Source organism: Sparus aurata, chromosome 22 (genome assembly GCF_900880675.1).
Source record: "Sparus aurata chromosome 22, fSpaAur1.1, whole genome shotgun sequence".
Lineage (NCBI taxonomy): Eukaryota > Metazoa > Chordata > Actinopteri > Spariformes > Sparidae > Sparus > Sparus aurata.
In genome coordinates, this window is record NC_044208.1 from 24,214,495 (window position 1) to 24,317,600 (window position 103,106).

General features: G+C 43.1%; 1 protein-coding gene across 1 annotated transcript; it reads left to right on the top strand.

The window, feature by feature from the left end:
* Positions 1–24,813: 24,813 nt before the first annotated feature.
* On the top strand, positions 24,814–70,254 carry syndig1l (synapse differentiation inducing 1-like). The gene is made up of 4 exons (XM_030406104.1): positions 24,814–25,495; positions 33,395–34,091; positions 56,878–57,015; positions 67,099–70,254. The coding sequence occupies exons 2-4, from the start codon at positions 33,549–33,551 to the stop codon at positions 67,255–67,257; spliced, it is 840 nt and encodes a 279-aa protein (XP_030261964.1). The 5' UTR covers positions 24,814–25,495; positions 33,395–33,548; the 3' UTR covers positions 67,258–70,254.
* The last annotated feature ends 32,852 nt before the right edge of the window (positions 70,255–103,106 follow it).

Consider the following 103,106-nt stretch of genomic DNA (forward strand, 5'->3'; position numbering starts at 1 on the left):
ATTATTATTATTATTATTATTATTTTTAATTATTTCTGAAGCAGAGATTATCAGATGATACCCAGTTGCTGTTTTCATGGTATTTGTCAGTGCACAGTGACAAATACTGAGTTTGGTGTTATTCATACTTTTGTAACTCACACTTCAGAGCAAAATATATATTGTACACTATACTATATATACAGTGTATATACACACAATATTGTCTGCAGAACATTAACATCACAGCAAGATCCTTTATTAATTGTTGGTTTGTATAATTTCCATTGCAAGCACATTTTTGCTACATTTCCACTTTCCCTGAACGAGTACTGTGTGATCATCTCTCATTCACAACACAATCTTGAATCATTTTTGAAAACATAGATATATTACTAGTTTGAATTCAATGCTTCAACTGTGGGCTTATTTGTCAAATTTCAAAATCTAATGTGTTTATATCTGAAGGTCAGGGAAAAACAAAGGAAAAAGACAAAACACAAACATCTTGCTGCTGGATGCCACTTACAGTGTCTGCCAGATAACAACAAAGAGCCCCTGTGGTTCAATTTCCCGTTGCCTGCGAAGATGAAAAAGTCCAGTCAAAGGGAAGAATAACTTCATATTAACCGAGCGTTATTGTGAAAAAATTGGTATTATGGAGGGCAGGCCGACCCCCATAAGATCACATAGTAAAATACAAAGGGTTCAATTCATATTAAAGAGAATATATAAAATGTGAAACACGCAAATGTTAACAGGCAGCATGATGTTGGTTATGTTTCTATATGTTATTGTTCATCTTTCTTGCAAAAGCAATAAACCTGAGGACAAGGAAACAGCTGTCTTCAGAGTGTCCATGTTGGGAAAAGTGTTTATCTGACTGTCAAGGTACATACAGTGCATTTACTGAGGAGAAGCACAGGCGCCGTGAAATTATCAATGCACAACCGGGGCGACTGACATTTCAAAGCCATGCGCAGGTCAATAGATTGTATCTTGCACAAACCTTAGATAAAGAAGCAATGAGTCGGGCGGACTAAGCTAAACAAAGGGGGTCGCCGTCTCCACTCGAATTGCCTCCTGGGTAAAACACGATACGAGGTGTTATGACAACAACAGAATAATAAACTCGCTATACGGATATTTTAAAAGCTAAAATGTGATATTTTAGGTATATTAAAGGTTCAATATCTAAGAATTGTCCACTTTTCAGATTCATACTCCAAAACAAATAAGCAGGCGCATATCATCAGCAACTCCTGCTTACTAAGGCTGCAGTTAGCTAGTTAGCTCAGTTAGCCGTGCAGCTAGCAGACCAGGCTTGAAAGCTCAAATCACCGGGGAAGTGGTGTTGTTTACACCGCTCGCATAACAGCTTTGGACCGCTTCTCATACACAACACGCAATACATAGACATCATAACTGCTACTCCTTCAAGTTTTTAATGTTTTCAACCAAAATTCTTCCAGTTATCAAAGTCTTCCTCAGAGATATGAAATGGGCACAAGGCTTAATAATCTAAAATGAACCAGTTTTCCCATATTTTATGATTCACAAGGCAGACTTTAGGCAATTTTTAGACTGTTTGTGAACAATATCACTGATCATACTGTGCAGTGATGGGGGGGAAAGAGGGCTCCACAAACAAGGCTCCACCACGCTTCCATCAGATGATAGATTTAGAAAAAACTTTAATGTCCTCTGAGAGGCAATTTGTGATCCAGCACAGAACGTACGGACACATTTAAAATCGCATCAGAGCAGACAGCAACAACAACAGTGGCCTAAAATAATCTGCAGCAGCCATCATCAAAGCCGTCACAGAGCAGGCAGACATTAACGGTGTATGTCAACATTCACTCGAGAGTAAAGTCATTAAAATCCCCCTTGTATCCTTTGTATCACTGCCTGTAGTCCGTATGTTTCACGCGCCCTGTTTAACTGAGTTACTGCCACGGGAATGAATGAGTTTATTGATCTGTTGGTTCTGATCTCGGGGTATCTGTGCCTCCGACTGGTAGAGAGTGGCTGGTCAGACACGCCGGTATCAACCTGCTTTGTCCCCATGAGTTCTTTCAGTGTGATTTCAGACTGTCCATACCGTCACACAATACGCTCACACAGGATAAATAGAGTACGGATTTTGTGATCAATGCTCAAAAAGTTCAGTTTAACTCTCCCGGCGCTGCCTGTAGTTTGAAAATGTCACGCCGCCCCTGGCTGCCAGCATCCCATTTGGTTCTCCACGCTGCATGTGGTCACCGGAGTGGCTTTAGGGACAAACTAAAATAGGGTGGACATTTTCCGAGCAGTCGAAGAACTGTAAAAATGGTGTTTTACCTGCATCGGTACTGTTGCAGGTGTTTCTCAAGCCCCTCTGACAGGATGTTCCAAGGTTACGCAGTCAGCCAGAAATCCAGCGCTGAAGTGTGATGATGGTTTCCTCGAGCTCTTTAAAGGTGATGGGGTTTTTAGGGGGAGCTGTTGAGGTAAAAGAACACCTACATTACATCTCAGCAAGCTTTTTTTTTTTCGCAGCAATAAAATGTTAACAGGCTCCAGGCCAATGTAATCATCCATCTTTAATCTCTGTATAGACGCAAAATAGTTTTTTCTTCCTATAATACTGTAGAACTGTGGTTGCTTGTGCCTCATGCTGTTGAACTTCTTAAGTGTGTTTGTATCGGGGGAATGTGACCTCACTGGCTAAACGGCACCAGATTATTCAAAGAAACGCCTGTTGGCGATCGAGCACAGAGAGAATCTGATGAAGCAACATGTGAAACTCGTAGTTTGCTCCTTGTTTCTAATGTCATCATTGTAAAAATAGATATTTACTGAAGTTTGCACGCTAACGAGCAAACATCAAGCCATCCCTGTCTGAAGCTCCTGTGCCACTTCTCCCAGTTTGTACTGCTAGCTGCACTGCTAACTGAGCTAACCAGCTATCAGCAGCAGTTAGCAGTGACTCTAGCGATATACTGCTCCCTGTTTGTCTCTAGTATGAATTCAACAGGTGGTTAATTCTTACATATTGCACCTTTAAGCACACATACCTTTTGAATGCAGTATGTCTTTTATTTTGAAATCGTGATATTGACAGTAAAGAATTAAAAATGTGTTTTTGTATAAACTTTAGGCCTTCGTGGCTGAACTCATTCAGCATGTAGAACTTGCAGCTGCTTCACAGTAAAGACCTTCCACTGGTGGGTCTGCTGCCTTTTTTAAAATGTCAATAGGACTAAAATTGATACAGATGTGATAGAAAATCATTATTGCTACATTAGCATCTGTCTCTTCCACAGCCTCCTCCTTATGTTAATGATTGTTGCTGATGCTGATGAAAAATTGGGAATGTAAATGGAAGCTGATTCGTCTCAGGATCCAGAAATGTTTTGAAATGTCGGCCGTTCTTCAGCTGTCAACTCTGTTGTCAACTCTGTTGTGGCATCGTTAATTTGCGAGGGTTATGCATCAGAATAAGAGCAATCAAAGAACATGTTTTTATATTCTTTCCTATGAATAAGCTGCACATCCTGCGTGATAATGAATCAGTAATAAAAGAAGAGCACAAAATGTTAAAGGAGACTGGATATGCTGTCTTATGTTTTTCCTTTCCTTCAGTGATTTTTAAATCTGTTCTTGTGCATGTAAAAGATCTTGAAAGCTAAAAAGCTGCCACAGAAAACACGGAATAGCCTGAAACGCCTCGTCAGTTGCGAATTCTGTGACATCTTGACATCACACTACGTCATCATGTCGCACATTTGCATATATCACAGTAGAAGTAAAGCTAACTGGAAGCTGAAAGCAGCACAGAGCCGACCGGAGATACGGTTAGTGGTGCTGGCTCAGGCGTGTGTGAGCTGACCAATCAGAGCAGACTGGGGCCTTAAAGAGACAGGAGCTAAAAAAATGAGCATGTCAAACAGAGAGGGAATACTGGGGCAGTTTGAGGAAACTGTGTTTTTTGAGCATTAAAGCATGTAAACTTTTTCCTAGTAGGAGCCCAAAATAAAATGATGAACCTGAAAGTGAGGATAATATGTCTCCTTTAACACGGTATGAGTGGATGTGGCTGTGCATTACCTTAATAATGGCCACTCAGAGCAGATAAGTTCTGGATGAATGCGTGACCGAGTCAAGAGCCACACTAACCCTGGATCCATAAAGCTCTTCTTTTATTGCAGCTACTTGCACTAAGTAACAAGCCTGATATCTTTTCCTCTCTAAAATATCAATCCAGGACAAATAGACCCATGTGGCTGCCGATAATGTACAAGAACTTAACAGGTTTATGTCAGAGTGCACATCCATCCAAACCTATTACTGGCCAGACACGCAGACATGCAGCAGAGAGGGTTCGGATCCCTCACCTGGGACGCTCTAATGACCTTAGAAGTGCACGGCCGGTCTCTCCGCAGCTATAAAAAGATTTCAGCCGAGCTACACTTGTTTGGCTGAGATAGTTGCGTGGGGGGGGGGAGTCACAGCTGTGTGCCCCGAGTCTGCACACTCTACCATGGGGGTCAGGCAGCAGCCGCAGAGTCCATTAGCACATTACACGGCCCTCTCAGCCAGGAAACGAGAAAAAGCCATTGAACATCCCATTCCACACTGCCACACAGATTAGAGTGGTCCTAATGCAGCTGCAGTGAGGTCTGCTCCTCATGAGAGGCAGAGGGGAGGGGGGGGGGGGAGGCAAAGAGAATATAAGGAAGAGAGATGAGGAAGTAAATGAAGTGTGCGCCACTGATGATCATTCTCTTTGATGGTGTATCGGTGTAGCATCCAGTAGACCGCACGCTCATTAGGGGCCAGAGAACAGAGTGCAATTTCCCTCCGTGCGCCTGGTGAGAGCAGGAGGAAAGTTAAGATAACAAAAAACCAAAGCACATCACCTGCTTCATCAGCACAAAAGTGCGATTCTAATATCTTTTATTTATAGTCCTCCTGAAACACAAAACATGCTACATCTCCCCGTGGGAAAAACAGTGCGGGCGTGTCTCGCCCCCGTGCTTGAGTTGAGCGGTCGGGCACACACGGTATGCTTTTCTGTTTGGGGGTTTCTAGGCCACTGCGACTGCACCCTGCATGTGTCAATGCATTTGTTGTGTATGATGAATTGTCCAAGGACTTTTGAGTGAAAGATCACACTAAAGGAAAAAAAACAAGAATCTCTAAATGACTCTATTCACTTGTTTTTTATACCACGTATCTCTGCTGCCATCTCTGAGTCATTCTTCTCTTCCTCCGTCCATGTCTTTTGATTTGTTTTCCTTTCACACACTGTGATGAATATTTGTGAGAATACATAAAAGCGCACTTGCATACATTTTTTATCTCCAAGGCAGTCTAATATCAGCCAGAGGCTCGGTATTATCATGCCAGTGATAATGCGAGCTGCCTCCGAGGCAAATGAAACCAATCCATTTAATAAACTTTTCTTTTCGGTGCTTCAGAGCGTGTGCCGCCTTTATAATTTGCTTGGAATCATTAAACAAATATCACACTTGTTCTTCTCGCCCCTCATATCAGATGGCGCCGACGCGGGCGATGGTCGAGGCAGACTTAGAAACGGTAAAGGAGGCATGTAGACAGCTCATCTCTATTGAGTTTTCTTTTTTCTTTTTTTTTTTTGGATAAGTTATAAGAGGAGCAGAGTGGAAAGGAGGAGTCTGGGTGAGCAGCCATTCATTTAAAATGATTTGTAAGCTTGGTTGAATTCTTCCTAACTGGGCCTGCAGACGTAAAATGCCTTCGGGGGATATTATGAACACAGTGGGAGGATCTAATGTATTGGATGCCTTGTCCAATAGATCCACAGATGGACAAACAGATAAAAGGGGAGCACCACCGATAAATGCAGAGAGGAATCCATAAAAAAAATATCCATTCTACAGAGCTGTGCATGCTTACAGCCGTCAAAGGATGCTGTATTTTATTTTATTTTTCACCTTTTGCCCTGCCTCTCATGATGAATCCGTTCTACGATATGCTAGACCTCACAGCTTAAAAATTCAGAAAACATATTTGACCGCTGTGTCACGCCAGTCATGTCGTCCGGGGGACGTCGCCACCGTCTATATGCTAATATCCCATTAAACTAATCAGTGTGCCGGCAGACTCCTGTCGCAACATGTTGATATGGTAACTAGCTTGTCTTTCCTAATTTGTGGCTAGCATGGATGTAGTTTGTGGTGTTTGTAATTCTCCGTCCCTTCGTCCGAGCGCAAAGTGTTCCTTCATGATTAGCTAATTGATTGATAAGCTAATAAAGGTTCTTCATCACTTCAATTGAATTAGATTGATTAGTAGTCACTGTACAGTGCAAGCTAGTGCCTTTGGCTGTGCTGCATGTGAACTTCATCCGCAGGTAGCTCGAGAATGTACTTGCAGTTTTACAGCATATTGATACATCTCATCTACAAAGAAAAACTTCCGGTATCCCTGCCTGCTTTATCCAATCAGGACAGTGAACTCCATAAAGAGGCGGTCCTGTCTCCTTGTGAACCCGCAGAGAGCAGGATCCTCCAAGGTGAGCAACTAATTCCAGCGCTCTCGGCGATGGCTTATTCTACCAAACACAAGGTAATCTCAATGATAAGATGTGAATAGAAAAACAAATTTGTCTCTTATTGCTCTTGGCCACTCAGCGCAACACCCAGAGCTGTACGACAACACACTTACTGGTATCAAGACAGGACAAACAAGGAGCTGCCGTGGAGGGAAGTGAGCTAGAAAGTGAGACGACCTGGTAAGTTTGGGAAATACGTCTCAGCACAGCACGTCATAGCTCTTATCGATCAGAACTCCATGCAGAGAACAAGAATCTTAAAAGTTGTTTCCTTGTCTTCTGGCCGACAGACCTGATGAAGCATGAATTCAGGCTTTTTTGCAAGCCAGCATTGTGATGTTATTACCCTGTGATCCATTTACTGGAGGGAGATCACAGAGAAACCTCTTTGTTTTGGGTTCATACTGATGTGGTTCACGGTTATTTTAATTAGCATCACTCACCCAAATAGACATAAGGTGGTGGTGAGCCAAAGAGTATTTTATTTTTTTTGCAGTATGCGCTAAACCCCTAGATGCCGCTTAATATCACACAATGGACCTTTTTAAGAATTATTACAAAATGCATGAGATTTGGGATAAAATGTAAAAAAAAAAAAAAAATCTAGGTCTGCGTCTGGTTTCATTTTTTATGAGACCGGTGTAAGACACAAACAAAAAACCTTGGAGAGAGTGATGTTTCTGTCTTGGTGGGTTTGTGTGTGTGTGTGTGTGTGTGTGTGTGTGTGTCGGGGGCGGGGGAGGGTTGCATATGGGCATGCTTTACCAAAAGCTGCTGCACCAGCCTCACCTTCACATCTCTGGTGCATTTCAAATCTAGCACACAACAGAAGTTGACATTTTCTCTCCCAAATTTATCTCCCTGCGCAGAGACTCCCGCCTCTTGTTCCAGACTCCGAACACTGGAGGCTCATTCATTTCTGCAGAAGTCTGTCAGTTCCCGTAACATGCCCCCTGCGACTTAGCTGAAATGCCAAGCAAAGACAAAAGGTATCGCAAGAAACGCCGCCTTTGTATTAATCATAGACTTGTCAGGAGGAAATTAAAATGAAACTTCAAGAGGCTCTCTAGATTTTCTCTGCGTCCAGCTGGCCTTTAGCAGGAACATTCATCCTTTGGAGGGCGAAAACGTACCGGTGGTGTTCGCATATTACACACATGCAAATCAATCTCTAATGATTTCCTTTGAAGGATGTCTCTGTGATCTGCATTCAAACATGACATGTTGATTCCTCCATTCCTGTGATTACACTTTGATTTACTGCTGAAATTAGAACATCATGAAGTACCGCTTAATATTTTGCAATTTAACTGAGCTTTTGCTACGTGCCAACAAGGTTTAAGGTCCAATATTTAAAATGCAGAACTGTGCAGTAACATAAAACACTGCAAAGAGATCATCAGTTAAATCGCTGATTACACTGTTCATTTACTCGCGCTGCTTCCTAAAAGCGTTGACACGCAAAACGCCTCCTGTAGAAAACAAGGCGAGCACAAAGACGACATGTGACACCGGCTGTCAGGTGAATGACTGTGAATAGCTCGCATCAGTGGCAGTTCCTCCGAGATTCGTCTGTTTGTAATGAAAAAAGCGTCTCTTAGAGGGAGGGGGGGCGAGAGAAGAAAAGGGAAGGCTCCGCGAAGACACAAAGACCCAGACGGGAGGGAAAAGACAAGAAAACAAAACACGTCAAACCCCGATGCCAAGAGTGCTGCCTCTCACAACATCCCGCTCTAACCCGAACTCCAACCGACGCCGTCAATCTCCGCCTGTCACCGAGAACAGCCTGTATTTATGTGCCTTTTACTGGATGTTAGTCATCAGTATTTTGGTGGGACAGCGTGAGAAAACATCGCATTTAAGAGCGGAAGGCATGCTGTGCTCACATCCCCATGTGTATTTTTGTAGACTATACGTCAGCTACAAATATACACACACAATATGCCGTGTGTCACCGCAGTTCATTCGTAAATGCAGTGTGAGAAGACAGCAAGCTGATTTAAACAGCCAATTTAGGGCGACAATGTCGTGCCGCTTCAAAAATAGACTTACATGCAAAAACCATTTAAATGGCTTGGCTTGTTCCTGGCTTGTTCATTTAGCCTTGTTCGGCTTTTCACAGCATAATGGAGCGAAAATTGCCTCTGCTTGCTCAGGGATGAGGGATTTTTGGAAGGCAGGAGCAGAGTGGGACGGTGTTGACTGAAACAAATAAACAACGCGCTAATTTTGGCCGGATTGCTCAATATCAATATTGTGCTGATTTGGAGGAAATGCTATATATAACTCTGGTGACGGATGAATGTGAGCAGGCACACATGAAAAGCTTAAGCCCGAGCCCTTTTTTTTTTCTCGCAAGCGTGGCACGAAACCATCACCGTGTTGTAACAGCTGTTGTAGATTAGAAGTTTGGCTCACGTTGTTGATAACTGTGCAACTTAGATGACAAAATTGAGATGCTAAAGTAAGATTATGAATGGAGGGAACATGTTGCACATGTAACTAAATGGTTTAAACCCAAACTTAGAAGAAAAATAAACACATCAGCGTGATTAGAACGACCTAAAATGTCTGAAAGATGAAGTATGTAAAAGGATTTGACATGTATGTTGAGTTTTTACCATTCAAGGGTTGTGATCCAGCTACCAGAGTGAGATCTTGAGCATGACATGTTGTGCTCATTGTCCCCAAAGAATGAATCTCATTGATTTGGTGACCCTTTGACTTCTGTCCAAAGTTCCACCAGTGACAGTAGATCTGGCATAGTGAAGATGGATCCGGATGTTTTCAGGTGACTTTTTAAAATGTGGTAAACATGTCTGTGGGTTCGACCGTTTGGAAATCAATAAATATGCAATTTAAAAAAAAATATGCTTGCACTAAATCAAATTTTCTCATTTTTTATAGGAAGAAAACAAATAACAAAAACTCTGAATAATTGATCATTTATCTGAACACATAGCATCTTAGCATTTCGATGATTTTTCAGAGGACATTTACATTTCATCCATCTTTTTTCATCTATTCCTAGGGAGGTTAATGCACTTCCTGAAAGTTGCTTCGAGCAAAACTCACCACTTAATTAGTGTCATGTTGATGTTTATTAAATAAGAGCAACCTCAGAAACATTAACACATATTCATGCTCCCTAGTGGATGTACCCTCGTCATTTGGACACTCTTGCGGCACCCTGAAGTCAGAATGTGAGCTCTGGACACATTTTAAAAACATTTTGGAGTATTAACTTCGTTACTTTTACTTACTAAATGTGACCTTTCAGTCCTCAGTACACTTTAGTGTCTAAACTATCGATATGTTATTTCTGCTACACAACAGAACACTGCAACCCTGAGGGACTTGTAGTCTTGTTTACATGCACGTGCTGCTCTCTCTCATACACCACATTAGCCGGTCACTCTTTATGTATTCGTTATCAGACATAATGTCAGAGCACTCAACATCATTTCAGTGATTGCGCACGACACACCTGCAGGAGGACGGTGTGGGAATACTCATAAACTCCGACTGTTTTCGAGCAAGAGAAAAAAACAACACGGATGAATAAATCCTCCCCCATGACAGGACTAATGGTTCGTCTGCAGCATTAATCAATCCTCATCTGTGAGAAATGGCAGATTTATAATACTCACAAAGAGCTCTGCTGCACCTCAGTCTGTCTGCTGGAGCGAAGATGATATGTTAAAAATTGCAATTGATTTGGTTTTGTACATAGCGTGCAGACTTTCTAATTAATGCTGTCGACCTACCAAGAGGTAATGTGAAGGGAACAAAACTAAGTAGGTGAGTAAAGAGGTTGTGAGTGAGTTAATTGTCTGCCTACTTAGATAACCTTATGTGTCGTTTCTCCTTGTGTAGAGGAAAAAGACTTTTCACAAGGTATGTCCCGATCAGGTTTTTTTTAAACCCTGATCCCGATCCTTTAATATTCAGTATCTGCTGATACCGAGGCCTGATTAGCCTTAACTAATATTTTCCTGGATAATACAGCTGCATTAAGAAATAAAGTACCTGCATCCAAGCTGTTCCTTAATATGTTTTTATTTTATTTTGTTGAAACAAAGTATATACTTTCATATGGCTCTTTCTTATTCTGCATATGCTATTGCAACAATGGCGCCCACCTTCCTTGTGTTACCAGGTGAGTCTGTGACACAGCAGACCCTCGTGTACAGCCAGCTGAAGTGATATCATATCATAAATAGCTTTCTTACATATTCCTTATGTTGTCACGTTAAATGACGTGGACTCGTTGCTTGTCTATTACACACACATTCAGCATCTCCCCGATTGCCTGTTTTACATGCTCTGCTGTATGAGAACCACAAAACTAGCGTGTATACCGGCACATTGTGACTCGAAAGTGGAATCAATGTAATGTAATGTTGAGATGGCAGGGCATACCAGGGATTCAAAAACTCCAGGTGACGAAGAAAACCCTTATTCTCTACCACGGAGATGAGCTGGTTATCCAGAGCAATGAATTTAATGACCTTCTCTGTGATATTTATTGTCAGATGTGTGGTATTAAATGCAGCTCTTTTGTTACCCCCTCGCAAAACGGCCGTATTGCAGATGTTACATGTTGCCGTTGGACTGCTTTCGCTTTCTAATTTGAGTTATTTCCCCACTGCAGACATTTTATCCACAGGTTTGCCAGAGTAATGTTAGGTGCACATCTGAGTTCTGCCACAAATTGTGCTCTGACATAAAAAAAATTTAAAATCAGCTTTAGGTCCACGTTCAAAATGGAGTGGAAAAATGCCCATATCGGCCCAACTTTTCACTTTTAGCACAAATCCTTGTAAGTCGTATAATGCCCTTTCTGAATAAAGTTCAGTTATAGTTTAGCATATTGTGAGAAGTCAACCATTCCTTCATTCGACTTCCTGGATCACTATTCTATATTTCTGAGGACCTTGCTACAAAGCTGCTTTATAGAAAAAGTAATTTACTTGCAGGGCAACCACTCAAGCTCCAACCTCACTGCCCGCTCACTCCACTCCTCTGTCGTAGAAAATATGGAATACACCCCGTGTTATGCATGGGCCAACACAGAGTCTGATATTTTAATTGAATTTAAAGAGAAAAGGGCCTTGACAGCCAGATTGTGTGAGCACGGTATAGCAACTCCAAGTTAAGTTTTTTATTTCCAATATCCACTCCGGCTGAGACATTCAGTCATAATCTCTGTAGCTGGAGGGTCGCTTTCTGCATAGTGACAGGAAATGTATTGCTCCATATATATATATATATATATATATATATATATATATATATATATATATATATATATATATATATATATCTAATTATATATAAATACATCAACCACTTAGTCATCAATATCTTTCACAAAGAGTCCAGGTCGTATAAGACAATGCTAAAAGAGGCTTTAATTGAATCAGAGCTTTTATAAGACGCACATGGCCGCAATCCTATTCACTCCTATCAAGCCCCGAGGTTGATTTCATTCAGCTGTGAGTACCTGCTGTTAGAACTGTGGCCGCTCTGTGGACCACACAATCACAGCGAGGCAATAAAGATACGGAAATGTTCCGGTATATAAATAAATAGGTCCCCCAATTTTAATAAAACTCACGGCGATAACTCTCCAATACTTAAAGGAGACATATTTTGTTCATTTTTGGGACTCGTGATTTTATTTCGGGTTACTACTAGAACAGGTTCAAACGCTTTAATGCTCAAATCACACATCAGTTTCCTCAAAGTGTCCAGTGCTCCAGCTCTGTGTGAAATGCCCACCACATCATGACCGCAGCGTATCAGTGCAGACATGCCTTTAATATTCTAATACGCTGAAAATATATGTCAGTCTAAGGACGTATATTTATAGATGTAGCTACTAAAATAAAATTTCATAGACAAAACACATAAATGTTGCGTTAATGTCAACATGAGCTCAGTGCTTGCGTCAGTTTGAAACAGAGAGCGGTGAAGCGTGGTCCTGTGCCTTGTTTTGTAGAAAATGTGGTCTCTCCAGGTCGGTGATTAGATTCCCTCGCCTCCTTTAGCACTCAGCTGTGAATATTCCTCCTGCAGTCCCTCATTGCGCATTCTGACTCATCTAGAGATTTCTTCAGATGTCTGCCCACAATGAAGGTGACTCCCCACAACCGCCTTTCTGCACAGATAAGGAAGGCATTTACGTCGCCTCTTTACAAAAGCTCTCATTCTTCCTGGCGATACTATAAACATGCAGCTGTGTGTCAGTCCGCTTGAATTTGACATTTTTGTTGATCTCAACACAGTAGTGTTAGTTTATTCATACTGCAAGCTCAATATGTCATACAGTTAAGACTTCACGTTCCCTAAAATAAGGTCTGCTTCCGAACCACATCTCAAGTTTATCTAAAAGAAAAGAAAAGACTAATGAGGAGAAAAAATGCAAATGAGTGTGTGATTACGTGCCAGAGTTCCTCCAGTTCAACAAAAAAAACAATAATAACCTGGCTGACTTGCAGAGTGTTTGTACAGCTAAGGGTGCTCAAATTTGAAAAATTAAAATGTGAGCTTGAAAGCCCAAAAGAAAACAGAGCAGCATTCAATCCCCGAGGCAGAGAAGAACGAGGACGGCGAGAGGAAAGCCAACAGGTCGCGCAGCTCTGAGAGCAATATACAGCGGAGAGTCATCTGCATACGAGCAGAAATGTGTGCAAATGGAAATTTTGAGAATTTAGATCAGTGTTGAGCATTTAGAGGAACATTACAAAATGTTTTACCTGAAGAAAACAGCTGCAAAATCCTGTGGATGGTAGAGTGCCTTATACAGGGTGAATCATAGCTGTCAGCATCAGACTTGTTATTCTCAGTCTGTTTTTTGCTTTTACACTGTTTGTGCTACGTCACCTGACTTCCTCCTTTGCTCCCATCATAATTATGTCCACTAGAGGTCGCTGTTCAACAGTACATGTAAATATGAGTTGTAAAAAGCAGCGTGCACAGCTGCGAGGACGGCCTGAAGTAAACTTATATGATTGACTTTGTTGAAAACTGCTTGGATGAAAGAGAACTAAAGCTGAGTTGTTTTTTTTTTAGAGGAGTGATGAAAAAAAGAAATAGACTGTCAGCCACTTGGGTTAAGGCCATTTAAGGCAGGTCCAGTGAGTTTCAGAGACTAATTTGATTGAAAATGCTTTAAAAGGTTTTTCAGAGCATGGTAATCTAGCAGTTGGTTAGTTACAAATGATTCAAGGACTTTTTAGGATGAATGGTCAATGGTAATTTGGTTTTATGTTAATCTTTCCGTCAGGCTCTGGAGTTGGAGCTTTAAAAGAAGAGTTGTCGAGGCAGAGAGGACTCTGAATTTACTAAACTCTGCAATAACAGCTGGCGTTTCTGTGGTCGTGACACTATGACCAGCGTCCCTCACGAGACGTAGCATAGAAACGATGCCCTGAATTCTGCCAGAGCTGCAGTCTCTTTCTCCAGAGCAAGCTGAAAATATGTCTGCATGTCACTACTGATCAAGCAAAAGAAGAGAAAGAGGAAACAAAGAAAAACATCAAGTCAGCGAGTTTGTGTGAATGTGCGTGATGAATATTGGGAGAACGTCGATAAACGCAACTGTGCTATCACAGCACATGTGTCAGTCGTCTTCCGCAGAGCCGATGACATCACCCCGGAGGAAAAAAATAGCTTAAAGTCTGATTTGATGATTAGAATTTTCCACTGGGGGGCTGCGTTCAATGTCAATTGTGCCCTTTGACTGGCATTTGGACACGCTGCTCTACTGATTACCCAGGGTAGCCAGGACTGTATTCTCAGCTAATAGGGCAAAACTGACATGCTGTTCATTAGCAGGGCCGGGTAATCAAAGGTACACAGGCCCTCATTAAACAGTTGCCAATCACGTTTCCAGGATCAAGTCAGAGACCGCCACAGGAGGCTTGGCTGAGCACTAAAGGATGGTGAAATTAGGCCTGGTGCTCTGACAGGCACCCTCATTTCATGATGCACATGTACAGCGTTTGTGTTTGTGTTTGATTTGTGCTGCCTTGTTGATAAAAACGGAGGTTTTCTTACCTTTGAAGGAAGCTAAAAGTTAATATTCATGACTTATCTCCTCTGGATGACAGACTGCACCAAATTAAGAAATGGCTGATTTAAAGGAGCAATATGTAAGACTGCAAGAAACTGATCAAAGATGAACTGTTATTGTTAAATACCATTGTTGAAGTATAAAAATTATGATATCCATGAATTATTTTTGGAAGACATCTACAGAAGTTAGCATGATCACCTCTGGCCTATTTACTCATGATGGTATAAAGGTCCAGTGTGGAGGGTTTCAGGCGATTTAAGGGCAGAAATTGAACGTAATATAATGTTTTAAAGGGACAGTGTGTAACGATTTAAGTAATTTATCAACTCAAATCATAGTCTTAGTTCATAAGTAAGTCCTCATTGGTGTACAGTTACCTCTGCCAACAATCTGACCTATCCTCCTGAGCGAAGAATTACCTATCTGAATATACATAGCACGGGCAAGCTCTATGGAGGCCGCCATGTCTTTCCGGTTTTAAAAAGACTACGGACTGCCGAGAGGGACACAGAGCACTACGTGGTACTACGTAGTAAGGTTAAGCGCGTTTTTGCTCAGAGCCAGCTTGACTGCGGAACTGAGAGGGAGCTCAGCGAAAGCGCTCGTCACGAACAATAACAATAACTAACTACATCTTTACCTCATTACCTGAATCAGTAGAAATACTCAACGCTGCTGGGAAAGAGCCCATATTTTGAAAATGAGTTTCTTGTCCGTCAGGGCCACCGTAGCTTCCGGAACGTCTCCAACGTCTTCAGAACGGGAGGGGTGAGCAAAGGAGTGCTGCAATGTAGGGCGCTAAATACTTGATATATTACACACTGTCCCTTTAATGCCTGAACAAACTATATTATAATATCATCAAGAAAGTTGGTCGTCTTGCGCAAAGTCTGCCATGTTGCACCAACACTTGCCCAGAATGGACAAACCCAACACTGGTTCTACAGAGGGCCCTTTTCACGTTTGTCTGCGTTTTTAGTGCCTTCTGCACAGAAGAGGGGTGTTCAGAAGGTTGCAAACGGCAACTTCAATGCTAGATGACAGTGGATTTTAGTATTTTATATTCCAAAAACCAATCGAAAGCAAAGTTGCATTTCTTGCCTGGGAGGAAGTTACTAATTTATTAAGATGTGACCACTGAGCAGAATAGCGCAGGAGTTTGGAGTATTAATACTTACAGTATATCATATTGACTGAAGATATGGAGAAACAGAAACCAGCTTTGACTGAATCTCTTAAGCATCAAGGATTAAAAAGTTTTCCAGCACTCTTTCCCCCACCGCCTGCTGCCGCCCTGATCAAAGCCGTGATCCAATCTGAACTGTGAGTTTCGTGATCTGTTGCATTCCTACCAGCTGGGCGACTGTTTCTTCAAGATATTCCCATTAAGATGATTAAACGTTCAGCTTAATTAATCACAGCCATCATAACGCATGCTGGGGCGTTTGATGTCCAGTCTTTAGGGGGTTATCCCCGGTCGCAGGAGCAGCGCCGTGGCTGGTCGCTGGTTTGAAACAGTCTTGGCCAGGCGCGGCACAACAAGCGCAGGCAGGTGGTGGAATCAAAGAACCAGAGAGGGATGCTTAATGCGACACCCGAAAGGCTGGCAGTGATGCAGCAGAGATGGAGAGAGTCCTGATCAAAGAGTGGGGGTGAGCTGAGTGCAGCCATCAGCGGGGGAGCGTCCCAAAGAGCTGCCATAGTACAGTACAGTTCACTGTACCTGATACATGGCTTAATATCAATGCAGGCAAAATACCATTCAGGCTCGTACGTACAATACATTGGCCTTTTAAAACCCATTAATGTCGACAGCGGTGGAATATAATAATTTCCTTTAAAGCACTTAAAGAGCTGAGGTAAGCAGAAAATGAAATTTGGAGTGTGAGAGTACGGCGTACGGTTTTCTTAACATCCTTTTTTCAGTCATCAGTCACAAGGGAACATAGTAACCTTCATTTTGCTTATGTGTATTTTTTTGGCGAATGATAAAATGAGCAACTCCGTGACTAGATATTGTATAATACAGAAAACGCCTGCGACTCAGAAACTACAAGATGCAGTTGATATTTAGCCAAATAGATGTTAAACTTCCTTTATGAGGGTTTTTTTTGTGTTTGTGTGTGTGTTTTTTTTTTATAGAATCAACTTTGTCTGCCAATTAAAGCATGATAAACATGTTAAAGATAAATCTCTAGGGTTTTTACTTTGCACCACAGATACAGTTGAGGTATCTCAGTTGGAGAACAGAGGCAGAACACTCCATCGACCCACACGAGGGGGAACCTCGAAACCTGCCGGGAGGTTCAACTTCAGGCCAGCTCCGCCCCATTATCCCCTTTATCCATCATTAAAAGGATCTCCTTCATGCACTTTATCACATGTTCATGTTCCTGAGCAGCATAATGGCTACATTTTCAAGTCAAGACTGGCTCCTTTCCAACCTTATCAGTCATAGCACTAAGAACCTGTCAAGCTGGTTACACACTGGAAAGATTTATTCAGTTTTTGACTGAACAAATACAAAAAGGGCTTAATTCTCTTATCTTGAAAAGTATTCATTAACATCTGAGAAATTACAGTGCATGGTTGAACCTGCCGAACCATGTTAGCTTTACTCTGACAAGTGACTTAGTGGTAAAGGATTAGTTGCAGTCTGAGTAGTGCTGTATGCCTGAATTAACTCTACTCATTTAAAGAAAAATGTCTTAAATCTGCTTCATTTTTATGTATTTATACATATTTATACGCCAGAATGTATATATACACGCGCATTTATAAACATTATACATACTTTATAATAAATATATGTATAAACATGAACATATTCATAAATAATACAGTACATACATATTATTTACATATTTGTATATGTATGTTTGTTTGTTTTCCTTTCCTTCAGTGTGCTATAAATGTTCTTGTGCATGTAAAAGATCCACATCAACCCAAGCTCCCGTCTCCCACAGAATACGCCACTCCTGAAACGCCTCGTGAGTGACCCCGCCTTTAATTTGGTGACTTTGTGACATCACACTACATCACCGTGTCACACATTTGCACGATTTATGCTGCGATTGGCACGTAAGAATTGATTTAGCGTAGCTGCTCTGTTGTTGTTTGCGATGATGGGTCAGGCAGGTGTCAGCTGACCAATCAGAGGAGACTGTGGGCCCTTAAAGAGACAGCAGCTAAAACAGAGCAATTAATCAGAAAACAGATGCGTTTTTTTTACTTTATAGCATGTAAATCTATTCTAGAAGTAACCCAAACTAAAATTATGAACCCTTAACTAGAGTGCTTTTGTTGCTGCCATGTTGGCTATTTACCCATCTTTTATCCAGAGGTGTTACATTACTTAGACTAGAGACAGAAAAGCAAATAGAGGTTTTCTTCCTACTGTTTATCGCAATCTAATAGACGTCGAACAAAAGGATCTCTGGGGGAAAGTGAAATATCTCTCTGCATGATTTTTTTTAAAGGCAATAAATGAGCAAGTGTCGGTCTCCACGAGGGGTCGAGGAAGTATTCAAATGAGAAACATGATGGATTCCCAGTGAAGCTTATTAATGAAAGGCCAGTTACTATAAACAGAGGGGTGCTTACAAGTGTAAAAACAATTAATGTCTGACACGTGGGTGGGCCGGAGAGGAAGCTTCGCCGCGGACTCTCCTCCGAATCAAACTGCGGCCGTGGAAGTACAGTACATTAAAGGCGTAGCTGGAGTGGAGAGATATGTTTAGACACGGTCTGTTTTGACAGTCTCGCTGCTTCCCGCAATAATCTCCTCCGACTGCTCCGCTCATATTCAAACGAGAACAAAAAAATTCATGAAAGACCTTCAAAGTCCTTTTCAGTTGCAGCGTGAGCCCGGCGCGGCGGACGGGTCCTCCCTCAGCTTGATTATTCGCAGACCTTTCTTTGTTCTCCGTTTTTCCGTTTGGTGCCGAGAACACAAAGCTGCGTTTGAAAGAAGCCACTGTGATCGGCTCTCACGCTCACTCATTGTGAAATCCCGCCAACGTGTAAACAAAGTTAGAGCAACCACCCCCCCCCCCCCCCCCCCCCCAAAAAAAAACGGAAAAAAAAGGAATGGGACTGCAATTGAAATCACAGATGCGAGCGCGTTTGCGTTTAAGTGGACTTAAAGTGAAAAGATGAGAGAAATTTACAGAAATAATGGGTTTCTTTGTTGAGCTCAGAGGGATGACAATGGTATGTTGATGGCACGCAGGCACCGGCTCTCTCCTCAGAAGCCGCGGCGCTCGTGTGCCGGCTCTATGCTATAGCCGAGTATACGTGACTGATGTTCTTAACTACTGATCTTACCTTCAGCAGCCGGCTTTTAAGGGATACGGAGCCCACAAAAAAACAGATTCTTTTTTTTTGTTTACCTCGAGGTGGTTGTGTTTAGTATGCTGCATACGCACATGCAGCTCTCCTCCAATAGCCACATTAAGCGCAGGAAAACAAAGGTGAGACTCTACCCGGCTTGCAGCTATTGCCACGAGACAACGCTTTGGCCTGAGGGTCATGAATATATTCTGATGGAGTGCGGCGTGACTTTTAACAGTCTCTGGGAAAAACTTTTGCCAGTTTTGTATAGGTTATAATACACATTCTGTCCTTTTAATATTTGAGGATTCTCCTTACCAGCACCGCTGCCACGAGCTCTTCTCAATGGTAATTGATAAAATATCACAGAGAAATGACAGCTATTGTAAGTCACTGGTTGGTATTTAATGTTTTTGCTTGTTTCGATTGATAACTTAAGAGTTAAAGGAGCTCTGTGGAACTTTTGTGTTGTGCAGGACTCCGTTTCTAAACCCAATGTTAGCTAATGCTGTGTTCTGTTAGCAGAGCAGAGAGACAGGCACTGAGATGAAACACTCAAGAGCGTTAAATGAGTCACATCTTTTAGATCCAAGTCGTTCACAAAGAAACGGTCCAGCAGCAACAAAGAGGCACTCACACCAAATTTTAATATCAACAATATTTAATGAGGCAATAATACAAATTCAGAAATATTAAATCGTTTCCATAACTGAATAAACAAGCTGTTCTCAGAGGAAACTAAGGTCCCATGAACACTGTTTGAAGCTGAAAAGGTGGCAGGGTCCGCCACATATAAACAAAGTAAAACTGTTTGTGTTGTGTTGTCCTTTAAGATCATTTTGTTTGGTCAGTTTATTCAGTGGTTGAAAATGGAGAGATGTTGTTAATTGAGTTTGTTTATGTTCTGATACAAATTTCTACCCCAAAATCACACATTGCACCTTTAAACAACATAAACAAATTGGCTTGTATGGGCAACCGAGAGTGACATGGAACGCCTCGCAAACTCACTGACGTCCGGCCAATAAAAAAGTGATTAAAACATGTAAATTGCTACAATTTGTTACATAAACCACCTTTAAAACACTTCAGGAAATACAGTTATTCAGTTTCGTGTCGAGAGTTACAAGGTCGACGCCGCTCCAACATCTATCCGCTAACTAAGTAGCTGGAGCTGTAGAGATATAGAGCCAGAGGACATGCATTCGGGTTGATCAAGTGATAAACAAGGGTTGGATGTGACTGAATTTAAGAGACAGTAGAAAAACATGACTCAAGGTGAATTATGTTGATCCAACCGAATTACATTTAGTTGGAGCAACAGAATTGCTTAACGCTGTCAGAAAGCCATTAAATCAGGTGGAGACACTTTGCATGATTTAATTAAGTGCACGTAAGAATGACTTTTGGTGCAATAAGCCCAACAAACACACACAGACAAACACCATGTGATACCAACACCGTCATACTATTGGCTCTCAAACCTGCAAGAAGTCACTTTAATGAACAAAAACACTTTTAAATCAATCATTCACATAATAATGTGTCTTTCTACAAGCTACATAAATGACACATCCTCATAAAAATGTTATCAATATGACAATATGCTAATACATTTTACACGTTGGTTTTGTTCTGTTTGTTATTTCTACGCCATACAGCAGCAAGCCATATGCCGAATCACAGCTTCCAGTTGAAGCGCATTATGCTAAGCAGCGTAATCATTGTTTATGTTCAACAACAGATGGCGGCAGCTTCACCGTGTTGCCAGCAGCACATTTCTAACGTTGTCACAAAAGGGGAAATTCTCTGAATTACGACACGCTGTATGTATTGGAGCGTCGACTCAGCGACCTTCGTGTCGTGTGTGTCATCACTACAAATGTACGTGTTGGGAGATGAATGAAAACAACACTGCGTACAGCGCAAACACTGTGTGATGTATGATTTTACCGTCCAGCCTCTGTAAAACATCTGCATCATCTGGACCAGCTGTATAGAAGTCGGGGCCTCTCAGAACTTTACCTTCGCATCACTGCTCATTTGTATTCCCTTCTGTTTCTGGCTGCGAGTGTCTGCTGAGAGGCAGGAGTGACTGTAGACGTTGTAACTCAGAGCACGGCACTGTCGACGAGCGGCCTACCTTCTAAACTCACGCGGGAGAAGGTCTCTAAAGGTGACAGGTGGAACCCCAAAGGACAGGGCAAGACGAGGGGGAGAGCAAGGGTTTACAGAGACAACACACATCAGGTTTTCAAGAATTCTCTCCATGCACGTGCCATTATCCCAGAGTGCCTGTCTCCTGTCTCGACGTGTGAGCCGCTGAGCCCAGGGATATTAATTTGCCGGCCCTAATGTTCTGTGGCAACGGAATTGGAATCATCTCAACACAAACAAATTGGATCTCGCAGCCCATCTGCAATGCGAGGCACGCCCGTGGGGCACGGCGGCGGCGGCGAGCAGAATGACAAAAAAAAAATAAAAAAAATTCTGTGGCGTGACGGCAAGTTCGGTGGTCAAGCCGGGCCCGGAGCGTAAGTACCGATGGGAGGGAAGGAGAAGCTGCGTGTGGTGTCTGTGATTGATGGGTTTCTGATGAGGTCCTGAGTGCTGCTGGACAGTTTGGATCTGAATCTATTTGTCAGATATGATTGCAGCCGTGTTGAGTTTGGGGGGAGAGGAAAAGACAAATAACAGGAAGCATTGCGGGGTGAGAGAGCGGAGGGAGGGTGGTGTGTGGTGGGGAAGAGAAAAAAAATGATGAAACGTAGGTGTGATCAGTGTTTCAGAACGCTCAGGCTATTACCCAGCCTGTCAGAGCCACCTCCCTTCGTGCCTGGCCTCTTTCCTCTCAACCCCCCCTCCCCACCTCACATCGGTCATCCTCAGCATTGATCACTGTTACGGGACTATCTCTGAACCTCTCACTTTTCTGGCTTTGTTTGTTGACCCTTTTTCTTTCTCTCCGCGTGTTGCTCGCCGGCGCACGAAAGCCCAAATTGGCGATACCGCGCTCGGAAAAAGAAAAAGAGGAAGTGTCAATACCGCAGCTCCTCCCGCTGCGAACGTGGCAGCCCTTTTTTTTCTCTCCCAGAGATCAAACTGACAAGATTGTGGTCAGGACTCCACTTAAAGAAGATTTAGATCCCAGATAATGATATGAGCTTTCACACCAGGTGCCTGGCTACCTTTTTGAAGTTCATTCACTTAAACGAGCTGCTTGAACCACGCATTAACCCCGTGAAGGCCGCCCTGAACTTTAAGTAATGACCTTCATTAGCATTCGGAGCATTAACGACCCCTTTTAGATTTTAGCCTGCACACGAGCATATATTTGTAATTTCACACACGCATTAACATATTCAGACATATATTTTTACGTACTTTAAATCACACCACCGCTTTTTATAATCACATCACACTCGCGAATCTATGGCCGGCGGTGAAATGTGCCGCGCATTCGGAAACAACAGTCGGGAACGCTCTCCGGTTTTCATTTCCACGCGCTGTTAATAGGATTCCCTATCAGTCTAAATGCTTTCGGAGATATCGCGGGGATCTTATTCTCCTCAGTCGCACTCTCCGGGAGTAATGTCTCGCTTGAACTCCTGGAAAACCTGGTTAAAAACATCTCATGTGGACCAAAAAACAAGCTAAATGTGTGCACACAGACCTGGTTTGGACTAAGAAACATGTTCATCCCCACTTCCAAGTTTACAGACTTTAACGAGACAGCAGCCGTTTTACACCGACTAAAATGTTGCGCCGCTCGGTTCCACGTTGCGAGTCCTACGAACATCTGGCATCTGACAAATTGTCATCGTCACAGCGATTCTTAGCTGATCAGCAACCGATACGGTGATGAATTAGGAAACTTCTGAGGGACGTTTTACCTTTTATTTCGAGGTAAAAACAACATATTTGATCAGCCGTTTCCCTTCCGCTGTCGTTCAACCACTTCCTAGCTTGTGCACATTGGGGACAGCCGTAATTTGAATTAAAAAAAACAAAAAAAAAACATCACCACACATCTTGGACACATTTATTTAACCCTGGAGGAGAAACACAGTGGGCGTAATCAAACGATAATGTTATGGTTCAGTATCCAACCAGATTGTTTTCTACCAATCATCTTTTCATTTGCTGATCAATCAGGAAGCGAGGACATGACAACGATCTGTCAGTTTCACTACGTTTATACGACTTGGGTGTGACATCAGAGGATAATGGCCGCCGTGTGAATATAGTCAGTTGTTTTTCTTTTTGCACCAACAACGAGAAAACATTCGAGACAAGGAGACAGTGTCAGAGCTGTGCAGAACTGTTTAGGGGCCAAAGTTAAAGAGGACATGCAGATTAAATGACCTATCTGATGTTTTACACACACACACACGGCACAGAGAGGAAGATATTGATAGCTGAATTATTATTTATTGTTTATTTTCTCTACAAGACACATTGGTAGCCCCTCATACAACACTGATCAGAGGAGGTTTATGGTGATTAATCAGCCATTAGACTACAGGAAGGTTGAAATACGTAATAAATGATTAGGAAGTCAGTCTGTATTGGTTAAATAGGCTTACGCGCGTGCGTATTGATTATTGTGTATTTATTTGATTGATATGTTCAAGCTGGGCGGCGGCTCGCAGGTTCAGCCCTGATATTGATATGTGTCTTTTTGAATGTCAATATGGGACGCACACATTTCGTCACCGTCATCATCAGAGGACGTGCACGAGGCCGACTCGCTGTGTCCGACTAATCTTAGCTAGCTGATGGTTAACACAGGCAGCAGAGTCATTTCCAATTAAAGCAAAATGTCAGTGCCTCTGTTTTATTACCGCTATTGTAATTGTTGTTTTTGGCTTCATATCTTATGATTTTTTGATTAATCTGAGGCGCCGTTCCGCTCACAGGGTAGAGCAGCGTCCCATGTACAGAGGCTTTGTCCTTGTTGCAGTGGACCTGGGTTCGAGTACCGGCCCGGGTCCCACAGCTGTATGTCACTCAACCTGTTTCCTGTCATGTCTTCAGCTGTTCTATCAACAGTTAAGACATTTTAGCAACTTAAAATGATTCCTCTGCTTCACTTGGTAACTTGTTTCAAGGACCAAAAAAGGAACAGTAAAACTCAAAACGTTCCTAAAATAAATAACACACAACATGCTGAGTGACTTTCGGGGCGACGCATATTCAGAATGCAATCAAAACTCAACTGATCTGATCGTGTCAGCTGCGGCTGGCAACAACAAACATCACAATGCTCTGATTAAAAAGCTGCTTAAACCTGATTGGTGCAGCGACATATGTGACATCACCTTTATCCAACAGAGCCCCGCCCACTTCAAACCGCTGAGAACAAGCCAGTAGGAGAAACAGAAAAAACAAATGAGTCGTGTAAAAACAGAACGAAGCTGCTGTGACTCCTGCTGAAGGTTTTTTGGGCTTTTTTTTTTTGCAACCATTGCTCAGAACGAGGAGCTGACGGAGAAACCAGCTTTTCGGGACCTTTTTAAAGTCAGAAACATTCATTAGTTCCAACTCTCCGGGTCTATTTTTAAAAACGGAAGAAAAAAGTTAAAGCGGCTAATTTGAGTGCCGCGAAGAAAGAAACAAAAATGTCAGCCGGTGCTTTCGCTGACATTATTGTCGTCCACTTGGACAAATCAAATTAGCGGGGCTCTCGGCAGACATCAGAGGCCCTCTCACAGTAATTGTAGAGGCTGTTTGGGAAAAAAGGGACTTAAAAAAAAAAAAACTCCTGAGAGATGACAGCCCCCTTCCCTTTAATCAGAACCCTTTCTGACAGCTCTGTCTTTTCCCCCTCTCCTTATATAACATCCTGACAGGCTGTAAGATCTGAATCAGAACCGAGGAGGTGCCTTACATTGTGTGGATGCTGCTGCCTGCTGGCGATTTGCATGGTGGGGAAGAAAAAAAAGAAAACAAACAGAAACAGAAAAACATCTGCTCTAAGAGAAGATTAACCTCGTTCACATGTAGACAGTGGCTGTGGGCGCACGCAGGGAGGCTGGACGCGGTTTTCTCCTGCCCCTCTTTTTACGCGCAGTGCGAGACGCGCATCGGACTGCTCCCCTCCCTCCTGAACCTCACCTCTCTCTCTCTCTCTGTGTGTGTCTCTCTCCTCCTCCTCCTCTCTCTGTATTGAAGGTGTCTCAACTTTCAACATTTCAGTCGACTCTCAAGGTAAAAAAAAGGGAAAAAAAGCTCTCCCAGGCTGAGGGAGAGCTTCGCGTTCCCACAGAGAGGAGAGAGAGAGATTTACACGGGGAGTGTGACGGCGGCGCGTTTCGCCGAGCAGGAGACCTGTTCTCCCGGAATGATTGGCTATTTCTTCAAAATGAGAAAGTCTTGAGAAATGTCCCTCTTTTTTTCCTTCTTCTTCTATTTCCCCTCCTTCCCCGGGCGACACCTTCAGCAGCCATAATGTACAGGCGGAAACCGGCGAGTGTTCGCAGCTTCCAAACAGTATTTTCTGGATTGTCAAGAACTCAGAGGTAAGAGATGATTCACCCACCGGAGCTCAAACAACTGGTTTATTGTTTTATTGTTATGATTGCTTTTTTTTTTTTTTTTCCTGTTTGTTTTTGTCCTTGTTTTAAAGCATGTCAGAAATCGTCAAACTGTCCTCACGCCAAAAAAAAAAAAAAAAAAAACACAAAAAATTTAATCTGTGTTCACATTTTACGCACGGTCATGGCTCAGTGTTGGCGGAGCGTCGCAGCGCGTTGTGTCTGTTGTGACGGAGGAGGATGCTGATGAAGAACTCCGCACACAGTTTCCCACCTGCGACTGATGGAGGAGCATTAATCCACTTTGTCTTTATGTGTGTGTGCGTGCGTGCATGTGTGCGTGTGTGTGTGTGTGTGTGTGTGTGTGTGTGTGTGTGTGTGTCGGGACTGAGACAGGCTTCCCAGGCGTGAAGTCATCAAGTCACTCTGTGTGCTCTGATAGCGCCTTTTCCTTTCTTTCGTATGTATTCTGGGCACAGACTGGTCCAGAGCACTTCTTCCAGAGAGCGCATTCAACAATATGTTCCACTCTGTAAACAAAAAAAGCCAAGGAAAGGGAAATAGGAGCGGTTTGTGGGTCTGTGATGTAAGCTCAGGTGTAATTTTTCCATTTGTATGCATGCGGTCTGTCATTGTTTGGAGAGAAAGCAGGGTGATTGTTTCAGTCAAGGTTTAGCAGCTTAAAGAGGCATGCAGCAAGGAGCTTATGGCATCGCTCTCTAAAACACACACACACACACACACACATGAACACAGACACACACATGAACACACACAGAGCTATCAATCCCCACCTTGCCTGCAACAATTGGGACGGCACAAGCGGTCTCAGGTCCGCCTCTGATAGATTCTTAAACTGTCGCTAGAAAGCAGCTGGTCTCCAACTCAGAGCCTCAGCTGCATGTTCAGGAAATGCATTTTTTTTTCTTTCTCTGATTTATTCCAGATTTAATCCGGTCCACACTTCATGCCCCCAATGTTAGAAAAAAAAATGCACCAAAATTGCCCATTTGGATGCATAAAACATTGATAAAGTGCCCTCAGGCGAGCCCCTCCTGCCTGCTGGTGCCCTACTGCGTACAGCTGGTGACCCCCTGTTTTCCCATCCCCGCCCCTCTCCCTCAAACATCCTGAGTCCGCCAGTGTATCTATGTATCTATCCACTGGTGGTCCTCGGGGTGGGGGAGAGGGGCCATGGCCAACCCTGGTGCCCCAATGTTTAAAAGAAATGCTGCGAAAGTGCCCTTTTTGGATCCCTCTAGGGGAGCTAAAATATGCCCTGTAGGATGCCCTGGTGCCCCACCACAAGCAGCTGGTGCCCTTCGTTTTATGTGTTTTACCCCTCTCTGCACATCTACCTATGGGGCAACAGACCCCCTGGTGCCCCCTTGTTAGAACGCTGCCCTTCTGGATGCCCCTACTGTAGATAGAACAGGGTAAAGTGCCCTCTTGGGTTGCCCTTCCAGTGCCCCACCTCAAACAGTTTCTATTCACCGGTCCACCGCTGCATCTGTCTGGCTGTCTCTCCTGGCGTGCCTCTCACTAACAACAAACCACTGTAGCAACAGTGTGCGCGGCCGCTATTGACAGCCGTCTCCTCGCTGAATTATTCAAACACACGTGGCTGAGATTTTTAACGGAGGGCTGAATCGAGGAACACTGAAGAGCTCACCTGACGGAGGTGTTTAAGACGCTAAGCCGCGTGATAAGAGTGTGACTGCCGAGTCCTTGGTCGGAAAGGCTCCTCGCTGAGAGTCGAGCGTTTTATCAGCTCCACAGATAGACGCCGAGCCGACGGAGGGGGCAGACTATCAGCGGCTTCTGCTGACACAGGAGTTAGGACTCAGATTAATTTCAAGTGGATTATGACATTCTACACAGTCTCCTTTGATGATAATGGTTCATAAAGGGATCAGTCAACACAGTTTTAAGCCCATTACTCACTTCATCCTTTTTTTTTTTTCCTGTGGCTTAATCTGTCGGTGGACTTTCATGTGCCGGGGCCGAGGGGGGGTGGGGGAAGGTCCACTGGCAGAAATAGTTTGGGGGCCGGTTGGCGTTTCTCCCACCATCATCAATAACTACCTGACGTTACCTTATTATGCATATTATACGCCAGCCTCCGCTTGGCAAATGAGATTACAGGGAGATGAAGTTGTTGTTGTCGAGCGCGGTGAGCAGATCCCCACATGTGGTATCCAGGAAAAGAGAGAGAGAGACAGAGAGAGAGAGAGAGAGAGAGAGAGAGAGAGAGAGAGATGGATGAAATGGGTGGGTAAACATGGCCGACAGATAAGACACATTGGTATTCAGCTGCATCTCGCCGCGCCGGCCTCCAGACCCGGCTGATAATACCCGCTCTCGGCTTCAGGGTCAGAGGTCCGGGGGTTGATTGGCACCGGGCTGACACGAGGAAATAGAGTGTGCTGACTGGAGTCTAATGGGGTTGAGGAGCACAGGCGTATCGGCGTGGCTGGCATGTTAGCGATGCCGCGCTCTCGCCCTTACCCAGCGTGCACCTGGATGCTTACAGGTTGTTCACTAATCTATTAGCCCCCCCTGTCAGACACCTCTGGGCTCTCCTGCACCGCCAGCACACTGCCGGGGCCTCGGCGCTCCAGCCGTCGCTGTCGCGCTGAGGTGTTTTCCTCGCGGCGGCATTTTGCTCTGCCTCATTTGGCTTTCAGCCGTATCTCCCAGCTCTTCATACCTCCCTGTCGAACATGCCCGAACGCACTCAACCAGAGAATCACATATAAGTACGATCTCCCTCTCTCTTCCCTTCTCTTCTCTCTCTTTGTTGCTCTCTCTTTGTCTCCCAAACACATCCACCCACTTACCACACACACGTATATTTACTCACAGCCGTTACATGCACCGAACACAAACGCCCACAAACACATGCGCATGCAGATAAACACCCAGGGACGCTGGTTATTTCCACAACACACTCCCTCCTCCGAGTCTGGAGGTGTCCTACATTGCTCAGCCTGCACCGAAAATGGCTTATTCACACTTAAATTCCCATCGAGACAAAAAAAAATTCATATAGCCCCCCCCCTCTGCGCCAACAACACAGCAGCAAAGTATTAGGAAGCATGACAACACCAAAAAGATTTCTCTCAGAGCATCCCTAAGTAATGACACGAAAAGTAATCCGCTGTCAGCTTGTAGCGTTTGTGCAAAGTCTGGAGTGTTCCAGCGGCAGAAACAGGGAAGTACTTAGAAGAATACTTATTACGGCTATATGCATGACAGCCTCCGTATCTGCAGCCTTCAACGGTTTCAGCCAGAGTGAGTTCATTGGCATTGATCTGTTTGGACAGGAGAGAAAAACAAAATGGGATTCTTTTTTTTTTTTTTGTCTGAGGCTCCACCATCTGCCCCCCGTTAGAAAACTCTCAAATCTTTGTTTGGAGGAGCAACATGCTGTTTAGTGATGCCGAGGCTAGACGTTGCACAATTAATAAGAAATCTATTGAACTGCAGTTTGGCCAGGGGCAAAATCAAAATCAAAGAAGCTGCAATTTTATGAACAAAGGGGAATTCCAGGATTTTCAAACCAGGACCCTTAATTTCACATTTTGGTGCGTAATTGATTAATACTTGATGATAATCGTTAATAACAAATTGGTCAAATAATAGTTAATTTGACATTAGTTGATAGTTATTTCACTGCTTAACGATTAAATGCTTCTTATACCATGTGTTTAGCAATTAGAAAGGTTTGTAAACACAAGCTTTATTATGGCCACTACTTATGTTAGCATGCTAGCCCAGCTAACACTGGCCTGTCCAGTCCGGCTCCAAGTTCCCGTCGTAAAGTGCTAACACCAACACCGCTAGATGCTCAGCTAACCGAGCTAACAGTTAGCAGCAGTTTGTGGTTACTCTGGTGGTATGCTGCCTCATTTGTGTTTGGAGTAGGAATTGGACAACTAGCCAATTCTCACATATCGTACTTTTAACTATAAACCATTTAATGGTGGATATTATAAATTGCCACTGATTAAAAATACAAAGTGTTTTGGGATTGTTCCAGTCGATCGCCTCAGCTGACAGCTGCCAGCTACTACAATGGCTACAGTGTGATCCTTTGGGGCAACTGCAAAAGTCAAAGTTACATCCACTAAAAGGGCTTTTTTTGTGTAACTGACAGGTTGAGGTTTGAAGAGTCTGACAACATGTCTCGCTCAAGAAGAAGTCTCACTGTGAAATCCGATGGATTTCACAGCAAATGGACAGCCAGTTCTTGTTTTTTTGTCCAAGGTCACGGCTGAACATTTACCTGACTTTGACTGTCTAGATGAGGCAACAAGTGCAACAACAGAGCATGACTTGTGTTTGTGGTCACAAAAAGGAGTTACTCTTTAACAAAAGGAAAATGTTTCTGTAATGTCAAACACCAAGAACAACAACCTCGGCCTGTCAGCGGCAAAAACATCCACTTTCAGTGGTTCTAACTGTGACAGTCGGAGTTGCCCCTAAGGATTATGTTGCGTGTCACTGAGGCGATCTACTGGACTTATTCTAGAACTTCTGATAAGCATTTAAACATCTCCACATGTAAATAAAGCACCCCTGTTTAAAGGTGATATATTGTGTTAGGATTGGAAAAAGCTATGGAACACCAAACAAACAGGGGGCAGCGTATCACCAGGCTAAGTGCTAACTGCTGCTAACTCATGCTGTTAGCTTGCTAGCAGTCCAGATTGGTTAGCTGGCGTGGAAAAAGGAAGGCTAGCTGGTTAGTCTGAAGTAAATTCCTGAAGGTTTAAAACTTAAATTCCTACGTATTGCACCTTTCAAAAAAAAAGTGCAGCCTCAGGAAGTTTGGTATTGCACTCGTACAACTAAACACGCGATGTTGCTCCTCCAAACAAAGCTGAAGAAGTTTGTTTTTAACCACGGCAGATGGTGCAGCCTCAGGCAAAAATGCCCATTTTGTTTTCTGTTCTGTCCAAACGGATCAATGCCAATGAACTCCCTGCTTGACACAGATTAAGGAAGCAGATACAATCGCTGCCGACAATGTTTTTTTCCCGAAAATGAGTCTTTTCATCGAAAATGAAATTAATCATATTTCATTGCATTGCATCTCTCAGAGCTGCAGGATTCCCACCATCAGATCTACAACTGTAGTAGAGAAAACCAGTAGAAGTAGCTTGTCCTCTTGCAAACTGTCTCACGAGATTATGCTGATCACAGCAGCGCTTCACTATTAATGTAGCGGTGATTTATTGATGTTAAAATCCCATCCGGAGCCGCTTTAACTTCATCTGTCCTTTGGTTTGAAAAAAATGCCTTCTGACATTTTAAAAACCCACTAGGGTGTGTTATGTAAAAAGTTGTCTTTGACGCCCAGTTGGAGCCAATAAATAGATTCAGTTCATGTCCACAAAATCCGTTTTGATTATTTATCACCCCCCACCCGGGAGGTCCCAACTAATTCTCATCAACAAATCATCACCTCTGGAGCGAGCAGGAGGGGGGAGATCATCCCGCCCCCTCAAAAAAAAAGCAGCAGTGTGTGCAGCAGCGACATCCTCCGCAGACAGCAACCTCAGCACCTGCTCGCCTTTAGTTTTTTATGAGAATTTCTAAGTGCTCACGGACCGAAGAGCTGCGTGAGTGCACGATCCCCCTCGAGCCAGAACCGCGACCCAAAGGGTGCAGTGGCATGGAACAACAATGTCAGCACGAGCATTGAGATGCAGGAGGTCCAACCGGGCGGGGGGGAGGAACCACAAAAAACTTTTGTTGGCTTGTCCGGTGCTTACTGAGCTCCAGGATGCCCGCGAGCGGCCGGGGGCTTGTATTTTATTCATGGGGCAGAAAACAAGAAAAAGTATAGCAAACAAAAAAGCCCATGTTGGCAAGGGGGGGGGGATGAGGAACAGAAAGACAGAGTGAAAGAACTGCAACACAACAAAAAGTAAGGGTATATAAGATGCACTGAAAGTGAAGGGACGAGGATGAGGAGTACAGTCCCATAACATCCAATAACGTAAGAAATTGTAATGCAGGAAATAAGGAGGAGAGATATAGATTTTTTCATTACTTCCCCTGAACCTCTTGTGTGCAGCCGTGTACACTGGATGTCTGTTCTGTTTATACCAACGTACGGAACACAATCTAGAGCCATAGCAAAAAATGAATCAGCAGAGGTTTACTGATCGTTATTAACCAGCGGATCAAGAAAAACACACAAATCATCCCCGAGTTATTAACCTGTGCGCCAACAGACGATTATCCGTATCCCATCATTACAGTGATATTTTTGTATTATCGGTAATCTTGTTGTCTGGAAATACCTTTAAGCATTTGGAATAGCGCAGTATGCACGATTGGGGTCGGGACCCCCAGAAATAATCTGCTGCTGGTATTTCTATTTTTAAACGCAGATTAATCAGACAAAAGGTCACGGTGACAAATGAGGGGCAGAGAGCGCAGAGAGGTTATTTTTTACAGCGTGCAAATAGCTGGGAGGGAAAGTTTCTCTTTTTTGATCGTTGAATGGAAAGTAGACGCATCATTTTACAGTCGGTTTCGGCCTCGCCACTGGCTGCTCTCTGCGTTAATGAATGAAAGCCTCACTGTACGGTCGCCGTTGGTATTTTAAAGTTCGATCGACGCAGGTTCTACAGGCCGTCAACCGTATATTTGTACAGTCGTGCATTTTGAGTTTACATTAAAAGGTGAGAGGTCAGAACATTCTCAAGGCCCGAACCTCCACAGCTTTCCTTTCAAACAGCGTCTGAACTTTTTTCACTGATTTTATTTTGAAAGGGGGGGAATGAATGGAAGCAGACGATGGCTACAGTCATGGTCTGAATTTCGACCAGCCGGCAGTTCGTAGGTTCAGTGAGCTCCCTTAGCATTAATAATCAAATGCATACAGAAACAAACAACTCTTGTTAAACACCACAATCATTGAAACACAAGAAAGATACCTGTTATGAAAGGTAACATGGAGGCTACCAGGTGTGACAGTCCTCCTTGCTGCTGTGCTGTAGGTGTATGTTTTGTGCTAACGTTAGCCGCTAAAGGCAGTGTGCTGCAGCGCCGTGTTTATCGGGCCCTTTCTTGTGCCACTAGCTCGCTGGTAGCTTTAAGAATACATCTGCTCGGTTATTTGGAAGACTCTACATAAGGTAAAGAGACAAGTAGCCTATCCGATCTTTTTCCGGGCCGGATAAGACGATTGGCTGGACCGCAGATTACGGTTACAGATTTTTCTTTGACAGAGCATTCGATTCATCGGTCGCTGGGGTTGAGATTTTCCTCAAAGTTCACATAAAAATCAAGACCGAATGAAGTTGAGCCAGTTGTGATTATATTTCACAGTTATGTATGAAGTTGCGTAGTAGCTACAGATCTCTCTGGCCAGTGGCGATCCACGGAAAGATGTCAGATTGTGTCTTTGATGCTCGTCTTCTACCTGTCTTTTAACTCGTATCATATATCCACACGGTAAAGAGCCCTCTCAGCTTTGACTCTACCGATCTATATGAGTAAGTGAGGCTGATGACACCTAATAGGACCCGAACAACAGAGCAGTAACAATGAAATGATATTATCGCAGTCAGCAAAGTGTTGATATATTGCGGCGGTGTGTGCCTGTGTGTGTGTGTCTTTAACTTTACGTGCCAAGACTAAGGAAGCAAATGAAAGTTGATTGAATCGTCTGCGGGCTGAATGCTGTGAAAAGTTGTCGCCGCCGAGCGAACGACGGCTAAACTTTGATCTGATTGCGCGCGAGTGTTCAGTAAACTGTTAGCTGCCAGGTTCCCGTCAAATATGATCCTCCTTCCAGATTTTTATACTCACTCAATCTAAAAAAACCTCTCCATTTCTCCTGTTCCTGTTTTTCTCCCTCTTCAGATCTCAGAAGGCTGAACGCTGAGTGCCGTTAACACCTTCACTGACAACATCTCAGGAGCACGTCCTGTTTTTTTTTTTTTCGATTCCGCCCGTCACTTTCCCCGTCTCATCGCGCTGATAGACTCCACCTGCTCACCTGGTGACCCCTGTTGCTATGGAGAATCTCAGTGAGCTGCAGAATCCATTGTTGGACAAAAACAGCAAGCACATGGTGAACGGTTACGGGGGCGACTTCCCCAATAACCAGTACCAGGAAAACATCATTAACTACTTCGCTGGTGGAGGTGGAGGTGGAGGTGAGGGAGGAGGAGGCGGAGGTGGAGGAGGAGGAGGAGGAGGAGGGGGAAAGGTGAACAACGGCAACGTAGTGAGCGGAGGTAGTTACAATACCAACGGGAAAGTGAAATCGCAGCAGCTTCTGGACGCCACCTCGCTGCACCTGGCGGTGGAGGCCTTCTACAGGCCCAACTTCATCCTGTACAAGGAGGACAGCGGCAGCATCAAGGCTAAGGAATACAAAAGCGAGTGCTGTGAGACCACCTTCACGGAGAAGAAGGCGAAGGAGGCGTCCAACACAACGGGGGCGGACACGCCCGGCACGGAGGACCCCCAGGCGAAGCTGCTGGAAGAAGGCGAACACGTCAAGATCCAAACTGTGTCCTACGAGGTGGAGGAGGAGGAGTACGTGGAGTATGAGGTAAGAGACAAAATACAAGAATCATCAAGCTTGACCAGAAGGGATTTTTCGTCTTCTTCTTTCAGGATTCAGCTGTGAATGACCTGTTTCTGTGATGTTATTCGCATTTAGCAAATTAGCATTAGTATATGCAGGTTTTTCCACACACACCATTCTAAATATAGACGTTTGACCTTTTTACGTTGCCAGGAGACGAGTTTGCATTTATGTTGTGTTAAAAATGCCTCCTTGCGGGTCACGTTTGCGTCACGGGAGAACCGGAAAGGCAGGGAACAGTCGATCTCAGCAGATCATCACATCCAGAAGATGTTAAAGAATGTCTTAAAAAGTCTTAATCAATACAAATCTGAATGAGATTGCATCAACTTTTGTCCAACCAAGCGGTCTAAAACCTAAAGACCGTTGATTCACAACCACGAATGACAAAGAAAAGCAGCAAATCCTCACATTCAAGACCCCCGGAACCAGGAAATGTTTGACGTTTTAGGCTTGAAAAATGGCTAAATCGATAATCGCACCACATACTGAGTAACTGCTGCATCTCCACAAAAGGTTTACAATATAACCTACTGAAAACATCTGGTCCATTTACGCTTCGCTTCATTTCTGCTTTTACATTTTTGCCCAGGCGAATTTGTAATTTGAAAAGCGCTATTATAAAACATCAAGGACGCTCGGCTCTGCAGAGAGACAGATACAGATGAATGAATTAGGTTTTAAGGCAGCCGAGGTACAGTTCTCCGGGGGTCAGGGAGAAACGCGCGCGATCTAAATGTTTTCAATGAGAGCCGGCGTCGGGGTGATGAGCTTGGACACCTGTAGCGTGTTTGTGTCGATAAAGCGGGAGAGCGAGCGCGCCTGTATTCCCCGGGGGGTGTTTGTACACTTGTATCATCACATGCTGGGCTCGACGCCTGGATCAGACTGACATTTCACTAACCGCAAATCCCATTTGATCCACTGACCTTGGCCTCAATTCCCCGACTCTAAAATTCAGATAATAATAAATCACCCGGGGATATTAGGTGCCACAGTGCCGCAGCATTAGCCACAGTGTTTTGGCTCTCCACTGGCACGGCCAATAGCACAAGGTACTCCGGAGGATTTAAGGGGGATTGGACGGGCGGGAGTAGGCTGTTGAGTTCGACCAGTGTCCTGCGAGACCTCATGGACTGACTGCCACACGAGTCCACCAGAGTTAACCCGGATTGCTGTGATAAACATGTGGCTGCCGAAATGCAACGTGACATGGGTACATATAGCTTGTTGGGGCGGGGGGGGGGATCACTCTGCAGAGAAAGAGTGCAGTTCACGGTACGAATAAGGAAACGGGAGCAAAAGAAAAAAGCTAGCAGTCCTTCGCTGACATCAATCAGAGACGGAAATAAGAAAATCGTTGATGTGCAGATGTCAGAGAGCACATTTCCTGTCCGTTCGTTGCGTTTCTCTCTCTTGCCAACTGAGCGCTCGCAAAACACGGCAGATGATGTTATGCACCAACTGGAGGCCGCTCTTAACTGTACGGAGGTTGAGTTAACACATTACCATATTGTGTTGGTATTTTTTTCCTCACATTTCCTGAGCACATGCATAAAAAAAAAAAAAAAAGCCCCACAGCCGGCTTGGAGATGTGCAGAGGACAATACACAGTGGGACTTATTATGGAGCCTCCCAGCAGTAGACCGTTGACACCACAAAGTGCAGGTTGTCTCCATTATCTGCCCTCAGTCTGACACGACGTAGAGACTTCGGACAAGAAAGCCCCTCCTCAGATGAACCGGTTGGCGTTCCAACTCTTCAGCTTTTAACAAGGAGCCTGTGTTTATTATGTAACCGGAGTCTGAATTGCATGTTTGGCGAACACACCGCGGTTTATCTCCCCAACCGTTCTTATTACTCATTATTTGTTCACGCTGCGCTTTTCTCTGCAAGTTTCTCTCCGAAGAGGTTGTACCTAACAAGTTGAGGGCAAAAAACTGTTCTGTGGGTTTTGTTTGGAAATAATGTTAATTAGCTTAAAGGTACCCTGTGGACTTTTCTTGTGAACGAGCAGAAAGTTATGTGCATTGTGTGTGTGTGTGTCCTTGAGCTCGAACAATCCTGCTGGATGCTAATTAGACAATTAGAAAGACGATTTTCTGAATATTTGCATTCATGCGATAAATAAAAAAGGAGCCATTTTCAGATTCATTATTGTATTTTTGGTTACTGCTAGAATAGGTTTACATGCTGTAATGCTTTTTTATTCTCATTATGTCTAGTGAAGAGTGTCCTCTTTAAGAATACCTGGTCTGCTCTGATTGGTCAGCTGACACACGCCTGAGCCTGCTTTGTCTCCAGCTGGCTCGGTCATGTTGTCAGCTTTCAATGAGCTTCACACTGCATCAATTAAGCAAATGTTTGACACTTCAGGAGCAGTTGTTTCTGTGGGAAAAAGGAGCTCCGGTTGGTGTGGACAAAACGAAACATTAAACATTTTTTGAAAAAGCATACTAGGTCTCCTTGAGGCTAATTTACTACCAAATTTGTTTATCTGGATATGTGGAGCGAAACATTTACCAGAGGGTCGTTCAGAGTCAATAGCTGCTGACGACAACAGACATGGCGACGGTGGAGGAGTTTGTGAGAATGTTCCTGTTAACGAAGCAAAAGCAAAGGCAGCGTGCCAAAGTGGCAGACAAAAGATGATTTTGGTAACTGTTAACTGTTGGTCGTAACTGATCGTCACATTATTCAGGACTGTCTCATGTTTCTATGCCAGTAACTTACAGAACTAGAAACACATATTAAATGTAGAGCTTGTAAAAGCTGCATGGAGCCCTGCATTAAGTTCAGATAAAACTTCTTCCTGGCTCACGTGTACTTTCTCAGCACTTTGTAAATACTTATTGTTGCTCAGGTTTAGTCTAATTGAATTAAATTGAGTTTAATTTAATCTACATAAGGTGGTTCATGTGCAACGCGGCAGTTCATTTGTGCGTGTGTGCTTTAATGTGTTTAATTAGGTTTGCGTTGTTCCCGCTGTTATCACGAACCCTGCTGTCACCGTATTAGTCCACGTGCAGTGTTTTAGGTTACTGAGCGCAGGATACTGCATTAAAAAAACAACAAGTTTACTCAAGAAACTCGGTACAGACCTACTTCAGTATCCTCTCTGCTTTATGAAGGAGGCACAAAGAAAAAGAAGGAGAAGGAGAAGAAAGGTTTGGGTAGCGGAGGCTTCGTCTGAGGAGGCTGGGAGTGGAAGTGTGACAAAAGGGATGGAGCATGATAGCTTTATATCCAGGCAATTTTCTGCTACAGTCTAAACTGTTCAGTTCTTCATGGCTACACAGCGGCTGTGTGTGTGTGTCTGTGTTTGCCAATTTTAGGAAAGTCTCCGTATGATGATTATTTGATGACGGTGGCGAGGCTCGGTGTAACATTGTGAGGAGCTGTCATCACATGAGAGAGGCGACATTTGTAGGTGCGATGGCGATGCATCCCAGAATGAACAGCAATAGACCGTCTTTGATCATTTTGTCATTTGACAGCATGCATACTTGAAAGCCTCGCATGTGCTCTGCTTGAGGAAATGCACAAAAAAGGATTTCAGTCTGGTCACAACTACATTTAGTTAACAGCGTGATCAATGATCAGTCAGCAGATTCCCTCGTGTGGGTGAAACAGATCTACGTACATGTTTGATGAATAGTTTTATTTTATTATAATAGTTTTTATGTCTGTTGTCATTTACAGCTTTAACTATGACATTTTAAAGGGGTATGTCGAGTATAAACGGGTGGTCCATCCATATTTAATGTTCTGATGCACTTGTTTTAATTACTCTGGTACCTTGTTAGCATCTTTTAAACCAAATCTACCCAAAAGTTTAATATCACTGCTAGAGATTCAAGAATTCTTGCATATTTTCCGTTGGATTGGATTTTAAATGTTCTTGTTTGTCTGCGCTGACAGCTGTGCCTTTGTTAGACCGGCATCTTGCATCAGGATTAGTAAAGTTCTGCAGAGAATTATTTTATGCCGTGACAACATGTCATTTACATTTTCAAAATTCTTATTGAAAAAGATCATTATATAACGGCTTGACTTTATCCAGGAGGCTTATTACAGGTCAGGGTTAGGCAAGTTCAAATAATATTAACCAAAAATAAAGATAAAAATGCACAGCTGTTCGTGGATTCAGTGTTTGTTTCCTCAAATCTGTCCGGAGTAAACCCTCTGCCCAAACAAAAGAATAAAGGATCTCTCAAAAAGGAAACCCTGCATCTCTGTCTGTGGCCCAACAAGTGAATAAGGTCTCAAACCTAATGTATTGTTATTAGATTAAAACATCAAACATGGATTTTGGATAGTTATGACATTGTGTTTGGTTCTGTTGTAAGTCGTCTTGCGTGGCAGAGCTTTTGAGGGAACAGAAGGGTCCAAACTGGAGGAAGCTAGCGTAGCGAGTTAGCTGTGATACTGCTCAGTTGGTGTTATAACTGCTCCAAAATGAAACGGTTCACAGACAGTAATGAGATTGGACCCAACGTTCACCACCTCCTAAATAAACTGTGTGAACTTGTTGGCCCAGCAGCGGCCTCGCTAACTGCTCGCCAGTTGTCTCCACATTTTTGGTGCGACCGGGCCCCACAGGAACTGAACTTTTCAGGGATTGATCTGCGGCTGCTTTTTCTCACACTCCACATCTCAACTGTGAGTTAGAATTTTTAAAATCCCTCCGCTCTCGATCTCATCTGTTTCTCTTTATATGCAGCTCCTTCTCCGTGAGCTGTATTGATTTAATAAAGGGATCAGTAAGGTGTAATGGCTTTTGCCTGAATCAGCACGGAAAAAGAGTCTGTGTCGCTGAGAATTATGCTTTTCACCAATCACGTGACCAAGCCGAATCTTGTACAACGTCTAATCCATAATGATCATAATCCTGAGATGTGGAAGTACACTCGCTATCCGAAAAGTTTTCATCAGCACTTTTTTAACTTGACGGCAGAAACTGCAGCTTCCTTTGAGATCAGCAAACTTTTGCTATTGTCAGCCGTGACACGTCCCTCGGAGGTCGATGCAGCGGCAAATAGTTTGTCGATAAAGTGCAACATGCAATCAAGATCGGTTACAGTGATCAGAGTTGCCGCTGTCATCTTCACGAGGACTCGGCCCGAGGAAAGAGACAGAAGGATTTTTAGGAGGTATGCTCCTGTAAACGCTGTACGATAATAAGCCTTAAATCTTCAGCAATTCATTGAAAGGCATTAACTGCAGGCGGTACAGGATGTGCTTGTTTTGCTTTTACTTTAACTAGCAGATATTAAAAACCCTGTTGTTTTCAGAATTTATTGCAAAAACATTTTAAAAAAGTCTTGAGACTACCGCGGTGGATTAAAGAGTTCTGAGTTCTATTTGTGAAAAGGATTTATTAAGTACAGAACTAATTATCAAAGTGCATGAGATGGCCTTTGAGGAGATAAAGTAGAGGAGATATCACTTCAAGGAAATTTCATTTGCATTTCTTTTACTTTTGTTTTTCCACCTGTCAAAGAAGTGGCGTGTTAAAAAAAAAACGAGTCGCTTTCACTTGAGACAAGTTGCGTTTCTCACGCAATCTCAACCTCTCGCTCTCACTTTAGAGTTGAATAATAGCCGGGGATGACAAATCTTTTATTCAAGCATCAAAAACATCCAATTATCAACTCTGAAAGCGTTTCTCTACTGAATGTATTCTCTTTGTCTAGAGCCTTTTCATGCCTTACATCTCCCTCTATTATTCGCCCGCTGTATTACTTTTAAATTATACAACATTCATCTGTTTGTATATCAAGTAACATCAATTTCGAGTCTTTGTCTTCCCCCTTTCATTAACTTTTTTAGTCTTTTTGTGAGCAGTTATTGAAGAACAAAAGTGTGATTTGTAGGCAGAACTTCATGGCGGTAAACCTCTTAGCCCTGCCGAAGTGCCCTTAAGCACGGCGCCGGAAGGTCGGAATTGTGCACTCTGCCCTTGAAGCAGCGGATTAAAGAAAATAGAATTTCACCTCAGAGGCCGACAAGCTAACACGGAGCTGAAGTCTCGCCACGTTCGAGGCCCCTGTGCCGGACAACCAAGCAAATCTTATCTGTCTCACCTGATCAGCTTTAACAAGTATACAGTGAGAGCTGGAGGTCTGCCAAGTGGGCCCCCTATGTCTCGGCCTCCCTCCTCGTCCTGACTGCTCACTGGGAGGTGAGAACACATCTCAAAAAGTCTCTCTCTACCCCAAAAACTAAGGGCCATGGATTCCATACAGGCGTACAGCTCACATCCCTGCTGTAATCACAGAGACACTGGATTTTGATTGCCGGCGCCGCAGATCACACAGGAGCAGCAAACCTTTGTTTATATTTATGCTTTCTGAAGATTGCCTCATGCATGAAACAGTGATTTGATTGATGTCGTCGATGCTACAGTGCCCCAAATTACTGATGGTTAACAGGTAGCATTTATGAGCCGTGGGGAAATTACTGCTTCGCTTTGCACGCATTGAGCTGTCTGACAACAAAATCAGAAAATAATATCAATGACGGCAGTGATCATGGAGGACTTGTTTGTCATTTGTTCTGTTTGTTGGTTTTGGTTAATGATCCGAAGGTGCTGTTGTGACAGAGTTTTTAGAAGTATCTGCCGTAGATCGACGGTGTAAGATGCAGTGACACAGTCCTGGCGAAGTGGAGACAGAATACTGTTCCTCATAACTAAACCATAATTAGCTGCGAGGTTCGTCACGGTAGAGACACGGATCTGAACAACAGATTTTCTAGCATTTATAAAGTGGCTGAACAAGACAGGCCAAGGTCCTCGTCCCCGTGAATAATGGCTGCAGCCTCAGATTGAGGAATTACATTAGGTTTAATGAACTTACCAGAATTGATTTATCTTGATTTTCACCAGATCCCGTTGCTGCACATCTTCCTCACTCATGTCTGGGTTTGCAGACCAATAACGAGCATATAAATAAAGTCTCGTTCCATAAGTTCCATTAGAAAAGACATGTGTATCGATCACTTGGAACCAATATGCGATGCCAGGTGTCAGGATGCCCAGGTCCTCACCTTCGCCCGCCACCCGGCACAAATTGCACCAAGTCCTGTTGCCCTTCGCTGCGGATGGTTGGCTCACAAGGTCGTAGCTCCATGTTGTTTTGCCAGGCTGTGTGCCTATGTTTTTTTTGGCCAAGTCCCATGGAACAAGGCCCGGCCACCAGACCTTCCCTCGTGACCTCACCACTCAAGTCTGGTTTCAGAGGTTGGGCCCATATTCACGAAAGTGCTCCATCTCTTTTTCAGCCGATCGGATGACCCCAGAATGGGTGAGGAAGATCCAGACAGACCTCGGAATAGAGCTGCTGCTCCTTCATGTGGGATGGAGCCAAATTAGGTGGTTGGGCGTCTGATAAGATGCCTCCTGGGTGCATTCCAGGCATGACCAACTGGGAGGAGACCCCAGGACAGACCCAGAACTCGCTGGAGGGATTACATATCTCATCTGGCCTAGGAAAGCATCAGGATCCCCTGGGAAGAGCTGGAAAATGTGCTTGAGATAAGATCTTCTAAATTACCCTGCCTAGCCTGCGACATTGTGACCTGACTCTGATTAGCAGAAAAAGAATGGATGGACGAATGGCTCCTCTGAGTTGGGATTAAGTTGCTTGACTGGAGGAGCTCAAGTGTCTGATGGCCTGGCTCATGGATGAGGATAGAAAATGGAGCTTGAGATGCACAGGTCATTTTGGGGCAGCGTCAGAAGCAATGCTGGCATTCTACCAGACCTTTGTGATGAAGAGGGAGCTGAGCCGGCAGGCAAAGCTTTGGATTTACCAGTCGATCGTTCCAACCCTCACCTGTGACTGCAAGCGTTGGGTAGTGATTGAAAGTATGAGATTGCAGAGAGCGGCCAAAGTTAGTTTTTCATGTAGTCTCAGCCAAAAGGTAGCTTGAAGTAGAACTGTTGTTTCTTTGCGTCGAAAGCAGCCAGTTTTGGTTATTCATGCATATGAACTGGTAGGAGACATTTTTTTTTTTTTTTTTTTGATATACTATTATAATCCCAAATTGGGAAATTCCTTTTTCCACACACAAACACACACATGCAGTGTAGAGGAGATGAGCGAAGGGGCAGCCACACATGCTACGGCGCCCAATGAGCAGTGTTAGGGGTCGGTGTCTTGCTCAGGGGCACCTCGGCAATGCCCAGGATGTGAACAAGCACTCTCCAACTGCCAGTCCACATCATTCTTTCTTGGTCCGGGTGGGACTTGAACCGGCGACCTTCAAGTCCCCAAGCCAAGTCCCTACGGACTGAGCTATTGCCGCCCCCATTTGGGTAGACCAAGAACAAGCTGAGGAGTGATAATAGTATCTCATCCTCCTTGGGAATGCCTCCGGATCCCCAAGGAGGAGTTGATGGGGACAAGGGCGTCAGGACTACCTTGCTTAGCCTGCTGCCACCTTGAGCTGGTCCCAGATAAGCAGCATCAAGTGGATGGATCGAAATGTTGTATCAACCCAAATATGCTTTATCTTCATAATGACGTGATGCTGTTTGGATCACTTGTATTGCAGATTCCACCACCAACAATGCAAGCTACTATGAAGAGAAGTAACTGATGAAAAACATTGAATAGCTATGGCAGAATACCAGTCACAAATTGGATAGCAAAAGAATAGCTTTGATGAAATTAAATTGTAAGATTATAACTTTAAGGACATGCCCCCTAGCTGACATGACCCTGGACATCTTTGATCTTGCTGTCAGTGCATTCAGTCCATTAAAATTCTCATGTATTTTAACCTGCATAAAGAAATAGCACTCGAACTCGGGATGAGAGCCACCATTTCTATTTGTCTGCCATCTGTTACACCATCTCCACTGCATGCAATTTGCATTTATTAGTATATTTCATACTCACATAATAACTCGAGCATGCGGCCGTCCTGCCAATGTGCAGCATTTCAATAAAAATGGCCTCTTCTCAGCATTTTCTGATTGAACCTTTTTATTTTCTCTTTTCTAGCACAGGTACTGGAGTGCTAAAATCACGGCTGTGGGTGTGAAATCAATTGAGAGCTAGGTTTTAAAAACCGGTATATTTCTAACTGTCCTCTGCAGCATTTTAGATCAGACCAGGTTTGATAGGAGGGGTTATCTATTCTCAGTAAATCTGGAGGGACACGAGCGCTCATGTCTTCATTAAATCTGAAATGTAGTCATGCTGCAGTCCAGTGCACACATATAGTTCCTTTCCTGAAGGGTTCAGCACCCAATCTGAGCCCGTGTCATATATTCTTGTGAAATCTTTCAGCGATATCCCATTTCTCATTTAGCAGTAAATGACAAACCGATCTCTTGGATCATTTCAATTCTGCAGTAAGCGGGTATGTCCAATGGATTTCAAAGCTTGCTCCTCCCTGCTAACTGGGGATATTTATTCCATGGTTTGGGGCATCTCTTCTGAGCTACAGAATTCCTAAGCTGCACGCTGTGGCTCAGGGAAAGTATTGGAAATGGTGTCAAAGAAGAGAACATGTCAGAGAAAATATCTTCATTCCTGAATAACCTTGATGGCACCAAGAAAACACAAGTCCCTTATCCTCGTTCCCAAGAGAGCAAGCTGCACATTAACATTTCATTAAGAAGTACCAAAATGTGCCTGTGTATATATATCTTTGGTCTCAGTGGTGGTAGTCCCTGTCTACCACACTTCTTCCATGCTTCTGCTCTGTGGCCTGACAGCTGTGGAGGCGGGAGGGGCAGCCGTCCTGGGTTTGTTGCTCAGAGTCTGAGCGTTCAGTCATCGTTGAGTGGCAGCCTCAGCCGTCAACAGAGTGGCCCCAGGCACACCTCATCTGTATGTCAGGCAGGGACTATCCCAGCCAGGTATCAGGCTGAACACCGCACAACAGTCCTGACATGGGAGCTGGTTTTTCTGCCAGCGTTTACACGTACATGACATAATGGTGTCCATTGTCTGACTGTTGACTTTGAAGCTGGCCTCCTCGGTAGATGTTGCCTGGCTCTCTGTGAATATCAGTGATTCCTGGTGGCTTGTCACCGTGTGCTCTGCCAAAACTATCTCGGTTTGTCTCGGTGGCAGAATTTCTGGCTGTACACCCGGCAGCCACTCGAACGTTTGCTGTTTAATTCAATGTATCTCTGTCCACATACAGATTAAATTATTTCATGCCACATTATACAGATGGCTGACGACTGAAAGGGAAAAAAAAAAAAAAGCATCACCAGTCTCCTGGTGTCTGGACCCGGCTTCATCCTCCCATAGGTGTTCAATTAATTCACATCATTTACATTCTCATTATCATTTGTGTTTCTCTACATTTTCATTTAGGTCTTTCCATTAAGGTGTCACCGGTCTGTGTATGGTTAGGTCCACATGTATTTGGAAAAATGATTGATGATGGTTAGTTAGTTTATGTCTGTCCTCCAGCAAATTAGATTTAAAATGAAATGAGTGAGCTTGAAGTAGGAGCTGTCCCACTGTGTAAGACTTGCTATCTTTTATTTCTGGGCTGAATTTAAAAAAAAGATCCCTCTGGACTGATTGCAGTGGATTCAGATCACCTGTGTGCAGGATGGGGGAGACTGACTCCTAATTAACGAGTGGAGGCAGCTTGGGGCATTCCCCTCCCAGCCAATCAGGGTGTGACATGAGGTGGGGAACGGCGCCCAGGTTGGACTCACTCTTTTTCTGAATCTGTCCCTGACACACTGCAGACCAATTCCTGATAACCTGCCAGCCAGAAACTCTGGTCCGTTTAGGCCCCCGTTGAGATTTCTTTGCTGCCCCGTTTCATTCTAATTGAGGGAAATTCTGTTTATTCTGACCACAAAAAGTCACCAGTCAGCTGCATCGGGGCCGTCCTTATTTGTGCAAGTGTTTCTTTTGATTAAATGTGGTTTATCTTAACTGAGCCACTTGAAAACTTCAGTTTTTAACATTTTATTTCACTGGGGACTTGAGAGCTTGTAAAAGCTGTTTTCAGTTTGATTATCCCCCGAAGAGGCGTTTGTTCATTATCCAAGAAGCTGATATTGGGCATTCCCTGTAGATGTACATATTATTTGTTTGTTTTGTTGTGGCTGGTTTGTAAGCATTTCACTGCCAGCACCGCCGCAGTAGGATTCTATTTATATGCATGAGTACCACAACATACGCAGCGTGTCAGAGTTCAGATATGTATATGCTGCAACACAACAGTGTAATCATTACATCAGTACATTAATTTAATTGGACAACAAGGGGGATCAGTGGGATGCAGGTAACACGCGCATGATGTAAGATAAAGTAACAAAAGCCGACAATACATTTATGTTTTCATTTTTATTTTGGTTGTTTGATGGATTGCGGTCGTACCTTTTGATAATGTCTTGGCAGGAAATCCTGCAACACAGCGGTGGTGTCACTGACACCGCTCTTCTTTTAGCCCGTCAGATACGAGCGTTTCTATGTTTCATTTTGTCTCTCAGCTGCATTTTTTTCTTTTTTGTGAGGATAGGCACCCTCTGTCATCCTTCCCGAATGCATTAACCCAGCTCCGGTTCAGGACTCGGGTCACAAAATCGTTTTAACAGTCAAATGCATAAGGAATTTAAAGTGATGTCAAGCTTTGCTAAAAGGGACCCAGACACAAGACAAAGAGAGGCACAGAGGTAAGAAGCAAAACAAGCTTTAATGGTAAGATGATGTCACAAAATCCCCAAATCAGAGATGCACACGCCAGATGTGAGCCGGAAAAAGGGCGAAACAAACAAAGCCAGGAAGTGTAAAGTAAAATATGACAATCGAGGACGTGATCGACAAAATAAAACAGGATATGACCAAGCAAGTAATCCAAACAGGTGACGTACGAACTAAAGTGCTGCTCTTTAGCATTTTGCTGCACAGAAAACAAAATTGACGGCTTTGAATCAGACTCGTACACAGACTCCATTTACTGGAGAACCATCGCCTGAGCGTCTTGTTCTTCCGCCAGGCGGGGTGTTGTTTGAGGAACTGGAAGAGGATCGCGGTGGAGTCAAAGAACAGCGAAGGGACTGGATTTTTACTCTTTATGAACTTCAGAGACACATTCTTCTCTGTATTTCACAATACCTATTTGGTTTGATATAACTGAAGCTGGTTATTCCTTTTTTATAGAACCTTTTCTTAAATTTCAAAGAGGAAAATCAAGACAATGTGTTGCATGTATAAAAATTCTGATGCGAGTACAGCAACCACAGACCGCCTTGTCAAACAGTTTAAAAATGACTCTGGATGGCGAGAGACTTATGCATGATCTCTATATTATTAATACTTATATGTCTGGAAGAACAACATATGTCTGGATAGAACTGTTTCTGAGTAGAGGACGAGGGATCAGAGTTTAGACCTTGTAGTCCTTTTGACCCTGCCAGTGTGAGTCTCTCTACTTTAAATACAAGCCTCCATGACTTCATGCAGTTGTGGTGCCTACACGATGAAGCAGATTGGATTTACATCACTAGCAATACCTTCAACAAAACAACAGTTGTGATCAACAGTGCCAAACAAGTACATTTACTGTATTTTACAAAAACAAAACCCCATGGGAGCTGAAACCAGAACTTGTGAGGTCCAACCCTGCATAAGGCGCAGACCTCTCCAACAATCGGGTGGTGTTGTGCTCCGTCAGATGTGGAAAGTACGCAGCAAACATCTGCTCCGTTCCTCTTAAAAAAATTTTTCTCACAGCTGCTGCTTTTTCTCGCCTCTGATATGACGCGTCCTTGTTCATCTGGAAAACAAAACCCACAACTAGCGACTCAATTCTGTTCAACCTTTTTGTCATTGCTCAGTATGAAGGAACACAGCCAAGTATGGTCTGCTAAGATAGGAAGGAGGAAAAACAACAGAGAGGCAGTGAACCAAAGAAACTTGCCAGATGCACAGGAGTACTGCAAACATTGTCTTTCCCAAGACAAAATGGCAGTCTGCGTTGAGATGATAATATCTCACCATTTAATCAGGAAGTCCACCACCGAGACCAGAACCTCCCTGGTGTTCTGAATGTTAGACTGCACCATCAGTGCAAGATGCAGACGACAGTAGTTTTCAGTAGTATTCTGCAAAACCTGTAAACAGACTTTACTGTATTAAATTGGTGGCGTTACCCTAAAAGACTTCACCGGAATCATGATTTATTTGCAGAAATAGCTGAATTATCATTCAGCAGATGGTAGCTCAGTCTGTGCACTTACAAGTTGCCTAATAAAATATTAAAAAACTTAAAAGTACATTCTGGATACACAAACTCTCTCAAAGGGATTAAGTGCAGTACAAGGAACGATATTCAACAATGACTCAGTCTTAGGTTGATTAAACTGCTCTCATGTTGCTTTGGCTTTATTATTATCAGCAATGTTTGAGCACAGGAGTGAAACGGATCAAAATATGACAGTAACTGATCACACTTGGAATCTGAAAATGTTTTTGATATTGTTTGTGGTATTTGTCTGCTAATAAATAATAAATCAAATCGAAATATAAAGGTCAAAGAGCCACTGCTGCACCACGGGCGTGTAAAAGGCAAAATAAGTTCAATGTCCATGCAACGTTCCTTTGGGTTCTGTGATTTATTTTCCAAAACAAGTAAAGCAAACTCGGAACAAAGGAAATCTGCACGTCTCTCTTGCTCTAGTAAAAAAAAAAACAAAAAAAAAAACATAGGCACAAAATAAAACAAAATGAAATACTAACTAGACAAAACTGAACATGCGAAAGAAGGAAATAATCAGACTAAACCAATTATTAGCAAAAGAAAATGATATCAAACTCAAACATCTAGAATAATCACACAAAAAATAAATACTACAACCAAAACTGACAACAAGCAAATGGCTCTAACGGTTCAAGAGGCTCTTGTATAGTTTAGTTTCATATACAAGAAGTTGGCTAGCGAATGCATTTATGCAACAGTAATCATTATATTACTTAAAGCTAACATTCATTCTCAGTCTCATGTTTTGGCTCAGGGTACTTGGTTCCACTCTTTCCCTTCAGTGCAACACCTTTTGGTTGGTGAAAGCAGACACTTTCAGAGTTTGTCTTCCAAATTTTAGAGAATAACACCACACAGTTTGTATTGGATGCAAGTCATGGATATGAAAGAAGCGGCGTATACTTTGGTGAAATCCACTTGCAAAATAAACGTTCATGACTGTATTAACTCTGTATTTTGAGGAATACGGTCTCATTCATCATCTCCAGGTGTTTTTCTGGTTAAAGAAAATGCTTTGAATGTAAGTGTTATATATTCGATCAGCCTGCGAACACTTGAATGTGAAATTGAACGCTGCATTAACCTTGATGAAATGTTAGCCGTGCTTGTACCAGTCAAAGGGAAAATAAGAAGTGCATCCTCCGCCTCTTCATTCTTGGTTTTGAATGAAGTTCCTGAAAGGAGAAATGAAGTAGCACAGTATTGTTACTCTGCCAAACTTCCCCGCTTGTTCCTTAATCCTTTCCTGAATGGCAGAGTATTAAAACTTGAATAATGAGCGCGATGCTTCTGTAATGCAATGACTTTTGAGTAATATCAGCCCTTTGGGGATGATTACACGTTTTTTTGTTTTGGGCGGGGGTGTAACGACAGACGTGTAATGATTGTCCAGCAGTCTGTTGGATTTAGATGGATTAAGATATCTTATTCAAAAACAAACCAAAGGCGCATGAGGCTCTTTTTTTTTCTTTTTTTTCACGTTGCATGTATAATCTGCGGCTCCTGTCAGCTTCACATCCACTCCACCGCTCCCCATTAGTCTGTCAGGTCACCTTCTCATCGGGGTGTGAATATATAATGCAGCCTTGTCATATCGCATGTTGAATGTCTATAGGCACAAGATAATCGATGGCCTGATGAATTATAGCTGCCGGCTGCTCGACTCGCTGCTGCCTCAGTCAGAGAGGCACTTAAAACATGTAGCAGCGAGGTGTTTGGTTTGGGTTTACAGTCCTAAAGCTCCTAAACTGGAAACAGCTGATGCGTTCATTTATTTGTCATGCATACCAGAGCCCGACCCATACTGGATTTCTTTTTGTGTGTGTGGATTCTGACACCAATGCTAGGGAGTAAAAAATTCCCATATCAATAAATATCGGCCGATATTTTCATATCTGTGCATATCGGACAACATGTAGACCTGTACTGATATATTTCTGTTCAGCCAGTATTCGCCAATATATCTACATTTAGACAATTCTACATATGCGTCATATCACGTTCACATGACATGATTATAACCTATGATATCAGGAACGGGTGGTGGTTGAGTTAAGAGCTATAAGGTTACCAAGCCAGTGACCAGAGTTTGAGACTGCGTTTCAACATTCGTAAGAGTGACGCCACCTGATATTATGAGGGAAACCTCGGGACAGTTTCCAGCCAGGTTTGTGGTGGCCAAAACAGGTGTTTTAACCTAAAACATGATTTTTTTTTTTTTTTTTCTGGTTTTGTGCCTAAACCTAACCAGGCCACAATCAAAGCTCTGTCAAATTGAACCTGAAGAAATGTTAAGTCGAAACATCAAGACAACGAAATGTTCCAGCAAATCCGTGGTATGCAGACATGGAAACACACGCGGTTATATCACACGAGAATCTGTCGTCACCTCGTCTCATTAATCAGTGATTTCTTTACAGCACAACACGGTTTAGCTCTCGCGCGCTCCAACCTGTTCTCGGAGCGTGATGTGAATACTGAGCGCGATGTGTCGTGTTGTAGCCTCATTACACCAGCCTAAATTGCACACCTGTCAACAACGGGCCACTGGGGCAATGAAAAGGAAAAACAACAAACATATCGTTCATTAATTCCCCGCAGGTATCACATCCTCCCCAACAACTGTTGTACATGTTTGAGAGGGCTGCGATCCCGGCGAGGCTTGTATCATTGCGATCACATGCTCGGTGACTGAGTGTCCCTCTGAGGTTCCTCCTGAGTGCTCGACCTCGCGGCGCTGCTGACCCCCGGGCGCTTTGTAAATCACGAGGTCTTATTAACCCCGCTGTAAGGCTTGTATTTCTTTCCTTTGGGTTGCACTCTATCACGCGGCCTGACAAATTTAAAACCCTTAAGACAACAACCTCGTCACGTCTCCGAATAACTTAACACCTCCACCACCTGGATATGGCGTGGATACAGACCCGAGAGGACGCCCTGACAGGAAGCAGAGGGTGCAAATCAGTCCAGATGACCCGCGGATGACTCTCTCACGCAAAGAGAACATTCACCGTCATTTACAGAAATGTAGTGTAATGAGAGGAGACGATTCAGAGGGCGCAGATCGTAATGACTTGTGCCTGCTCGCTTTTCATGAGACAATATCGTACATGGTTTGTGTTATTTCCCAGGAACACTTTATCATATATACCTGCTGTATGTATCAGCATTCAAATGTGCTGAAGATGTAATTACGAGCCGTATTGCATCTTTAATGGCATTCGCTCATTAACTGTACTTATGCATTCAGCCACGTAATTGAATTCCCTTTTTGGTTGTGAGGAAGTTCCGTTCTGCATCCAGACCTCTGTCCACACTCTTTACCATTTTTTTTCCGTGTAGCCGCACAGCAAGGCTATTAATTTATGTAATCACAACCGCTGGCTTTTTTTTTTGCTTTATGAAATGGCTGGAGAGACAACATTAATTTCTGTGGGTGCGTTAATGTGATTCAGTGTGGTCACTGGCTTTTTTTAATTAGTGATGAGTTTGTCGCTGCGCAGTTTCCTTTCGCCTCTCTTCAGGCAGGCAGCTGCAATGCTCACATCCAGACGCCTGTGCTTTTTTTCTTTTTTTTCCTCCCAGCTAACAACTTTTTTTTGATTGTGCAGTTGTTATGGACCCACACTGGCTGTGTTGGACGTATTGTACAGCATGGCGACGGGAAATACTGGTAATATATTCACTTTTTTTTTTTTTACCCCTATTGAGGCTGGTGACATCTAAATGAAGGAGTCAGCTCTCACAACACGACTCTACCTTCATAAGCATATCAAAGACGTGTGTGCGTGTATATATAAAGAGAACTGCATCTGATATAGACGTGTCCTCAAGGACAAGCGGCCTCAGATACGCTGTTTTTTTTAATGTTTTATTTCAGGAACAGAAACATAATGGTGACAGGAGCCAAGAATAGGGAGGATTCTCTCTGCTCATATATCCAAAATATGAAGTGAAGCAGGCAAAAACAAAAAAAAAATGATTTGCATAAGAATCACATCTAATCTCCTACGATTCAGTTCACAAATGTCATAAATAGACTTTCTAAATGTTAATTAACAGAGTGATAAGGTTGGACTGGACTGAAGTGTGATGGTGCAGCATCCAGGCGATATACAGCACAGTTACCATGAAGAAGGCAGCGGCTGCAAGTATGCTTTTCTTAATTCAATGACTGAATCGCTGATCAACACACCGCAGCATTAAACAGCATTCATGACGTCAACGTTAAAGCGCCGCAGTCATGTTTCATATTGCATCCAGCAGATTGAGGACACCAGTGAATGGTTTGGCACACAGTATACGGGGAAACAAAGACTAAAAATAGCGCCCTCTTTTCTGTTTACACAATCGATTTTAAAATTATGAAGCAATTGGGACACGCACGAACCGGAATCGGACAATAACGGTACACAAAATGCAAACGTAACAGTGCACCCGGCGGATTCACAGTGGACTTTGCTGTCACAACATGTGGATTCTGCGTCCTGAGCCGATATTTACTCATTTATTCCTCCAGTCACGAGCAGATCGTGAACAGGTACAATCTCCTTGTGCACAGTTTGAAATCAGACATGTGAGCACATCACAAATAAAAAAGAACACCACATTAAATCTGATATCCGGTGTGAGACGCCTCGTGCACAGGAGAGTCATCCAACTCAAAGGTGCATTAAAATTCATGTTCGTCCTGATACCATCTTCATATGATTACCTGCCTGCTGAGTTCGCACAGGGAGATATGGTATGAGATATTCACTCGACAAAAAAACAACGTCTGGGGTACAAAGACAAATCTCCGAGGGCAGCGGGGAGCAAGGGGTGCAATGAGTGGACGGGGCCGCGTTTCCTTCATGTTGTGGAGGCAATTTGGCTCCAAATAAATTACTCGAGCCCTCCTCTTGGTTATGCCGTCGTGTCGAAACCATCCATTAGCTCTTCATTACCTGTCAGCCTGTTGCCTCATGTTGACAGGATTCACGCCCTGCGAGACATATCCGAGCGCAGCCAGCAGATCCAGCAAACCGCCGCGCATAGTCATTAGGACCTTTCTGGTGTAGGGAGGGAAGTGGCGAACTGATGGCAACGCACACACACACTCAGACACACGCTCATTATAAAGTCAGGTGGAAAATCGGTAAACAAAATTCTGTTTGCTTTAAATCAAACGCAGATTGTCAGCAAACCCGGTAAGCCAGTTTCTTGAGAGGGCGATACGAACTCCTGGATGACACGAGGAAAGGGAGAAGATGACGGTGTGATCGCACTCTAACGATCGCTCCGTGGGACGGCTTCGCAAAGGCTTTAGTGACCTGCTTTTGGTTGGAAAGGTGTATGATTTACCTGTTACCATCCCTGGAAATGTAAGTCCAGCCCGAGGTGAATTCAAAGCTGCTGTTGAATCATTTTGGAGCAGAGCCACGGGTTTAGGCTCTCTTTGAAAAGCTATAAGCTGTTTTTCTGTCGAAAGCTCTGTAGGTGCTTATTTTCTTATTTGTGAACATGAAATGGTCAAACAGGTGCAGTTGTTGGTAGAAGTTCTCTCTAGTAGAAGCTCCTCATCTGCTCAACTGAGCTGCCTACAAATGGCTGCCATCTCGGGATCTCTCGTGTAGAGAGGGGTGACAGCGACTGCTTTGAAATGAGGAGGGTGTTTTTTCGCCATTTTGTCACCACTTAATCATGGAATACTGTGTTCTGGGCGGAACATGTTCCTAAAACGGATCTAGTGGACATTTGGCAATAAGAGAAAAAACAGTGGGCGGGCTGACCGCGGAGCTTAACAGGTTTTTTTAATGACCTTCTTGGATATGCAGACCGGTCTGCTCGTAGCTTCCAGCACACGTAAACCAGTCTGCACCAACTCCAGCCGACCTCACTGTTGCCGTGCTTGACTGACTTCCACGGCTTCTTTACCTTTTTTTTTTTTTTTTTTTTTTTTTTTCCTTTCGTCCTACCCGGTAACCTAAGCCGACCAAACAGCCAGGATCCCCTGAATGATGTGTGTTTTCATTCTCCAAACAGCCAGGAGGCTGTGCAGATATTGTCAGTGAGCTCTGAGGCACGGAGCAGAGCGGGGCTGGCTCTGCAGAGATTGCACCACAGCGCCCTTTTTTTGCTTGAGGCCATGAAGGCAGAACGACATTATGCAGAATGTAGGCTGCGCTCTGCTCGTGTGTTATGACCTTTTTCTCCCTTTCGGCAACAGCATTATGAAAACAATGAAAATGTATTGATCATCTGCGCTCTCAGCCGCTCACATATTCATAAGCAGCGCCCGACGAGTTTATTACACTTGTTTTTTGTCTTCCAGAGGTCTATTTTTGGATTAAATTAATCCAGTGTTGGCCCCCCCGCCATTAGTGGGCAGGGCCCCCCCCCCCCCCCCTCCCACACACACACACACACACATCTCCACCACCCACCCACTAATCCCCACCATCAGTCGGGCAACATGACTGTAAGGGGCTGCATGTTATTAAAACTAATTGAAAACTGTTTCACCCCTCAAAGCAAAACGTATTCCCAACACTCTCGGGCCATTCACAGTAATTTAACTTTGAATACAGAACAAACACTACGGCGCTGCCCCTCGTGTTTATCGAAATAAAATGCTCAGACTGTTCACAATAAAATGCTATTTAAATGAACTATGTAGTGCCCTTGTTTATTCAAATTATTCAGCCACAAAAACATTCAAGTGCCCCCTTAACCCGCAGAGCAGAGTCACAAGGAGCGGTTGGTGAAATCTCGCCCCCCTCAAATTGGCAGCTGACGACGGCGTTAACATAAAAGGACGCAACCCGCAATTTCCAATATGGCGTCATATGACGAAGATGGAAAAGTGTGGATGCTTGCAATTCGTTCACGACTTCACGCTATCAAACAGGACGTCAAATAAAAAAGGAACAACGGCCACAAATGTAAGGCCTTATGTTCCATCAAAGAGGGAGAACGCAGCACTGAACTGAGTCTTTCACGATATCAGATTTTCATCACACAATATTCACGATGACGATATTGTTATATGCAGCTGCAGAGTGGGAAGAGTCTCTTTTTCTTGCCCTTTTTAGTATATTTTACTTTTTACTGCTATTATTGTTATGTTGTAATACTGAACTGTCCTTTGGCTGCTGTGGCTGCAAATTTCCCCGTTTGCGGGACTTGTAAAGGAATTTCTGATTCTGAACGAGCGTCAACGTGTGCTTTCACTGAGAATCGAACCAAATGCAAATAGTTTAATAGGTGCTGGATTATTTACACAATATTATCACGTGTGTATTGTTAACACAATATCAATTTTATCTTTAAACATGAATATTGCCCATATCTGTATACCGTGGCACCCCTAAATTAAAGTAGTGCCAAAGTAATGTTAGCTCGCTGGCTGGTTCATGCTTATTACAAAAAATGACTCGAACACTTTACCTGACACCCTGCCTCCTCAAAACAGAGGTGTAGGAGCAAGGTGCATATTGGGATTGGGTCATCACGTCTTCGTTAGTTCCAGATTGAGTCCTCTGTGTCCCCTCTTCACTGTAGGCTCTGTCATGAAAGAATGAAATGCCCAGTACAGTAAAAACAGTTCTTCTGTAACATGCTGCTGGGATTTCACAGCATATTGTTTTATTCAAAGGTCAAGCTATTCATCAGCGAGATGAATAGTTGGGCAAAACTTTTTTTTTTTCCCGGAGCAGCAGCACCTGGTTTTAAAAAGTACTAACAACTCTATCTTACTTTGACACTTGCAATCCCAGTCCAGGCCTGCAGCCAACACAAAATCATTTAGTTTGGGCTCCAGCTCGACATACTCCACGGAGTAATGATATCAATCTGTGGCGAATGATAAAACACTGTAATTTTAGTATTTTTTGAAATAAAAGTCTGAACTCATCAGGAGTACCACAACCGAAAAGATAAACTCCGGGATTAGCCCGTTGGAAATGCAAACAGAAAATAAAGATTACACGGAGACAAAAACTGCTCAATAAAACCTGAAGATTATTATCTTAAATGTGGTGATTTGACTTCAGAGAGCAGCTCCCGCCGCCTCGTCTTTTGCCCGGTTTCCTTCATCTCTAATCAAAATATTCAGATCAGTATATTAAAACCCAAATTTCTTTGACGCAGCAATATATTGTTAGCCTTGATTTCTCTCATTTAGTTTTCATGTTCCGCCCTCATGCTGGATCATCCTTCAAACAGGATGATGTGTGAAGGATGCAGCTTAATGGTTCATATAGAAACCGTGGCCTCAATCTGCGATTTCTTTTCATTACGGGCACCATGGAAAATAAATCTCTGTTCTTAGTCCTGCCTTTGTTGTTGGGGGGAGGACACACTGTGTGTCGTACATATATGTGTGTTGTTCGGCCAAATGTGGTCATTGCAAAACTTAAAATTGGAACGCGCGCTGGCGTTTTCTGGATCAGGACTGAGACTCTGGTATTTCCTGAACAGTATGCAGATGTACAGACGTCTTTTTTTTTTCGCCGAAAGTCATCTCGGTTCCATGTGAGGAATGTTGCGTGGAGCGTGAAATGGTTTCATGAAGCTCGAGGGGAAGAGGTGCGTTTGATTCATAACTATTCCACATCTGATGCGAGGTGCACTTTCAACCGAAGCGTTTCTTTTATACCATCTGCTGTTTAGATGCCGAAACGTAGGGGGAATCTGCATAGCTCCAAACTAATGAGAAACTAATGGGCCAGCACAAAAAGTCCATGAATGCGAGCTGTGACATTACGTGGAAGCAAATGATCCCGCATACGGTGACTCCTCGAGGTTTTGTTTCCCAGTAAACAAATGCATTTTTTTTTCTCTAGTTGTTGCAGATTCTTCCTCCACCCCAGGTGACATATAAATCTCCTCCACCTGTACACAGACTGTTGCCCTTCGCAAAATCAAACTTTTTCATCTTATACAGAGAAATGTTCCCCAGTCCATCTGTCTGCCTCCACAAATACTTCACCAGAGTCTAATGCTGGAAGCAACTGCAAGTCAGAAGCTGATATTCTCCAGACTTCCAATCTAAATGCGTCCCAGTACATCTGATTGGGGAAAAAAACGTGGACACAAGCAGCAGGCTGATGTTTGTAGAGCAAATATCTGAGCGACAGCAGCTGATTTAACAGATTAGGACACGAAGGAGACGTAAAGTGAAGGCTTGTACGTCATGATCGCAAAAAAAAAGAAGCAGGCAAAGGAAAGTCCAAGGAATGTAAGACAAACCGGAGAAACCACAGAGAACAAAACAAGATCACATGAGCCTGTCAAGCGTTGTTGTGTGTTATTTTTATGACAATTTAAACGCAACACAAAGACTGTTAACCTTCTATACAGTACAGCCTCAGGTGTCGTGTGAAGGGAAGTACCGGCACTTGTTTCTTTTCCCACTTTATGTCACTGCACGTCACCACGAATGAACTGCAACGATTATCCGTGTACGGGGCGCAAAAATGTTTGTGTTCTGACCCGACTTCCTGTTTGTCTGTCCGTGCAGACGGACTGCTCCAGCGACAGCGAGAGCGAGGACAACTTCATCGTCGTCCCGCCGCGAGACCACCTGGGCCTGGCCATCTTCTCCATGCTCTGCTGCTTCTGGCCCCTGGGAATCGCGGCGTTCTACTTCTCGCAGGGGGTGAGGATGCACACGCACACGCACACACACACACACACACACAGTATCACACCTGAATGATGCAGCCTCCGTTTTGTCGAGATCTACCATATTTTCATGAATTCCCCGACATACGAGCGCACACAAAAGAAAAACATGCACATCCGCAGCTCCGGTGACTCATCGGCAGAATGTTGAGGGCTATCACGGATAAAAATAAAAAAGGACTGACAGCTGACTCCCTTACTGCCAACGCAAGGCCACTTCTTACAGAGCCAGCCTTCAATAACTCAAGGCCAATTTGTAATGGCTGCTTGATGCTCTGTAAACAGGTTGAAAGCCTCCTTTGGGGGAGAGCACATAAATCACTTTTTCAAGGCACTATCTGTAAACGCCAAGAAAAGGAGGTGTTCAAAATACTTTGGGATGAGAGACGGCCTTTGAACTGGCGCCGGTGTCAAGAGGATTGAAGATGAACCCAATTACAGGTGTGCCAACGTATTAAAGGTTTCTGAGCTCTCAGACACATTCGAGAGGCCTTGTTCGAGCTGCGGTTTTGGAAAAATCTGAACTCGTGGGTGGAAAATGGAAGCAAACACACAAAAAACACTGAGACCTTCAGAAGATGTCTATTTTGATTTTTTTTCTTTGGGAAAGTTTTGCTTAAACTTGCTCTCTTTCTGGACTTATTTATCTTTCTTGCTTCAGGAACAAATATACTTTTTTTTGAATGTAGGAGCATTAAACCAAAGGGGAGTTCAGCCCCTACATATCCAGAGCTTGGGTGTCAAATGGCTTATATTTTACATTTACAAAGGCATGGAATATAATATCGCCTTGCCAGATGTATTTACTCTGATGTAAAGATGAAGCCACTATTATTAACTAGAGACAGAAGAAAGAGACAGACAGCAGTTACTTCCAGAGACCTATGTGACTTTAGGACGAGGTATTAGCAAGACAGTTTATTTTGAGGCTTTTGCCGATATCCCCTCATCGGAAAAAAAAAAAGTGCACATAATGGCTGTCTAATTGATTTCTTGCACTTCTCCCTCTTCATCGATTCTGTAGAAAACAACTCCGGTGATGGTGTGTCAGTCAAACAAAGAGCGGAGGGATCGCTACTTATCCCTGCTGCTAATCAATTCTGTCACTCTCGCCTGCGCTGTCGACAAGAAAAAGGCTAAAAAGTGTTAAAAGGCAATCCGTGGCACACACACAGACACGCAACCTGTGTTTAAAAGCACATGTAAACAAACACATGGCAGAGATTGACATGCTTTTCCCAGTAAACTGTTCCGCCTTTTGACTATAAACTGTTATCAAAAGCTCGAGCATTTAGCCGTCTTATCTGCGGGCGCGCGTAGGTCCAAGGCAGATTAAGGCAGTCAGTGAATTATCTTGTCAGGGGCTAATTTGATTCTTCCTGGGTAATTATGGGGAAGTGATGGCTGTGTTTAGGGATGGGTGGCTTTTTCTGCCAATCTCCCTCCTTCAGAAGGTGCCGTCCACAAGAGCTGTCAGGAGAAGATACGGTGGGAGTCTGGGATCGCTTCATTTTATAGCCCAATAACCCACTTCACTGGTCTTCATTTTTATTCAGTCGTTGAGGGAACCAACTCACTAAATGAATTAATTCTGCAGGAGTTAGCGTGAGGATGTTGTAAGTTTTTAGGAGAACACTGTCTGGGAATTTGATTATGTGTGTGCCCGTCCATGTCCAAGTCTGTAGGGGGTCTGCAGAGCTAGAATACAGAAGCCCACCTATTAGGTGTTAAGTTTACCCGGAGGGGACCCAAACGTTGACTCACAGAAAGGCAAGTGACAAGCTTTAATCACAAAAGTTGAAAATCATTATCCAAAATACACCAACAAGAGGCAAATAACAAAACAGGAGGATTCCCAAAAACAAAAGTAAGAAACACACAATGGGTAGAATGGAGACACTGACAAAGAGAGAGCGGTAGGCAAGGACTTAAATACACAGAGTGATTACTAAGAGGACAGTAGGTGAGGAGCCAAAAAGGCAGGAAATGAAAAGCAGAATGTGACACAAGAGGACAGAACGTCAAAATAAAACAGGAAATAACTAAACAATAATCTCAAACCGTAACATTTGGTCCATAAGTAGATAGTAATCTGTTTGACATTTAACAGTATAAAAAATCATGTAACTACTTATTGATATGAATAATTTCACTGCATTCATGCAGTGTTGGTAGAATAGGTCTGTGACAGGGAAGTTGGTCACAGCTGGGGGTGCTGAGGAGTAACTCTATATAATGATGTCATAGTAAATTATACTACTTGAAAGTCCTACTATTTGGAAATGTTCTTCACTGCAATGGACAGAAACTTGACCACCAACATGAACTGCAGTCAACAACGGCAAGGAGATGAGGAGAGAAGTTAACTCCCCAGACTCCATTGTAAAATCGTTCAATTTTGTGAGTTGTTGAGTCAAGAGAATCGTAACAAACTTTTTGAAGTGTTGTCCATTACAAAATCTAAATTATTTGGGCTGCCTTGTAAATTCGGCATTTGTTAGACACAAGTTATTTATCTCTTAGAGTTAAAAACATCGTGTTCGTTTGATCCCAGTGATGTACCAGCTTATCTGTCTCGAGACTATGTTTACGCCAGATGCGAACTGACATGTCGTCCCCTTGTGATCAGATCACTGTGGGCGCAGGGATAAAGAGCCTCGGTTTATAATAATGCAGTGCAGTGAGGATACAGACGTTTCACAGAGGAGACGAGCTTATATAACACGGATCAGTCTGTGTACAGTCTGCAGTGTAGCTCATACAGTTGACTGATAAACCACAGAACTGTAAAGGAGCTTTAGCCTTCGTGATCTCAAAGTTTTTATCTCTTTTCAGTCTCTCGTTCTTGCTTGTCGGCATGCTGCTGCACAGTTAATGCTTTTTTTTGTTTTGTTTTACAATGCCTTGTTTTTAGGGGGTTTTCTGCAGCCGCCTCAGCACCTCTAGTTCCTGCGTACATTTTGATTAAACTTCAAAACTTCCTGCCATTTTTTTTCTTTTTTCTTTTCCTCGACTTCACAGTTTCTGTAGATCTCTGCTCCCTGCCTTTTGTACGCCAGCGCAAGCAGATGCATTTTACGATTACTCAAGGGCAACAGAATGAGCCGGGGAGAGGAGAGTTTAGAAATGATAGCGCATCAGCTTTGTCACTTACTCGGAGGACATTTACAAACAAACAGGTTAGTGACTGTAATGGAGTCTGTGGACGTCGGATCAATAGTGTTTTTGTCCCGCTGGAAGGTCAGGCCCCGACGATCAGAAGGGAGAGAGCTGCAGCAAGGACGTAAAGGAACAGGAACAGACATGTATTCATCCACTGCTTTAAATCGCTTCTATCCAATTTGCCAAAGACTTCCTCGTTAATTCCGTGTAACGTCTTTATGGTAAATAGCGCTTTACAGTTTCTGGGATTCAGCGCTAACCGCCCACACGCAGACCTGATAATGACTAAAATGCTATGAATATCTGGGGAAAATTAGCTCAGAGCGTTTGATTGGGAAGCGGAATTGAGTTTCAATTATTGCCACTAATAGGGTGAGTGTTTTGTTTGGAGATGCTGATAAATGTTTCTCTCGGCTCGGAGACATCTGCACCAGGAGGAGTGCAGAGTTGAGGCGCGCCGCGGCAATTCCTTTTCACGATTATGCAAATGCGACTCCCCTGAAGTTATCTTACAGCATACAATTCATCATAATGGGTGAAAATGAATGATCTAATTATTGTGGAACAGTTTTATGGATTTGCATGTGTGTCCGCGTGGGGGGGAGGTCGAGAGGCAGACGCAGACGGTGGGGGGAGAGAGAGAGTCGGGGCTTTTTGTTTTTGTTTATTCTGAAGACAAACCTGCAAAGGGCGCCGGATTGACTTCCGAAAGCACGTCGCGACAAAAGTCTCCATGCGGTGGCGGCGTCTGAGATGTTATCTTTTCTTCTATGACACCACATTTCAATCATTTTGTCAAGGTTGTGGAGATAAAGCCTTAATGCTTCTAACCGTTTCCCTCTCAAGGGGGATTCAAGATTCAAGATTCCATACGATACGTTAGACACAGAAGAGAGCGGGCACACTTTCACCTTTTACTGTTCCCGTCTCTTTTGTCCACGTTATGGCGTTTAAAAAAAAAAAAAAAAGTTAGGTTTTAGTCCTTCAGAGTCGTGTTCCCCAGGGAGACGCTGTGATGTAATTATTTGTCGTGAAGTGGAGGAAAAGACTGATAAATCAATTACGGGGTTTACGCGAATGCTTTCAACGGAGAAATGCAATAACAAGCGTGTGCCCTTCAACAGCGTTTACTTCCACCGTCACATTGCAACGCTCTTCGGGATCTCTCTCTCTCTCTCTCTCTCTCTCTCTCTCTCTCTCTCTCTCTCTCTCTCTCTCTCTCTCTCTCTCTCTCTCTCTCTCTCTCTCTCTCTCTCTCTCTCTCTCTCTCTCTCTCTCTCTTACTTAAAGACCTTGCTTGGAGGTGTAACACATCCTCAGTAGGAGAACAATGTGCTCTGTCTAGCTCTGAAAGCAAACTCAAATCTAATTTCCCATAAGGCCTCCATAACAGTGCTTTTGTTTTCAATAATTACAGTATTGACACGGAAGCGGCCTCGAATACAAGTCTTTTTGTCCGGATGTGCCTCCTGACCTTTTCCAGGCGTTTGTTAGAAGAGTCTTTCTCTCTGGCTCTCCTCTGACTGTCTTTGTCGTGGACTATTAGGCATTGTCTTCCAAAACCTCCTCTGCGCTAATGAAACACAGCGGGGAAAGACCCCATGTGCAGTTTTTTTTTCGCTCCTAACAACCATCACTGATGGATGGTAAATTGAGTCCTTTGTCCGTCTGGTTTATTTATTATTGTGCAGGTGAAGGTGCTGTGAGACGGGAAGGTGTCTGCTTCACGAGGAGAAACAATTCAACCTCAAAAATAATTGACATGGTGCACGATACAGCTGCAGTGAGTCTGTGGCAGTCGGTTTCTCGCCGTCTCGAAAAAGTCTCATGCTGTGTTCCCTTAAAGAACTTGCAGCTATACTACAACAAAGCTAAATGACTTGAATGAGCAGGTGGCCATTATGCCGTTATTCTGCCGAAACAAATGCAACAAGATATCTGAGGCCTTTGAGACCAACGCAATACACCTCGTCCCCCGACCACTTAACCCTACGATGCCCCCTTTTTTCTTTATTAGCTTGCTGATGTCTGGCCAACTAGCTAGCCGGCTAACATTACATTGTTATCACTGCCAGAAGTGTGAATAAAGTCCAACAGCACTTCAACTTTTAACTGCTAATGTTCCGTTCCGTTTTCTTTTCCGCTTATCCGTGAGGGTCGCGGGATGTTGCCGCTTTTCCCCCCTAAGGGGTTGTGGGGCTTACTGGGGCCAAATCCAGTTTCACTCTATGGTTAACTGCTAATGTTAGTATATAAATCTTCAAATCACTTAAAGGTGCAATATGTGAGACTTATAGTTGAATATATTGAAATTGTAACTAAAAATGTCAATAGACTGTGAATAACTAGCAGTTTTTACGTTATGACCTCTATGTATTGTGCTACTGAAGTTAGCATGCTAACCAGCTAGCCTCGGCCCGTTCCGGTCCAAACCTTCTGTGCTGGCGGTGCAAACGACAGCTCTCCTTGCTGCGCCAAGCTCCCATTTTAGAACGCTAGGTGCATAGCTAACCAAGCTAACTAGCTTTTAACAGCGGTTACTTTGCTTATATGATTAAGAATTTTGTTTTGTGTATGAATTTGACAGGTGGCCAATTCTTACATATTGCACCTTTTTTAATTGATAGCGTGAAGTTGTGAACAAAGTGTGACTGTGGTAAATGTCACTGTGATAATGAAAGGATTGCCGTGGTACCGTAAGACAACTCGCCACAGCTGACGACAGCATATTGGAAACGTCAACATCGATGACATTTGAGGGTCTTGTTCCATTTCACTGGGGGAGATTTCAGCCACCATCTCCTGAGAGGCAAGGGGGCAGTCAAACAGGGGAAACAGGTAACAACTGGATGTGGGACTGATCCCAAATCAGGCACTGACATGACATGCTCAGTGGAAGGGTGAAACGGATGCTGTCAAATTGGCCACAAAAAGACACAAGCACAATGATTCAGAGGTTCATCAAATTGTGCAGAGTTCCTGTTATGTTGCCTGGTGCCTCAGATATCATGGTGCTGCACCGGTGGAGCAGCAGAAATACTCTGCAGACCTGTTGCAGGAGGAGAAGGGCAGGAAACCAGGAGCTCTCCAACAAGCTGCAGAACCCTGCGCTCATCACCCCAGTGCCTCATTCGGTCTGAATACAGCCTTACACAGCGCACTCTGTGTCAGATCTAATTTGCTTCTATCTCGCCGAATTAACTTGCTGGGGAAAATGCGGACAGAAAGATCCAGAATGTCGTGCCAAGCGGGGAGCAGATAGAGGAGTACGCGGTCTTTCGGCAGCTGCTCTGGGTCTGTTCGCATGACTGTAGAGCAAATGGGAAGAGGGTATGAATAATAGAGTAGTCTTCAGAATTTTAGGCGCGACGTGAAGATGAAGAAGGCAACAGTTCATGATAAATATTCATTAGAAAACATGCAGTATGTAAAGACAACAAAACGCCAGACATAAATGAAAGGAAAGGTTGACACGTACGCCGCGTGTGTGAGCTGCATTGTTGTTGGGGTTATGTGTTCACCTGTGTGTGTTTGTTGGTTTGTCAGCGAGATTACAGGAAAACTACTGAATGTATTTCCGCAGAACTTGGATGGAGGACGGGTCGCAGCCCAGAATAGAGCCCTCTGACTTTTGGTGCTGATCTGGATGAAGGGACAGGGATTTTTTTTCTCACTTTCTTCTGCCGTTGTTCGACATTTTCGTTAATTTCCCCAGGGAATAATGCGTTGATCTTGATGGAAACAATTATATACTTATAAGGTGGCTGGTACCTATGAGTGAGTACAAACAGGGACTGTTGGGACTGTGGTAATGTTGAAGTTTAAGACTCTCCAGCGCTTGTTACATTTACATTAGGCTCTTCCCGCTGTACACTATGCAGAGCACGACTATGAGCCACAGAGCCAGGTACACGAACCAGCCGGCTCCTCTCAGTGAGAAAAGCAGTGGCTCATTTCCAATTTCCTCCCAGTTTTTTTTCTTTTTTTTTTAGCCTCTCATTCTGCCGTGATGAGGAAGGTTAGGCACCACGAAAAGAAAATCTCATTTTGGCCGCTTTTATCCACAGTCTGAGAGCTTTTTGTGCAAAGTCGAAGGTTAAAAACAAGGATTTATGCAGAGCCTTTGCTCCTGCGTTTCTAGTTTTCTGTACACTGCCACTGCCAGATGTGAAATCCACATCACCGCAGGAGCCTGCATCCAGCACGGCAGCCACAATCCCTCTCAATCAGGAATATGAAACCTAACCTCGCCTCCTTGGAGCTCACCTCCTCCATGAATTGTTTTTTTATTTTTTGTGGGAGATGATCGTGACCTCCGAGCACTGGGGGAGTGACCCCGATACCAGCTCCATCGCACATCGGCCCCATTATCACTAGGCTGAATTCAGCAGAATAACAAAGGTCATATCACACACTCACAAGCCAAGTGTGCCGGCCTACATTCATCACATTAATGTGTGCATTTGTTTGTTTTTTTAGGTACAATGAACTATGATCGTGATTCGGCTGCATGCTAAACTGTTTACATCCATTAACTAGAAAACAAAATGAATAGAGTAATGTGTGGCGGCATTTGGAATAAAATGGAATCGAAATTAGTTTTTGGTGGGGAGGACAATGGTCCAAACACTCCACTGTAATGCTTTCTGCTGTTTGTCTGTGTGTGTGAATGTGTGTGTGTGTGTGTGTTTTCTCTGCCTCATAGCTGACCTCCATTCAGCTGCATAAATGAAAACAAGAAATCAAAAACCGGCGTCTCTTCCCCCCCCCCCGTCTCCTCGATTCCCTCACAGAAAGCGAGTTCACTCGGATAGCTAGAGGACACGAGCGGCACTGTGTCAACAATGGGCAGGAACCGCTATTCAACTACTTTTCGCCGTTGTATTTTTAAGTAGAAGTGTTCATATCCGTCATTCAGATGGTATCAACTTATACAAAGAGGCGAGAACATCTTTCAGTAGCAGTAACACGGCTGATGATGCCTATCAGGCTGCGTTGGCTCAGCAGGAGAGCGATTTCTTTTGGACTCCCACTGATGTGTTTGAATAGTTGTATTAAACACTTGATTACTTTTAAATATGGACTAAGCTTTGTAACATTTTTGTTTAGAATGAATTGTGAGGTGATGCAGTATAAACTCCAGGTCCAACTTAACATACGTTACAAAAACTTACATTCACAAATATTTAAACAGCAGGCTCTGACAGTTTCTGCCTCCATTCCCCTTCGACTACAGTTTCAAAAGGTTTTCATTGAATTGTTTGTGTTTCTCCCTCTGCTCTCGGAGTCAAAAACCTGTTTTTCTTTTGCTGTATGAAGCAGCCGCTTGCTCTCATGATAGCAACATCAAATTTCAAAAGGCCATGAGACGTCAAACGCGAATTTTAGCCCCAAAAACTCTGCGTTCATTAACTGGAAAGTAACTATGACGTGATTTGAATATGGCATTAAATGCTCTTAATAGCCAAGTCCTCATTAAGTAGTGATTGTTATTCAGCGTAGTGGTTGAGTGGTGTGCAGGTGTGCGTCTGCGTCTGTTTGAAGCCCAGAGAGAGACTCATCAGAGGAGGGCAAAGGGCCAGCAACATAATGAGCCCAGACAGAAAACATAGCTCCACTGGTCCCTTTGACACACGCCTGTTCCTACTGCTGTTATTATATAAATATATATATATATTTTTTTTAGCTCACATGATTAAAAACAACAGAAAGCAATTGGAACGTGAGTGCAGACAAAGCCCACGATCGGCTCGCACCACTTCAGACGCATATGTTGTTTGAGCAGGCTGCTAAAAACAACACCGCCCGGAGGATCTATACGCGCCTATAGTGGGCTGTAATAATGCACTATAACCTTAAATATATGCTAACTGGGTCATGCAGATGGGGGTTGTTTACTGGGAAAAACACAAGTAGGCACCGCTCATGCAACGTGGACATACAAGAGAGAAGCTTTCAAATTACCTAAATAGGCGTTCAGTGTTTTCACCTTCCACCATCGTTTTCATACATTAAGAGAACTGTCGGAGTCCGATGTCCAAAAACGTGTGAGCAATAAAAACAAGAAAATGCAGGATTGATATGAAAACTGAGGACAAACCGGGAAACCACAGGGAACAAATCAGGACCACAAGGGCCTCACAAGTGCTGGGGAACGAGCGCCAGGGTCTCTTCTACACATGAACTCGAGCATTGAGACTAAAAAGAAAGTTTTTGGACAACTCACCTTAGCATTAGCTTGTTCCGCCCGCCGCCGCCATGGCAGTGGAAAAGTATCGATTTCCAAATGTAACATAGACGAGAGTTGACGAAAACGAGAATACGGTAAATCTTAAAAGTGCCTCTTTCGTCGTAATTATGCTTTCACACGAAGGTTTGACTCGGGTACATTCACAAAAAAAAGCCTAGGTTGCATTTTGGCGAGAGAGACAGTGACAAGAGGGCATAACTACAAAATAAAACAGGAAATGAATAACAGAATAACCAAAAGCACGGAGGTTCTATAGATCTCTTAAAGCTTTGATCTTGATCTTTATTTTATTCTATTTTAATGAGAAGTTATGATTAAACCTGCTTTTCTTTAATGTCCTTTATCATTCAGTACCAGCAGCTGATATGACCATAACCTCCCGTCCTTGACATTTCCGCACTAATTGCCTTTTTTTTTTTTTTTTTAGTCCCGCCACGCATGATTAGTTCCTCCTGGGTTACGCAGAGTCGCTCGGCCAACAGGCCCATCATTCAAATTTTTCTCACAGCACCGCAGAAACATGCCGGACAGCTTCTGTAATTACGCCTCTTTTTGAAAAATGGGTCAGTCTCTCTCTCTCTCTCTCGGTCCCTTCAAACTGTTTCTGACTTTCTTCTTCCCCTTTTGCATTTCCTTCTCTTCCAGACCACCAAGGCGGTGAACAAAGGTGACTTCCCGCTGGCCAACATCGCGTCCCGACGGGCTCTGTTCCTCGCTGCCCTCTCCATCACTATAGGCACCGGCGTGTATGTCGGGGTAGTGGTAGCTCTCATCGCCTACCTTTCTAAACCAGGACACATATAGCGGCTGCACCCTCGCTCCACACACCCCGGGGGAGCCCAGGTGGAGAATGACCCCCCTCTCCTTCCCCCTGGGAACGGCAGCGCACCTGAAAACTTCGACGAAAGTTTTTTTTTTCTGGGGGATGTACAGTTTTTTTGTTGTTTTTTTTTGTTTCCCCCCTCTCCACCATCCTTTCTTTCCAGCTTTCTCTCCCTACAGGCCCTCTGTCAGCCTAGATTATCCACAGTGACTGGAGAGAGGTCAAGCTGGAGGGTGAGAAGAGAGGGAACTCGGGATAGACAAAGGTTTTTTTTGTTGAGACAGAGCAGAGTTTGAGTAATGGAAATATTCCACGTTGGAGTTCATCCCATTGACTTAAACCCCTGTTGGCATCATCCTCTTTTCCTTTCTAACCGCCAAGACCCTGACAAAAAAAAAAAACGCTTAGAAGGACGGACTGACGGACTCCTTGAACTTGAGCAATTAGAGGTTGAGGAAGATTAGAAAGTCGACGCTCTTCAGCCGACTCTATGTTGTTGATATGTGAGCTGCAGTTAAACGTGTAGCCTCTCCGGAGTCTTGTCTCCTTCCTGTCATCGCAAGTTCGCCACCCCGGACTGTCTTTAAGAGGCCGTGAGCTTCCCTCATCAACTCGAAAACACCCGAGACTGCGTCCGTCTCTGGATGACCACAATGTCAGATTCTTACATCATCGAACTTAAGAGGAAAAAAAACACACAAAAAAAAACAGAAACCACTGATTGAAGAATGAAAGAACATGATCTAATACAATCAGAGGCCGTTTCCTTTTTCACTGAACATTATGCACTGGCATGAATCGAATGTGAACGGAGCCTCGGGCTTGTGTGTTTTCACCTCGGAGAAAAAGGTGTCCATCGATCAAAGACGTGCCCTGAAATCTACCCAAATCTGTTCACGCCAGATATGGTTTGCCTCCATACGTGCAAAATGTGCTTCGTTCTTAATGTCTTTTTTGTTTTTCGTTTGTTTTTGTGTTCCCTGCTGTCAAAAGGCACCTTGATTAATCTCACTTTAAGGAATGTTTATTTATAGCCTTCGCAAAAAAAAAAAAAGAAAAAGTAAAGCACAGAAGAAGTGAGGAGGCCAGATGGTCAGGAATTCAGGGGGAAAGCGGCGCACAGTGTCTCCCGCTGAATCCGGTAACTCAACGTGAAGTGAAACATCAGCCCCTCACAATGGGCGAGGAAGTTATAAATCAGGTAGGATAATGTCATGAAAAGTCGGGCCTTACTGATCCTCCCGGGGCTGCACGTATACAAACAAAGTGCAGCCGTCTGACAGCTCTGGATTCAGCTGTGATCAATTATTCCTTGCATGACTCTAGCTACAGCAGCAGTACGCTGCGACGCATGATGGATCGGATTTAGTACTTGTTTTTGTCAGATCATAAAAAAAAGCCTAAATTAAAATTGATCAGGCCGCGACGGAGCTCATATTTTTGTGCAGTGCTTTAGCCGACAGACTCCCTATTCGGCTTTTAAAGGTGCAATAAGTCAAATTCATATTCAGAACAAACGGGGCAGCATATTATCTGTAACATAACTGCTGCTAACTAGAGCTCCCATTAGCTAGTTAGCTCGATTAGCTGTGCAGCTAGTGGGTGTGACTGGGAGCTCGAGGACAAGGGAAGGGTTATTGGAGCTGTGGATCGGAAAGGGCAGAGGGAAGCTGGTTAGCACGCTAATTTCATGCTAACTTTTCAAGCCATTTTTTTCGCAATCTGTCGGTAATTTTAGTCAATCTTGAGGAAAAAAAGCATCCGCACACTCGATCCGTGCAAAAATCTGAATGTGCACGAGCTTTCGGTCGGGACTACAACCCCTTGATGTTTCACCAGTGTGTTCTGCATGCAAGCTAATCAAGTGATGCGCTTTTTAACCTGTCGTACTACAGCAACCTCTTGCTGCCTGTTCAAAGCCTCGAAGAAGATCTCAGACCAAACGCTTGCGCACATCTAACAGATCTTAGCGCAGATTGAGTGTGTGGACGCTTTCTTCTGTCCTAGTCTGATGTTTTATAGCTCCTGCACCTGTTTTAGTTTGAACGCTTTCAGCTCAAATCCTTCCGTATTGCCCCTTTAAAGTAATAAAGCACTGACATATTCCAGTTTGTTCACAACTTAAGAATTCTTGCTTAGGAGTTTAAAAAGACCCACAAAATTACTGATCCCCTCTGTATGAAGGGCTTATTAATCAAAGATGTATTCGTTTTGCATTTTCATTACGCAGACAGGTAGACGCTAGTTCAAGCGGCGAAGCCTCAAGAGGTGACATTATACACTTGGTTTCTCTGCACAGGTCCCGCATTAGTCATAGCTGACATTTATGGTGCACAATTAGCTCACCGTAATGGCTTTTTTTTCCAAAGGAATGTGTACTCTCTGGAGCTCAGTCCTAAAATAGCACGAGCACATTCATTTCCCTAATAAGCCACTTTTGCCGCCATTGCCGGCGTGCTGTCAGAGCGCGCAGGTAAACACTCCATTTACACGTCCTCGGCTCCGTGAGCGTTTTTAAAATAAACATGCAAGTCAGTTCTGTCGTGCAAATGGAAAGTGAACGTCTCCCCGCGCTCTCCTGTGCGGCTCTGCAGAAATAGAAACTGCAGCGAAGGCTCCGAGCTTTTCTTTTTTTCTCCTTTTGAATTTTTATTTTTGGCCTTGATTCAGGAGAAGCCGAACTCTGATTGATTCGTTTGCAGCCCCCCCTGAGCTTCACCTCGTTGAGTAATAGCCGGTCATTACACACTGCAGATGTTTGGCCTTTTATAATCTCCGACCCTTCTTAACACCACATGTCCAGCGGTGACTAATGAGCCACTGGTTTCCACATCGAGCGTACGCACACGTCATGACCATCACTGTAACTATACTGAAAGACTCTGTACGTTTTTGTTTTTGTTTTTGCTCATGTCTCTCGGGAGAAAGTTTCAAATTGATAATGCTGAAAACATGCTTTGTGTTAATGTAGCGTGTCACTCAAATGGTGTGTTTTTTTTTTTTTTTTTTTTTTTTATCTGGCTTCTTTTTGGCAACCCTGGTATTGTGCAATGTGTTTAAAAAAAAAAAAAAACAGTTATTTTCTTCTCATCGTGACGAGCTGATGTACACACGTTTTTGCCGAATTCGAGAAGACGACATTTTCTTTTATTATGCTTCTGTTTGGGGACTTTTGTTTTTGTGAAGGCAACATGTACATAGTGCAAATAAAGAAATGTTCAAATGTAATGACAAATAAATCAGAAAGGAAGGACGGCCTTTCTCAAAAGCAAAAAAAAAAAAAGCTGTTTTTTTTTTTTACTCTCTGTGGTTTTTATATAACGTGAGGCTCTGTAGCCGGATTCATATCCGACAAAACCCTCCACAACCTGAGAGAACTGGCTGAGTAATTGAGATGCTTGAGTTGTCCTTAAAACAAAAAAAGGCAAACACAGGGATTGAGTCATGGAGTGTAGGTGTGGGCTTTTGCCAGAGAAGGAAAAAGGCAGCTCTGAAATGTGGAGCTGCAGCGTTCTCATCGCTGCGTGGAGGAAGAGAACGGCTTTCTTTGAGCTGTCACCATCACGGTTATTGAACATAAATGCCGAGCTGCACTTCACAGGCTGAACAATACGGGCGCAGGACCAACCGGCGTTTTACAGTGTGCCTTTGTGTCGTTGTGATAGTTACATCACTGCAGCCCCACAGAGCAGTGAACACATTTTAGTGGACAGGGAGTATTGTAAGCATTTGGAGGTATGTCACCTCTACAACAGAGGTTTCTAAACTTTTTGTCAGCAGCTATCCAGGTGAGGTCAAGCAGCTTCTCTCTGGATCAACATAAAGGATTAAATGGAGGGATTTAAACTGCTTATCTTTACTTTTAGCTGGTTAACAATTATTCTATTAATTAACTGCTGTTAACTATTTCAAACCTGGTTGTCCATTGTTCTAACTAAGTCATCTTCAACCAACACAAATTATTTCAGGTACCAATTTAAACTGTTGTCTATTTCAACTGTTTATTTTTACTTTTAGTTAACTTTGTCAACTGTTTGTTTCATGTTTAGGCTAAACTGTAGGCTACCTTTAAGCTAACATCAATAATTGGGCCTGATTCGTTAGGCAGTTACTTTATTCTTAGTTAACTTTCATTTATTTATTTCGGCTCTCACATTTATACTGTTAGCATGCTGATTTCTAGCTTATTTCTACTAGCTAACTAGTTCAACTGCCTATTTATTACTTAGAGCTAACTATTTAAACAGTAAGGCTACTTCATCACTTATAGCTAACTAGGCTATTTCAGGTGTTTGCTCTACGCTAACTATTTTAACAGTTAGCAAAAAGTTGCTAATAGCCTAACAGTTGTCTCTGTATTTGCCTGTTAAATCCATCACTTAAACAGAAAAAAACTTTATCCTAAACCATGGTAGCAATTTTTTGTATTACTTTTAGCCGAATATTTCAGATGTGTATTTTTTTTTTCTTTTAGTGTTGTATCATAACGGTTAGCCTAGTCTACTTCATTAGCTTACTTTTTTATCCATCTTTTAAAATATTTCAAACATTTATCCATTATTTATTCATATATTTGAGCAGTTTTACCGCAAATGTTTTCCCATTACTTTCAGCTTACTATTTCAGCTAACAGTTTTTAAAGAGCTATTTAATCATTATCAGCTCTGTATTTCAAAGGTTAGCCTACTCTATTAGCCTACTTTTAGCTAACTATTTTTATCCATCACTTTCATTAATAAAAACATTTATTCCTTACTTAACAATGAGCTGTTTTTTCTTGAAACATTTTCCATTAGCCTACTTTTAGCTAACTATTTTAAAGAAAATTATTTTGAGCTTACTACTTCTTTACGTTTAGATCTCTAGTTCAACCACTAGCTAAGCATTAGGCTACTTATAGCTATAGTCACTGTTTGTGCATTACTTTTGTTTGTCTATTTCAACTGTTCATCCATCATCTGTAACAGTATTGGACCAATGCTGATCCATAAAAGTGAACGCCAACTGTGACATAACAGAATCATCCCATGTAGGTACTAAAACCCTACATGCGGCAAATCCTTGAGTGTGAGAGCCGATCTCGAGGGTTGAGAGGTTTAACGTGGCCGCGTTTGTGCCAGTGTTCATGCAACAACGGTGGGTGTGACTGCAGCAGCAGCTGGGGGAGAGCTCTCGTTTACAGGAGTGAGTCAGGGGTGAGTCACAAGCTGATGTCTCTGTCAGCGAACAACGACTGCGACACAACAGACAACGCAGAGATGCCCGGCTAGTCATCGGGGGTGAGAAGATGCTCGAATAAAAACAAAACAAAGAGCGTGCTCCACTTTTTTTTTTCTTTTTTTTTTTTTTTCAATCGCACCAGTTTACGATAAGCAGGTTGTGCTCAACAGCAAAACACACGGGAAGATTGAATTAATAAGCAGTGTAGATCAAAGCAGGACGCTGAGTTTGCCTGAACAAACAAGACAATGAGTGGGGAAACATGTTGCTCGTCCTCTGGTGTTCTGTCTGATTTGTGGAAGAGGGATGTAATTTGCTCCTTCTTTTGAAAATAATCTGTGAAGTTATAGGCACTTCAGAGAAACGTTGCCTGTTATTATGTTAACTCACAAATATAATCATCACAAGCTGTCAGTCGACTGTTTTTAGGGGGGTTTTTTTGCGCTGGGCGTCCGTCTCCTCCAGCTCCTGATCAACCACAGATGAGTCAGTTTTCATAATTTTCACCAGCCGTTTTTTTTCTCGCCCTGCGTCAGGGAGAGGCCACGAGAAGCCACGAGTCACAAGCACTCGACTGCAGTCTCGTCCTGCAAGTGCGCTTCTTTTCTCGAGATGGGTTATTGTATTTCACTCAGGGATGGTGCAATACCCTGGAAATCTCCACCCCTCGTCAGCTCCCATATTTGCCCACACACACACACACTACAGGAAAATGCGAGTCAGTTTTTTTTTACAGCAGTCAGTCAAATTGTTCACAGGTGGATTAGTGAAAAAAAAAAAAAAGGAGCAGCGAGACGGCTTCAACACGGTGGTACGATTCGTGTTTTAATTAAAGCTCGCGTGGCGCACGTCTCTCACTGATTGTTTTCCTGAGCGATTCTTTTCTTAGAGCAATCACTTCTTTTCCCACAGAGTTGGAGACAGCAGCCTTTTGAAAAGAGGAATGGAAAGAAAGACATCGCATTTCATAGCAAGTGTTATAGAATTGTTTTCTTTGCTTATTGTTGTCTTAACCTGCCAGAAGATAAGTTACAATACCTGCTTCCAAACTCCTCTTAAAATCTTTCTGAGGTTTGTCCGGTGGGGATAAAGAGCCTTCGAGGCGCCCCTATATGAGGATTTCATGCCAGCGAGGGAGCTGAGGGAAAATGCATTATGAAAAAACGAAGAGAGTACAGCCTCCTCCCACTGAGGTCATCCCTACAGCTGCAGAATAATGAAAAAAAACCTCATTTTTTCAAACATCCATACGTAGTTCATCTATTAGATTTGGTGTGTTTAATGATGCTGCCTCAGTGTGTCATCGATCTGGATAGAAAAAAAAATGTGTTATGCTAATTTTAGGTTTAATGGAATTGCTTGTGGCATTAAAGCGTTTCTTTTTGGGGGGGGACAGATTGCAACCTCGGAATAAAGAGGCTCGTTTAGCTTATGTGACTCAGGCACTTTATAAAAATAGCTCCGTGAAACAGGTGCTGGTTTTTTTTTCCGATCTTAGCTTGAGAATTTGTAATGCAAAAAAAAAAAAGAAATTTAGAGGAGGTGGCGCTGCCTTTTAGTTTTTCTGCTGAGAGGAAGTCTCAAAAGCTCCTAACCATGATAATAAAAACAAAACAACAAGGCACACGCAGATGTTAGATCCTCTAAATGTTCTCATCTTGGACGGCGGCACCAGCCGGGCCCGCGGGCTGTTTGGGCTCCATTTCCACAGCAATCCCTGGGGCTGCGCTGTAGATCACAAAAGCATTCCGGTCATAAAGAAAACCTTTGGTAGAAAAACGTTTTCCCATCTCCGTTTACCTATCCCCCCCACACACACACTATACCCAGTCTCTATATTTAGACGGGATCTTCTTTGTGTGCTTCTAGTTATCTTGTTGAGCGAGAAATCCTCAGTGGACAAAAGAGAAAAAATTGCTTCCCTGCTGAATAACGCTGATTAGAAGGCTGTACGGTTTTTGTCAGCTATTCATGAGGAATAGTTTGGAACCACCCACAACCAGACTAATAGATGTGCACCAAACCCCCCTCCTACTTTAATTTGGCACGTTGTGCAAATGTGGAATTGTGGTGATTATTTCAGTTTTTTGTATGTAATATGCGCAGACGGAAAGAGAAATCTAATCACCGTCAATACATAAACACCATGACACCTTAAAGTTTGATTTCAGGCGTCGTAATGAACGCGTGAAAGCTTATTGCACGAAAGAGCCATTTGAATTAAAGTGAAACTCGCGCCAAAATGCAACCTAGGCGTTTTTTGTGAATGTATATCAGTCAAACCTTCGTGTAAAAGCATAATTACGAGGAAAGAGGCACTTTTAAGATTCACCGTATTTTCGTTTTCGGGGCAAACTCATTTTCAGTGGGAGCACTACGGGCAAATTAGCGATAGCTATTTTTAAAACACTAAGAAGGCTCGACACAACATGAAACTTTGCTCGTAGTATCACCAGGGTCTCTACACATGAACATGAGCATTGAGAACATTGTTTGTGTACACAGAGTTTACTAGAAAGAAGGTTTTTGAACAACTCACGTTAGCATTAGCTTGTTCCGCTAGCTGCCGTCATGGCAGCCGAGATGTGACGTAACCTGGAGGACAGTTAAGGTGGACCGCTACTATCTTCCGGCAACAATTATCCACGTAATATCTCACGTGCCTTTTTTCCAGCTTTTGATTTTAATATTATTTCTTATATGAGTGTCCTTTTCAACTTCAAGCTCAATATTGTTTTTCGCTAACGACAAAACAATGAATTATCTGTGCATTTATATGCAACTAAGCTTTAGAAGTGTTCCACCTTAACTGTCCTCCAGGTTACGTCCCATTCTGAGATCGACACTTCTCACTGGCAGGACGTCAGCGAGCGGATGAAACATCTGCTAACGTGAGTTGTCTAGTAACCTTCTTTTTAGTAAACTCTGTGTACACAAACATTGATCTCTATGCCCGTGTTCATGTGTAGAGACCCTGGTGATACTATGAGCAAAGTTGCATGTTGTGTCGAGCCTTCTTAGTGTTTTAAAAATAGCGATTTTGATGCTATCTCTAATTTGCCCGTAGCACCCCCAAGTGCCTCTTTCGTCGTAATTATGCTTTTACACAAAGGTTTGACTCATAAACATTCACATAAAGCCTAGGTTGCATTTTGGCGAGAGTTTTGCTTTAAATCAAGCGATTATCATCTGCACTGTTATTTCCTTGTTTACCTTGCAGCAGCACTTACCTTCCCAACATGAGGATACCCCAGACTGTTGCTGCTGTTGGAAAAGGCCGGTGAATAATGCAGGTCTGGCTAAGAACCTCTCACACATAGAGGAAGAAAAAAAAAAAAAAAACTCTCTCATCTATGACTCTGCAGCCCTCTCAAAGAGTATAGGCGGTGCGTTTCCAGGAAAGCCCTTTCAAATGCTATGAAAGCGTTTTCCACATAATAATGTTTTCACATAACTCTGGGGTTTTTATCTTGCTTTTGCACTTGTTGGTTTGTCTGTAAGCAAAAGGGGAAGAGATGTAGCGGGGGGGCGGGGGCCTCGAGATGGAACTAATTTTATGGATTTTGAAGCCCCTCCGGAGAGCAAGAGAGAGAGAGCTGGATACCTCCTGTAAAGATTTATTTATCAACTCGAATAAGCCAACGAGGGAATGCAGAGTCAGAGAAGGAGGGAAAACATGAGATTGTACAGAGGAATCTAATGTACGTACAGCTTTTCAAAGTTGGTCAGAGGCAGCAGCTGAGCGGGAACACGCCGTATCTTTTTTTTTTTTTTTACTTTGGAAGATAAGATAAAGTAAAAAGCTGACAAGGCACTTCTCACTGTGGATAACAGATTCCTGCTACAACTTGTGTTTTTCAGCTTCACGAGCCTGCAGACAGATAAAACTGAATGTAAGTGAAGCTTTTTTCTTTACTTACGAATGGTTCAACATTTGGGAAACATGCTTATTCTTAACGAAGCTACAACAAGCAGCCGTTCGTCTAATTCGCATTATTGCAGACAGTTTGATGACCGTAGCCACTCTTGTGCTCTTGCAGGAAGTGTAATGCTACCTCCAGCAGCCTGTTAGCTTAGCTTAGGGATGAAATCCAATCCATGTACAGCTCAAACTGCAACTTATTGTTTTTAAACTTTTTGCGCAATAAGAATTGGGTGCTTGTAGAATTCATACTCAAAAACAACACCCTTATAACCATTAACTGCTGCTTCCTGTAGCTCCCATTAGCTAGGGAGTGTCTGCTAGCATATAGGCGCTTTGGACCGAGATGGGCCAGAGCTAGCTTGTTGGCATGCTATCTTCAGTAAATAACTTAACGCTTATATACTGTAATGTTGACTGTAGCTGGAGAGGAAATGTACTTTGTGAATGTGACGTTACAAAGGGAAGAAGAGAGAGAGAACTGGAGTTTCTGGTGAGGCACTGCTTGTTAGCTTGTGGCTAATGTACAGTTAAAGCAATCTGACTAACTCGTCAAAAACTAAAAATAAGTCTATTTCCCAAAGTATTTTGGTGTTGGCTTTCACAGCAAATCTGATGTTGAACTTCTGCATGACAAACCCTTAATAACTAACTTAAATTTTAGTTTTACACATCATGAATTAAGTAGAAGAAACATTATGGGCGTTATGTCAAAGATATCTCTGTATCCTGTTGATTTCTGCTGTCAGTATGCTAACCAGCTAGCCTCAGCTTCATGTCATAATGTAATGTAATTTACCCAGATTTTGGGGATACTGGACTACCATTTTAATGAATCGTGTTTATTAGGGCTGGGTATCACCAGGTACCTCGCGATACGATACTATCACGATATTTTGCCCACGATAACGATGATATCACGATACAGCGATTCTGCGATAATCAATATATTGCAAGAAATTTCATCCACGATACATCACGATATCTGTGTCACTGAAGAAATTCAGAATTTATTGACTGCACTGAATCCATTTTACAGGAATTACAAAACATTGTCAATCAATTTCACATGAATGACAGCCAAGTAAACAAAGAGTATATTGAACAGTGTCTCTTCTTAACACACACACTGACTACAACTATCATTAAATATCTATATGTGTGGGTTTCAGAGCTACTTAAACCATTTTTCAAATTGTATTTGGTTGTATACCTATGTTTGAATAAAGATAAAGCTGTCCTCCGAAGAGGGGTGGTGGTGGTGGGCCAAAAAATAAATAAATTTAAATATCGATATTTGGCACCAGTGTATCGATAACGTACCTCAAGACGAAATATCGCGATATATCGTAGTATCGATATTTTGGCACACCCCTAGTGTTTATTCCCCTTCGTTGTCTGTGAACTAGGAATCTTTACAGCCACCCACTGGTTAGCTTAACTTAGAACAAAGACTGGATGGAGTGAAACATGTTTGAAGCTCACTAATTAACATGTTGCATCTTGTTTGTTTCACAAGTCGCAGCTGCAGGTTTTGTATCATTAAAAAAAAATAAAAAAAGAGTGAGATATGAGTTGTTAATGAGTGACTTTATTGTGGCACTGGTAGGCGGATGGACAGAGCCAAGATAGTGGTTTTTCCCCGTATCCAGTCTTTGTACTTAGTTCGACTAACAAGCTGCTGGCTGTAGCTTCATATCCGCTGAACCACACATGAGAGTGGTATCGATTGTCTGTTTTTCATTCATTCAGTCATTAACTAAGTCAGCAGTCATCAAAATATAAAGTTTTAGTGAATCTGCACCTGAGAAGATGAGTACAGACTCAAGATCGTTAGAAAATTCATGACCCAAATACAACTGATTAACATTCTGACCTCAAGAAAAACACACATGGCCATTAAAATCTGTTGCCTGTGGCAAAAGCACATCAGTCCATATTTTAGCAGAAGAGAGAAAACTCATTTTGTTTTTCCCTCAGTATTGGCTTCTTGTGTGTGTGTGTGTGTGTGTGTGTGTGTGTATGTGTGTGTGTGTGTGTGTGTGTGTGTGTTCAGGGTCGTCTGCCTAATAAACATTTCCCAGCAGTCACGACTGACTATCAAAATCAAAAGCTATCTTCCTCAGGACAAAAGAGGAGCAGGATGTGGATTAAATATAATAAACTGAGCAGGTCAAAGCAATCTGCTGCGGGTAGTCTGGTGACAGATGCCGATCCCGAGCAACAGCCTTCAACGGCACGTATTCGTCTTCCGTATTGGCGATTAAAAAAAAGGCGATAACTCGGTCCTTCTGTCCACAACATCAACGCCTTTAACGTCGGCGTGGGCGACACGCGCTGCTGTCTCGATGCGTCACAGGTTGCGTTGAAATGTTATTTAATTAACCGAAACATTAGAAAGGAATCAGCGCAGCGGTTAAAGGGGCTTAGACCTTTCACACCGGCAGAAGAATGACGGAGCTGCTGCTAATCAAAACCAGCAGTTTGCCTCAAGCAGCGATGCACTGTGGGGGTAATACGCGCATCCGTTGCCTTTACGACTGTATAGTGCCAATTCTGCGCGTGTTAATTGAGAGCAATTCGATGTCTACGAGGCAAAACTGTCTCTCGAATGTCAAGGTTGCAAGAATACGACTCCCAGCAGAGTGAGGACGAGTCAATTACTTCATCCCTCTCTCACATGACTTTTTCTAAGATCTGCACATGTATGTGGTCGTTAAATGCCACCGCGGTGTGTGTGTGTGTGAGCCAATTAGATGAAGAGATCATGCTAGATGGCCTCGTCTCCATAATACAGTCAGACGCTAAATGGTAAGGACGATGACATGCAAAGCTCTCAAGTAATAAATCTGCCCTCTACCTGTCACCATTAATGATTCCTAAAAGATTAGAGCATTTCAGACGGATGACATCGGGACCTCCTCGTCTTCATCGCGCTCATGCTTGATTGAGTTAACGGCATCTCGGCGGGAGCTTCTCTCCTCGGAGTAGATGAGGCCTACAGTGGCGTGCAGCTACGGGCAACGCGAAAATGGAAATAAGCCCCGCACACACATGCTCGTGTCATTATCTCTAACAATAAGCCCTGCAGCCGCTACTCGCTTCTTCTCCTTGTTCCTCACTGTTTCCTCTGTCAAACACCAGCCTCCCTGCAGTGTTGGGAAGTTTCAGAAGCTGAACTGGTGCGGGGAGTTTGTAAAATGAGTTTCAGCTCAGAGTAGTCCCCTTTTTTTTTTTTTTATTAATATAAACCCGTCGTTCTCTGAGCTCACAGCTCAAGAAGCATGGGAGGCTGCACTTAACAATGAATTTTTCCAGCTGCCACCAACAGTGTGATTATGAGCCGGGCTAATTGCTCCGGCGGTAAAGCCTCTGCGATGAGCGGCGGAGCTCCCTTCTAAACAAACGAGGACTCCGGCGACACTAGAAATTGGAGAATTTGCTGCCATGTGTGCGAGAAGACAACTCAGTCAGACTTTGTGAGACGTACTGTATGCTGAGTTTGTCGCAGCTGAAGTGGAGATAAGAAGCAGCCCAGCCAGCAGAGTGCCTCTTTTGTCCTCCTCCTGAAGTTGTCGATTCGTCTGCAGATGCTTGAAATAAACTTACATGAAAGGCAAGCTCTGGCTTATTGATGTATTATTTATTGAACCGAAAAATGCCACCACAAACGTTTGCGCGTTGTCGGCAGGATCACTCATGCGAGAGGACACCTGGAAGTCAGCGCTGAAGGTAAAGACTGAGCTGAGAGTCTGGAGCTCCAACCTCAGTCTCCCCGTCAACAAAGGGTAGAGTAGAGGGGGCCTGAGGACCGGGGGGCTCGCTGGTCGCTGTGATCCACTGAACCCGGTGGTAAACTTGTCTGTTTGAATAGCTCTGTAACGTATTGACTGCCTCGCCGCATTGTGTTTGTGCTTGTAAGCGCAGACAAAAAGCCGGCGACTCAATAGAGCTTACCAGGATAAATGCCGCTTCAGTGCCACAAGCTCGCTAGGGTCCCCGCATGACGAGATAAAAGGGGGGTTAGCCACGTACATGAGTCACTGTGTCTAACCTGGGGACTGTTGCTGAGACTGTTTGGCCTTTAAAGCAGAGCAGGACGTGAGTGGCAACAATCACCTGTTGGCGGCGGGAGACCTTTAAAAAAAACGGGGGGACCGCTCACTCAGCTGTCTTGACGCGGTGAATGGTGGCGATCGCTCCTCGGAAAAGGTCGCGAGGAGTAACAAAACGGAGGCTGCACATACTGTGAATACCATCAGGGGGAGCAGCGGGGGAAAGTGCTGGAGGAACGTGAAAGAGCAGGATGGCGGCGGAGGAGAGAAGCAGAGACGGAGAGCAAGAGAGTGCAGCCGAGGCCGCCTGACAGGCAGGTAGTGATTTACTGACTTCCCGCTGACTCTCACGTTGTTGTCTCTGTCCCTAATTGACAGTCAATTATCTCCCGATGACAGCCCCCGTCCAATGGCGAGCCAGTCCGCGTGAAGGCTTTGTTGACATCCCCCCCGGGGGCACGGATGCGTTTACGAGGCTCGACTCGGGCGACAAATCAATCCTGCTTGTCGACGCTCTCGAGAATGAGGGGAAAAAAGGCCCATCGTGGACATGTATAGGGAGGACATCCACACCTACGCTGCAGGAAGAGGGTAGAAAAAGAAGGTGGTTTTTAAAAACAAGTGAAAGAGGCTGATTGCAGGCTGGGTGATTGCGCCTGATTATTATGTTTCACGAGATTGGATAATGATCACGACGAGGATGAGAATCGATGTGCTCTTTAAGGACCATCCAGCTGTGTTGAGTTGGACTTTACATTTGCGTCATCGCTAAATAAAGACGTACACACTCTTTAGAGTCTGGAGGCTCCGAGAGACACAGATGGAGATGGGCTGAAAGCCCCGGACCCCCGCGGTCGTCGAGCGTGATGCATTAGCAGACCAGTGGGCCGCTGATCAATTCTTAATTATGCTGTGGGCAGAGGAATCCAGCTGTTCAGTTTATTGCAGGAAAAACTCTTATCCCGGGGTCAAAGGGTGCTTGTGAGGCACGGTGGCGGCAGGATCAATGTATTGATGATGTTGCAGCAGCAGCAGGATCACAGCGATGTAAAGCACACTAGATATCAGAGAGGCTCGACTCTGTGTTCGTGTTTTTATGTGCCTTTTCTTGTGGTCCTTGAGACTCGGCTCCAGTCCCAAGGTTTCCTACATTCACAGCTGTTGTTGTCAATGGCTTTTTTTTTTATTTCTATGTGAGGTCTGATCTCCCATCATCGATGAAACGGCTTGATAAGGCTGTGTACTTGGTTCGGGAAATGAAAAGATGTGCTGCCAGGCAAAGAGAGCGGCCGCCAGCACCCCCCAACACCTGTCCAATCAGCCCACGAGCCTTAAATGTTTTCCATCAGTGCTGCTGGTGTTCAGGAGCTCTGAGCTCACAGGGAAACGCGAGTAATTGGCTTCTGTTTGTTCCTGGCCTTATCAGTGTATTACTTTCATGGATAACTTGGAACTAATTAATCAGGGGTACGAGGGGAGGGATGGGATTTGCCTTTCTTTCTCGCTCTCTTTCAGTTGCTTTTCATTCCCTTTCAAACATCAGCTCTTCTCGCAAGTGCTCCGCGAGCCTTTTCTGGTACAGACAGACATGAACCCGGAGAGGTGGTAGAGTAAGAAAACGCTTTGAGTATTTCCAGAGTTAAGAGGCTTTGTTTTTACACTAATCCTACGTCTTCTCCTCACAGCGCCGCCGCTGTTTTGTTTTTATGCTTACAGTATGTGTCTGGCGGCTGCCCCGCAGCACCTCACACTCGTTTGAATGCGAAATGACTCAATTTATTTGTTTGGAGAACATCACACTGTGTTCAAATAATTGCTTTGATATGATCAAGGAATTTTCATTTATTAATGCCCCGGGAAGTTCTTTTAATGGAAAGTGACTGAATGTTGTTGAACAGCGATGCTGGAACTGGCCCAGAATCACATTGGTACACATTTCTAATAAAGAGCAACAGAAATATTTACACAGCATATCCTTGAAACAGGCGGGATATAATCAACCTTGGTGCTTCATTATAATATCAACCAGCAGATGTGATGAGATGATTAATTAAATCGAGGGCATGCTCTTTTTTATGCCAAAATATGTTTGACGGTTTTAAGTTTCGCTGACCGTCAGAGGTTATGTCATCCAACCTCTGAAACGAGGTCTAGCATATGGTGTACGATGTGACACAGACCGATAGAGAGATCGCTTTGAGCCACAAGCTATGTGATTAAAAGTCCCAGAACGTAGAGAGTGAGCAGGTCTAGCTGCTATATTAATACAGTGGATGTATCAAAACCACAAACCAAGTCCACAGAGAAATGCACATGGCCGGATTCAAACATGTTTTCACTCCCAACTCGTCAAATTTAGCAGCTCGGTCAGAGGCCTCAGGCTTCAAACTCTATCAACCCCTCTGGCATGCAACGCAAAGGGCTCTGCAGTCAAGTTAGCACTAACACATAACATACAATGTCTGGTTAGATGCTCAAAATAAAGCTTCCTGAGTCAACAGGTGAGAGATTATGACTTCTGGAATGTTATTAACGTTGTCCAACAGCGTTTGGTTTAGCCACAAAAACTGCTTTGTTAGGTTTAGGAAAAGATCTTACTTCAGGTTTAACGTAACGTTCAGTCAGTGTATTCACATACAGTATCTTACATCACTCATGTAACATAAGTAAAGCAATTTACGTAAGTTAAGATACTTACATTACGTCAATTATGTTGCTGAAAAATCTGAAACTGTGCCATTGTAAGGGTGTGATGTCACAACTACACAGTCACAACCCCAAGCTCAGCCAAGGTTGCAAAAACACCTGCAGAAATGAGGCGGAGACGCAGTGGGCGGTGCTGGCTCAGGTTTGTGAGAGCTGACCAATCAGAGCTGACTGGGGGGCCTTAAAGAGACAGGCTCTAAAAACAGCGAGGTCAAAAGAGATTAAATAGCAATGCTGCAGCAATCGACAGTATGAAAAAAATAGTGTGTTTTGGTTACTAAGGCGTGTAAATATTTTCCTGTAGACTCCCCAAATTAAAAAATAAGCATGATATGGGGACTTTTAATAAACAACCATAACAAATTATAATCATAGTCATGTGATAGCCTGTCTTTATACAACTAGAGTCATTATGAATAAAGCATGATTCTTCATTACACAGGCTCTTTAAATATAACAACTCTTGAAATCCATACGGACTGAAAGCGACCTCATTTGCAATCACAGATTAACCACCACACCTGATATTCTACCCCCAGCTAATTGGAGCAAAGCAGGGGCAATCAAGCAGCTGAAGAAATATCCTCTTATCTATAACGCCTGCAGTGTCGTAATGTATAATGGACCTTGGAAAGATCATTAAATCTCAACAGTAAAAGGTTTCAGAGTAGGACAAAAGACCAAGATATGGGCCACACTGATGTGTACTGTATGATGTTGCTGCATTGAACAGAGCCCCTATAGTTGCTGTATTCTTGGCACAGAGCCCGCCCTCCTGGCTGTGAAGCCTTCACATAGCCAACATACGAGCTGTTGTTTGTATAGGTGAACAGCTGCTGTGAGCGTCCCAAGGATGCTGTATATTCTACGTAATATGCCAAAGTACACACAAGACAAAAAGTGATGCATTGCTTCCAGCATGGTGGGTGGGGAAAAAAGGCACAGAGTGCATAATCCTATTGTCAGACAAGAACATTGATATTGGGCAATTCTGCTCCAGCCTGATTATTATTCCTCTCAAGGTTGTTTACGTCCAAAGTTTTTTCGCCAGCTCTCACTTTCAATATATATATCAGAGCGTGGCCACTAAGGTAATGGTGAAGGTTAGAAAACCTTGATGAAACAGAGAGCAACAAAAACTATGTACAGGTTATAAAAAGACTGCAGCTACAGTTCATAAAAAAAGGTTAATTTAAAGAAAAAGTGAAATACTGAAGTAGATGGAGAGCTTTTTTTAATGATTGAAGATCAACGGGAAATTAAGAAAAAGAAAATTGGCTCCACAAAGCTCATCGGGTATAATCAAAGTCTCTAGAAACAACAGGATCCCAAAATGATTTGAAAAAACAATATTTACATCCTTGACTCGCAGTTGAGCTTGTGCAGCCACTTCAAAAACATTTAGCTTAGCAGCTGCAGTGAAGATTTCATCTTTAAAAAAACACTGCTAATAACGTCTTCTCAATTCAATTTGACATCCGAGTGTTTTCAGAGACTCTGATTACGATGGAAAAGCTGAATGGGCCTTTTTTTTTTTCCTTTTGGGATTTTTGCGGCTCAATACAGGTCCCCATCTACTTCACTTGTTCAGGAGAATGCTGCAACACTGTGTTTAAAAAGAATATTTGTGGACTATAAAACTTCACGTGACTTTCCATCGGCATGGAGTAGATAAAGACTTCAAACCACCATCCATCCATAGAGGATGCATTACTTCCACCAGCGGCAATTACCAGCACATGACTCAATAAAATTAAAAAAACGGATGCTCTTCGGCCCAAATGATGGGTTTGTTTGTTTAATTACCCTTAATTAATTAACAAGCAACTTGGCTGAAGCAATACTGCTGCATACAGTATGATTGTTTCCTTTAGGCCAGAATGAACTTGGCCTTTGAGAATAGCATTTGAAAATGGTGCCTAACTAAGCCAGTGTTTATTGTTGACTGGGAGACATATGTCCCACTTCGATAAGGATTCTGGTTCTGACAAAAAAGGGCCATTCCAGCCTCCTTCTTACTGCAGCTGATGGCAGTGGAAACGGCAGAAAAAGATAAAGGACATACCACGTTCCCTGCTTAAATGGCAAACCTGCTACTGCCCAGCAGGGAAGCTCGCAGATGATCCATTAATTGGAGGGAACGGAGGGAACGTGCACCATTAAGCATGAAAAACATGTGAGCGGACTTCCTCTATTCCAGTGTATGTTTAATTCAGCTAACAGGCACATGATTTGCATTTGACTACATCCTGCCATTATGCTGTATGAAGTGCCATGCCATTGTTGAATCCCAAGGACCAAAGTATTTTGCCAATGGAAGCCACCACTCCTCTCCATTTGGCAAGCCATTTTTCGATGCGTCTGCATGCTTGACATAACCAAATCCGTTGGGCATGGCGCTGTAGAAAAGGTCAAGAGAATTTGATTCAGTATCCACCAAGTTTGCAGGCAGTGTAAGAAGACATACTCAAGTGTACATGGCATTTTGGCAAAGGTCACAGAAAAACCATACAGTGTACTGCGCCTCCAGAGGACCAGCCACTGTCAGTAACCACAGAGGCTATGAAAAAGATCCTGCTGAGAGTGAATATATGTGGCTGTTGATGATGAACATCTCACTCTCACAGGAGACTGTTCCCCGTCCTTACACCTGAAAAAGTCTGCCTTTTCTAGTCCTAATGAATACCGCCCTGTGGCTCTCACCCCCATCCTAAAAAAAGTGCTTTGAGAAACTGTTTCTCTGGCACATCAAACACAACATCCACAGAGGATGTCATATCCACTGCCCTCCTCTCAGTCTGTACACCTCACACAGAAGTATTTGTCGCCGTACCACCAGTCTACGGAGCAGCTTCTTCCCTCAGGAGATGAAACTGCTCATTCATCCTCTGCACTCCACTGTATAAAATACTTCCTTTATCTTTTTTTTCTGTTTCGTAGCATAAAGGAACTAAAATCCAGGGCTGCATTATAAATGAACCTTTCCTATGCTTTACTTGCAGTTACATAAAAACATACCTCTTCCGTCCGACCGTACATGTCAAATAGTGAAAAGACGCAGTGTTCCTGGTTACTACTGGCAAAATGTTTTTGATGTTTCCAGTCACTGTGAAGCTAATGCCATGTCCAAATAATTGCATTTGAGCATTCTGTCATGCTGCATTATCAAGGGGGAGTTCAAGCCGCGCGGAGATCTTGTATTATTTAAGAAACAGCAGGGATCATTTTTGGGGGGTATAAAGAATTTTGACACATTTCTTTGGTGATGAAATGTATCCTTATGCTTCTGCCTAGCATGAAGCGCCGTCGCTACAAATCTATCGTTTGAATAGCAGCCCATGGGTGTTCCGCCTTGTCATTTCAACCCCCCCCCCCCTCGTTCTCTCTCCTCAGCTTTAGAGTGTGGGAGGAGTGCGGAGGGGCCTCGCATTAATGCCTCGTGCTTTCAAATGGAAGCCCATCGACTGGGGAATGTGTGTTCATTTCATTTGCTTGCTATCTAACTCGGAATAAGGGATGAGAAGTGCGAGGGATTAGCCGACAGACAGACAGACACACAGCATGGAGGTCTGTCTGGTTCTGTTGACTCTGCGGGATCCCAAAAGACTCTGTGCACATATATAAGGAGGCCAAAGGGCGGCGGGGAGGCGGCTGTCGAAGTGTGAAAACATACACATGCCGATATGTCGACAGATCGGGCCTACACACACTGGTGCGCAGACAAATGTTAATACCTACTTGTATTTATTAGCGCCCGTGCGAGCGCACACAATGCGTTTCATTTGGATGTACTGCCGTTATAATAGGTTCCCTTAATTTTAGAAGTAGCACAGTGTCACATTTCTCATGCCCTCCCTGAAAAGCAGATTGACTCCCACCTACATGAAGCGCAGTAAAAAAAACTCTCAACACGCAGTGTGTGTTGGAATTAAACACACATTATCACAGCAATTGTATGACAAAGAGGAAAATATGCTTTAGCGTATGCCTCCACTGCCGTTACATGATAGCAAGCTTAAAGATGACTGATTATTGATTAATGCTTGATTGTGAGGACGTGTTGCTTTTCTTTATCTGATCATCTCTGGGTTCTAGCCTGTTGCCTGAACAAAGCAAGTTCATTTTGTTTCTATTTTCTGACATTTTATTCAGCAAATTGATTATGACAGTGTTTTGTGGTTTAAGCCCTATTTTTACAATGCAGATTTACTGAGTGATGTATTCCAACATCTACTTAAACATTTAAACTTGAAAGGATGATTTCACCAACGGATCAAATGTCTCATGTAATATCAGAGGTGTTGCTCGTAGAACAGACCTGCAGTGAATCAACACCTGAGTGCTTCTCAGCTCACAGAGCAGCTTCCGGCTTATTGTTTTGACTTTCCCATCTGCAGATGTATTGTTTTCGGTCACACTCGCTGCCCTCATAGCCTCGTTCCTTTGGCACTGGTTCCCAGAAAAATAGTATTAAAAACTCTCTGTACGCTCCCCACTCAGAACCAAATGGCAGACAGACACAATTAGCGGCTAGCTGATGAACGCAGAGGCGAATTTAACAGCTGAAGAGTCACTTTCCCTGAGGAGTTGGTGGAGACCAAAGCGGAGCTAAAAATACATGTTTGCCAAGTTAACTTAAAAGGTGATAACTCTGTGTTTACAATTTGTTTCTGCTGCCCCAAGTAGCCATCGAAGGAGACATATTATGCACATTTTCAGATTCATAATTTTATTTTGGGTTACTCCTAGAACAGGTTTAGAAGCTTTAATGCTCCGAAATCACATCGGTTTTCTCATACTGTCCAGTGTTGCAGCTCTGTATTCCCCCTCTGTCTGAAACTCTCTTGTAGCTCCTCTCTGTTTAAGCTCCTCCTCCAAGATACGCAGTCTGCTCTGATTCATTTGAGTCATTTCACACACGCCTGAGCCAGCACCGCTCACCGTGCCTCCGATTGGCTCTGTCCTTCTCCAAAATTCCAGTTAGCTTCATTTCTAATGTGAATATAAGCATAAATTCTGCAATTAGGTGACCTGGTGATGTAGTGTTATGTCAAGAAGCCACGGAATTAGCTGCGGGACAACTGACGAGCATGTCAGGCACTTTCAGTCCGATTTGGCTATTCTACAAATATTGATGTTTACATTTTACCGCTGAGAAGGACATGTATATGTTTGTGTGGTAATGCATGCATGTGCATTATTGTCACAGGTGGCTCTAGGCCATGACAAACAATAGAGATGCACCGTTCAAAGAAATAACAAAAACATGTTTTTTTAACAAAAACATGTAATACACACGTTTAAATAACATGTATATTTCTCTCAGCAACTAATTCAGAAAATGTCAGCTTGAGAATCGACATATACAGTGTTTTTAAGCTTTTGAGCGCCTCGTTTTGTCGCCCTGCTGTGTTGAAAGAAAAAGGTGTAATTCAATATTCATTCATCTGGATGCCGAATCCCAAATTTACATAAATATGCGTGTTGGAATATAAGTGCAGCCATGTGTGAAAGCTGCACATGTGTGCCTGTATGCATGTGTCATGGGTACAGCTGCGATGCTGTGTTTGTCCATGTGGGTGCAGGTGGCCCATATTGGCCAGCTTTTTGCGTCTGTGCGTGTGTGTGGGTGGGTGTGTGTGTGTGTGTGTGAGTCTGTGATCCTGAGCGCAGCTGTGATATGGCTCTATACTCAGCAGCAAGTTCAGCGCGGGCTATTCATACATCATCCCCACAGTTGGAAGATCCCACAGTCATTTGTGAGGATGCGCCTTGGTAACCAGCTCATCTTCAGAGCCACTTGTCATCTGTGCACTCAACAGCACTGAAATGACGCCTCTAGGGCCCTTAAGGATTAAAAGTGTTACAATTTTCTGCAACACCTAAAGAAAGAAATCACAGGTTTTTCATCTCTTCATAGATGTGTGGTTAGGTTTTTACTTGTCCACTCACTTTCCTCTCTCCAGTATTCTTCAGTGTATTAAATGTGCGACCGATGGCTTTCTCTTAAGCAGAGTGTATACGCGACCGTAGGTGTGTCTGTATACATATGGTTGCTTTAGTCAGCTGTGTGATTGTGTGGGTGTTTTCTTCAGGGCTAAGATGAAAAGCTATGAGAGGAGAGGAACGGGCCCTTTATTATTTTCTCACAGAGATTTATGTGCAATCTTCCACTGTGGCTCAGCGGGGGCTGATATCGGAAGGCAGTAATCTCAGCCATGGATTTGATGCGAGAGTCGAAAGGTCAACAACCACTCCATCCACACAGAGCTCTCGACATGTGATGGATGACCTAGACCTCAGCGGGACACCAGCCATGTTGTTTTTAGACCATCAGTGGTGACCATATTGGGTACCGTTCACGTTTGAAACTAAACAAGTGCCTGGAAAAAGGTGCTGAGGCCCAACTGTACCTTTTTTCCCCTGCTATTTTACTCTCTGTAATAACAAAAATGTCATTTCAGCTGTAAAAGCTAAGTCATCACATTTGACCGGCATTGCTTCAAAGTAGGAAGCTGTTCATAGACCAGAGGGAAGCTGGAGACACAGTTCTTACTTTGTGCACTTTACTCCACCTTGATAACTGAACTTAAGTGTAGAAAAATGTTATCGGCACAGTACGAGACTTTATAAAACAATATAAGTGTCAAAAGAAACATTATTACCAAGCAGAAAAGGGAGGCAATACACCATCAACCCAATTTACACGAAGGCCATTATCCTCTGACGTCGGAATACTGAGATATTGTTATGCTGCAGCTCGTACAAACACCGGTGATCTGCCAAGTTGTTATAAATTCATCACTTATTGGTTGAGTGGCAACTGAAAAGGTATTGGATGATACAAATCTGGAGGGAATTTGGGCCATATTTTCGAGGTAAAACTACACATTTGATGGACGTTTGCTAACGTTAGCATTCAGCCACTTTCTTTACTGATATAACCGTTAGATCAAATCCAGTGTGTTTTCACAGGCTTAAAGAAATGTGTCCAAGATGTGTGGTGATATTTTAGAACTAACTTAAGCCTATCCTATCGTATTGTGTGACTCTATCAAACAGTAATGTTCACTAGGAAGAGGTTGAATGCTAGTTAACTGATGTCTAACAGGGTCATCAAATATTTGGTTTTCAGTTGCTGATCAACAATTTGTGAGATTGAGCTTCCCACCCTCGATTGACCCACCCTCTGCAATCAAAGGGAAATGGCCGAAGTGGACCGTAAAAGTTTACTGTATACTCTGTAATACTGATGTATTTCCGTTGATAGCCTACCCCTAAAATTACGCAGTTAGGTCCCTAACCCCAGTAGTGAAAACATCCATCTAAGCAGCCTAAATGTCCACTTACATCTCAGTTTTTGTCAAACGTACCCTGCCACAGCATCACAGATGATAACTAGCTGGATGTTTCTCTGAGGAGCTTCTCCAGTTTGTGTTTGTCACATTACCCCTACTTCTCAGAGGACGTGTTAGTTGACATGGTGTTGAACTGCTGTTAATCAACCAGCATTGATACACAGAGTGGTGGCAAAGGTTATTTTCAGAATGGCAGTGCGTGTCACATAATTAGCTGACTCAGTTTTTGGTGAATGAACACTAATTCAAGATGCAGATTTCCTCCGATAACCTCCCAAAACAAACACCTGATTGCTCATTGAGGCAAATGATTAGTTCTCTACCTGTTTAAACTTTGTGAGAGCTCTCCTCAAACTGATAAAGGAAGAGGATTAATTCTATTTACGATGATACGAAAGAAGACTACCTGCAGTAAACAACTCTCTGTATTCAATATCTCTCTACGCACATTATAATTCGGATTAGTCAGCATAGCTCCCCCTTCTCTCTGAGCGCTCATTCAGCCCATATACTTTGAAAAGCCACTGGGACAATTGCGGAGACACACTGACACGAAAATGTAATTAGAATATCATTAAACCATAATCAAAAAATGCAGGCGTCATAATCCCAGCGGGGCCGCTACCTCCACATTTGGTGCGCGGGGCCTGTCAGGCACACGGAGAGATTAAGTTGGTAGCACTGCCGTCATTACTAAGTAAATTTCTTTATAAGATACAAACACCACTTCGACACATAAATCTTTAACATGCAGTTTAACCATCACAGATTTTCACACACAAAGCCAAACTCAAATTTAGTGTTATTTGTAGGGCTGTCAAACGGTTATCGCATTTTGTCCATAGTTAACTCGCGATTAATTGCAAATTAATCGCAATTTTTTTGGCACATTTTTTTCTGTTCTAAATGTACCTTAATGTATTTTTTTCATGTTCTTAACACTTTTAACAACATAAGAAAGGGCAAATATACTTGCTTTATGAAAATGTTAATTCAACACTTCATTGAACACATCATGCAGGAAAATAAAAGGCTCAAAAAATATCCCCTCACCCTAAAGGGGATCGAAATATGGTGATGTCTGCTTTTGGCGAGGGGGGGGGCAGTGGGCTCTCTGCATCTGCCGTGTGTTTGGCTTGCAAATGATATTTGAGACTCGACATACTTCACTGGTAACTCATTTCATGTCGACAGTACGTGCAGATAACTTTTGTCCCATCGACCGAACCATCTGGCAGTGTTTTGAAAGTAAATTTGACTTTCATAAGTCCTTTCTCCATTTCCTTTCACTTTCGCTTTTCAGTCCATCGTGTTTTTCCCGAACGCCAACCCTGCTTCTTCTTCTTCTGATTCACTTTCTTATTCTTCTGCCACCCTCTGGATCAAGACTACAGGTGCCATCGACGGCCATAAATCAAACAATGCACGTTTCTTTTTTTTTTAATACCAAGCGTTAATCGCACGTTAAAAAAATTTACGGCGTTAAGAGGATGTTGCGTTAACGAGTTATTAACGCGTTAACTTTGACAGCCCTAATTATTTGTTATCTGCTAAAACACTTCACCTTGATTCAGAACTGTGTTTGAAACTGTGTTTGCTGTCAGTCAGGCAGGAGACCTCTTTGGTTCAGGTACAAATATCTCAATTACTGGATTGACCTGACCTTTCCACTAGCCCCACCATGAGGTGCACTGTTGTGGCGTTGAGGGAAAGGTCTCAATAATTATTGGGCGGATTGCCATGCAACCCGGTGCACACAAGTTGATGACCGCTCTCAGGGTTAGGCACAGCAGGGATCTGCATATCCATCACAACTGGCCTACCTGCTTGAAAGTGTGTACTCGACTAACTAATTGTACCGGACGTGCAGTAAGAATTGTACAAATTGTTTGAAGGGGAGATGGGTGCGAAACTTCAGCACAGCCCACTTGGATGTGGGGTGGGCGTGGTTTGGCCCTACTCAGGAACGGGTCCATAGTGGACAGCTGAAGTCAGCGCAGTAAAACCTGCACAATCGGCGCGGCTCAGTTTGCCTGGCGGGAAGAAAAATGTCGGTGGAAAAACGGCATTGGCCTTCTCACTTCACCACTGGGTGTAGAGGTCCTCCTCCATCTTTATCCAGCTTGTGTATATTCTGCAGCTGGGTTCAAAACCTCCAAGAAGTATAGCAGTCTGCCCATACACTGCAGCAGACAGTGATCCTGCTCTAAAGGCCAAACCCTTTCTCCAAACACCATGTGTGTGCCATGTGCTAGCAGGCTTCTTTTTTTTTATAACAGCAATATGTCCTTTGGATTGCTGTAGAAGTCCAACTTTAGATGTACTGATCCTTTGATGAAGATGAGAGAAATCTATTTCAGCTGGGGAGAAGGTTATTCTGTCTCAACGCTTCTCTCACACAGAGTCTCCAGCAGCAGTTTGAAAGCCTGCCTAACAACCGGGCCGGTGGAGATGTGGGAGCAGAGAACAATGGAGGTTTTTCTTGAAAGTAAATGAAAGACCAAACTAAAAACGATCAAGTTGTGGCTCCTACCTCAGTTGTACCAACACTGGCAGATAGCACGGCCACACCTGAGGATTTAGATCTTTCTTCCTCAATCATTAAAAAAAACAACACCTATAGATATAGTATAAAAATACTTGCTTGCTGGTCTTTTAACCAAACAAGACCCACATGTGTTCGCCAAACTCCACTAGCTCCATGTCTCATTACTGCATTAAGTCTTACAGTTTCCTCTCCTTGGCTCAATTACAGACTTTTCCTGGGCTCTGCAGGTCGATGTGTCGACAGCCAAACCTTGTAGAGAAAAAATCCTTCAGCTCACTTGTGAGCACATTTTTATCTGGGTTATTGCCATAAGAGCGTGCCACACATATGGGCACAGGCTCAGCCAGGAGAGGAATGTGTGGAGGATATTGGCTGTTGTGTTGCTCATCTGGGAACTGAATGTAGCTTGTGCCACAACATCAAGTCACTGCCACTTACCTGCTCTATTGACTGTTAAACAACAGAGCACGATAACAGTGGACCTTGGAGTGGGGAACTGCTCCTGGACTGCCCATTTGGTAATAAACAGTATGTGGCTCATTTCACACACTGCAGATCATTCTCCTGGCTCCAACAGCCGCCATAGACAGGAGGCAACATTTAGGCACAAGAACTAGCCAGGCCAATGAAACACCTTTTAAAGGAGCTATGGTACATGTGAGAATTTTGGTTTAAAGGGTGCAAAAATGAACAATATCAACAGAATGTGGAGAAATACCTGTTTTTGACATTAAATTTAAGATGTGTGTTGGGGAGCTGGCATGCTAACGAGCTAGCCTCGGCCTGTCCAGCCTCGTGATACCACCTTTGTTTTTCAAGAGGCGCCCAAGAGTCACTGCAGCGTTCAGTCTGCTCTGAGTCCAACGTGACAGGATGAGGAAGTAATGGCCTCAATTCGAACACCTGCTTCAACCAAGACAACACATTCAGCAGCACAGAAGAGAATAGAAAAACAGAAGCAAAACGAGAGTCAGCATTGGTGTTGCTTTCCAACGCTGGAGAGGATGAACAATTTGCCACGCTTCTTCTGGACTGGTAAGTAAACAGCTGTTGATGCTAGCGTTGGCTATTTAGCGATAGCTTGTACGGTAGCAGTATAACGTTACAGTTAGCATGAATAGTGCTAAATCTGTTGTTTGATGAAAGAAACATCTAAAGGAGACTGCATTTCCTTGATTCTGATGATAGGAGTTGATACCACAACTTTCTGTTTATTTGCTGTCTCCTATTTGCTTTGAGTAGTAACACATTCTTACACATAGCACCTTTAAAATTATTGTTTTATATGAACAATTTACCAGTTTCACATCAGTTTGCAAGAGGTTGATTCCTTACAAGAGAAGTTAATATAGTTAATTTTAAGCTGCTTGCACAGTTGACCTACATCGACATTTTTCCTTTGAGGACGGGTTTTAATATAACACTGCACTTTGTGAGTCAAATCAGAAGAACGGCACAGATTGTAACATGCTGTGGCAAATGCTCGTGTTGCGTTTGGTATTCATCTGATGCCGCAGTGTTGTACGAGAAATCAAGCGTGGGGGTTCCAGGAGAGGCTGATGAAAATTGGTGAAAACACCAAATTTCATCCACATACTCGACAGCGAATGTGCATTTCCCTTGAGGACACCTGATGAAATGAGAGATAAACACGCACCTCTGAATTTTACAATGGTGGTGGCACACACACACACACACACATTATCCCCCACTGCCAGCTTTAAAAGTGGGATGCTATGCCTCAATCCTCCCCTCACTGGATGTGTGGAGGAGCTTAGCAGAGCCAAACACCTGGAGTTGAGTGAGGGCCCCCAGAAGCAGGGCTTAGCAGCGGCATGTCGCCTCTGCCTCTGCAGCCAAGACGGTATTGATGCTAATGGGGCAGCCCCGTGGCCCACCACCTGTATAATCTCCTCTAATACTCTCACCACCCGCGGCTGTTTACTTTCCCATTCGCTTGAGTTCTACTCATCCATCGTATTCGTGAGACGATGTTCTCTTCAGCCCCTTGAAAAAGTTGAGAAACTCCAGCTACTGACACTGTAGAAGAAGTTATTATTTTTTACGAGAGTGGAAAAGACAGGAAAGTCATCCCCTCATGATAATGCATTTCTAAGAGCGTGTGCCTCTCTGTGTTGCCACGTACTGAAAACCCAATAATCGTACAAAGACTTTTATTGTATTTGATGCTGGGTTATTGTGCTGTCACACACTGCGCCCTGTTCACAACATATTCTTGAGTTCACAAAGTTATTATTAATAATAATAATAATAATAACATTAGGAAGTCTGTCTGCCATTGGGAAAACCAATACGGAGCAGGCCAGTCTTCTTAGATAATGGTGAAACAACTGGAATAGCAGTGGAAAAGATGAAGATAATAATAATAATAATAATACATTTTATTTGTACAGCGCTTTTACAGCTCTCAAAGACGCTTTACATAAAACCAAAAACAGGAAAAATACATAGAGAAATAAATAAAAAGTACATGTAAGGACAAACAAACAATATGCAAGTAACTGTGTGTGTTTGTGATTACAAAAAAATGATGAAGAACCTCGCTGATGGAAAAGACAAAGAAGGCAAATAGGAAGAGGGACAGAAACCGAAGTTGAACGAGACTGAATCAACAGGCTCAATGGAGAATGTCAGTGCTGATATGTGTTCCCCCTGACCACCACGACTAGATCAGTAAGTAAGAAAATCTGCTGACTTATTTATAGAACTGGTCGTTTGTCTATGGTTGTTTTTTTTGCCTTGGACAGTAGCCAGTTTAGTGGTAGGCAACCTGGCTAGCGGTAGCCATGCTGCTAATGCTGTCCTGCCAACAGAAATACTACAGGGGAATGCTGGGAGGGGGGGAGTTGAAAAGCTGCGTTAAGATACATACTTACCACAAAGTTTTCCTAAACCTAACCAAGTTTTGTTGCCTGAACCTAATCAAACCTGTAGCAAAAGCCCGGTGCTTCTTTTAGTCATACGCTGCAACTGTCATTTTGTTTTGTGCATAGTGGCCGTCACTTGCAATTAACTTATTCTGTTGTTTTGGCACAAGGATGTGTTGTTCATTGACTAGTTTAGGTTTCAAAGAAGCTAACGATCGTCCATTTTGATAATGCCCTCAAAGCTCATGCAGTGCCTGTAAGTAGGAGTGAGGAAAGAAGTAAAGGAAGGCCTTCGATTTCCAAGATTTCTTAGCGTGTAGATTGATTGCCAATTAGATGGCAGACGGTACTCTCTTGGTTCAGGTTTTGGGACAGGTATTGACGCCCCAGGCACTCTTGCTGTGCCTTTGTCTGGTATTTTTTGATAGGGTGCATTTGTGCTACCATGGGGGCATAGAAATGAACCATTCTCTTATTTGCACTCCTCTGTTCTCTCAGAGGGAGCTGCTTTTTGAATGCTAAACAGTGTTGCTATATCTTCAAAAGGCGACATTGGATTGATCCCCTAGAGCAACAGAGGACTTTTCCATCAAATCTGGGATCAATTTACCTCCGCGCCCCGCCCAGGTTCCACCACCTGAAAGCGAAAAAGCAGACCTAATTTCAGCTCAGAATCCAGGCTATTGTCCAGTTCCTTTAGCAGCCAGAGACGGTCTATTTAGAGCAATTGGAGACGTGCATTAAACCATCATTAAAGCGGACGATCACAAAAGAAAATACACATGTCCGTGGTTATTGTAAATTCAGCGCAGCTCAGGTTCATGAAGATATTAATACCTTTTTTGAAAAGCTCCATGAAGCTTTCAGTGTGTTCACAGGCAACATTTAAAAACCAGCTGCAGACACAGTGTACGGACCATAGGAGTAACTTAGCTCTAACTATGCTATCTTGTATTTTGAAAAATGAGTCAAGCGTATAATTGAAAGATGACAATTCCTTTCTGAATGTTATGTGAGCAGCTAATTGAAAACCTCAAGCATTTAAATTTTTTCAAGTATTTTCATATTCTGAATTCTGAAAAGGCCAGGCTGAAATTCTTCTGCTTTTTCCCTCCACTGAAAGTATTTCCAGCTTTTTTGCCATTCTGCATTATACAAATGGCTTTCATCACATCCTTCAGTGCTCCATAGCTGGAGTTCAAACAATTTAGGTAAAACCTGCTTGTAGTTACCTAATGTCAGTCAATATCTACTGACTGGTCCAATTGAGGCGGGGGGGTGAAATATTCAAGTGGCTCTTGAATTTGCGAGCCTACCTCTTCTCTAAGAGGTTTTCTAAATCTCCATCAGAGGCTTAACAGGGGTTTTCAGGTGCAATTTTGTCAAATAGTTTCCATGCAGCACACCAAACTTTTGGAAAGGCACAACCTCTTTTGGCTTACTTGTTAAACTAATATTTTTTGGTGACATTGCCTGCAATTTATCTGTGAGGTTTGGCTGGATATTTACCTGTCGTTTACTGCATGTTTCCTCATTTGCTACATGGAGTGATTGGATTAATCAACTTTAGCTGTTTTTGTAAAGAAAGATGTCCTTGAATCAGCTCCCTTAACACTCAAGGAATAACAAGGATGTCGCAGTGATTGAATGTATTGTATGGCCTCCGTTGCGTTCACAATGCAGATTAACATTTGGCATAATGGTAATGGCTTATTGATTGATGTTTGTCTTCATACGTACCTGTGCTTACTTAAGGTAATTGGAAAAGGATGACAATTACTGTTGACATGTGTGGCTGGACTCACAGCCCAAGCACTGCAAAAAGCTATCATTTGAAATACATTTTTCCTGGAATGACATAAATCAGACAGGGTTAATTATTTAAAATATGGCTGAAATTGATTGTTTTTGAATGTAATGGCTGGGAGACTTGTAGTTTGCATGTTAAATTGTTACAGTAGATGAAATTCACTTATATGCAATAATACCAAGCTGACACTGACTTCATCAAAGCCACATTCCCCTATGCCTAGCGTCTATGTTTTCAAGGACAGAGGAAAAACAGCTAACATGCTAAACACACAGTGGACATTGGTGGGCTTCATATGCAAGACCCAAAGAGTTTAAATGTGTTGTTTTGCCACTATAATAAACACCATGTCACATAAACATAATATGCACGGAGGCATGGTGTATTGTATCAGGTAGTATCATAGTTTACTGTACTATCAAATAGTATCATCATATCATAATAAAACATAATACATTGCATATTAATAGACAGTGATATGTATATAATATCATGTTTTGAATTGTATTATTATTATATATGTAGCTTAATATATTATATTATAATTGTAATGTATCATATTATAATGTCATCTCATATATCACATTGCATCCGTTATGTACTATAACGTGTCATTTATTGTATCATAACTTATCATATAACTTTTTCCATTATCTGCTGGTTCAGCAGGTTATCTGTGAAGGAGAAAAACAGCTTAAACACCATTGTTAAAGTATGTTACAAGATTACTGGCATTCAGCAGAGGAATTTGGGCACTATCTGGGAAAAACAAGCAGCTGAGAAAGCAAAAATAATTATCAGCCAACCAGACCATATTATGTGGACCGAGTTTTTATTGTTGCCCTCTGGTCGACGCTGTAATGTGCTCAAGAGCAAATCAGATTGATACACAAAGTCTTTTATTCCATCTGCCATTAAACGCCTAAACACAGACCCCACTAATTTTAGAAAAAATGTAACCTATTTGTTTGTTTGTTTATTTATTTATGACGTACCCATGTGCCTCTTAAATTGTTTTCGGAATGACTGAAGTAATGATTTTATGTTTTTTGTGTTTGACGTCTGGAAAAGCTGCAACTGAATTGCCCATTTGGGATAAATAAAGTGGTCTGAATCTATTGTTCCACAATATATAATAACATATTGTATCATTATGCATTGAAATGCATTGTATTGTATTTGTTATGTATCATAATGTAACACAGTGTGTCATAAATATATCACATAATTGTTTTGTATCATAATATAGCAAATCATAATATATCGTATTGTATAATATTGTATTATTATATCATATTGTAATGTATTTTAATTTATTGTAATTGTAACTTATCAGAATAGATTTTATCATATTCTAACATATCATATCATATTGTTTCATAACATTGTATTGAAACGTATGTTATATTGATTCATAACATTGTATGTACCATAATATATTGTATCATAATGTATGGTAATATGTATCGCATTATAATGTATTGTATTGTATCATAATACTGTAAGATATATCATAATGTATTGTATTAATGTCCAATGGGATGACGGCCAACCTGACCTACAATCCCAGAGCACCAGTATTTGAATGCCACTCAGAAATCACCTTTCTCACAGACTGGACCTTTTAAGTCAAAATCCTGACTTGAATAGCAGAGGGCATCACTTTAAGTGGAGCAGAACGGGAACAATTTCAAACTCTTTCTCTTCCAAACTCTTTGGAAGCGAAGGGCTTTGTGTGATGGATGAGGAGAGGGATCCTCCTGCTTATCATTCACACATTCTTCTTCTCCCTTTTGGTTGTTTGGTTTACTCATCAGGAGGCATTGTGACGGGCCTGAATTGTAGCTCAGATTGTAACAATAGACTCCTTTACCATTCAAGTGCCTCGCTCCTCTTTTGATGCTCTCTGCAGCTTCGCATGTATGTGCACCCTCCTCTGTGACATTTGGAGGGATGCTATTCACGGCGACTTTGCATCTAGTGCAGAGACACCGGGATCTGATCACGCTTTGAAGTTTAGGGTTTGACAAAAACAATATTTTAGGACTCATTTGACAGCCAAGGTAATTACTGCTTTTCCCCTTTTTATTTGTGTATCGAAAGCCTTTTCTTTGTTCTTCCTCACTGTTGTTTAGAAGGCAGTGATACCTCGGCGGATATGCAGTGCAAATAAATCAAACTTTGTCGGCGTAAACAAAGACGTCAGATAGGCATAGGCATGAGACGGGAAAACAAACAGGATGAAAGAAAATGTTATTCTGTTTTTGTTTTCATGAAGTTCCTGAGAGCGCTGCGTGGCACGCTTCCCAGACGTTGCCTGCTTATTTAGTTTAAAAGGTAAGAGATGAGACAAGACAAGATAAATGTTCAATCATTTCTGCGGGGAAATCAGGTTCTAAATACGGGCAACAGATGTATTACATCCCATTAAGCATCAGATTCTAAATTTGTCCTGTCTTAATTAGAATTTAAACAAAGGGAAAGACTTTTGAAAGGCAGAGAGAAGTTTAGCATACAGAGTTGGATTTAAAGGTATTTCAGATCTCGGGGAGGCTGTAAAGAAAGTTTTTGCTAACTGTCAACACTAACACATGTAAGAACACTGTGTTTAAAGCCATAGTTAGTGGTCACATTAAGAGTTAAATGAGAGGGTTGATGACACGGAAGGCATTGGCGGACTCGGGATGTTTAAGGGGCAAGGGCAATCAAATAAAAAGGGCACCAGCGCGTCGAAAAGGCACCATTGAAGGCACTTTATCATGTTTTATTTACTATAGGGGCATCTAAGAGGGCCCCTTCCTGGCATTCAACCAGATTAGCATTTTTTCTGTTTCCAGTCTTTATGCTAAGCTGAGCTAACAAGCTGCTGGTTGTAGCGCTACACTTAGCATACAAACATGAGAGTGGTAAAGATACTCTCTCCAACTCTCCACAAGAAAAATAATAAATGTATAACCCAGAATGTAAATATTAAGGTACTACAGTAACTAAACGCAACTACAACTAGAAGGCTTAGCTTAGCCCAAAGACTGGATACAGTTAACCTAGCGGCATCCAAAAGTGACAAAATCTGGGTAGCAACCTTTGTTTCCTATAGACAGAACCAGTGAAGCATGTTTTCCAGTCTTTACGCTAAGTGGAGCTAACCCCTGCTGGCTGTAGCGCTACAGTTAGCGCATAAACATGACAGCGGTATCGATCTTCTTACCTAACCTGCCACAAGAAAATGAATTAATGTATTTTCCAGAATGCTGGCTTTTCCCAGAAAGGTTGTCTTCGTTCATAACAGAGCTTCAACCTTTTACCCACCTTATCAATGCTAACTCATTCCATCGCTGTGAAAGTAGATTACATGTATGGACCCGCCTCAGGTGTTTATTATTTCTCTTCCTTAGAGTCGTCTTTATGGGAATGATTGAGCGATAACTTGATTTCTGACAGCTATGAAGTTGATGTCCTCATCTTGTTCTCCCCCTCGCCCTCTCTACCTCCTAGAAGAGCAGCGAGCAGCGGCGGGAAGAGTTGATTAAAAAGCTATAAAGCAACAGAAGGGAGAGACAGACAGAGAGACGGGGACTGATTATTTAAGACAGAGGATGACGGAGAGTGATGTATGATTGCGCTGGGATCATCTCCTTTTTTTGGCCAGACACCCTCTTGAGTATTGCTTTTGATAGCTGACTTCATAGAGTGCGAGTTTACCAGCACAGACACTCTCGGCTGATAATGAGTAATGCAGTCAATATTCTCCTGACAGATAAGACCCGTTCGGATTGGACACACAGCGGCGCAGCGCTGCTACAGCTGCTCGCTTCAAATGAAGGACCCGGCCCAGGGGATCGGTTGGTCATCTGTTGCACGGCTCCCAGAGTTTGTTTCCACAGCTAATAAATCAGGACAGATTGAAGTTCCAGCCTGCAGGGGAAATGCCATTTAATTTACAGTTAATGAAAACAAAGTGGCGCCCTCCTCTTCAATGTTCTCTCCTCGTCACCTGGAGCTACGCTGACTGTATTTATACGGAAAACGCGATTGATTTTTTTTTTAAGCCCACAGAAAGGGCCGAACATGATTGCTTTGTAAATGCAGTAGATCACGGCACAATTGTGGTGCAAAGTCAACAAGTTCAGTGTAATACTGTTTGAATTATTGGTCCGTCTGACAAAGAGCAAAGCCTCATATACAACACTCTATGAAAGAAAACTTGTCCACGCTATGATTTTCAATGTGCTTTGATTGTACGCGGAAAAAAGAAAAACGTTTTACTCGCTTTTGGCCCTGAATATGAAGCAGTCAAAAAAATACAAAAGCTGACAACAGCAGAGAGGTCAGCTGAAAAATTGAGGAATCCTTGGCTGTGAATTCTCTGGTTTCAAGTCTGTTTGAAACCAATTTCAATATCAAATTGACAAGTCTGTCTGCCCGTCTCACCCTTTGAGCCGTCTGCTATCACTCTGCATCCTGCATGGAATCCACCTCACTGTGTGCGTCTGCAGCTACACGAGCCTACAATCTGTGTTTACCATTTATAACGAGCCCAGATTTCTCATCAGGGCTACCAGACCCCCACAAACAGGTGCAGCATTATCATAGAAACATGCCGACTGCATCCTGAACGATCTGCGTAGAGGCTCTCTGTCTCTGGACCACACTGCTGTCCCAGCGTTTACTGTCCAATGTGGCTATTTGTAGTCATTCTAAACCGCGGGGTTTATTAAGCAACATCTGGACACAGCTGCTCATTGGTGCAATAGTTTGACTTCGAGGGTATAAAATGACCTGCATCTCTTGCATAGCTACCACACTGCAGGGCCCATTGCACCAGGGACTTCTGACAACCGAGCGGCTAACTTTAGTTTAGCCCTCTGCTAACTTCAATGGGAATTTCATAATTAAATGGTGCAGATCTTTGAGAATTTCCAAATGTTATCAGATCAAATACTGACAGTAAAACAAGTCCTTTCACTGGAATGCTCAGAACAATGTTTCCACCATTGTACAGCCCATTATTTCACAACGTTAGCTTTAGGGCCAGTGTGCATCACGTAATATTACAATTACACAGTTTGGCCTCAAAGCCCGATTAAGGACGATTCCTCACGGCTTGTTCAAAACCAATAATGACACAGTTCATTCAGCGCCTCTTAGTTAGCATTTCTGTCCAGAAGTTGTCGGGGAAACAATTATGATGATACTTCCGGTGCTGGTCGGAACTAGCATAGCCTAAGTAACATTGATCATAACAACTGATGCACGAAGCTTTAAAAGTGTTAGCTAAGTAGGCTGAGGCAACAACATGAGTGTAGCAAGTAGTATTCACTCG

What these genes read in the sequence shown, in the direction of transcription:
- syndig1l (XM_030406104.1), top strand. Translation starts at nt 33,549, where the DNA reads ATGGAGAATCTCAGTGAGCTGCAGAATCCATTGTTGGACAAAAACAGC. An exon ending in AGGAGTACGTGGAGTATGAG is followed by an intron (nt 34,092 to 56,877) that starts GTAAGAGACAAA and finishes CTGTCCGTGCAG; the next exon opens with ACGGACTGCTCCAGCGACAG. An exon ending in CGTTCTACTTCTCGCAGGGG is followed by an intron (nt 57,016 to 67,098) that starts GTGAGGATGCAC and finishes CTTCTCTTCCAG; the next exon opens with ACCACCAAGGCGGTGAACAA.